Consider the following 144179-nt stretch of genomic DNA (forward strand, 5'->3'; position numbering starts at 1 on the left):
CAGGGCCAAGGGGATGTTAAAGACAAATGCCTGGAAATCGTCTATCAGATCCCAACCAATACTTCTTTGTAAAATGCATTTCTAGCAGAAAAAATAATAATGGAAACCACCCTTTCTGGCCAAATCTGTAGGAAAAAAAAATGGGGGAAAAAATCATTAGTTTTATCTGCAGCAGGAAAAACAAGGTGCAGTACTTGTTGGCACTGCAACGTGAGCAAGGTGATACAGCGACTGATTTACCAGCGAGGCTCACACACCATCCACTATGGTGCATATAGTATCTGTCCCATTACAAAGTAAAGCAAAGCAGTAGAGCTTCACGCTCCTCCCCATATGGAGGAGCACCTCTGCCTGCAGCACCTGTGCAGCTGGAGTCTACCATAAAGGATTGACATAGAGGCTGATCCTACAAACTGGGGTAATGTGGAAGAGCTGTGACAGCCTCCAGTTAAGAGAAACATTCAAGCAAATTTACAGCTGAAGAAGGTGTCAAAGTTCCATCGAAAGCAAAAAGACTGAAGAACATTTTTAAACCCCATTAGCTTCAATGAGAATTAAATATGTGATTAAAGGTAAGTGCATAATTTTGTGAATAAGAATTCTTTAATGACCCGTAAATCTACAGCTGTCTCATCAACATTATCTAAAGTAGGACCAGAAATTATTTCTAGTAATCTGAGGATAAACTACTTGAAAATTAAATTTTACGATGAGCAAGGGACAATGATTCATACTAGAAATCTACACTTCACTCTCTTTCTGTCAGTCAAAACTGAACCTAAATCTCCTCACAGACACAAGGGTTTTTATTACCACCAATTTTATTACTTTATTTGTAGTTTTTATTTTCTTGTTAAAACTAGATAGAAGTTATCTAATAACTATGTTTGCATGGATCAAGACTTCATAAAACCCTCTTAAAAATTGATGGTCTCATAAAGTAGCAGTCAAGCATGTTGAAATTGTATTTTTCATAGCTTAACTGTGCAAACCTATAAAAGAAAACCCTCGTAGGTTTAAAACTGCAGCAGCATGCACTCCCACCTCTCTTTCTGCTACATGTAGGTGCTGTATCCTCCTATGGTCACATCCACCAGGGCAGGGTCAGCACAGATGCTGCTGTCCCATGGCATGGCAGAACAAGCTGAGGGCCCCCCATGGGGCAGGTGGCCACTCGGGCAGTGCCCGGCGGTGGGCAGCTGCAGAGTCCTGGTCCCATGTCCCAGAGGCATTCAGAGATCACCCAGAATCACAGACCTGATAGTCGAGGTCCTGTATTTATAGGTCCTTTTCATATTGCTGACTTCTTTTTCAAGTCTAATCTTTTCAGGATGTTCCCTGTTCCCTACATACTTGTGGAAAATTAACTGTGAGAAGAAGAAAAAAAAAATCTTATATAATTTTTGACAACTTGACATTCCATAATTATGGTGGACTTTTTTTTTTTTTCCTTTAAAATTGTAAGACAGGACTAGAACTGCAGTTTTTTTTGTTGTCGTTTTGTTGTTTTTTTTCAATTGCCTCCTCATCCACTAAGCTTTATTCACCATCTGAAATACAGAGATCTATTGATAAAACAACAATTTGAAACAGAAAGTTTAAATTTATTGAGTGTTTCAGAGTTTTTTAATAAAATAACATTTAATATTTCTTGCCTTTCCCCTTATACTCCACTTCTACCTCTTTTTACATTCCACACTCCAATGAGGAGAAGGGAAAAGAGATGCATTATAGAGATCATTAGCTTTTTGGCTCTTCCTAACTTGGAAACAGAAAAGGTTTTGATAATTTTAGGGAGAAAATTTGCTTTTTCTCCTGAAATATTTATCACATTCTACAAGTTTCTATTCCATACGGTTGTTCGCCTTTACACTTCAGAAATTCAAGTCAGTCATTCCCTAGCAGTTTCCTTCTAGTAGTTCTTACATTAAACACCAGATGTCAGGTTTTCCACCCAAACATCTTTAAACACGTCGTAAGCATTTTTGGCATTCAATAAACTCTGGTCTAACTGTAAAGAAGAAAAACACAGGGGGAGAAAAAAAATAAAAGTAAACAGTGCTTGTACAATCTATTTGGTATAACACGAGTTTGACAATTAGTTCTTAAAATTTATAAACTACAACCATGCTGGAAATGCCAGTATGGGAATTGGATCTGCCTCTCCATATCCTGAGGCTGGTAAAAGGCAGGATGCAGCAGCATGGTAAATTTATTTAATCAGTGGAGGCCTGTTGTGTCCCTTCTGTGTCCTTCTAAAAGACTGTGCAAATGGGAGACACAGACCATAACATATATATAGAATTAAAAGTTTGTGATAAATCATAAAAACATGCAGCTTAGCTAAACACTGAACTCCCCTTTGGGAGTGAAGAGTTTTTAAAATGGGCTATTGTTCATTGTACCAAAGCAGAACTGATTCTGAGGCATGAAGCGAGTTCTAGACTTAAATGCTCTGAAAGCTTGAAAATATTAAGGTACAGTGCTGTGCATCACAACTAATGTAACAATGGAGAAGTGCTTTTGTTTTTGATCGTGTGGTCTCTGATCAGATCCAGCTCTAAACATATGATGCCTGGCTGTCAGCTGAAGGAGCAGTTCTCCATTGAAAGAACATACTCCCAGACTGAAAAAGCAGAATGACAGTAATACGCACCGTGCTTTCTTAACAGTGGTTGTGTAGCTTTTACTATCATGAGCATTCAATATAATTGCTTTTTGTTTTTCTTTTCCCCACAAGTTCCTTGTTCGTTTTACACAGGGTCCTGCCTTTGCTAAAGGTTTCCTTCCTAGTCAACTGATGCTTTTCACGGATGGTTTTGTTTACAGATCTCGGAGCTGGTGAGAAGGGAACTCCACCATGTCGGTATTGACTTGGTAGATGAGGTAAAGCTCTCATACTGAGTTTTCATAGATTGTTTATAATATAATCTGAAAACTATTAACCATAATACTACGTACGCAATAAACTCACTTAAAAATGAAACCTTTCTATGTTTGGTTTTCTCTGGACTATAGACAAAGCTATTTGAATGCTTTACGATTTGAAATTATAATACGCTCCTGTCTGCAGTGAAGGCTTTTTCCCCCGCCCTGGAAGAGAACAGAGTAAAAGAACTTACAGTGTGTCCTTACGAGCTTAATGATGGCCAGTAGAGGAATAAAAGAATTTGAGTGCTACAAGCAAAATCTGGAAAGCAAAAAATCCATAGCAGGCAACAACATAATTACTTTATATATGGCAAGATAGCAGGAGGCAGAATAATGTCCTGGAAACCTCCACTTTCAGAAATGGAGGAGGAAAACTCAGAAACAAAGAGATCTGTTCTGATAAAGTCCCAGAAGTGGTGATTCAGGAAGTAAACCTGTTAAGGAGCGGAGGCAGGAGCTCCAAAAAAGAGTGGCAGAGCAGGCAACCTACTTGTTTTCCTCCCATATCCTCTGCAACAGGATTTCCTTGTCACATCGTGTGGAGCCATGTAAATATGCCCCCTTTGGCTACGTGACAGGAATCATTTCCTCCACAGTGCTTGTAGGAAAGGAAGGCAAAAAAAAAAAAAAAAAAGAAAAAAAAAGAAGAGAGAGAGGTCAGGATCTTGGGGATTTGTATTAGCAGATAGCACTTAGTCAGGAAAGGGATAAAGATTACAGGGGAAATGGTGCTATTGCTCTGTTATCCTTTTCTGTCACACATACTTTTTATATTAATCATAAGAAATATGTGGAAAAAAATAATCTTATCTATTCTTCACATTCAATTTCTAATTGGTGCTTAATGAAGGGAATAAAGATTCTTGAATGTACCTAGAACAACCTCAGGAGCTGAAATCTTTTTAGCATCTTCAGGTATGAAAGTAAAAACATTTTTGCCCAAGTTTCCAAATATTTCTGTATGTATGTACATCCCCCCCATAAAAGAAACATGGTAAAAGAGGCACTATACATCACGACAAGTTTAGTGTCATAATCTTAGCTGTGTTCTCTCTGCTTCAAGGATTCCAACGCTGAATAATAGCTTAGATTAATAGTCTAGCTTTGGCATTACTGCACATTGTATCATACAACCAAGGGGAGTTCAGGTGGTATGACTATGTGCCTATGTCACCTTTTCAGTCTCTGTACTGAAGGTTCATCCATTTGCAGCAGCCTAAGAAATCTGGCAGCAAGGCAACAGCTGTACTGCAAACCTGTAAGTCCTGTAGCCCCATATGAATGCAGTTTTGCCAGTTTACAGGCTTAATTTGGTGTGGTTAATTCCCAGATAGGAAAATACTGCTTCAGTATGAAAGAATCCAACATTCACACTAGGAACTGCATCAGTATAACTCCCAGGAAAGAATTTTATATATAGATATATATAGATATATATATATATATATATATCCTGGAAGAGGCATATAGGCTTCCTTAGTGATCTATCTGCAGAAAGTGCTGTGATTCGTCTTGAAAATACTTTATATTTGTGTTCTGAAGGAACCACAGATAAATATTTTCACAGCAAAATTAGAAGTACTCAATAAATGCACTTCATTAGTATTGGCAGCCTCAAGAAAGCCTACAGCTGTTTCACATATGTATGGCTGAACCAGTAGCCTTTTGTCATTAGATCTTTCCAGATGTCAAAATTTTGTAGGTGATAAAAACTTTAAAGACAAATCTGATTGCAATGTACAGTTATTGGTTGATCTCCAACAGTTGCTCACTTCTCTTTATTTTTATGGTCAGTCTTATGAGCAGATTGAGTCACTGCAAGACGGAGGTGAGGTCACACTAAATCAAGCAATCATAAGTAGTCAGACATCTCCTGATCTGATAGTTACTGTAATTATATTTACTTTTTTTTTTTTTTAATAAAATCTCTCTCTGTTAATGAAAAAGGCAAGCTTTGGATTGGAGACTGAAGCATATGCCGGTGAGAATTTTCTCCATAAGTCTGATCCAAGTTTGTCTGAGGTTTAAAGTTATAACAATGCTTCTTATCCTGGTGCTCTGAAACTATGTCAAGTGAGCCTCAGTGCTTGTCCTCATGAACAGAGATTTGTGTAGCAAGAACCTCTCTCAACTTGCAAATGTTGTCGGCTTCCCAGCAGACAGGCATATGAGTGATTTCTTGGGAAAGCTGCTGTGACAGGTTGGCATTTTTGAGATGTTTTGATGTTGCTGATAAGCAGCACCAGATCCACCAAACAAACTGCAGGGCTTTCACCGCAACCTGGGCTTGCCAGCAGATTCAGATTCCACTGAGAGCCTCAGAGCTTTGCTTTCTGCCCAGACAGTATCTTCAAGTGTTACATTTTTTCCCCATTTATGCTTTGCTGGGATAAGAGGTTTATTGATGACCTTTCATTACCCCAGGAATCGTTTCAACATCTCCTGCTCTTTTCTTTTTATAACTCCATCCAGGACTTATTGTGCAAACCAAGCAACTAACCTTGTCGTTAGGGTAAGACATATTAATGTTGCTCCTAAAATGGCTACTAAAAAAACAATTTCTGTAGGGAGAATGCAAACCATTTCTCACCTATATTTATCAAGTTCCTGGCCAAACTTTTTTATTTTATAAAAACAGCTCTCTACTGCAGCCTGTCAATTGCCCTAGCTGCCCTGCACTTTTTAATATTATTACTTTTTTGCCTGTTCTAAAACAAGACATTTGATAAGAAGATTGGAGAATGCTTTTATGAACAGTTCTTTCAAGGTCGCTGAGTACTACACACACAAAGACACGTGATGTTGTGTGCAGGCATTATTGGCATGTATACAAGCATATGGCTGTTTTCAGCGGTATACAGTAATTCCTAAGGCAAAATGCATGACATTTATCAACACTTTTTTTTTTTTCAATGTATGCAATGAAGTCTTTAAGAATCAACCTTCAGCTTAACTACAGTGGGGGACAAAGAATGTCCCATGCAAAGAAAACAAAAGAAAGGAAAGGAAAGGAAAGGAAAGGAAAGGAAAGGAAAGGAAAGGAAAGGAAAGGAAAGGAAAGGAAAGGAAAGGAAAGGAAAGGAAAGGAAAGGAAAGGAAAGGAAAGGAAAGGAAAGGAAAGGAAAGGAAAGGAAAGGAAAGGAAAGGAAAGGAAAGGAAAGGAAAGGAAAGGAAAGGAAAGGAAAGGAAAGGAAAGGAAAGGAAAGGAAAGGAAAGGAAAGGAAAGGAAAAAGAAATTATCTTTCAAGGAATTCACTTAATGGATTCTCTGTTGGTTGCTGTGTCTTTGCAGCCCTTCTGAAAGGACAGGCCACCTGACACCGTGTACGTGTTGCCTCACATACTGGATGTGTACTGCAGCAAGTAAGCTGTTAAGTTTTGGTCAAGGCAATGAGCTACCTGTTCTGAATTTTGATGCTTCTCATTTCCCACTGCAGTTCACCGTAGGCAAACTATCTATAGAATAATCAATACCACATATAGAGTAATCAATAGACCACTGCTTTAATTTTGCAGGATCGCAATTCAGCCACCTTTTTTCCATCCATCTGTGAAGATTTTCTGAGTGTGGCACCTCTGCAGTGAAGCTAGACTTTACAGGCTGAAAAACACAGGAGATGGTCCTACTCACCTTGTAAATTAGCGTCAAAGCCTTAAAAATGAGACTTTATTTTGACAAGTGATGATATAAAAAAGGTATCATCTTACTCTGCAGAAAGACTTATGGAGAGTAAGCAGACGTTACTTTTCATGGCAGTAATAAAAATAAGTCTGTGGAAAGGAAGTGCAGCATTTTGCTCCTGCTAGTGAACTAGATTTTATTTTGCCTTTTCTTTCCTTGGTAGAATTGTTACATGTGTCCTACTAAATATTTTCTCTGGTATACTCGGAAAAATTCAACTGGAAATCTGCACATATAAATGTTATCTGACCGGGGGAAAATGCTTAATTCCTGTGTTCTTACACAAAGAGAGCACGCTGCTGGAGGTACCACAGCAATACCTACAGCCTGCACCGCAGACCAGGGATGTACTGGCCCAAGCGGCGCCCCAGCTGCACGCACTCTCTGTCACACACAGCTGACAGTCTAAATAACCGAGACAGGCAAAGGGTAAAAGGGGAAACAGAGATAGAAGAGTATCTTGTCCAAGGCCACGGGGCCAGCCGGTCACCCAGCTGTGATTAGAGAGGAGGCCCCGGCTCGCACTGCAGCGTGCACCCAGCAGCTCCAGCTGTGCCGGCCGTGCTCTGCGGAGGTGATAAGTCCCAGCCGAGTCACGGAGCACGTAATGGGAGCCTCTGCTGATAACGGCGGGCTTTGCTGAATTACAGACAAGCACAAGGAAGTCTTCAAAGTCGCTGTGGAATTTGGCTTTCAGAAGCGGAGCAGCATAATTTAAAAGAGCTGCTTTGAACAGCTCTGTGTGTGCCCACTGCCTGATCAGGTTAATTACTTAATTTGATTATTTTCTGAAATCCGTTTAAATTATTAACATTGGGGAAAAAAATCAAGTACAAATGATAAAAGCATAATTTGATAATCACGTAATAAGGGTAGACAATTGTTTTAACAAATATTCAACTTCTTTTCAGGCCTGAAGCTAAGAGTGAAAAGATAGCAATTTGCACATCAGAGAATTACTCCTGGTATTTTTGAAAATGTGCCTGCTAAGTATTTAACAAAATATTCTATTCCTGTGTTGTTCTGCATTGTTAATTAAAACAATAATACCTATGAAATGTATTTGCCCTTCAACACAGTTTACTGTGCTGCTGTCAGGTAATTCTGTGGAGAGCTATTGCTTCAAAAATAACTTCAAAGGCATATTAATAAAAATAATGCAGTAATGAAGGTTTCTTTCCTTGGGAGAGCCTAAAAATGCTGATGCAGTTTGGAATGCTCTCATGCCTGTATTGCTGCTGACGGTGGTAAATAACTTCAGCTTCCTCAGAAAGGCTGCATCACATCCAGGTTGTGCACCAAGGTATTTCTTTCCAGATAAACGTTGATAAATAATACGGGCATTGTCTGCTGTTTGGATTGTTAAGACGAAAATCAGTGATTGTTGAATACATGGAATGTAGCTTGACGTAGACATGACTCTGGGACTAAGAGTGAGACCACCTGGGGAAGCAGTCTGTGCTCATGAGATTCCTAGTGCAATCTCTCAGCTTTAACCTCAAGAACCTGGAAATACATCCTGCTGCTCCACAAAAATTTTGCTAAGTGCCTTGCTTCGCTTGAATGGTTCTTTGCATTTGGAGAAGATAAAAGTGATCCCCAAGTGATGAACCCGGATGACATCGGGGATGATAATATGGCAAGAAAGTAGAGGAGGAATAAAAGATCTGGGTGAGAAGGAGGAAGTAGTTTTCAACAGCTGCTGATGAGTCTCAGTGTGAAATTGGATTCAGCAAGATCAAGAACAGAAACCCGGTAATGAGTCTTCTACAGAGCTTTAGGCTAAACACAGAGCTTTGTGGTATTTTTAGGAAGAGAAACGTGATAGGAAAGATATTAAAAAACAGTGCTGCAGACAGAGGACTAGGAAGAAAACAATGTCACTGGTTAAAAAGAGGATTTTGAAGATGTATGCAGAAAACATCATTCCAAAACAAGAGAAAGGCTAAAGAGGATGAATAGAGGTTGTAAGTGCCCTGTAAAAGACGGCCTGAGACGCTGACAAAGATTTGTTTGAAAAGATCTATAAATTTCGGAAAAGCATTTAACCTCTCTTGCCCGGATGACGATACTAAGCAGATTTGAGGTAAGCTGATATGAGGTCCAAAAGGTGTGATTCATTTGGGCAATGCTTTCCCTGCTTGAAGAAGCTTCAGCATATCAGTATGTTTGTTTGAGAATTCCAGTGATGTGACAATGACTATATTCTCCTCCTAAAGGTTTCTAATGAACGTATATGCAAGGGGTATTTATTGGAATTTCTGGCGATAATTTCAAGACACATAGTTATATTTTGAAGGTTGTTTCCATAGTGCTTGACAAAAATAATGGCACAGGCTGTTTTCTAAATACATTCTGCAACAATGAAACTAGGTAGACTGTTATTCTTCCTGATTTAATTAGGATATTCATAAGAAATGATTCTAGTGCATGCATTTTTCTAACCTATACCTTCTGTAGAACATCCATGACTCTTTCACCTCAGAAGATGAACAGAAGCCCAAGAAGATAAATCTGTATTTTCCTTCTAGCTGCAGAAAAATATTTCATAACTATTAAAGTCAAGTACTGTCAAGGACACTTTCTTTCACGTACTATAATTCAGATGCTAGGATTTTTCTAGGTGAGTTATATGACTACATCTTCTTCACCACCTAATAAATTGGGCCTATGTAACCCATCCAAACTCAGAACAGTAGGTGAAGGACAGTCTTAAGGAGTTCTGTTCTCACCAGGAGGTCCCAGAAAACTTTTGCCATTACAGCTGTGCTGTTGACACAAGCTTTTGTCTCAGAAGGTTATAGACTTTTTTTTTTTTTTTTGGTGAAAACCATCAAGCTGGCAAACTGTTTCATAGAAATAGTTTCATATTTCATAGAAAACAGGACCATGTCCAGAGTGTAAGTGGCTTGTACTGGATGTATTAAGGAGAACCCAAGACAATATAGTAAATGTGGAGTGTAAAGAATAATGAGAACTACAAGTGTTGAGGGGCAAACAGGAGACCCTGAATTTTTATTTATTTTTCAAAATAAATATCAGCATCTAAAAATATTTCCCGCAATACCCAGAATGCATTTGCAATGGCAGGCAAAATGTTAACTGTTATATATATATTAAAAAAAAAAAAAAGAAGATAAATGAAATTCTAAAAAAAAAAAAAAAGTATGTAAGTTCTACACCCAGTGACTCAGTACCACACTGCCTGTTACTTACATGGGAATACTACCCTTCAGATTTCATTAGAGGTCATCAGCATAAGCCCAGAAGGATGAACGTTAATTACCCATCCTAAAAACATTAATTATTTTTAGTAGAAGTAATTTCCACAAAGTCTCAAGAACTGAAGTCTTGGGAAACTGAGCCCTCCTTTTTCATATATATGTGTATACACACACAGCGCCGGTACAGACAGCTCAGCCTGCTCTAGCCCTGCTGTACCGCTGAAACTCTCCAAGTTGCTATGTTCTCCATAGAACTGCCTCGCGACTGTGTGCAGTAATCAGCTCTGCAGCTTCTTATACGCTGCACAGACCGGTACTTTCTTTCAGTGAAGTCTTATGCAAGGTTTTGTTGTTTGACATAAGGAAAGAAAGGAGGGGAGGAAGGGAAAGAAGTAACTGAGGAAAAATAAGGAAGGAAGCCAGATAATACTATGCAAAACTTTATAGATTGGGAAAAGTTGGGTTCACTGATGTGATAGCCACAACTTCTTTGCTTCTCTATAACTGCAAGTGCCTGTCCTGGATTTCAGCTGCAGAATTTGAAAATCAGGCATGAGTAAAAGGACAGCCAGCAAGCATAGCTGTTCACACCAAACCCACTGACAGGCTTAACAAAGGAAAACCCAGCTTTGCCACACTTGCAAGGACTAGAGGATCCGGGCTCTGTTGGAGGGTGGTGGGCAGAGCTCCTCAAAACGGAGGCCCCCTCGTGCCCTGCCAGCCGCCGGTGGTATTTGGGCTGCAGAGCTCAGAGGTGGGGCTCCCTGCTGAGGTAGGCTTGGCTGCGTGCCACGGGGAGAAAAGCAATCTCTCAAGGAACTAGGCTCAGTTCCACGCAACTGTGTTCAAACACGACAGAGCTCTCATAAACCAAACAGCTTGGCGAGAAAAGGCTTCATGAAGGACGCAAAGCTGCCCCCTGGACTGACAACACCTGGGTGACAGCCGGCCCCAAGCAGCCGGTGTGGGGACGGAGCCTTCTGCCCCGGCGTGTGGCTGCTTCTTCGCCCAGCTGACAGAGCCCCGGGCAGCGTGCCCAGCAGCCCTCTCCGCCCCCTGCTCCTCGTCCCGCTGCCGGGGCAGCCTCCCGCGGTGTTTACGGCTCAATGGAGGGCCGGGCCGGCGAGGGCGCGTCAGAGCGGGGCGGGGACGCGGGGCGGGGGCGGGCCGGGGTCGGCGGGGCCGGGCCGGGCGCGGGCGCGGTGGGTGCGCGCTGCCCCGCGGCTCAGGGGGCGGCTGCCCGCCTGCGCGCCGCGGCATGGGGCTCGGGCTGCGGCCGAGCCCGCGGGGGCGGCGCTGAGCGAGGCGGGCGGCCCCCGCCGCTCCCTCCGCAGCCCCGGGGGGAGGAGGCCGGGCGGCGGCGGCGGCGGCGGCCGGTGCCCGCGGGCGGCCGGGGCTCGTAGCGGCGGGGCTCGGGACCCGGAAGCAGAAGCGGCGCCGGGAGGCGGCTGGATGGGAAGGAGCGGCGGCGGCGGCGGGCGGCGATGGGGGAGCAGCAGAGCTCGCTGAGCGCCCCGCCGACACCGGCCGCCGCCGCCGCCGCGCCGCCGAGCCCGGCCGGGAGCCCGCGGGAGCCCGGCGCGGACGAGCCGCCGCTGGAGGCGGCGGGGCCGGGGCAGAGCGGGGAGCCGCCGCCCGAGCGGCGAGGGGCCGGCGGGGACGAAGACGAGGAGGAGGAGGCGGCGGCCGGGCCGGAGCAGCCGGCGGCCCCGGCGGAGGAGGGGCCGGGGCCGGAGGGGGGCAGCGGCCGCCGCCGCCCCCCCCGGCGGCACGTGTACTGCACCGTGTACTGCGTGGAGAACGACCGGCCGGCCGCCCGCCGCGCATCGCCGCCCTCCCCCGGGGGCGGTGGTGGCGTCGGGCGGGCCCCGGCCCCGGTGACGGCCCCGCTCCCGGCCCCGCTCCCGGCCCCGTCGCGGCGCGGGGTGGCGGCGGGCGGCGACCCGCTGGCGGCGGGCGGCAGCGTGGAGGTGGTGGACTTGTACCTGCTGCCCGAGCCCTTCTCCGGGCTGATCGCGGGGGACTTCGGGCCGCTGCTGGTGCTGAGCTGCCGCGTGTGCCTGGAGGAGAAGCCCGTCAAGCCGCTGTCCTGCTGCAAGAAGGCGGTGTGCGAGGAGTGCCTCAAGCGGTACCTCAGCTCCCAGGTACGGCCCCTGCCCCGGGGGATCGGGGGTACGGCGGCGGGCAGGGACCCCGGGGGAAGAAGGGCTTTTCCGTGCCGGGCAGGCAGCTGCTTGCTTGCAGGCGGCTGCTGCTTCACCGCCGGTTTGCCAGCCGGAGTGCTGTTTCAAACCGAAATCAGCAGCTTGAAAGCCAACCTCTGGCCTCGCTAGTGTTTCTAGGAGCTGGTTTAGCATCACAAAACACTCGGGCATTGTTTCCGCCACCAGCGTAGGCGTGCCCTAAACCCGAAGAGCAACGGGAGGTGTCGGGCGTGTGGGAAAAACCAAACCAAACCGAGCCCTGTGCCGTACGCCTTCTCGTACGAGCTCAGGAGGAACATTTGCGACGTGCAGAGTGGACGTGCTGGGTGGCTGGTAGGAGGTATTTTTACACCTGCTGGCCCCGGGAGCCGTGCCGGGGTGGTCCGAGCTCCAGCTGGACGGCGTGCCTCGGAGCTGGATCGGCAGCTCCAGCTCCATCGAGCACTATAAATAGACGGAGGGCTCCTCTGAGCAGCGGACATCGCACGGCTTGGGACGTGCGCGTGCCTGGCTGGGCACTGGCAGGCCTGCTCGGCACTGGGTAGTGCTGGTGGCCTTTGTCCTAGCTAACACGAAACTCACTGAGGTGTTCATGGAACACGTTCATCGTGTTTAGGTAACTCATAAGGGCCTTATGTGGGAGCTGATGGGGTGAGAGGAGCTGGGAGGTGTGCTTTTGTACATCTCCTGTAACGCTGAAATTCAGGAATGCTTAGCAAGACTTAGGCACAAAGCCCTGCATGCTTTAGTTTGGTTTGTAGTCAAGTGATGAGCTGAAAACTTGGAAAGTTTTTAGAGTACGTTGCCAATACATGTTTGTGCCTCCTTGGTATTTGCCACCAAGGTCATGTGTCAGGATATTGTCTCACTTTGGAGATTGCAAAGTGGTGTGGCGTGAAGGTATTCATTTCCAGCTTCTGTAGCTTTACACAACCTGCTCTACTTGTTGATATGATGAGCTGTGGTAGTCTTTTCCTTAATGAAATGGGTAGTAACATATTTTGGGAAATGGCCAGGCAGGGTCTTCAGGCATCACCCTCAAGAGACTTCCCTGTCTTTGGAAGTATTCACAGTTGGGTTAGATGGGGCTTCGAGCAATCTGGTCTGGTGCAAGATGTCCCTGCCCGTGGCAGGGGAGCTGGACTAGATGGTCTTTAAGGGTTCCTTCCAACCCAAAGCATTCTGTGATCAAATCTGAATGTCTACAGTGAATATGTTTGGCTAGGCCCTTCTTTTGATCAGTGAAAAAGAGATGTTTTTAGAGTGTAACTTGTCTAAAATAATTGAAATACCCATAAACGTGCGTGTTTTGTCCCAGTTGTTTTCTTTGAGCAAGAAGGGATGTAGTAGGATCTCACCAGGCCTGGGAAGGTGTACCAGAGCAAGATTCAGCCTCAAACCCAAAATAGTGTTGATTCTGAGCTAAAGCGATAGAGAGGATCACTTACAATGACCCGACTGATCTGTGTGATCTGGTAGCTAAAGCTGTACCTAAGAACTAAGGTATAGCCTGGGTTTGGCTGGGCTCTTTGAAGATGATGCCGTGGCTTGGTGGCTGGAACAGCTGCTGGGCTTGGGAGCCAGGTAAATACCCCGTGAGGTGGATTTAGCATTGGCCAGCTGCTTTATGTACGTACAGGGATGCTCTCTTGAAGGAAGCCGCTGCTATTGCTGAGCACTCTGCAAAACTTATCCCAGAAGCTATTAAAAGGTCTATATGGCAGATAGCCATATTGATACACGTAAAAGATGGAGCAGGGATACAAATGCAGAGAAAGAGAAGTCTGCAGCAAGGCAGCTGATCTTGAGATGGAGATTCATGGAGTGGTTTTGTGGACACACAGACTTTATTACACATGCTGTATTCTGACCAGATAGAATTTTAGTTGCTTGATGTACTTGTTTGGGGAAAAGGGAAACCAAACACCCTCAAATATCCACGTATTTTTACCGTATCTCCCTTTTTTTGAGAAGAACAAGTGGTATTTCTTTGAGAAGAACAAGAAGTGATATATCTTTCCTTCATGCTGTAGAAGGATCCTGTGACCTGCCAGCAGGCCGAGGGAGGTGATTTTCCCCCTCTGCTCTGCTCACGTGAGACCCTACCTGGAGTAGTGGATTCAGCTCTGGGGCCACCAGCACAAGAAGGACATGGACATATTAGAGGAAGTCCAGAGAAGGGCTGTGAAGGTGATCAGTGGGCTGGGGCTTATTCAGCCTGGAGAAGAGAAGGCTGTGGGGAGACCTTATTGCGGCCTTCCTGTGCCTAAAGGGGGCCTACAAGAAAGCTGGGGAGGGACTCTTTGTCAGGGGGTATACTGGCAGGACAAGGAGAAATGGCTTTAAACTAAAAGAAGGTAGGTTTAGATTAGATATAAGGAAGAAATTCATTACTCTGAGTGTGGTGAGGCACTGGCACAGGTTGCCCAGAGAAGCTGTGGATGCCCCATCCCTGGAGGTGTTCAAGGCCAGGCTGGATGGGGCTTTGGGCAACCTGGTCTGGTGGGAGGTGTCCCTGCCCATGGCAGGGGGTTGGAACTGGATGGGCTTTAAAGTCCCTTCCAACCCAAACCATTCTGTGTTTTTATGACTCATCCTGAGGATAGAGCTACAGGCCTGTCATATCAGAGGAATTTCTGGGAAGATGAGTGGAAAGACAGTATGGGATAAAAATAAAATCATCTTTGAGACTTAGCACTTCATTTAGTAATTTCGTTCCTAAGAAGAAAACTTAAAAGTTTGAAAAGAGTAAATGCTGGAAAGCTGGTACTTTTCAAAAATTGTAACATTTTCAATTTGGATGCAGTCAACTTTGTGTAGGAGTGTACCTGAAACTGATGGGAGGAGAGTGGAAGGAGAGATAAGAAACAGGAATGTGCATTTAGGTCTGGTTTCTGTGTCAGAGAAGTAGCAAGCTGTGCCCTTTGTTTGAGAGGACACTGACTCCAAGTCTCTGGAGAAGGAGTGGTCTTTTATGCTGAAAACGTGGTGTATATTGGCAGAAGTGTAACACTTGAAAGAAATTGTTGTCTTTAATGTCTGTGTTTGTTTTACCCCTGAAGAAAGCTGGAGTCTTGATGATGGCTTCAGTGTGATTTCTGAAATGACGCTTAATGGAGTAGGCCAAGTAAAAACCCTGTTAATGCCCTGTAATGTCTTCTGTGCAGATGTATAACTGCGTCAAAACTTCAGCCTTAGAGCACTTTATAGATCTGAAAATCAACTGAAGCTTTAGGTGCTATTGAAAAGAAGTTTATCTAGATGAAAATGCTTTGACCGCAGAGTTCTCTCCTTGTTTTACGGATGTGGGGGTAATATGGGGGCAGTTGATTTAGGAATGTTGCCTTGGGAAGGTCCTTAGAGGTCAAATCCAGTCTCTCTTATCACTGGCACCTTGCTGCATAATCCCTTTCAAGGATTTAATGCATGGTGTAGAAGCTTATCAGGTGAGCCAGCTCCCAGGCTGATCTGGAGCCTGACTTGTAGTAAGGGGCATAATTTTACCTCAGCCTCAGTTCAGTTATTCTTTCTCTGGGCCTTATACTTGCAGACCACTCAGGGCTTTTTAGGGTCTGAGTAAGACCACTTTACCTAATATTTTACAAAAAAAAAAATAATAAAAAAAGTGAATATCGTTTTGGACCCAGGTAAATTGAGGAAGGCATAGGTATGTGTAGTGGGTTATCGTGAATAGGGTTGTAGTTTGGGGTACAAGTGTGGGTCCTGCAGATCCCGGTCGAAGTCATGAGAAGACCCACCTCCAGGAGCAGATGCAGGCCAAGCTGCTGTGTTGGTACACTAGCTCACAAGCTCAATTGAGTGAGCGCAAGTGTTGAAGATGGCTGTGCTCTTTGAGGACCGTGGTGCTCGCGGAGACGATCTTACTGGGTGCTGAGGAATGTGCCCGGTTAGGCAGGAGCCAGAAGGGTGAACGAACTGCTTCTTCAGCTGGTGGCTGTGTGCTTCTACTTGTCCTTGTGCATACAGCCTGTAACCTGGGAAGCAGGGGAAGAACTGGAGCGTTTGATCCCACAGGTGTAATGTTGCATTCACAATTCCTTCACTTCACATCTTCCTCTACATTTAGCATTGCACCAAACACGGTTTATTCCAGAAGCTGTGTGCACGCACAGATTTGCTAAATGAGTGATTCACTTCCTAACCTCCCTTGGCTGCTTGTAAATCTGAGTCAGAGGGAGTATTTGTGCCTGGTTTTGCTTTTTGTGCGTATGTGTGTCTGGGTGGGGGGTTGTTCAGAAATTTTCTGTGCAAATAAACTAATCGCCATAGGAAGAAATTTCTCATAAGAAGAGAGGGTGAAACCTACAGTTTAACTGGAGTGTTATATTTAACTTATCCTGCACTGCTAAAGAGGCTAAGGTTTATGTGTTTTCATCTCTCTAATCTGTAAACCTGAGGAGTGCTATTCAGAACAACAATCTCGCTCCTCACTTTTCAGTGAATACTGAATAGACCAAAATAACATTTGCTCTTTCTAACATCTACAAAGTATGGTAAGTTCTTTATTAAATACATGAAGGAATATATATATATATATATATATATATAAAATAGTATTTATACTTGTTTTACTTTTCTTATAAAGTCGCTGTAAATGTTTTATAGAAACCTTGGTGACTTGACTGCTTGCTCTTCTACCTCTGAATTGGGAAACTTGATAATCCAGTTTTGATCTTATGCTCATTAGCGATGCTTTATTTTGTAGATCTTGTAATTCTCTTGGAGCAGTAATTTCTTATATTAAAGGACTTTGGATGAGTTAATTTAAGCAGCCTACCAATCAGATATTGTGGTGCTTTAATTACAGGAATGCTAATCAGATTAGTGGATGTGGATAAATCGGAAGGGGATGTTGGGGCGGGGAGGGGTTGCAGCTGGCAGTGCTCAGTGTCTGGCTGGCTTTGGTGGGACAAGAATCCTACTCTACTCTCCTGAGCATGAAATGCGGGGATTATCCTCCCTCTACCTGGAATCTGTTACTAGTTTTGCTCTGCCTTTGACCTGAGATCTTGTTTTCAACACCCCTCGTTTTGTTGCGTGATCTTTCAGAAAGACAGGAGGGGAGGAAACGGCAGCAGAACGTTACAATTGAGATTTTTATGTGACGTGTGTGATGATGAAGCTGTGCTAGCAAGCAGGAGAACTTAGGAGCAGGCTGTGTTGCCCAAAACTGGTACCAGCTTGGATCCGGAGGGACTTGACACCTGTGCACCTCTTCAGGTGTCTGATTGTATCATGTAAATGATATGCCTTCAAAGCTGTAGTCTGGCTGCTGAAGGAAACCAGGCAGCAGAAATGTAGACACCGAGTGCTGAATCATCTGATTGTTAATGAGCTGCTTGGTGCTCTGACGCAAACCAGAGCTCAGGAGGGCCACTGTCATCCAGTGAGGGAGCAAATCTGTGTTTGCAAGGGGTCTTAATCCCAAAACGTGCTGTAATGCTAGCTAGTGAGTTGCTGGGATGGCTGCAGACTGGAGAGGTGACAGCAGGTTGATCGATCACCTTTCAGCTAAAGTTTCAATAGCAGAAAGGTTTGCAAAGGAGGAAGAGAGGTAAAGTAGAAGAGAATATATTACCTGCTAGATTATAGGCTTTCTAAACCAAACCAGCCACTTCAGCCACTGTGAGGTAGATACTGCATTCCCGTGGAGGCGGAGTGGCAGATATACGTGGTCCCTCAGCTGTGGGTGATGTGTGAGCTACAAGAGTGCTCTGATTTTCAGCAAAAAACAACTTCTGAAAATCTGTCCCCTGGGTTCCTGATGTGTTGTATGCAGTGGCAATGCTGAAATGCTGCTGTGCACCCAGCTGTCGTAGGAATAGTACTGCAGTTCAGGACGTACCTTCGAGGTTGTAAGCATTAGTCTTTGAAGTTGACTAGGCACATAGCTGACTTTCAGTTCTTCAGAGTGCTTGTTCATGGATGCAGTGTGGGCCAAAGCTTAGGTCTGAAACAAAGTCCTACAAAATTAACCGTTGCTACGGATGCATTTAAATTAAGAAAGCTGTTTTTGAGCAGTACTTTAGAATGATAACACTGCCTACTTGTCCTAGCACAAGTAGACCAAGGTACTCTCAACATAACACCACTTTGTGCGTTATGTCCGTTTCCTGTGAAAAAGTAGCTTCAAACTTACTCTATGTGGAAAGCTTTGAATTCCTGTTGTTTGGATAAGTCTCTGCAAGATGCAGAGCTGGAATATGTGGCCATCCTTAGCCATGCTGTGATGGAAGGAAGGGGAAAGCGAATGGATATTCTTCATATAGCTAAGAATATTTCCAGTAAAACTCTGATCTACAGGATCAGAGATGTTGGGAACAGAAAAGATATTACTGTCGTCTTTGAACAATTCCAGGAAGGGTTCTGCTAATGCAGCAATGCCTGAATTCCTGGGGTGAGGATAAATGGTGTCATGAAACAGCTGATGTTTATTGCAGAGTTGAATTTGAAGGCTAAAGACATCCTATTAACGTGGAATTGCAGTGGGAGATGGAGGAGAACTGGATTAATTTTGAAGTAGAGTTTCTGTGAAGCAGAAGCCCCATGTTTCAGCTGCCTTCCATACCCAGTGTGTTGAGGCTCACTGGTGTATCAGTGGTGAAACCAGGCTGGCATTGGGACTGGTAGGCAGGCTGAGCCATGGGGAGATAGTGGCTCCGTGCCTTCCTCCCACTGCTCCTGTCAGGGGGTCCCAGGAGCCACATCAGGCACAGGAGTGGACTCAGGCCAGGGTTTTTAAAGTAAAATGAATTGAAAACTGAACTTTTGGGGTTTAATTGCCCAAACAATGAGTTATCAAGCCGTTAAACGGGGCTTGGGAAGGTCTTGAGCTCACCTCTGTCCCATTCTTCTGTTTCTCCACCCAGAGCAACTGTTCTCCCAACTGCTCTGGGGCCTCTTGGCCCTTCATTCCTCTCTTCTTCTTGTACAAATATCGTGCTTCCTGCTCTCTAAACCAGCCAGGATCAAGAAAAGTACGTATCTTAAATGGCCAGGATGCAAGTACATTGTCAAAATGATTAAGGGTTGTAAGGGATGTGATTTCTTCAAAACAATTTGGACTGGCGAAGAAGGGCATTACTTACCCACCCTGTTATGCTGGTTTATCTGTCACTTAGTGTACTTCAGCTGCTTGAACTTATCTTTCTGTTGCTCTTTTTTAAATATTTTCTTTAGGAGTTAATTCAAAAAAAAAAGTCTGTTCTTAGGTTTTCTATCTGCCAAGAAACAGTGACTTTTCCTGATACAGAAAAAAAAGTGACAATATGTCTAATGACAAAGAGGCCACTTAACTTTTAAGTCCATTCTTAAGTACCTCAAAAAAAATGGTAAGGCAAAGAAACTACTGCGAACATAGAAATAACAGCATTCCTGCTGAACAGCCAGCTCTTAAAATGTGTGCTTCTCTAGTGTGTCATACATACATTTATTGTGTAGTCTTAGGAGAGCAGGTGCTTATGGTAACTGACATAGGTAATGTAGGGGAAAAAAAATCATATTAAAGAATTCTGGAGAAGAAAATTTTCTAGATTATCAATGCAGGAGGGCAGAAATCTAACAGTTTAAGCCAGTTTTAGAACTGAAATCAAAAGGGTATAAAGGTTGCATTTATCTTAAAATCTGCCTGACTGCTTCAGTTGAAGACTGGTGTATATTTTCATTGACAAGCTTGTTGGGATGTACAGTTGCTCCTGTTTATTTACTTAATTGTGAGAAAGGCTGTGCACTTCCTAGATTACAATTTAATGAAAAGATCAAGAAGCTTCTAAAGCTATCACACTTCCTTTTCCTTACGTGTTTGCTGTGTAATGCATTTACAGAACTGCAAGTATGTCTTCTGTAAGGAATATGAGGTTGAAAAAATGAATATATCTTTCTGCTTGCATGGACTTTTTTTTTTGACTGGTGTTTTTATTAAGTACTGTACAAATCATGCTGGATATTGTGGTGGAAAGCAGAGGGGGCAAGGTTTAACTCTCTCAAACCTAGAAATGCTGATGCCATCAATCTACTGTTGATATGAGTAAATGACAGCAAAGGCAGGTGCATCTCTAGTTTAATGGGTTTGGCTCCCTGAACTCCTGGGAGTGGTGTACCAGCTCATGGGTAGGATGGCGATCTGGATGACTCTGTGCCTTCAGCTGGTAGGAAAGGGAAGTCCTATCCAAATTGTTTCAGCTGCGATGTGGCTCTGAGGTTGCTCACACAATACGAGGAAGGAAGAAGAGCGAGAAGAAGGCTGCCAGGATGGGAAGGGCTTGATGATGTAAGAATCAGTTTGCCCCAGAAGGTAGGCTCGCCTGGGGTAAGCTTTCATAAAACAAAAGGGTGTTGTGAAGACTGGTGACCTCCATACGTAAGGTGGATCTTCGGTCTCTCTTTAAACCTGCGGCTGAGTTGCTATTCAGTTGTTCTGGTAAATAGTAGCCAGAAAGTGAAATGGGGCTGGCTCTGTTTTCCTATTGAGTGGGTGGGGGAATAAATTTAACTTTAAGAAAATAAAAGGTAGCAATAAATAGCAGTGGATTTTAGAGACAGTTGAAAGGATGCAACTTCAGTACAGACATTCCAGGAAAATGACGGGTTAGTGTTTTACTGGCCTGCTGGAAGTCTTACACCCGGTAGGTAGCAGAGAAGGGTGGAGTAGGTAGATGTGTTGTGCTGTTTGTGGTACAATTACAGAGGTGCAGAGAGAAGTGCCTTTTTTTTTCCTGAACAGCTAAAAAAAAGTACTTGACAGTTGTCATTACTATCGATGCTGTATGGGGTCAAACAAATGGTGGAAGAGGGATTAACACATTCAGCTGTTTAAAATTTGCTTGTTGTATGAATGCACTTTGGGGAGAGGACACCTTGTGCTTTTCCATGCCAGTGCACCTGTGCAGTGCCAGGTATAATTTGGCTACTCAGAAGTACTCCTTTAAAGGACTTATGGAAGCATGCGTGTAAACTGCTCAGTGCTTTTTCGAGTGCATATGCAGTTCAGTTGTGCAATAGCTTGGAAACTCTGCTTAGTTAACTTTATGGTATTAGCATGTGGCTGAAAAAGGGGAAAGAATGTGCAACTTAAAAATTTTTTGGAGTGGATGGGCCTGCAAAAGAGCAAACATGCTCCATAGTATTTAGACTCAAAGGGTTGAATGCCAACTGCGAAATGTAGGTGTTAGGTCTCCAGGGAGAGTTATGGTGGTGATAGTGTATTTTGTTGTAGTGAACTAATCCTACTCAGTAAGGCTAGAAAATCGGTTGTAGCACACTGCACTTCTGTCTAAATGTTGACTCTGTTAGAGATTTATGCGTATTGACGTCTGCATGACCATCTGGGCCTCAAAGTAGCTGAAGCAAAACAGAATATTAAAACCTGGACGTCTCAAAGTGTGCACATATCTACAGTCCCCATTTACAGTCCCCCATGTGTGATCTATGGAAATCAGACAACCTCAGAAATTCTCACCCATTTCACAGAATCATAGAATATCCCAAGTTGGAAGGGACCCATAAGGATCATCGAGTCAAACCCCTGGCTCCACACAGGTCTACCCAAAAATTCAGACCATATGACTAAGAGCACAGTGCAAACGCTTCTTGAATTCTGACAGGCTTGGTGCTGTGACTGCTTCCCTGGGGAGCCTGTTCCAGTTTGTATAACAGGAAGTAGATTCAGACTTGCTGCTATTGTATTTATTAGTGACACTTAGCAGTAATTTTTAAACATCTAGAGATGTTCATTCTTTCAAGCTGTTTGCTGGAGTTACAACTTCATTTTAAATTACTGGCAGCTTCCCAGTCCAAGATTTAAACCTTCCTTGCAGTGAATTGTGACTATTACTGATGGACAGTCCTGAGTGCTTTTGCCTCAATGAATGAGGTATTTTATGTTAGGGTTTGATTCAGTTTTTTTGTGAGAGTAACTCAGCAAATCCTGCCTGAAGCATCTAGCAAGTAGTTCCTCATGAGAACCTCACTTAAGCCAAGGCAGGAGGAGACCTAGCTAGACAAGGCCAAGCTGTCACTTGTAGTAGATTAAGTATCTAAAATGAGTTCTGGATCTTATTCTTTTTCTTTCTGTATCAAAAAGAGCAGACCTCTTGCTAAGGCGAACAGTTTAGTCACTTTTGCTAGCAGTGCTACTTGGCCCTTACTGTTCCTGCATCATCTGTTCCACCAGCAGAGAAAGTGATCTGGATTAAAGTTAACCTTTAGCAACTATTCTTAACTTCTTTTGTCGACTTAAGTTCCTGGTTGTCTCATGCACAGCCATGCACCAGAAGGTGGTACCGAATGAAGTGGCAGTGGCTGAGCAGGACCACTTACTGCGGTAGCGGTGGCAGTTTGTCAGAGCAAAAGGATTGAAGGGCAGCGTGAGAGGAAGAGAAAGAACTGGCTTGAGAAGTCTGCACCTGAAGGCTTTCACTGGAGCTTGATGAAATCAAAACTGCAGTTTGGTCACGTTGCGGCATCGCTTCCTCTTTCACCATCCAGACGGAAGTCACGGCTTGTCCAGCGCCCGAAGGTGCATCTGCACCCACAGCTCTTGGACAGATGCAGCATGGTCCAGAGCCTTTCTCAGAGCCACGCACAGCACTGAGGTTTTCATCCAGCCCAGCTGGTACCTTTCTGTCTCTGCTGCTGTCTGCCGGTGGTTTGTTCCTGTACTGTCGTTAAACAAGAAACTCTCGATTAGCTGGAATTTTAAAGCATCCCCAAGTCACCTTTGATATAGAAGAGATTACCCCTAAGGCAGTTTTACCAGTGAAGTTTCTCATGTGAATATCCTCTCAAAGGGGACACCTTTTTTCAGTCTCGCCAGTGTTTCAAAAATGTTAGTTTATTGCTGTCAAGTAGTGCCAAATTATTTTCTTGTGGGTTAAAGAGTTTTTTTTCCTCCGTGAGAGCACTCTTAAAAGAAGTACCTTGTTCCTCTCTACCTGTTCAAATAACACATTAATAAAGGTATAGACCGCAAAATGATGGAAAGATGAGTTCTTTAAGTTATAAAATGCCTGAGGATTTATTAAATTCAATGTCTCTTAAAAATATACAATATAACAAGGTACAGCACAGTCATGAAAGAACCAGTATGCATGAGATCTTTGCTTAAGAAACTCTTTGCTCGTGAAGGTTGTTCTTGAGCTTGGTCATACAATCTGTTGGTACAATTACACAAAATAAAAAGACAACTGAAACCAATTAATTCCTACTCCACTATATTCTTCTCCACTCTAATTAACTTAATTTCCGTAAGCATATTGCTTATGCTTTTGACCCATAAAAGTTTTAAGCCTATTTTTACAACTAATGTAGAATTTTTTTAAGCTTTATGTAATCCACACTTCTAGCATTTACACTGGCATGAATGGTCTGTATCTTTCACAAACTAGAAGCATGTTTCTTAGTGAGCAGCATTGCGATACTTGTTTGGGTTTATTTGGGTACAGGGGAGGAGACGTGGAGAACATCCCTTTTCCTTGTCTCAGTAATGACCTGGCACCAGATAGTAAGCTTTCTAACACTAGCTTATCATTCAGCTTCTGTACTGAGTTTTGATCTTAGGAGAATTTTAAGCTTTCTTGGTCATGATGATGAAAGGAAACAGCGAGGATGAGGTTGTTTGAGCGATCCCTCAGCTGGGCTCCTTTTTGAGACTGGGAAAAAGCTTTGTGTTCTTCAGAGAAGCAATGCTTCTTGGAGGTCCTGCAGCAAATTTAATTCTAAATGGTTCTCTCTTCTTTCTCTGTATTTCCTCTAATTGCATGTGTTTCTTTTGCTTTCTCTTCCCTTTCCTTAACTAGGCTGTTCTCAGGCTTTGTAGGGGTATAATGAAATCAGACGCTGTGGCATGCTAGGATGTATGATTAGAGGTCAATAACAGCATTTTCATTTTTTGAGTAGGAGTCTGCCTTGCTGTTGGAACATTAGTAGGAGGCAGCTAATCTGGGTTAGTGATGACCAAAAATGCAAGAGACTGATGTGGTGGAGTCGCTGAAAAACTGAATGCAATTTGAGGATGTAGTATCGAAAGGAGAGTAATGAGGCATTGCGTTTGGTGAGGCTTTGTTGGAATCCCAGACACCAGTGCTTAAAAGTGGCAGGAACGAAGGAGGATTGAAAAGGGAAAAGTGCTGTTGTGCGGATGTGGATCTGTTTATTTTAACCTAATGAGAACTGAGAAATGTCCATTTACTCTAACTGCAAGGGTGTGGGTGAATGGGGGAAGACACCTACAGAAATTTTGGCACAACACGTACTATAAAAATTGTAGTGAATTAAGTTAGGCTGGAAATCAGCTTTTTTCTGTGGATTAGAGATGTGGGAGCTCCCTTGCAGTGTCTGTGGGCCCAGGAAGAAGACTGCAGTACCTGAGCAGGTCTCAAAGCCAGCGCCTGCAGTTCCATCAAAAGGGGCTCTCTGTGTGGCACCATTAGGCACCAAATTTGTCCCGGTTGGATGGGAAAGCCTTCTGTGCTTCTGTGAGTGCGTCCTGCTAAATGAGGAGGTGACTGAAGAGGTTTGCCTATCTGATGTTACTCTCTTTACTCACTGAACGCAGTGAAGAGTTTTCTAATACCCAGGGCATATTTGCAAGTAGTGCACTCAGAACAGTGCTTTGTGTACTGTATGTGTTTGGTCCGTTAGGAATTTAAAGTCACGTGTTTCACACCAGTTTTAGGAAAACTGACTTTTAAATAAATCTCAAAACTGTATCTTCAAAACTGTATCTTAAGTACTGTTTTTGGTTCAGCTGATCTGGCTGAATCAGAGCAACTTTGGAGTCAGTTCCCCTGGCTCCCTCCACTGAGGAGAGACTGACTGCTGTTAACCTGTCTTGATACTGACTACAGAGGATGCCTTTGTGAAATAACTCTGTATGGGAATTCGTGCAAGCTGCTGTGTAGAGAAACTCGTGATGGAATGAACAATTAGCAAAGACCAGTCGTTGTTTGTTTTAGTTTCCACAGATTGCTTTTACGTGAAAACAAAGACCAGAACAGATGGTTAAGGTACCAAAAAAAGCTACGTAACATTGAAAAGCAATCTCTTTTGGGGGTGTTTGGGTGTGGGGTTTAAACTTTATTTTGCTGTGAAGTTACAGCTACAAGCTGGGCAAGTGTGTTATTAATTACTAGAAGGCAGTAGCTGAATGTTGTTGGGCTTCCTCCTCTTTCTGTGAGTCTTCAGCTGTACGCTTTGCTTGGCAGGCTGCAGCGCCGTCATCCTGAATTTAACTCCTGCTGTCCAATTTGAAGGTGGTTTGTTTGTTTTTTTTCATTCCAGTTATTGACACCAATGTCTAAGGTTTGTAGAAAGATGTTAGCATCTTTAAAGTGTCGTATTAGCTGCCAGCTAGTCTATTGGTAGCTCAAGATGGCTGCAAGGTGACTTTTGGGGGATTCTGGAGAAATCCATCCTGGCTGTGTGCCTGGCCCAGTGTGCGTGGAGAGGGCCGTGCTGATCAGAAAGGTGAGTTGCAATAAACATCAAGTTTCTGTATTCATCCCGAAATATACCTGCGTGCTACCTGAATGCAGCTGTTGAAAGTCCTGTGCTCTTTACTGCTGCTTTGTGCAGAAGTTAGACCCACAGGGAACATGAACGAACCTTGTGCAGAGGTAGAGGCAGGGTAGCCAAGTGTACGTCTTACATCTTTAATGTCCTGTATGTGTTTGCAGCTCTGAAGGTAGTATAGCAAAAAAAAGGTATTTTTATTCCATTCTTGTTATATTAGGTTTATGCCAAAATTAATTGGCCTCTTATAGAACCTCAGTTTTATGCAGTGTCTCTGATATCACCAGCGAGGTCTGCCTGGCAGGATAAATTTCATGAAAGTGCTGATTGATTTAATTTTGGGCTCGATGTACTGATAATCAGTATTGAGACTAATATGATCACAACAAACCTACTTCAGGATATGAGCAAACAACATGCATATGTGAAGCTTGATATACACTGACATAACAGGCACTGGAACATTAAAAAAAATATTTCAGAAAGATGTAGGCTTGTGAGTTTTAATGGAAAATATTTCATATAGGTAAGCCATGCTGGAAAAAACAGGGAGAGCTGTATCTGGATTATACCAGGCAATAGTCTATCTTGTGTAATGACCTATTGAGAAACTTGAAAAACACAGAGGTACCACCCGAAGAATAAGAAAAGACAGGTGAAATGAAGTAATTGCTTGGCTAATAGGCATTTTGAGTGGGTTATAAAACCTTTATTTATGGCAGGAAGCTGAGTTTCTTCAAAAGGTTCGCGCTTACCTAGTAAGTGCTGTCAAGATCCTGGAGAGTGACCTTTGTTCTCACTGACTTCCAACTTTTGCTCTTTCTTCTTCCCCTTCCTGGATGAGCTTCCTTTCAGCTGTCAGTAGCATTTTAAAGCAGTATTTCCTTTCCATAGTGATTCTTTTGCTACGGTATTTGCAGTCGTGTTCTGAAAAGGTAAATCGTGCAGTTTAAGACTGACTGGGCTGCGTGATGGATTATTCACCCATGCCATTTAAGTAAAGTTCTGTATTGGGAGCCATCAAGCATCTGTTGTATGGAGGAAGCTGTTGTTGAGCCACAGACTCTTGCTACCTCAGCCATATCATTGGCATGTTTGTCTTGTTTTCATTCCTGTCAATAGCGCGGGAGCAAAAGACCTCCTTGCAGGAGAATCTCCGCAGGCAGATCAGATGTGATGTCCTCTCCCCTGCCCATCTGCTTTTCGGCAGGTACGTACAGCCCAGGCAGCAGACTTCTCCAGGAGCTGGCTGTGCTTTGCGCTGCCGGTGTCCTGCTGTGGCATCAAACGGAGACCGAACCTCCCTTCCCCATCAGCAGTGGCCAAGTGAAGCAGCTCTTTGCCACGTGAAGCAGCTTGGAGCAGGGGGGACCTAAACTAAGTTCACATCAGTGGAATTACAGACTTATTTTATTTTTAAAATGTTGTGGGTTTGGGGTTTTTGCAGGGTCATGGGCAGTGGTGTTCCTTGTGGCATGGAGAAACCGGGATATGTCTCTTCTGGGCTTGCGTATGTTACTCAGTTACTCAACGGCCCGTGATTTCAGCATGCTGATTTAATTATTGGGCTTGATAGCCTTGCATTTCTATTACTCATAGATATTTTTGGTGTTCAGGTGGAGCAGTTGTGAAACTTGGAAGTTTAAAATCATAAAAGCCTATGACAGAAAGATATCCAACTCTCACTTTGATCACTAGGAAGGTATTTTTCAAGCTAATTTGTTTGGAGGGGGCAGGATTTAAGAAAAGGAGCTATTCTTTCTCTAAAGTTCCTATCCAGAGTGTTTAGTGTGTCACACCCATGTGTGTGGTGGCACGGGGGACAGGTGTGCTCAATTACAGCAGTAAAGTTTCAGTGAAATCTGTATATGGTGTTGGATGTAATAAAAGGTGTTTTCACTCAGCGTAGGTGATCAAGTGCTCATGGAGGAAGTGACTAATGCTGTTGGGCAGGTAGGGCTGCACTAATGAGACCAGAAACAAAATGGGCTATATTTTAAAAAAATATAATAATTTAAACTGGATGCCAACAGGTGTTTCTTTTTTTTTTTTTTAGAATACATCACATGGTAGTGAGAAATTCAGAACTGATTTAACATGCTATTGCTTTGACCACTTATTTGCATTTTAGAGATTTAGATATTCCTTTGGGTTTGGGATTGAGAGAAGTTATCTTCATATATCATGCCTTGGGTTATACAACAGATAAGTGAATTGTGCTAATGCTGTATGTTGCAAACCCAAGCAAACAGGAAATTGCTCATAGCTTTTTTTTTTTATTCAAATGGAAAAATATGGAATTAGGATAGCTGATCAATCTTAATTGCCTTATACTGACAACAGTGGAAAAATCTTGGAATTACGCCTACAACAGTTTAAACTACCTTGGAGGTCAGATTTGTTGCAGCTTTTTGGGGGAGAGGACCCTATTTGTGGTATGGCTTTAGCTGTAATTAATAACAAATTTTTAAAATTAATTTTTCTCCAAAAATGTAATTTTAGGGGAGGAATAGCTATTCTGAAATTTCACTGAACCTCTAAATATTTTATGGAGTCATGTTGAGTACTGTAATAATACAAATATCTAAGATGGTGATTAAACCTTCATAATGAAGTTGAATTACAGATCATTTCCTGAAAGAGGAAATGCATACATTTTGGACACCTTCCTTTCCTTTCATGTTTCCGTTTGGATTCTTTGGTCTCTCACTGTAAGCTTCCTTCTGAACTTGTGCACTGCAGGTAACGGTGATGCTTCTAGAATAGTGACAGAATTGTCATACTTCCTTCTTAGTGGCAATTAAATGAAGCAGTCCTACTCTCTCCTAGTTCTTTTTTTTCCTCCTTTTTTCTTCCAGTTTTCTGTTTAGGTCTCCTGAACGATTTCTGCTACTTGGCCAGGTTGTCTGTCCTTTACTGCACTTGTTTGCTGCTCAATGGATTTTAAGTGTTTCTGTCGTGTAGTAGTCAACGCTGTACGTATGTAGTTTGTCTAGTCCCATGTAGTACACAAATCTGTCACCTTCCATCGTAACACATCTATCTGCTGTCAAAGCTAAGGAGGACAAGTCCCACGTGAGTTCAGCAGGTGCTTCTATTTTATTTTTTTTTGAGTAAAGGAATCTTCCATGTATCACAGTTGTAGTAGTCTGCTGTTAACATCTAGCAATCCTGATCCAGATTTGTAGATTATTTTTCTCTACACTTCTTCCAAATGGAAATGTTCTGTTCCACTTGAGTTTGATTTGGAAAAAATACAATATGGAGTTGGTTTGGATACCTGGGAGAAAGAACTTTGAAGAAACCCATTTATTTTGTAAATATCACATTAAGGCCATTACACTAAAAATCTATAGTGTTTCCATGGTCAAGTGAGGGACTCAACATTGCAGGATGTCTGTCTTCATGGTTCAGATGCTAGTTACAGGATATCAAGTGCAGTATGACGACAAACTGCTGTAAGACATGCAGATTTTTTCTCTAGGTGATTTAATTCACTATAATTCTGATAACACTGACCTGTCTGAGTGTTCGTTGCTTTTTTTTTTTCTGCCAGTGTTAGAGCCTTCCAAGATGATCTTAGCCAAGTCACCTAACACAGACGTCTCGCAGATGACCACTTATTGCAGTGACTCGGTGTTTGAGCTCAGCTTTGGCACTCAGTCACAAAGAGCTATTGAGGTATTCTTTGAGATAAATCACAGTAACAGGAAAAGTACATTTGTATTTGCAAGATGTTCATATGCTATAATGAGAGATTAATAACTTTCTTCAGAGGTTTGGTGTGCAGAAATAGCTGAGGATGTACGTGCTTTTATGACCTCCTATTTTCTTTAAGCAGTGTCATCCTTCCTGTGGGCTGGAAGACTTTCTAACCTGTTTGTTGTTACTCATTACAGTTTTTTCAAATGAAATCAAGGGGAACTGTAGTTTGCACTTAATTTTCAATGTACTCATTTGTACTTTGGGGATTTAGCACTCAAAGCTTACAACAAATACAGAAATTACCACTGGTGTGGGATTTCTTACTTCTCCTATTTTTACTAATGTTTGTTTTCCTGATGCATGTAAATTGTTTGGACTTCTTTATATATAATATATTGTTTGTTGTAGGAAACTTGCAGAATTGTTCAGCATGTGAAGGCATAAGATATAACTGATAGAACTGTGGGGGGAGTCACTGATCCTTGAAAGACACGAGCTCTTTTTCATTCTGCTTACACTATATATGAGTCTCTTTTCAGTCTTCTGTAATTTTTAACGTATTTACATTAAAATATTTATATTAGACCTATACTTCTTTAAAGGTTGAAAGTATGCTCCAGAGACCTCATTACTAAAAATGGCTTTATAATTAGGGTGTCCTATGATGGTAGGATTCATTTTACCTTTAAAAAAAGATGTTTCATTAAATCTAAATGATTCCATAAAATGTTCTTAAACTTTCCCTTGATACACTCTTCCCATTGCTTGGCAGCAAGTGGGTTGTGGGTTTAACTGTAAGTATCCTTTGGCTTTATCACATCTGTCACTTTTACCTGAGTGACCCAGTTCTAAAGGTTTATGTTTTTAATATAAACGTAAAAGGATTTTTAGCTCTTTTTAAATTATTTTCTTGCTGTACAGGTAATCTATTTAACTGTTCCTAAATTAAGTTTGACTGCGAAATCTGGTATTTTGTATACTCTTACAGCTGTTTCAACTATGTCAACTTTGATTTATGTAGGGAATATATAGGATATGGGAGGGAGGAAATTCGAAGAATTGCTTTCGTTCGCTTATGGATTTCAGAGGTGCCATCGTAATGTTAGTATAGTATCATTAGTTATTTAATGCTAACACTTTAGTGTTCTTCTAAGCCTGTGTGTTTGTAAGAAATGGAGTTGCATGGGCACACAGTGGGACATCAGCTGATCAAGCTGGGCAGGGGAGAGTGCCAGGGACAAGCTCTGGAGCATCCCTTCTGCCATCCCTCCCTGTCCAGCTGGGAGTAATAGGGTGGGAGTGTCATGCAGCTGGGCCTCTTTCCACCAGCAAAGTGCTGAGGCATATCTTAACAAGTACCAGCAATGTTAACTACTAGGGGATAGTCCCTGTAAAGGTTCAAGCCGATTTTTCAGCCCTACCGGTGCTGCCAGAAATTCTTAATGTTCTTTTATGATACTTCCTTCTAACTTGGCGTTACTTGTTCAAAAAACATCTATAGCATGGGAGGGAGGAGTGTCTAACATAGGAACACATGGATAGAAATTCCAAAATGACTGAAATTATTACAAAATTGACACAGCCATGTTTGTTCTTCTGCAACAATGGAGAAATTCTTCTGGAGAAATGTCAGTACAATTCGGAACTTAACTAACAGCAGGATGACAGATTTCCGAAACTGCAGGCAGCATTTTGGTGAAGAGCACACAAGAAACACATCATTTATCATGGTGTTTGGGCATACTGCCAAAACCACAAAAGTCACAAGTGCAAATGTTTCTGCCTTTGTTTTGCACGGAAAATCAGTGTTGCTTGCTGGGTGGAAGTGATGGCAGTTCTCAGAGGCAGCTCCTGCTGTTCTGTCCAGGTGCAGTTTAAAAGGAAACATCACAGGTGCAGAGTCTTCTGTGGATGAAGGTAAGGGGGAGCAGGAGCAGTCGTGAAGGTAGTGAGCCTCTGTGTGTGTTATTAATATGAGGGAAGTCAAGTGGACTGAGAAAATTGTGAAGAGTAGACGTACACCCCTCTCTCCCCCTGCATGTCAGGCAAGAGGACATTGTGATCTAGTGAAAAGCTGCATGGAAGAAATGATGTGACTTGTGGCTGAACTGGGTGGCTCTTCTTTCTTTTCACTCTTTTCCCATACCCTCTTCTTTCTCTCCCCAGCCAAGCTCAAACAGCAGCGACTGCTTTCTCCTTTCTGAAGTAAACCACTGCAGCTAATCAGGCCTCTATGGAAACTTGGGCTTGTTCCAAACGATCATCAATGATTGCTTAACCACAGAAGGCAATTGCAGTTTGTGACTACTATGTGGAAGTATTTGCTCTGGAATTGATGCTTTTCAAATAAAAAGTTTTTGTTTTTAATTTTTTAATAAGATGAGAGCTAAACATTTTTAGAGGTCATATTTGGTAGACAGGTCAGTGATGTTTAATGTCATGTGGTGTACTTCCATTTCAATGAAAATATCAATGAAATGCTGAATCAAATACTTTTGGAAAATGTTGGTCTCTTTGATAACAAACATTTCTTTTTGTCATGAAAGCTGACAATCTTTTCTTTTTGCTCTTGCAAATTACGGAGTTGGAAAGATGCACGTCCGTGGATACATTGTGTGTGTTCTGTGTTACCATGTTTTGTAAGAGTTAATTTCTCCTCTGCTTCTTCAGTTCTTATTTGTTAACATCTCCCTGCTAAGGACTGTGCATTCTTTGGAAATAATTAAAAAACTTTCCTGAACTTGTATTATGGAATTCAATTACCATTGAGTTGGTGGTTTCAGGAGTGGAGATGGATATAGCTGATAAAATACCTCCTTCACCTCATTTTACCTATCCATATTCCTGGTTCCCAATTCCATCCCTTCTTGGTGGTGGTTTGAAAACTCTGTTGACTTCTGGTAGGAACAAAGCTGTTTGTTTAAATGTTCAGTGTGATGTGAAATGGCAACCCAGTTTCTGGAGCCTTGCAAAGGTTTAGTGCTGTCAAAAGTGATGTTTCAAGGCATCTTTCAACCTCCTCATCACTTTAGAAACCCTTGTAGTCAATAATCTTTGTTTTCAGGGTCGGTTTTAGGGTGTTTTTGTATTTTTTTGGCTGTTTTTTTTGTTAGTGGTTTTTTTTTTTGACAAGTTTGAAGTACTTTTGTTCGTAAGTAGATGAGCAGTATCCGTAGAAATGGCATATAGTGTCTTTCCTACAATTGTAGGCATGGCGATATCTTTATTCTTGGAACAGAACAATGAAAATGTGGTGAAAATTTTTGAACTGCTTATCAAGTAATGAAGTGACCCGTTCATATTATATCTTTTATAGTCATTATTTTATTCTTATAAGCAACCGCTTCAGTGGTTTCTAGTGTATTTGACAGTTACTGATAGAATTCCTCCCTACTTCTTGTTAAGGAGATGCTGGAAATACATGTTAACTTATGGAAACAACCGATGAGTAATGCATTTCTTCTCTTTAAAAAGCCTGGTTACCTCATAGCCATTCCCTTTGCTTTCGGTGCACAGCTGAGAATTCCGTATCCTTCAGGGTGACAGCTGCACGGAGAGCAGACGTGGGGCCAGCAGACCATGAGGAGGTGTGAGGACCATCTTTGAAGTGCCGCGGGTGCCAATGTCAGCACGGGCACGGAGCTCAGGCCTGAGGTCCAGCAATGGGTTTCCACACGTGCAGCTGAGCAGTTTGAGTACTTGTACACAACGGGGAAGATAGACGTTAGTGATCTTAAGCCTAATAATGACTTAGGTATGCCAAGATACAAGCTTCTTTCTGAAGAACAGTAATTTTAGGATATACGTGTGGAAAACACTGATGCGTAAAGATCACAGAAAAGGAATGCGTTGCAGCCCTCCCCGCTTTTTACTGTAGTTGCCATTAACTGCTTTTACTGAGGAGAGCTGCTGAGCATATTTCAGTCTTATTAAAGGTAAGCAGAGTTAGCACAAGTACCTGGTACATGATCTGAAGGTGTAGATTGACATGACAAGTAGGATGACTAATGGCTAGCTTCTTCTGCAAGAGCCTCTCTCCTTGGCCGGGCATTTCCTACTTGTCTACTGGGTTGTGAACTAGTGATCATATGTCACAGGGGGAATTAATTCAGCTGCCTGATCAATTGGAAAACTAATTTAAAAACACTTCAGTCTTCTACTGTTAGCCAGCTGAAGCTTCTCTCCTTGCAGCCTCACAGTTGCTCTCTAACACAGAGGGAGAAGGGAAGGCTGTATTGACTCCTTCAGTAGTTTTTTTGGCAATAGGTAGGGTGCAGTCTTGGCTGACTTGCTGGAAGGGCTGTAAAGGTCTGAGGCCTGAGGAGGGGTACTGGAACAGATCATATGTGCGAGTTCTGGCTCTGCCTGTACCCCTGATCTTTCAGATCCATGTATGTGTTTGATCAGATAATGTGAAGTCTTGGGCTAGACTCCAGGAGATGCAGGGTAAGCCTGCCCTAGCATCCAGAAAGAGGAGACTGCTGGGTGGGTTGAAGTCTTATTTTGTCTTTTATTATAGTCTAGTCTCCCTAAAGATCCAAAAAGGTTAGCTGCAGAGAACTGAATTCAGTGATTGTAGCAGTTATTTCCACCTTTCTCTTCAGTCCCAGCCAGTGCCTGAATGCACAGTGATCCTCAAAGGACCAAAAGCAATGAAAAACATAGTGAGGCCTTGTTCTTCTTGCTACATGCATGTATTTCCACAGCCGTATCTGATCATGATGGTGTTTTTGCCAGAATCAAATCTCTCCCTCATGGCCAACTCAAGTTCTAGCTAGGAATCTAACTTGGCTACTGCGTGAAGTTGACCTCCCATAGTAACAACCCCAGTATTATAGCCAGAATTTGATCGGCAAGAAAATTAACTCTGATGTTTCAGCTGTTAAATGCAGCGTTTCAAATCACTGTGTGCAGCTCTCTGCTGGATTTGGTCAGTTCTGGTGCAGAATTGTTCTTTCAGCTTGCACAGGAGGATTTTTCTTTTGTGTCAGAGTTTTCTGCTGAGGTATCTTAGGTAACAGTTTAGCTGTTTGAGATGGGTAGTTTGTTGCTTCTGCCTGGGGATTTGCTTTCACTTTTGCTTCTCAAAGTACAGATCGCAGCCATCATTTAAGCTTTTGCCTTGATAGTTCCCTGGAGAAGACTGTTTTGTTTGCAGGTCTTGGTCTTGCGTTTACTCCCTGTTGTGGCTGTATCTGTCATTCCATTAAACATGTATAAATATGTTCCTTACATTTAGAATGTATTATGAGAAATAACGTAATTAAGCCATGTGAAACTGGGGCTTTGGCATGGTATCTGGGGCTCATCCAAATGCTGGTATGTGGAGAGAAGTTTGGAAGGCTGTTCTGTGCTAGCCTTTCCCAGGAAGTATTTACCCCTGAAAATATGTCAGCATGCACATTAGTCTACTTCTCGGGTTTATCCAGCTATGTAAAAGTTACCAGTTAATTTCACTTTGTAGGAGTCCTCATACAGTAGTAGCTTTTCACCAAAAGCAGCTTTACTTTATTCTGGATATGTACTGGTACAATGAGATAGGTCTTCTTTTCAGGAAGGCAGAGCAAAATAACCATTTATAATTCAATTCTTAGTTATTTCGCAACAACTTCATTGCATAAACAAATTCCTTTAAGTTGCATGGTTTCTAAGGGAAGCCAAGTGATAGTAATTTAACCTTGTAAATTCCACCCAGAATCTAAGAAAAGAGATATGTTACTATTTCTGATAATTGTCTACCAGGTAAAAGTACTTCTCAGAATTTCATTCACTTTATCTTGCACCTATGCAACGTGGTTGTTTGTGTATTAAATTTATCAAGTGAACAAGGGCAGAATTTGTTTTCTTGTCTGATGGTCAAGAGTCAAAACATTGATCATTGATACGTGCACAAGAAAACTCATCTTCAACCTCAGACCTAGCAAAGACTTTGAAACTAAATAGTTGTAGGTAGCTTTCTTAAGGAAAGCAAGACAGTTTAAGGATGACTATAAAATATTTGTCCTTCTCTACATTCCATGGTCTATAGAAGATTTGGATGGTCAAAGAATAATTGTGAGATTTGTGTTAAAAGTTCTTGCTATTTTTAAGTCACCACCCACATCCATGGTTATGCTGTTTTCTTCTATAGCCATCTTCTGGAATGCAATATTGAGAAGGGGGGAGCATCCTCTCTTCTCCTACTCTTTCCCTCTGATTGAGAGCTTTTCTCTTTTTTATGCTAAATGCCACTTTCAGTTGGGAATATAATAAGCACCATGAAATACTTCTGTAGGTATTAAAGTAAAATACAATAGCAGCCATTGTTGGTGAAGCCAAAGGTTCAATTAACTACTGCTGATGCTACCAGCTGAATCACTGTGTGGGCTAATCTGTATTAGAGGTTTAGTAATACAGATTACTGAATAGATTTCATAAATATGTGGTAGTTTGGGCCCTTTTTCTTATTTGAAAGGGGAATTGTGGTTGGCAAATATGAACTCAGGAGCCTTCTGTGTCTGTTTTGGATCCTGTGTACTAAATAGTTGAAGAATGAACTGTTGATCCACTCTTTTTCAATACAAGTAGTCACAAAATACACTGTTGCTGTGGTTGATGGATTTTGCTTAGTTCCGTGTGAAAACTGAAGTGACGCTTCACAGTGAAGTTTGAGGCCACGTGTTTTTACTCTTGCAGGTGTTAACTTTTTTTCCATCTTCAAGAAAAGCACAGGAAAGGATTCAGAGGGGGAAAGTTTTGATCTAGACACTGTGATTACTCATAGTAACCATGGCTTTGCTGATTTCTTGACTACCAGTTCGTAAAGGAACTTTTGTTTTGTTTGTTTGTTTTGGTTGTAGTGTTGATTATTGTTAATAGGTAACAGTATTATTCTGTTGGAACTGATCTGAACCTGGTTAATCCAGTCTGAACCTGGTGGAGGCCAGAGCTTGGCTACTCAGAGTTTTCTTCTGCAAGTGAGATGAGGAAACAGCAATGTTCCTTTTTAAGTTCTGCTCTTGTAAGAGACTGGCATGGTGGTAAAAATGACCTGCTTGAGTAACTGAGCACACTGTTTTAAACTTAACTGGAAAGGGAGAAATGATTTTTGTTTGTTTGTTCGTTCGTTTTGCAGTTGATTGTTTTCTAGTATAAGTATTTAGATGAATTGCGGTAAACACTCATTGCATGACTGCAACTTTTGGGAGCTCAGGTCTCCGCACGCTGGAAGTGGGATGTGTTGTTGCATGGCAGAGGTAAAGCTCCCCGGCTGAGCAGCTGGTCACTGTGGCTGTGCCTGGGTCCCCTCATGTTTGAGCTGTTTGCTCAGCTTTTGCAGCCTGTCCATGCCTCACATCCAGGCTGGGCTTGGCTGGTAACACATTCAAGTACAGATGACAGTTTTTACAGCTTTATTCCAAGTGTAGGAGAACAGGCTGTTCTCATCTGAATTTAAACATGATGACTAAAGAGTTAACCCATCAATTTTTCTCATTTACTTCACAAGTATCAGCTGTCGGCATTGTTTTGTTTCGATTCTGTATTACTTGGACGCAGTCTTCTTATCGTGATGCTGGAAACCTGACAAATAGAAAATTTGCAAAGGTTGTTGCAAAGGTCTCGTTGCTTCTCTGCTCCTACTTCCCATTTCTGTTAAGCCCCTGTGAGCAGTGGTGGCCAAGTTACTCGAGTGTATCGTGGTATGCGGATGGTCTCCTGGCCCTTGCTTCCTTCCTGCAGCTCCTTCCCACACCTGGTCCTGTGAGCTTTTGGTCCCACTGCCAGGCAGCAGCAACGGCTGTCAGGGCTTGGATATATTTGCCTCTTTTCCACCCCCAAAAGGGCAGGTACTTGACTCAGTCTGCCACCCGCAAAACTCTTCTTTCATGAGCATCTTTGTGTCTTTTACCAGAAGTCAATGCGTCTTCTAAGGAATAGGAAAACTATTGTGCTCGCTACTTGGCCTTGTTAATATGCAAACCTAAACAAAACCAGAGAGCTGTTGCGTATTTCCTTGTTCCCTGTAACGAGTGCTGAGAGACCTGTGGGTTTGAGTCAGGTTCCTACAAGGTTTGCAGTTCCTGCTCCGTGTGGGTTTGGGTCAGGTTCCTCCAAGGTTTGCAGTTCCTGCCCCCGCATCCTGCTGGGCCGCCCTCGGCCCTTCTCAGCTGGGATTTTCCCCTTCGCTCTGCCCTCACAGGCAGGCCAACACGAGAGGTGAAAGATGGCTTTGTCTTCTCAGCAAGGTGATGGAAGCTTTCTGCCCTCCGTATCTCTTGGGGTAACTCTAGCTTGCCCCTTGGTCACAAAATGTCCCAGTGGCCCGGGTTAACACCTCTAGTTGTGTCTGGACACGGGACTCGCCGTGACCTCCATCGTGGGTTTCAGCGCAATGCAGACACCAAGAGCGGCAGAGAGCATGTAACCTCCGTGCCTTCTGATCATGTGCACTGTGTTTGTGGAGTGGCAGGGGGCAGAAACATGACCAAATGCAATGGAGTTGTCTGAATACATTACTCAGATTAAATCTTTTGTTTTTAATTGATTTGGTGATACGGACAGTAACAGGAGATGAAAGGGTAGGGGGGGGAGCTCATGCAGGATGGTAATTATTTAAGTCTGGTCAAGGAGAACATTAGTTTGTTTTTCTATAAATTTTCTATAAATCCTATTCCAATGCAAGTGGAACAATTAGAACCTGAATGTTCAAGCTGGTATCAAATCAATATGAACAGATGAAACTTGGCCCTGTAGAAGGGACGAAAAGGAGTAGAGCTTTGTGTCAGCATGTTGTCAAGTGATGAAGCAAATTAAGAGGCCTTTAAGAAAAAGGTTTTGGTTGAGCTTAGACTCAGGAGAATATCTTGCTCATTTATCCTTGCTAATTAATTCTGGCCAGTTTAGCCAGTCAACATTGTGGTGGTGGTTGGATATGCTGCGATTCCTGCCCAGCTTCTTGCTTTTGCTTGCCTTTCTTGTCAAGGATGATATGTTAAAATGTTCCTCAAAGGCTCTTTTACTACTTCTTGAGTTGGGTGGTTTTTGTTTGGTTGGTTTTTGTTTTAGTGTTGACAATGTGATAGTTAATGTAAATCGTAGAACTATGCAAGTGGAAGAGGTGTGGTGTCTGCTGGTGCCTGGAACTTTTGGGCCCAGGTCACTTTGTAAATGTGGCATGGCACAGGAACCACGTCCTTGCCATGGCTTCAGCCAGGTGCATAGTACCCATGCCAGAGGAGAACGAAGACTCTGTGTCCTCAGATAAGAGATGTGAAGGAAGACACCGTGATGGACGTCTTCAGGGGTGGTCTACATGAGCTTGTGACACAACAGAAATGTGATTTATTTTTAAGTGCAGATTTTGGGTTGAACATTTATTAATAATAAATGGCCACTTTAACAAAATCAGCTTAAAATGAACATCTGTCACGTATAAAACCTTTTTTTAAAATACCTGACAGACTTTAGTGCTGGGAGAAATTAGGTTTCTTGAGCTACTTTTAGTCATTTGTGGGAAAGAGTGAGATTTTTCCATCAGGCAACTTAAAGGCATTGTTGCCATTTGCTGCTGCTTTTGAATCATGTTGATCGCCTTCCTCGTTCTCCACTGACTATGGAGAAAGACTGGTCATTCTAGTTGATTTGGTGGTCGTGCAGGTATTTCTTGGTGTAAGAATTAAGAACCAACAATTATGAATTCAGTGCTGGCATAGAGGAGTTCCTCACCAGTTTGAATTCTTTCTGTAACCTTTCTGAGATCAGCAATGTACCCATTGCTTGAGCTGGTGAAGACCCTCCCTCCTGGGTAGGGGAGGGATGCAAGGTTACAGGTGGTGGTTGGCAGAGAGGACAGTGTGGTGGCTTACTGAAAAATGGGTTCTAAAACTAAGTTTAATGCAAGTCTGCTATCTAGAGACATGAATAAAAGGGGAGATGCAAATGAAACACACCCAGTGGGGTTTTTGTCTGTGAAGCAATGAACTACAGGCAAGAATGTACGTGAAGATATCCAGTGCAGTTGGAGGTAGCACACGAAACCCAGTTTGTCTTCCTACTTGGTGGAGGCACAACTGAAGTAGCCCCTAATCTCATCACTCTTATTCCTAACTCTTCATTCTGACTTGTTTTACATCACTGAGGGTATGTTACAGTTTGGCAGTAAGCAGGGAGGACAGAAACTGAAAATCTGTTTCATAGGATTGCTTGGGGTTTTTGTAAGAGTAGTTTGGATAATGCCAGGACATCACTGGCATAACGCAGAGGCAGGGGATATGGATTACTAAAGTTAGTACTTAAACCACAGGAATGGTCACAGAACCATAACCTCAAAGACGGGTGCGAAATGCTTAGTAAAAGTTTCCAGTGTCTTTATTTTTTTCCTCCTTGGTTGCACTTGTTGGATTGTGTCTATTTGGATTTCATTCAATTAGCACCTACCACTGTGGAGTCCTATTGAGAGCCATTAAAGTATTTTCCATGAAAACCTGTTTGATTGGTTAAAAAAAAAAAATTCAAGATGATACTTCCCAGAAGTGAAGAAAGTAATTCTTCACTTGGTTGAAACTTACAGCAAAAAAATGTAAGAGCAACATTTCCAGTGAACTAGAAGGCAATAGGATTTTGCTTGCAAATAAAAGCAACTCTCTTCCATTAGTTTGTTCTTCTGTAGAATGTGAAAGTCCTGTGTATCAAACTGTCCCTTTGCTTGCATCTGTGCACTCCCAAAGTATTTTTTAATGCATAACATCCACATTAGTTTACAGGGGAGAGCTCGGCCCACTGTTAGAAATTTAAGTGTTCTACAGGGGTGCAGACTAGCTATGGTACTGTACACTTTTCTTTCAGCATTAACAGTTGAAAGTAAGAACAACTTACTGATTTATTTAGCTTATGTATTTCTGAACTAAGAGTAAAGTTTCAGTCAGAAAATGCAGGTTTGTGTGTATCTATTTTAAAGCAGAATGGCCCATTCCAGCCAGGTGTGGCCAGGCTAAATGACAGGCACAAATCAGTGCTACTCACATAGTTTAAACTCTTTCTGTTCAGCTACCAAAGATGTCCTTTTTGTAGAAAGCTGAAGCAGAGAGAATAATTTTCTGACTTAAAGAACCATACTCTCTCTTCCTGTTACGGGTATGACTGTAGTTTTGGGCAGTATGTGAACAAGTCCCCCACCCCAAATCTCTTCAAATAAAATGTCAGGAACTAGAGGGAGTGGGGCAGTGTAATGCTGTTCTGATAGTTTAAATGTTACTTTTCTGCAGGATGAAACTCATGAGAGCCTGCTTTCACAGGATGAATTGTAAATGGTGCTAGCACCTCCTGAGATGATTTACGAAAGTTGAGCACAGCTGGGTGTAAGAACTGAATAGAGTCTGACATTTACTGTTGTGCAGCAGCTCAACTGCCTTTAGACATATCAGTCATTCCTCACGCTGTGAAAATATACCATGCTGTTGTGTATACTGAGGAGTCTAAAGTTTTTAATACACGGTGGCACTTTGAAATTCAAAGACTTCTTAAAACTCAGGGTTTTGACATTGTGATAAGCTGATTCTGAAGGATGAGGCTCTTCAGAATTTCTTTGAAAAAACAAAAAGTCAAGAAAAAGAACAAAACTAGTTGTTTTTTAGCCAGGTTAAAAAATATATTTTTCTTTTCTGTTCCGTAGCACCTCCTGGGTCTGCAGCAGCAGGTAGCCTAACAAGCTACTTCTAAAGCTGTGCTTGCATCAATTGCTAATGCTAGTGCACAAACAAAGATGAACTGTTTTGGTAAGACAAGGCTCCATTGAAGTTACTGCTAATAAGCAAAACAGCTCTGTTCACTTCAGTCCTATTCAAAACATAGGAAAAGAATCAATCTTTGCCAAACTTGAAAGGCTGAAACTATTACAGAGGATAAAAATGATTTACTTCAAGTGGGTGTAAAACATATTTTCAAAATAAACACTGAAACCACGCTTGACTTTTACCACATATTTAATCATATTTTGTGTGGGCATGAAAAATAGAAAGTGTTCAGCTTTGTATTCCTTCATTTTATAAACGCAGGTTTGTTCTAACTACCATGTCATGTAAGTGGTGGTTCTTAAGCACCAGTTTAAATGCCAAATACAGTGTGCCTTCTCAGCATGAAATGTTGCTCCGATGCAGATTAGTTTACTTCTAGGAAAAGGGCTTAACCCTTTTAGTATTTCCCTAATTCTTAAACAACAACAACAAAGTAGCCATAGATGGGGTTCATTTGACTATTTGGATTTAAATTGTTTTGCCTATACTTCTTCAAATAGAAGCATTACTTCTGTGGTACTACGTATATTGAACTACTAATCCTTGTAGTAATGCAATAGCGTTTTGTATTTCTGTAACAATTTTTCCTTAGGTTAACATATTTGGGTTCTTGGGAGCTGGACTGATTTTTCTTTCTGCTTCTTGAGCACAGATGATACACAGGGGGATAAATTACAACAAACTCCACATGTTCTGAAATGAATTACTGATAAGTGCTTGGGCCCAGCAGTCCTGGATGTTCTGCAATGCAGAGTGCTGCTGGAGCTGTACTGGCTCTTGGAAGGGGTAGACACCAGCAGAGGAAGGACATACTTTTATGAAAGTCTGTACATATACATAATGGGAACACCTGCAAAGAAAAAGGCCAGAGCTATTAGAATGTGGGAAGCAAATGTTTAAAGGTCTGAGCATCTGCAAAACTTCTCACTTACATGAAGACTTCTAGCAGAGTAACTAGATTGTCCAGGGACCCGTATCTCTGGTCAAAATACTTTGATAACAAACTGTGAGCATAAAATAATTCCTAGTACATTTATTTTGGATCACGTGGTGAAGCCATATATTAAATATTTCAGATGGCAATGTTCCCTCTAAAACAGGGATATGCTGTGTCATGGTGATGTGATCTTCTTGCAGTGTGGTTGTAACATATTTTAACATGTATCAAATGGAGGTTTTTTGAATTTCTGAGAAGAATCACTCTGTTATACGCTTAAGTTCAACTTTTCACATGCTCCTTCAGGTACGTGAGTGTCTTCCAGCTGTAAAATGTAGACATTCCCCGTAGCATGTTGGGGGGGGAATGTTTGTTTTGTTTTTTTGTTTTGTTTTTTTGTTTTGTTTTTTTGTTTTGTTTTTTTGTTTTGTTTTTTTGTTTTGTTTTTTAATGGTGCATTCAACCACGTCCTTTTTCTGTTCCACCCTGCTCCAGGTAAAGGCCAAAATACTTGAGTCTAGACTTGTTTCTGTGTGGCAGTGTTTTCCTTATCTTTTGGGGCTGGAAGTGAAGTTTTGGAGCATTTGCCTCCTGACAGTGGGTGTAGTTCAGGGGAGCCAGCCTCTCCTCTGTACCACGGGAAGATCTCCTCTATCCTGACCTGCCTGCAGCCTGAGCTGAGGCTGCGCAGGGCTGAGATCTCCTCTCTGTGCTCTGGTCTGGGACAGACTGCTGCCATCTTCTAATTTCCTCATCTCTTTGGTCCCACTGCGTTGCTGGGGAAACAAAGGCAGTGCCATGGGGATTTTTTTGAAGTCAGTATGGGTTGACCTTGGATTTTATACCTTTTTGTAATGTCTTTTCTAATCCTCTAACTCCTGACTAAATTATCATTCAGTTAGAGCCCATATGGCACTGTGTAGCTGAGACAGCAAGGGCAGGGTTGTGTTGCTTTTTCTTTTTTTCTTTCTTAGCTGAAATACTGCATTAACAGTCTCTGGTTTATGGTGTTTTCAGCTACCGCCATGCAGCAGCAAGACCTGCATCAAAATTTGAGGCGTTGCTATCGTATTCAGTATATTGTTTGCAGATCCCAGTAACGGAGCATGTTAAAAAAGTAAGCAGTCCAAGGAAATTGAACTGACCAACCTCAAAACAATAGTTCCTAGAAAGAGACACCCATTCCACTGTCAGCCCCCCTTCCTTCCTCTTTGCATGGACATGTTTAGTAGTAAGGAAGAATTGGGCTGGTGGTCAGCTCCATGTGTGCAGTCAACTCTCATCCATTCAGGATTATGTGTGGCAGACGTGATTGAACAAACTCGTGCTGGGTCCTTGCAGACTCCTCAGACCCAGCAGGGTTTATTAACTCAGGCTCAGTGCCAAGTAAATACAGCCTCATTGCTCACAGACCAGCTAGGATCTGCTGTTTTGGCATGGAGTCCAAGTTAATAAAGCCTGCCAAGCATGAAGGGTGCAGACCTGTGTCTAGCCTTGGTCTCAGATCCTGGAGCTGTGGACCTATGTTGCAGATAACTGACCATACGGATCAGCTTGGGACCATCAGGGCTCGTTACATCAATAGCAGTTTCAGCCCTGATAAGTTGAGCATGCTTTTCTGTGTATTTTTGTTTTGGTCATCTTTAGGGATTTTTTTTTTTCTTTTTTAAATATTACAGCACTCAAGGTTCTGGGAAAATCTATTAGCTTGGTCAGCCCCGGGCTCAGTTGATGTTTTGTCATCGCTTAGCAGGAGCCAGCTCAGGTCTAGCACTGAGTCAGAGTTGATGATCCTAAGTTGACTTTAATTTCTCTGTGCTGTGATTCCCAGCACATTTTGGAATAACAGCATACAAATGTTTCCATTACCTGCTTTCTGAGTGCCTGTGTGAGCCGTGATAGTGGAGAGTTAGCTATTTCAGCCAAAGCATGGAGTGCTGGATGGGTGCTACTAGCTCAAGTTCTTGGTTTGGTTTCATGGAGTACATCGCCATGGTACATAACTACAGTTGTTATAGGAGTAATTAGTTTTTCTGTTGGATTTGGAAAATACCCTTTGGAAAAATGGCAGTTCACTTGGAGTAGGTCAAAATAACTTTAAGACGATATGCTTGATAGTCCGTGGACTGTTAGAGTACTTTAAATCGAATTTTCTTGCAAAACTCACAAATGTTTGCTTCCTCAATACTTGCAGAGTAGTACCTTTTCCAAACAAAAGGTCTTGCAACTCTTCTGTATGCTTTTTCCCACATTCAGGTGCAGCTGGGACAAGCGGATATAAAATGCCCAATCACAGAGTGCAGCGAACACCTGGATGAAACAACCATCCTCTATAACCTGCCCCACGAGGACATCATCAAGTATAAATATTTCCTGGAACTCAGCCGCATTGACTCCAGCACCAAGCCATGCCCTCAGTGCAAGCACTTTACAACCTTCCGGAGGAGAGGCCACATTCCTACCCCTGCCAAATTGGAGAACAAATACAAAGTGAGCATGGTCGCCAGAGCTGTGGGTAGGACAGCACTTGGTGGGCATTAAGTGAGCTTTCTTCTACTGCTGGGGCTTCGTGCAAGCTGTGATTAGGAATATGAATCATTGATTAATTAATTTATTTCTAACAATTTGAACAGTTTAACTTTAGTCCTTACCTTATTTGGTAAGGTGGCATAATTTTGGCCTGGCACGTTTTAATTTAAAGAGTACTCTAAGAGTATTTTCTTTCTTCTCAGACTTGCAAATAATATAGTCATGATTAGAAGAGACTGGGGAAGAGGAATCACACTATTACTGATAACTTTAGCTGTACAACTCCAGCAAAGATAGGTTTTCCCTGGAACTCTCAGCAAATAAATTTGGGACAGTTGCTGTGTTAGGTGATAACTTCCTGTTGGCTTGCTCCTTCTTAAGAGCTAGAGCTATTGTCTGTCCTGCTCCTTGGTTTGATTTCTTCAGTCCCTTACTATAGAGGTTAAACACTATTGTGGTTTCTCAATATCCTGTGGAGTCTCAATACACAAAACTTTAGAAAGATCAAAACCACCTTTTGACAGCACTTCTAGTAGAAGGCTTGCTTATACTGTGATTTCAATGAAAGAGTAAAAGCAAGATGGCAGGCGGAAGCAGCTTTGAGCTCCCAAAGGTCCATCTTGGTTCCAAAAGATGAACGTTCTGTCTGCAGCATCATGCTCTGTTTTAGTTTTCCATCCAGTTATTAGACTTGTGGTGGTTAATTTCATGATCGAGTTAGCCTTGCCTGGACAAACCAGTTTTCTTCAGTAGGAGTTTAGATGATTGTTTAGATAGGCCTAATTACAGCATAAGATTCAGCCCAGTGTGGAGATTAAAAGGTACAAGGTTGTGTATCCAGTGGAATTGAAACCTCAGTAAAGCTAACTCTGAGATACAAGCTTCTTACATGTATCTGTGCAGTGTTTGAACTGCATGCAAGCTGCCACAAAGTCTGGTGTTGGACTTCAGATCTGGCATTGGACTTATTTGCAGTTTTTTGGCACCGTACACAGAGGTGGAAAATTCCAGCTGCAGGTCAAGTTCCTTCTGCCCGCAGCCATTCTTCTTCGGCCATCCACTTACTGTCCCTTCAGATATAGACAGGATGCATGGTCCAAGGTAGACCCACCGTTGTAATGCTTCTGCAGCAGCCTCTCTTAAGGTGCCAGAGGCTGTGCTGTTCCCTTGAGCCCTGTCACAGTTTGTGTAGCTGTTACATCACGGATGTGCCAACTCCTATTTTATTTTTTTTGTCGTCTTCAAGGCACAAAATGAGTACTGCTGCCCACCAGTGCTCTCTGAGTTAAAATGCTGTGGTTAAAATGTTCTCACCATTCCCCTAGAAATCCTAATCAAAGAAAGAATCGGAGGCTGCCTTATGTGTTGCTAGAAGCTTTTCCCTGCTGCTGTGGTGAAGTGATACGTGTAGTCCTGATCTGTAGGGTTGAAGTCTCCTCTGGGAAACAGACCCTCTCAAAATGCGTGCTTTGAGCTGTGTCCAGGTGTGTTCCCTGGAGGAATGTCTAGTTGACGCAGATCAGAAATGTAATTGGGAAAACGCTATCAAACAGTATGGACAACCATGGTCCAGGGCTTCGGGCTGTTCCCTGAATCTGTGTTGTTTTCTGCCATAGGTGTGGTTTTAGTGAGTTATTTTAAGCTCAGCACATGGAAGAGGTGTAAAAAGAAGGCTATATATGACTGTATATGTGAGTAGTTACATGCACGCGTAGCTGTGGACCATTATCTCTGTTTCCTTATTCTTACGTGATTTCTCATATGTTGTCTGTCTCAAATTATAGGCTCTTTGGAGGCAAAGACAATTTTTTTTTTCCCACATAGGGCATCAGATAGCTCTGACTGGAGACAGAAAGGTCTTACATACTTCCTTGCAAACAGTATAAGCACTAATTGCCACAGAGGAATTCTGAACTGAAGCGCCAGCACTGGAAGTGCTGCCTTCAGAAGAACCAAGTCATGCATGGGGGAAGTCTGCACAGAAGTGTACTGGTAGGATCACCGCACAGAAGGGCTCTGCGCCAGCACCCTTGCTCTCCTATACACTGTAATGAGAAAATGCTGTAAAAAAATACAAGAGTATGTTTGAGTACTCCTTGAGTATTCTGTACCAAGAGTACGTATTTGTAAAATATTATTGACGTTCATAACAATTGATATACCATTTAAAATCATAAATGAACTTAACATCTCACTTTAAAGAGGTACAAAAGGTATTACCTCTGTTAATTTTCCTTGCTATAGCTGTTTTATGTCAGCTAAGCTGATCTAAGCCCAGAAGTTCAGAGTTTGCTACTGCTGTTTTTCATTTTTGAGATCGGAGTCTAGAAAGTTACCATGTCCATGTATGTTGGCAGAGGAAAGGAAGAAAAGGGAAACTTGCTATGCAAACCTCCCTTTTGTCATGAGTGCCCTTAGGACAGCACAGTACAGCAACGTAACTAGTTAGTTTCATACATCAAGTACTGATATCACAAAAGGATCCAGCTTTCCAGTAAGGAGAGACCCTTGCTCTCTATCTTATGACCCAAACTGGGAGTGTAAGATTTCCTTGCTGGCAAGGTTCTAACAAACCTTTGGTAAAAGCTGGTATGCCAAAGTCCAAAGGAAATGGGGGGGAAAAAAATGAAAAATTGGTAGTTAAGCTCCTATGCATGGAACATATGGATATGGGTTTTACTAGAGTGATTATCATGGTTTTTTCTGTCTGTGTTGTTGTTGTTATTTCTATCAGGCCTGGATTTCATCTGTTTTAGTGTTGGCTCTTTGACCTGCCATGAAGAAGCACTTCTTGATTGTTGGACTTTTTCTGCCTTAGCCCGTGAGGTTCATAACACAGTTTTATTGCTTGCTTCTGTGAAGAGATACCATTGTATAAAATAAAGGCTTGAGTGCTTGACTTTGGAAACGTAAATGTTTTTTTTTTTTCAGTGTGGTTCTTACATAAACTGTCTTTTGTTTGAACTACTGAAGCGTTTCTGAAACTCCGTGCTCTAGAACTGGTAGGAGTCTGCGGCTGTGGAGGTGCTGTGATGGAATGAATCTGGGTAGCTGATTCCAATGAGTGTCCCCCCGTCCCCTCCCCCCTCCTGGCTTTTTTGATCAAATTTTAACCTTGAGTTGCAGATATCTTCATGTCTACACATCACTTCAGTCAGCCTTAAGCCCGAACTGCTCTGAAAGCAGTGATTTTGCTGTTCTGTCCCTCTTTGCTCTTAGCTGTTTGTTCCTGCCAGCTTGCTTTTGCTCATGTTGATGTTTTGTTGTCACATTGGGAGCTGGATCAAAGATCAGCTCCAGTGGGACACAAGATTTGTTTGTTTTGTTGTTGCTTATTTTCAGCTGGTACGAGAGAAGGGATGGGTTGGTGATGAGGAGGAGGCAGCTGTTTTGGCAGGAGCCCATATTTTTTTTTTTTTGAAAAAAGTGACTATGTAGCCGTAGTTAGAGATGGTAATTCATGTCATCAACTGCGCAATTTATTCAGCTACCCTAGCGTGTAACCAGCATTCCACTAAGCAGCAGAAAATCCCATAAATCTTTCTGCAGCTTCAAGCTCTCAGAATATTTTTAATGTGAAGTCAGTTTTGCTAACGTCATATTACAATGGTCAGTGCTTTGTGTTGCTGTTACCTACCAATTTTGAAAGGTCTCTTCCTGGGAGGTGAGGAAAATGATAGCTAGAATAGTTTACACTGAAGAGGCTAGCTAAGAAAATGGAAAATGTTAGCCTCAAAGGTCAGTATTTCAGAAAGCTGAGAACTAAGAGGGTTAGTATGAGAAGTTGTGTATTTTTTCTATTTCAAGGGAGATTGATGTCTTGGGTATGTATCCTCTCAATTCTGATCAACTGAAATGGAAATCATAAAATAAAAGGTAAATGTTGGTATAAGGAAAAACATACTTGAAAAAAACACCAAAAGCTGTTTGTATTGTTGTTTTTTCAGATATAGTTTGTCTGCTTTGCTGGACTATAGTATATTTTACTACTTCAGACCATATGAACAGAGTATTTCTGTGTCCTTGTTACGATTTCACGCGCTAATACTGAAGCATAAAGCACATTGTTTGGTTTTCTCAGAAAAGTGGAGGAAGAATGATATAAGAATCTGAAAGACAGCCACAATTGCCCTGTTGTGTTCCTATTTCTTGAGTACTTGCCATGCTGTTACACTGAATCCAAGTTTGAATAGGTTTAGGGTTTTGTTTTTTGGCCACTAGTTCCAAGAAAAGCAAGAATAATAGTTCTTAAAAGAACATACTTTTCTTTGCCTGCTTAATGTATGTTCAGACACTGTGCAACAACAGTCAAGTGGCTCATTCAGAATCTTAAATCTATTTACTAACTCTTTCCTTTTCCACCTTCCACAGAAAACAAGTAACTCCAAACCTTTTAATGAGGTAGATCCCACTAGTTTACTTCAGTTCATCAGGGCCACTCATGGTAACAGATGTTATTCTGAAATCCTACGGTTGCAACCTCATCCTGTGTTTTAGTGTTTCCTAAGTGATGTATTTGGAAACGTCTGATGTCAATGTGCATGCATAAGACTAAGTATATGTCCTGGTGGCTTGTACATTTCTTGCAATTATATGCATGCTATAATAGAAAGACAGAGACTGCAATGAATGTGTCAAAAAAAAAAAAGTTTTAAATTATGTTGTCAATTTTTTTAAGCAAGGAGCTCTAGTTTGCAACTTGCCAGAATATTGTCTTTTTTGTGTGTGTTTTTTTTGTTTGTTTGTTTGTTTAGCATTCAGGTTCCATCTCAAATGACTGAATACTGCATGTGATTAAAGCTAGGACAAGAGAGAATGGCCTCAAGTTGCACCAGAGGAAGTTCTGGTTGGAAATTAGGAGAAATTTCTTCTCAGAAAGAGTTGTTAGGTATTGGAACAGGTTGCCCAGGGAGGTGGTGGAGTCACTGTCCCTGAGCGTGTTTAAGGAAAGGTTGGACGTGGTGCTTAGGGACATGGTTTAGTGGGTGACATTGGTGGTAGGGGGATGGTTGGACCAGATGATTTTGGAGGTCTTTTCCAACCTTAATGATTCTGTGATTCTTTCTGGTTGTAGAACACTTAATCATGGCTACAAGCTTCATCCTTGCCTGAGGCATAATAAATACTGAGTAATGCAATGTAATGCTGGCTAAAATTTGTCTTCCTTAGCAGTAGGTCACTGGGACGTGTGATATTGAAAAACACAAGTTTGAAGCTTGTAGAAAATTACGGGGATAGTGGTCTAGACAGTAAGCCAGTAATCACAGCTATCTGTTGCACATGTTGGTTTCTAAAGGGTTCTGGAAACCTAAGTCAGTGTTGTGTGTGAATTTATGTAGTAAAAATGCTATTCTTCAGATTCTTCAGGGTGGGAAGCTAATTTACTGTTCTGTTGTTCTTAAGAATTATGCACAGATGCAGGATAACATATTTACTTTTACTTAGCATCTGGGCCTGTAGACCAACAAATCCAAGAAATGGCACTGATTATATTTTGTATTTCGGTCGTTTCATACTTCGTCCTGGCCTTGGGTCAGGGATTAGTGTTCTCATGCAAAAAGTAATAGTCTTTGTAATCCACGTGTTGCAGCTGTCATGTATTGTTTCCCTACAAATGAGTTTTATTCTTGTTCTTTCCTTTTTCTGTGCTGCCTCCCTGTGTCTCAGTAACTTATTCATTGACAGAAAGCATCTAATAAGTGTGATTTATTTTTTTTTCCTACATGAAAAATTTTACTGTTTACCTTAGGAAAAAGCCACCCTGTAGCTATAGCAAGCAGTAAGTCATACATGCACAGGATACAGGATATCAGAATTTAACCTATTTCAGTTTTACAGTGTCTGAGTCTTCTTGATATGAAGAAAAAAATGTATGTATTCTAGCACTTTTTTTTTTGGAGAAGGATAATAACTAGTAAATGGTAATTAAAGTGTGTTGGAAAGAGAGAAAGAATCTGTCTACATCTTGAGGCTGCTTTCCTTCTTTGCAGTTCAGACCAGGCAAAGAATTCTGGAGAGGGAAACAATGTCTTATATGTAGTAGGAAAATTGTTAATTCTCTTGAGCATGAGCTCATATTCTTGTACTTGCTGATACTTAGGTTTGGAATGGCATAAAGAGGTAAGCTGAAGTGGTGCACTGAGCAGCACATCATGTAAAGGTAGAATACTTGGTTGAACGCTGCTATGCAGAGTGATACATCACATGATATGAATTAGGCTATGCTGTCAGACACTACTGCAATGCAAAAACACTTGCTTTATACAAAGTTAAAGGCAACCACTGAAAAATGGGTCAGATAGAGTCATAAAAAGTACTCAGCTTGAGCCATTGCATCAATTGTACTCATGTTCAAAATAAAAAAAAATCTTAGTCAAAAACCTAAATGCTATCTATGTATGTAGAACTTAAGGAAAAGTATTAAGAGCAGCAGACAGCTTCATCTTGATCATGCATTAGAGATCAGATCAGCTTTGCGTTAGCATGCTGGTAGTAACGGAAGTAAGAACTGCACGTATGAATAGCAATTCTGGCTGCTCCCCAGCAAAATACTTCAGGGAGATCAGAGTGCCAGCCTTGGCCTCAAAACAGAGCTGAGGCAGCGGGCAGGCAGTCGGCATGTCTGAGCAGAGGGCACAGCAGCTTGTGGTATGCAAGGATTTCCAAAATGCATCCTGGGGGCTTTGCCTGGGTCCTCACGCCTGGACGGAGCTTCCTGAGCAGCATCCCTGCCCCATGCACTGCCAGCACAAATGTGTCTGTGGTGAGCCAGGTACAGAAAGAGCTGTGGCCAAAAAGCTGGGTTTGGTTGAATTCCTCAGTCCGGTCCATCAGCTGGTACAAATTAGGGGCGGTGTGAAGCACAGGCTGTGGCTGGGGTGGTGAGGAGGGCTGAGCAGTTGCTTGAGAGCCATGCCTTCCCCAGCCAGAAGCTGTGCTGCCAAACACAGCTGAAGTAGAGTTATTCCCAAAACCTGGATGTGCCTGTGTCTAACATGGCTTCTGCTTCTTGCTTGCTTTGGTCATGGTCCAGGTGTGAGGCCAGTCATTTGAAAATGAGCACCTGCAGTGTGCCTGTGTTTCTTAGTACTTCTACAAACACAGCAACTCCAACAGCTTTTCTCAAAAATTAGCCAGGCTCTAGAAGAAGGCGTGATGATGATGTGTTTGTTGTAATAATTTAAAACTGAGTGAGTGGGAGGCGTAGATCCTTTATCAATTTAAACATCTTGCAAATGTGTGGTGTTTTCTCACTTGTACAGATCCAGTGTCCATCTTGCCAATTTGTCTGGTGTTTCAAGTGCCACTCGCCTTGGCACGAAGGTGTTAACTGCAAAGAGTACAAAAAGGGAGACAAGCTGTTGCGTCACTGGGCCAATGAGATTGAGCACGGGCAAAGGAATGCCCAGAAGTGTCCAAAATGCAAGGTAAGCCGCCTTCTGGGGATGCACAGGTGGTAGCTTCAAACTGCTTAAATATTTATGTAGAGTAAATATTTGTAGCTTCTATTCTGGATTTGAAACGGAATTCACACTTGTACAAATTCTTACCTTTGACCCTTTGAGAAAAATGGGTCAGGTGTTTTACTTACTCTGCAGACTCTTTGCATGTAAAAGAAACATTAAAGAAATCCTAAGACAAGGCTTTGTTTTATACTTGTAATGAGTGTGTTACAGTCCAAATTATTCCTATAATAAAGCTTTAAAGAAATTTAAAGCTTTAGAGAAATATGATGCTCTTTGTCAGATTTTTTAAAAGAGCTTGGGTGAATTCAGTGCTGAAGTCAGAAAGTACTCCTTATCAACAACTTAACTAAGAGATTTCAATTTTTGGCAAAACCAGAATTTTTTTTAGGCTTGTGAAAGAACTGACATTTAATCCTTCCTCATAAATTAGCTTAATTTTCAACAGAATGAGGTGCAGTCTCATGCCCTAGAAATGCCATTTCCCATCCTTCCATGATAGGAAAGAGATGTCCCACTACTTGAATGTGGTGGAACAGCCCAATATGCCCCTAACCTTTAACGGAGGTGGCTTACGGCTTTTTGCTTTTTTGTTTTTCACAGCAGTTGTCTCCAGTTGCTGATGGTAATAAGTCAAAATCTGGAGATCACCATGGTGGTGGGAGACTGGCTTTTTAGAAAGGGAGTACTTAATTTGAATGTACCTGTTGCTCTACATTTACTTCATGGAGGGGACAAAGTAAGGTAACTAGAACGCTTGGTAGGAAATAAATAGTGAATGGGAAGTTTTACTTCTCAATGTATGAAGTATGTTTAGTCATACTTTGAGCCTTACCCTGTGCAAATAAGAGAATGTTTATCAGTTTACTAAGTTTCTTATTTTGGTCATGGGGAAAGAAATGCCTGTCATGCCATAGCTTGAAATTGAAAGACTTCAAAGCATCAAGAAAAATTTGTAAAGCCATGAAATCAGTGGTCATTTGTTTACCCTTCCTCCCGCATACACATGACTTTTGAATAGATTTAACAACTTCTCATTTGGTAAAAGTTGATAGGTTTGAGCCAGTTCTAAAAAGATTTGATTTCTGGGAAGTCTTACAGTAAAACCCTTTTTCAAACTTTCCTCCTTTGGAGTGGGCAGAAGTATCTGTTTTGGTTTTAATTTCTTGAGTTGAGTCCAGATTCAGATTTTTGGACAATCTGAATGATGTAACTATTGAAATAAGCTGTCCAAAAAAAGGAGAAAACAATGCACCAATGAACATGGAAAAGCAGGGAAAGGAGAGCTGCTAGCTGGAAAGAGAGAAGAATAAAAGACGCCAGCATTAATGTGTGTATCATTAATACATTTTAAATAATCTGACTTTCCAAAACCTAAAGTGTATAGCTGTTTTTAATGGAGTCAGAATAAGAAGGCTGGACACCTGAAACCTAGGTGGTCTAAATCTCTAATTTTGAAGCCTGAAGTTGCGTGAGTTTAGCTATTGATTCCAAAAAGGCTTCAGATTTCTTTATTTTTTTTTTTAATCAAATGAAAATAAAACCTTCTGTATGGTGGGAGGCAAAATGGAAAGTTATGAAATTAGCACAGAAAAAGAACCTTTGTTAAAAAGTCCTTTCTGGTAATGTGATGTTATAAACGAATATCGAAGAGCGAGTTCCATATTTTCATAAACGGTACCTCTAGTATTTTTCTTCAGAGGTGGAAAAAGTTCTTTTTGTTCACAACCTCTGAATGGTTCATATCAACACATTGTTGGTTTTTAAATCAACTCTGTAACTAGCAAATAATCAAAAGAGCCACTTAGTGGTTAGAACAGTCGTACTGTTTTCTTCCGTTCCCCATAATCAGTTAATGAGTATTTAAAAAATATGTATTATGCAGCATTCTTTGTCAAAGGCAATAAAAGGAGTCTGAGTCTGTTCTTCATATGGGGATGAACACACCAATAGCTAAATATTTGGGGATGGGGAGATTGGAGCTAATACTTTTCTGACTCACTCTGTCTACCCCTTAAAACCACTGTATAAAACATAATCAGATGACTACCATATTTGCGATCAAAAAAGAGGAAAGAGGGAAAGAATTGGTAACACACTACTTGATCTGTTGTTCTTCTAGATCCAAGTAGATGATGTTTCAGCATGTTTTATATTGATAATGGTCTTGTTTTAGAGGGAGTTGGCTAAGGCATGCAGATTCGCTATGTATTATTAGATATCTTGCCATAAAATTTGTAACCTTACCTGCCTTTCCCCACTGCTGTTTTTTACTTCAGAAGAAAACACTAAGGAAACATAGAAGAGTGTTTTTTACTTAGAAAGCTTTGAATAGCAGCAGAAATTTAAGTAAACAAGAATGTTAATGGGAATCATGGATCATATACCTCTTACGGTGTGCATTCACCATTCTGATTAATGTGAACGCTATCACACAACACAGGCCATGGCTTTTGAAGGTGATTGAATTATTTTTCCTCTCTGGAGGGAGGAGAATCAGTGCTGCCGTATGGGGAGGTTAAGCCATGCACCAGGCTCCCCTGGGAGGAGTGGCAGCAGAGCAGCAAGTCTCCTCTTCACCCAGCAGTGGCAGGTTTCCCAGAGCCTGTTTCTGTGAACAGGCATCCCTGAACAGCGCGAGGGGGTCAAGTCAGTGATGAAAATGGTTGGTCTTTGTACTCCTGCTGTGGGAGAACCCGCAGTGAGCAAGCCCCATGCCACAGCAGCTGGCTGCAGCCAGCCGTGGCCCTCTGGGCCTTCTAGCACCTGAGCGCTCCTGGCCAGGGGAGCAGGAGCACTCATGTGGTGTCTGACCCGGCAGCAATCGCCTTCCCAACCTACAGTAACCCATCTCTCTCAGCAGATTATGCTGAGGGTAGGGAGAAATATCCCTGTGAACCGAGGCTGGAGTTCATCTGGTGAAATGCCACGCACTCGGCTTGAGAGCAGCCTGGCTGAATCAGACGGAGTTCATCTGGCATCGTCTGTCTGGCAGCGGGTGGCAGCGAGTCCAAGCTCTGCTTGTAATTTTTTGAGTGGATCCCATCCTCACCCAAAAGGGAAAGGTGGTGGGTTTGGATTTCTTTTGGCAACAAAAAATATGGATAAGTACAACTAGTTATTCCAGACTTGCAGCTTTTGAAGATGTATGTGCAGATAAATATTGTCTAAAACATTTGTAATATTTTGTTTTGAAGAAGCAAAGTTCATACAAATTGAAAGTTCATACAAAGTTCATATAATTGCAATATGTGTCCAGAAGAAAAAAACAAAGACAAAACAAAACACAACAACAACAACAAAAAACTATCAACTTAAAATTAAGAGAACAATGCCTCTGAAGGACTTAGACCAGGAGCAAGCAGATTCAAGAGATTTAGGAGTGATTGGAATGGTTGGGTGGCTATCTGGAACTGGGACGCTTCTAGAAAAGTGTAGGTAGAAGGATGCAGACAGTATGCACAAGGTGGATTTTTGTGAGAAGTAGTGAGGGTAGAATGTATAAAACTATTACCAGCAGCTCGTAGAATTTCTTACTACCACATAAAAATAAATTGTTTTGAAACATGAAGTATTTATGGTATGAGTATTTGCATCTAGAGTTTTTGTAAGTTCCAGGCTGTACAGATTTTCAGTTAGACTGGACGGTAACTTCAATATATTGGATTGGTAAATTGGAGGAGAGAAAGGACAGTTCAACAGTCTTGATATTAAACAAAAAAAAAAAGATGCTGCTTCTTAGTGTCATAACTTAATTCCCTCATTTACATTTTTAAAGTAGAGATACGTCACTGAAGCAGCAGATACGCAAAGGTGCCTGTAAAATTATAAAATCCTGTATAGCTACTGTTTAAATTTCATTCCTCTGAAAAGCTAATTGGAATAAAATTTTAAAAGCAATTTGTTAAGATACAGTGAGGTCCCTGTGTGCAAACTCAGTAACTCAGAATTAAAATTCCTCAATTTCAGTTGAAATTAATGCCTTATGAACTAAATTAAACTTTGGCTCGATGAGTACGGTCAACAATTTTTTATATAAGACCTGTACAGGAAAAGCAAAACTCAAGCTGACAATATCCCTTTAAAAAAAAAAAAAGTGAAATTGGTATAACGTTGGGTAGACTTTTTTTTTTAGTTTGCTTGCATTGAACATTTAAATGTGAAAGTTTTGAAATCAAGTAGCTTATAAAGCTCATCGGCAATGGTATTCTTTTTAGGTGCTTCTGGAAAACAGGGTACCTCTGATACAGGTGAAGGAATGATACAAACAAACTGAACGGTGGGCTTCCTCAACATAGAGGGGAGCAATTGTTTAGTCGGCCTATTTGGATCCCTTCTGTTGGATGAATGCAAGTCCTCTGTGTCTACCAGAGTGGCATTTTATAGTGCAATCTTTGTGCGTGTGAATGTCTTTCCTATCTTTTTGCCTGAAAGAAGTGTTTGAAAGTGCAAAAATAAATTCTGAGATGTCTAACATCGGCACAAAGATGTCGGCAGACCTACCTGGAGCTACTTTTCACTGCATCTGCCCTGCAGTCTTTTAAGCACTGCCGGTGGAAAATGTCAGCTTGTTACATACGTGAAGTTCCAATTTCAGTAGCAGTTGAGGTGGAAGAAGTTTCTCAGATCCCAGATGAACCATGACCAGCACCACACCTGGCCCTTTCAAGAATGTCTGATACCCTAGGAATCACAAGCCTCTCTTGAGGTTAGAGGCTTCAGCTGTACCTGAGCTTTCATCACCTCTGGTGCTTGCAGGGCCATTAAGTGGTGATGTCTTGTCTTTACCCGTACCTCCCTTCAAAATACTCGTGTAGATACGAGTAAGAAGTTAAGGAGGCATTCATCACAAGTTTCAGTGAGTAAAACTCCTGTTGGATCTAAAGGGAGGAAAAGCTGTTCCCAGGGAGGGCGGTGAAGTCTGGAACAGGTCGCTCAAAGAGACTGTGACATACCCATACTTGAAGACTCTAAAATCTGGTGGGACAAGGCTTGGAGCAGTCTAATCTGATTCTGAAGTTAGCCCACCACTGAGCTAGGGGTTAAAAGAGGTGACATCTGAGGGTTACTTCCAACCTCAATCATTGTGTAATTTTATCTGCAGTTACATTGTGGAGCATGGGGGGTGGCAGTATTAATCCATCTTGTAAGTTAGGAAAAGTGTTTACCACCCCATTAGCTATGTTTTTAGCTGGCAAGATTTAGAAGTAGTTGTGTAATCAACGTTGCAGTGCATAATGTGGTTTAGTGAAATACCGTCAGGACTACCTCTCTTCTAAGTTTCTCAGAACTATTAACTAAAACTGAAGCATTACAAAATCTGTGCAAAGTGAGTAAATGTACCAATTGTGCAGAAGTATATGGAGGTATAGAAATGGTAAATTATTATTAAGCTATTTTATGCAGACAATCAGCAGAAAGATGGAAGGCTAGGCAGCCTGGCTTAATGCTGTGTTAAAAATAAATAGAAATCCTGTGCTTTTTAAGTCCCTCATCCTGAAGCAGAGCCTTTCTTGTTTTATTACAAAATGCCAAATCAATTTGTGATGGTAATGGGTCAGGGAGTGGGGCCACAGGTGACATAAAAGGGAAACCCATCTATGGAGGGGTGAGCCAGAGTTCACAACTATATTTACTGTGATGCTCTGGTTTTTAATGAAGTTAGGTGCTAATGTGTCTGCTTGGGTAGTAAAAATAATTTTTCATCTTCAGTAAGGGTAAGGATCACTCAGATGCTCATCTGAGACAACGACTTTAAGCAAAGAGCAAGAATTATGTGGGAAGGCATTTCTTATGTAGAAGCCTGGAAACAGCTATAACTCGTGTTTGGTGGTCTGAAACACGCCTTAGAAAACGTTATTGTCTTAGGACAGCTGCAATCTCTATTAGTGCAGATGCCGAGTTCAGCAAGGGGCTGCTTGCAGTATCTCTTCATCTGATGCATATGGATTGCGCTGGAGCGGTGCCTGCTTTTCCATGCTCCGGGGACTAAAAATAGCCTTTTCTTTTTCTTTCTGCTTGTGAAGATCCACATCCAGAGGACAGAAGGGTGTGACCACATGACCTGTTCCCAGTGTAACACTAATTTCTGTTACCGCTGCGGGGAGAGATACCGCCAGCTCCGTTTCTTTGGAGATCACACATCAAACCTCAGTATATTTGGATGCAAATACCGCTACCTCCCCGAGAGACCACATTTGAGGAGATTGGTGCGAGGCTCTGTCTGTGGTGAGTGGATAAACGTGCTTTGTAGAGAGCTGCACAAAGAGGTGACTGGGGAGGGCAGCAGATCAATATCTTTATATCTATCTATCTATATGTTTAAAATATAGGATGGACATTTTTTTAGTTATGTAAAAGGTGCTTTACTAAATATATTAAAACATATAGCATTTGGGGTCCTTTCGTCAATGGTTTGTGTGTGAATAAGTATTGTCCTCTCCTGATAGTTTCTGTTTCCTAACATTTTTCAGTAATATGTAAGCAAATTGGAAAAATACACAAGGAAACCAGCAAAAATGAGTCTTGGTGTAAGCTAGCCTTAAAGAAGAATTTTAGTTCGTTCCATAGAAAATTCACTTTACTTGTAAATCTCATGCATTGATTTCAGGTACCTAAATAGACCTGTTATGTTGCAATATGTGAAACTAGAGTGCAGTGGTTTCACAGAAGATATTTTGGTGAAACTTCGCTGTGCAATGCTCGGACTGTTGACAAGATAAATGTCTTTACATTTTATATTTTTGTCTGCATTTTTTTCATTTTGTTGTACAACTGCCTCTATTGGTCTGTGCTTTTCTCTGCTGGCATGCAAATCGAGAAGCACTTGCTCAAACATGCTCTGAAAGCTACACCACAGTGTATAGCAGCTGAAACCTAGATCTGAAGGAGGAGCTGACTGTTGCCAAGCTGAACAAGGTTTGGTGACTAAGCTGGAGTGGAGTCCAGCACCTCAGCTACGTGTCTAGATTGGTGTGCTTGTGCAACACTTAATGCGATGTTTGTTCCCAATAATGGATTTGTATGCTGAACTGGGGGATACCTAAGCTGTCCAGTAGGATCAGAGGAGGGAAGGAAATGCCTGAAATCCTGTATTTCCTGTGGAGCAAGCTTTCCAGGTGTCTTCTGAGGTTTTGGTGCTGGCTATCAGTTGATGACTGCCTGTTAAATTGTTCCTCGGTAGCCCTTTTGAGAGGGACTAGATCTGTGTGATTTCACTAACAGGAAGATATGAAGCAGTCAATATGCATGTTTTCACTCTTGCATTTTCTAGAGAGAAATTCCAACATTTGAGAAGATCTATTAAAGATTAAAGACAATGCTGGCACTAGAGCACATGGATATAAACTGTTCATGAATAAATTTAGGCTTAAAATTCAAGGGCTGTTTCAAAGCACTTGGTAAGGTTTCAGAAGAGCTTAAAGTAAAAGAAACATTGGCCTACAATGTAAGCTGCTGTAAATGGACCTTGGTGTATTTGGTGGAATTGCTACCTGTGATAGCAGGGGACTGAGCTCAGGGACTTTACAAATTCTGTTCTGCATACGTGCAGAATCATGGGTAAAGTTATCCCAGTGAAATTGCTATGTTCAGTGTAGATGGAAATAAAAATAAATATTTTTATCATATTATTTTATCATATTATAGATCTGCCAACAACTACATTATTCCTGTCTTAATTGTCCAATGCTTTACACGTAAGATATATGAATAACAAGTTTACGTGTTTTAATGCATGTACAATAGTGTTTATTTTTTCCCTGTTTTCTTTACCGACAAAGAAATGTGGAAGTGCATATATCAGTTAAAATTCAGTGGTGAAGATGTGTATGTTCATATCTATAAAAACATACATAGAGAACATGTAATATGTTTTGCTTTCGCTTCCTGTTCGTGTGCTTGTGATTTGCCTTAATTTAGTAAGCCAAGAAAGATTAGCAGAGCTCAGAGCCTCAACCTAAATTGCTTCTAGGGTTTTCTCTTAAAATTTCTCTCCAGCATTAACCTCTGTCATTGTGTTATTTCCCATGGGGATGTTCATCAGTTCAGTAGAGACAGCACTAGCTGAACCTGCCAGAAAAATGTACTAATTGGTGAGATTTTTCAGCATAGCTTGTTAACAATCAAGCTCACAAGGATGCAGAGAATTCTGCCTTGATGCCCACAACCCTAAATTCCTCAGTCATCTCTAGTAGGACTTGTAAATAGCTTAATGCTTTGTCAGTTGGTGTTACAGGGCAAGACCGGGCTCTGGCTCCATTCTGAAGAGTCGTCAGAAAGAGGAGACCATAGCAGAGGAACAGGCCATTAAAAGTATAGTCTCTAAATTTTAGTAGCATGTTGCATTTAAAAAAAAAAAAAAAAAAAAAGCTAGACTTACTGCAGTAAAATGACACTGCTCCGTGGCTAAGTAGTGGAAATTAAGAGGACATTAACTTGGCTGCCAGTGGGAGACTGGTGAAGTGTTGCTAAATACCTTTTCTTCTGTCACTTTTTTATTTTCTTGCTATGGAGAGAAAATAAGTGTGGTGATTTTGTAGTCTGAACAGCAAAGGTTCTTTGGCTTGTTTCTACTAAATCTGGGCGGGTAGGGTGTATAGAAAGGAAAGAACATTTCACGGCAGATTGGCATCATATTTTCTGTTAAGCAGCAAATGTGTGTGCCTACCGTCATAGACTGTTCTGTCATAAAAATAGGAGAAAAGCATTTATGGCAACATGTATTTCAACACACTTTTCTTCAAAAACAAATGGTTTTGTAAAGGTGATAGAAACCCGAGAGAGAAGAAAATACACTGGGAGCAAAAGGAGTCTCTGTTTTTTTGATGTTCCTTCTCTTCCTTCCCCTTCTTGCCATTTAGCCGGTATATTCTTTAAAGGAATTTAGAAGAACTTTGTCCTGTGGCCAGTACTGTAAGATGAAATTGCTAGGACTGAAGGGTAAAAAGCTGACTTTGAGATTTTTATCCTCATAGTAATTTGACTCCGTCTGGCTAATTTGGAGGCAGAACAGTTGGTTACAACCAGAGTTAGTGATGAACTGTGTTGGTTATTGAACGCAGGAAGGAAATATATGTTCAGCTGTCTTTAAATGTAAGATGCTGCTTAAGTACCACCTGAATTCAGTTGGGTGAATTATGTTCAAAATCAGTTGCTACATACTACATGGATACATAATAGGGCACACAACACATAATGGTGCTATAAAGCAAGTGAAGTATTTTGCATAGTAAATAGTATCTCAGATAGGATTCTGAAAGCAGCTTATCTTCAAATCTGATATATACTGTTGTCCCAAGACAGAGCAAGATTCACTTTAGGCATGGTTTTGAGCACTGCAGCAGGAAGCATATTTTGCTAGAATCCAACCTCCATTATCAACTTTGTCATTCAAGTTGGTCTTAGTACTACAAGATTTCCTATGTACATTTGATAGGACTTTTAAAAAACAGATGCAAACTTGTATTAGCACTGTGACTGTTTTGATTTGTAAGTAGATAACTTGTAATGATTGTTTAAGCATACACAGCTATTTAGTTAGACTAATTTTTATTATTTTTCCATATGCTAGTGATTAAATTTGTTTTCTAAAGCTAGTATATAAAGTTTTTGATGGCAAAGAATTCTCTAAGGATTTCTGGATTTTCATAAATATTACCCAAAACCCCACAACCAAAACCAATTATGTAAGAAGAAAAACATTCCCTCATGTTTTCTAAATGTTTCCTAATTTGGCAGAAAAATATCATTCTGTATATCTAATGAAACTCCTCTGAAAAAACCTGCAGTTATTACTTTACTACAGATATCTAAGTCTTCATGCTAGGTACATCTGTAGAGAATTGTCTCCTGTTGCGTAGAACTTCTTCAGCGTTTCCCTTTTTAGGCATCTTTTCTTTGCAACAGTTTCTGTAACTATCCTTAAAAACTAACTTTGAACATTACCAAACTGGTTACCATAACATAATGCTGAGTTCACTGCGCGGACTAGTGACCCAAGATTTTATTCATTGATGTGGCAAGGCTTTTATGTTTGCTCTATTTGCTAGCAGTCGCAGAGCTGACAGAAATAGGACAGTGGATCCTTGGGAAATTTAGTGACTGTAATAAACATCCATAGTCTCAACAGGGTTTCTTAGTGTGTCACAATTCTCTCTGTGATTAAGAGCCTCGTAGTCCTTCGCACTATGATAAACAATGTGTGTCAAACCGCATCTGGATAGAAAGCAATATTCAGTCAGACATTCAAAACACAGTATTTTATAACTGGTTTCATACCAAGTTAATAAATTTTTGGAGTAAAATATAGATATTGCCTACTTCGCAGTGATTGCTGCTATTTATGCTCTTAGCTGATGGTGATTAGTATAAGGCTTGCTCACCTTGTGAGAACTTTTTCCTTTATCTTTCTTTACCTTTGTAAAATGTAAAATTAAGGACTTACATATAGTACATATGTAAGTAGAAAAAGTATTTTATTTTTAAAGAATAACCTTTAAAACAATTTGTTGATAACCAAAGGAAGATCTAGCTAGTGAACTCAGGTTGTCCCCTGAGATCTTGGGACAAATAGACTAAACTAAACTTTATATTCACAGAGAGAAGGAAAAAGTCAGCCATTCGTGCTTTATTGCAGTTCTGAGTTAGTGTGTCAAATGTAAGTAAACGAGTTCTTAAACTGAATTAACTTAGGAAGCATTGTTTATGTGAGCAAAGAGGTGACTCCAGTCAAAAGCTTGCTTAGCCCTTCTGCAGAATCTATTGCTGTGTACTTAGTCACTAGTTCAGTGGTTTAAGTTTTCAATAATTTTGGTACCAAACATGTCGTAGTTTTCTAACATTCAAATTACATGGTTATTAGTAAAGTATATAGAGAGTTTATACCTCAAAACAGAATTCTGTAAACTTTTTTGAGATTAAGGGCTTCAGTAATGTTTTTTAATGTTTTTAATCACTTTTTTGGTATTTTCTTGAGGTTTTTGATCACGTTCCTTCTTCAGTCTACACTTGAATAATTTATTTGAGGCAATGACAACTTCTGTGATTACAGAATGCAGTGCAGTGGAGTCCCCAAAAGGTCGACCATTAGGATGCCTAGCAACTAGAGTAATACCAATAATATTTGCCAATTTTTCCTTCTAGGAATTAATGTTTCCCACCCACAACACTCCTGTGAAATTTAAAAACTATCAAAACAAGTGTGAAAAGAACCAATTCATTTTACCACTGTAAATATTTCCAGAGTATCTCATTTTTCCTTCAGACTGCCCAAATTAGTGGCTCAGGTTATGGAGAGGTTTACGTCATTGTTGAATGAAGTAATCCATTTATTGAAATCTGATACAAGTGACTTGAGAGAGGGTAGGGTAGGGAAGAGAGAGGTAACAAACTCACTTTTCCTCCCTTTCCATAAGTAATCTTTCAAACACGTGCTTGACGTAGAGTATTGTTTAATCTTGAATTCCTGTTCAAACTGCTGATATATCAGTAAAATGCTTATTCTGCAATGTTTTCAAGCTACTAAGACAAGTTACATCTTTGAACTAGCCATCTGGCCAACAGAGAAAGAGAGCAAGCGAGAGAGATACTGCTCTTCAACACAAGAAAGATAATTAGGATTCCAAGTTCAGTTTTTAATAATGACTTTAGCAATGGGTATCCTAACATAGTATTTAAAAAATAAACCAGCTTTTGAGATGTCAGATATACAAGCATTTATGGGTGGTTCAAAAGGGAAAAATAAAATGCTTACTTTGAATTGTTAATGAATTTTGTGTTTCAGCTGGAAAACTACTCATTACACCCCTAATACTGGTTCTGGGACTGGCACTGGGAGCCATAGCTGTTGTAATAGGTAAGAATTATACATATTGAATGAGTCTGATTTTGTAGTTACTATCTATGACTTTGACATCTTAGCATTTTTATCTGTTAGAGATGGACACAAAAAAAAAAGAGTACAATTTTCATAGATAAACTTTTAGTATAAAGCATGTGCCTTTTTTTCTAAATTAATTTGTCTTTAGAATCTTACCAGCCAGTCTCAGCCTGATTCAATGCATAGGCTGCCAAATTGGATTCAAGCACAAAAAGATGTACCATGAATTAATTTGATATAGTATCAAAACTCTGTTAATGCGTTTGTATTAACTGTGGATGCAGTTATTCTCATAAATCTGTTCTTTGCCCAGCTGGTGGTAAGAGAAAGGAGGTGATACTTTTCCTCTGGACTTGAAAGAGTGCCTCTTCTAACAAACTATTTTCTCACTTGAATAAATCTGTGGTTGGTGTTGTTTATTATTATTATTATTTTGTTTGTTTGCTTTTTGTCATTTATGGCTTTTTCTCAAAAGACTTTTAAAAATATAGTCCCCTGCCTGGGCAGGGATAAATATTTCGTATTACTTCACAATAGATAATAAGGATGTTTGTAAAATGAATAATTTGTATATAATTCCTTCAATGAAGATGAAACTGATTGAATTAAAGGTTAAGAGAATTTTTAAAGTATTGATAATCTGCAGAGGAAGAAATGAACCTTGAATTAAAAAGTTATAAGTAGGCATGTCTTAGCATGTTACATGTTTATGAAAATGAGTTAAATTAAATCAACCTTGAAGTCAGATCTAAGAATTTCCAAAGTACTGTTAAAGCTTTTAACTTTGTATCTTATACACAACAAACCGTAGTTCAGGAATAAATTTTTGTCAGAGATGGGAAGTGGGGTTAGCAGGAATTTTTTCTACACTTTCTCTGTTTAGTTTATTTTAACTGGTTGCCAAAGAGACTGTTGCAGGCTAGTATTTTCTTCTGCTTGTCCCAAATACCTTGTCTAAATTCTCTTAAGACATGGAAAGCTGCATCTTAGTACTCTACATATATTGAAAGAATACAGTGCATGCACAAAAGATTTCATTTAACTATGGCCTTCTTATTATTTTCTTATTTTGGCAGGTTTATTTGTGTTTCCTATCTATTGCCTTTGTAAAAAGCAGAGGAAGAGGTCACGGACAGGTATGCCCTGGTAAGGATGGGCCATACTCACCTGAACTAAGCTGGTCCTGCAAGGGCTATACACGGTTTGTGCTGCAGAGCAATGCAGTTCTGGTAACAGCATCACAGCCACCGCCCTGGAAGAAAAGTGGGGGATCTCCTGCCGTCTTCCCTCAGCTGAAACACTACTGCAGACCAGAAAGCCTCTTTGCTCTGGTGCACTCTGAACAAGATGGGCCCCCTGACTGCTGCTTTTTAAATGTTTTTTTTATTATTATTATTATTATTACTTTGGAGGGTTGGTTTTTGTTTCGAAGATTTAAGTCTAAGTTTCTGAACTAGACAATCAAAGTCTGTATTGTAGCCACAACTCTACTACCGATTTGGCCTGTGAAGAAAGCATTTTACTGCTAATGTGCTCCGTTTAACTTCAGTGTCGGCCTTTAAGGGGGAAATGCTTAGAAGTGTTTGGACTCTTACTGTACACTGAGCATACTACTTTTGGTATTAAAAACTACTTCTGTAAATAACTTCCATCACACAGCATTCTGTTCAGCATACCAAAACCCCGTCACATGCCAGAACATGACAGCTGGTTATCTTCTGAGTCGTCCTGCTAGCAAGCAAGAGTGTAGATCACATTTGTGCGGCATGGATTGCCACAGCCAAATAATAGTGCCTCAAAAAGAAACATTATTATTATTACTATTATTGAAACTCAGTAATACTTACAAATATGCTGATTGGATTTGCTTTCATATTTATTTTTTTGACACTCCAATAATATTGATTGTGAGGGGTGACGAATTTGTTAGAGGAGTACAGCATTTTGAACTTCCCTCAGTACAAAAAAAGATTTGAAGGGATTAGATAACAAGAAGTAACTAGAGATAGAACAGGCCACTGATATCCACTGAAATGTGACACAGAATGTGCAAGGAAATTTGTTTGCAGGGAAGCTGGAAACCTGCTCTTCTTTTCTGACTTGACATATAGTACAAATGCTACACACTAGTTGTGTGAAGATTGACTTGGTGGAATTTTGTAACCTAAACAGCATGTATGTTTGTTTTATAAGCAGCCTGCATAAGTCTTAGAGGATCCACTGATGTCTCTTCAGGAAAATTTGTGAATTTTGAGTAAGGGAAGGGATCATGAGTTGTTAGACCATTTCACTTTTTTTCTCTGCTTCCAGTGTTGCTGCTCTTGGTGCATTACAGATCTGAAGAGAATAGTGATCTGTGCTCTCTTTTCCTAAATTCAGAGAACCACTGTTTGTCACTGGACCTTTTTCTTGGCACATCACCATCAGAGCAATGTAATTCAGAGTCAAGAATCAGCAAAGAGTTTTTTCATTTCTAGTTACAATCCAAATTTGTCATACAAATAAACCTGAAAGAAAATAGAATAAAGTAAATTTGTGTGAGCAGAACACTGGTACACTAAAGAGAGGAAATGAATAAGAGAAATATCTACTTTGTACTTAAAAAAAAAAAAAAAAGGTGATCTTGAAGATTAGATTTGTACTGTGAAGGTACTTTTTTTGAGTGTTTGAAGATACATATGTATGTGTGTGTAATATATACATATTTATGTGGGAGATGGGGAAGCAGGAAGATGAGCAATGTCTTTAGTGTACAGACCTCAAAATTTAGGCTCACAAACAGCATATCTTTTGAGAGGATGTACTTTGCACCACTTTCTCTGAAAATGTATTATTAAATCTGAATCGATTTGTAACTTTTCAAGTAAATAGTCTGCTTCCCCCCCACGATACTCTGATATCGTAAGATACTCACTTTGACTTCAAAGCCTCAGTGGAAGAAACTGATAATTTTAGTTACCTGGAAACACAAATATCAGCTTTCAGTAGATGGCTAGTATGTGTGTTTTCAGTCAACTTCTGGTTTGTTTTCCTGGTTTGTTGTTTTTGTTTTTTTTCTTTTCCCCTTGTTGAAACAGTGCATACAAGCACACCGTGGCAGTCAACAGTACTTAATTTTTTCATTTGAATTGAAGGGCATGTTGACCCTGTTGTCCTATCAATAGAAACAGTATCTTTCTAAGACTTGCATATTAAGCTAGGAAGCAATGACATTTAGAAGTAAAGTTCAAATACTATTCTCAATGCAAATGCACCTGCTAATTAAATTTCTTCTATGACACATCAGTTTTCTATTTGTGTTCTACCTGCAGGTTGGAAGCTGCCTTAAAATCAAGTCCTGTTTTTGAGTGTGTTTTCTGAGGCCGTACATATCAGTTGTCTTTGGCTTACTCAGGGATTCTTATTCCTTTCTTTAAATGTCAAATGATGAAGATATTTTTGTATTATTTAGCAAACCTTCAGACCTCAGAGAGTGAGAGATGCATATATATATATATATATAAATAAAAAATAGATTTGGTTTTGCAATGCAGTCTGTAATATGGTGTCAAACTATTCCACTTGAGAATATTTTAGTACTTGAGATTATCTGTAATTAACTATTCAGTAGATTAATTTCCTTTGTTTTCCTGTTTCTTTATGAGTATGAGAGATACTCTTGTCGTCTTAGCTGTTTTCTCTGCTGTTTGCCATTTTCACAGTTCCCGTGAGTTCAGTAAAATCAGAAATTAAGATGCTAGAATAAAGAGCATAAAGGGAAGATAATAGATCTGCATTTATTTTACATTCAACAGCATGTTGTTGTGAGTGGAGGGAAAGGCACATACATCTCAGCTCCTGCATTATCATTTCACTTCATCGTAGGAAATCTTACAGACATCAAAGTCATGCCATTTATTTTACAATCATTAATTGGTAAGTTTTAAGGAAATGGGATAAGCTTAGTTGTAAGGAACTTCAGGGATGTTTTCCACTACCTAAAGGTGTTTTGGTTTTTGTAGCTGTACACTTAAGAAGCCATCAGACTGTTCCACTCCATCTTTGTTAGCAGGAAACTTCATCAGACAGTCAAATTAACCTGTTAAGGCAGATTACATGTTACTTTATGCTGAATTGTTTCACCATATTCAAGACTATTTATTCTTCTGAGAAGTTCTTGCTCACCAATATCCGTATTCAGATTAAGTGCTTAAATCCATTCAGCATTAGCCTTATTTCTAGACTGAGGAGATTTCACCAGCTGGGTCAAGTTTCAGGGCTGCTCAACCATATCTATGGCTGGATGATTTTTCCTGCTGCAGCTTCTCAGAATATAGTTACATGCATTTGCAGAGGTCATCCAGTTTGTGACTGTAAAATAATTGTATGTTTCCTTCTTGTAAATCTATTTGCAGGTGAGAGTAGGAAACTAAGAATACAAGCAAGAGGCAGGAGTGCAATTGAGTGCTTTGGCTGACCTATCAGTTTTAGTTCTGCAGAAGAAATACTGTTACTTTTCAATTCTCATCGCATTTATTATATAGCAGTATACTCATTTTTCAAATTTCATTAAAATACAGTGCACTTTGATCTATTATCTTCCTCGGGGGCAGTGCAAATGTATGTGTACGTAAGAGAGGATTTTGCATTTGTTTTTGATGTTACTAATGCTTACTTCATAACTCTTCCTGGTATGATAGCTTTTTGTTTGCTTGTTTGTTAATTTACATCTAGTTATTGGTTCTGAAAGTTTGATCAATGTGAAGTTTTACTTATTAAAAAATATTAATTTGTAGGGACTACTGCCAATTCCACTAGAGGGTATTTTGGATCACTGTCAGGTGTTCCTTTTAGCCAGAGGGCTTTCTGTTCTTCCGAAGACTGCCTTAGTTTGTGTGATGTTCAGTGGTGGGTAGGAGAGAGTGATTCTGCCAGAGGATACAAATTTTCCAGTGATTGAATGGTTTCTCAGTTAGATCTGAGAAACTGTTTTGTGTTCAATGGCCAAATAGGCTGAGCTGGTTTTTTTGTTTTGTTTTTTTTTTTAATTTAGTTGTGGCGGTTTGTTTCCTGAGCAGACCTTGCATCATTCATAATTCTTGGTATGATAATAATTGTGTGGTGCCAAGTTGTGGATGAGAACCATGGATTACTGTTACTTTATAATCTGTATTAGTCTTCTGTTGGTTTTGCTGATGGAAAGAATCCCGCATGAGGAAGTTACTAGAGAGATTTCTGTTTCTTCTAATTTTGCAGCCTTACACTTGCAGTGGGTCAGCTCTTAACATCAGCCACAGCTGCATTAAACCAGGAAGGTTATATCCCTTTCTGTGCCAGCACAGAATTGGCCCAAAATACTTTGATAGTCCAAAATAGTTCAGTGTTCCAAAATACTAGAAAACATCTTGGCAGCCATTGTTGATAAGTATTGTTCAGCAACTTGAAATCTTTTATTTCTGAAGAAGTGCAAACTATCATAATGACCATTCTCTCACTTGCAGAGTAATACTACTAGGGTTGTCTAATAAGTGCAGGAGAGGGCAGGACATAGGGAAGATTTTCCAAACAGCTTTCTTATTCAAGTAATTTGTATGGGGAATGAATACGAGCTTTTAATATAAGAGACCTTAATGCTTTGAGTCACCAATAACATAAGAAACAACATCCACAGGCAGCATTAAACATTTTAAAATTCTGCTGTCTTTGGTGTAACAGATGTTAACACAGTGTAAGAATTGGAAATACAGATGTTTAATATTTCTCAGACTTAACATAAATTTGAAAAAGACGGCACATATTTAAAAAGTTATATTGCTGGTTTGTCTGGCTTGTGCTATTGTTAGATGAAAAAACAGCTGCACCTTGATTCAAAGGCAAGACTAGCAGTGTTTTCACTGCTGAAGCTGACACAACACCCACAAACTTTTTTAAAATTAAAATCCACAAACTAACAAATGCGTAGGATTATAACTTCTTAGCTGTTTCTTCCTTATTCTGTACATATGGGCTCAGGATCTGTACACTCTCTCCAGTAAGGAGTGGAGTGCTCATACTAGGCAATTAATCACTAATGCTCTTAGCCAGACAGTGAAACACCATAACGTAGGGAAATGAAATCGGTGCATGCTCTGATTTCAAAGGTGAACATTTGTAGTAAGCTTTAATTACTTATTCCCTATTTAAAAATAAATACATAAATTTCTAAATATAATTCCAACTGTTCACATCTAAATATATCTTCCTTTAATAAAATAAGGAACAGGTGTAATAATAATTAGTTTAAAAACACAGAATAAACTTTTTTGGAGCTTACTTGGCTTATCAAAATTAAATGTACATCTGAAGTGTGTTCTATGGATCACAGTCAGAAGAGGAGAAAGTTATTGCATAAAAAATGCATTTTACATATAATTTTTTTGCATAAAAATTGATTTTGCACATACCTCTTTGAACATTGTTGCATGCTAGCCCCATTCAATCTTTATCTTGCTGAAAACTTGGCAAACTGAAAACAGTATTGTTGCTATTTTATCCTTCTGTTACTAACTGATCGTATTAATAATGCAATGACACATTTACCTTATGTTTAGAATGAAAATCTACTTACAGCATCTAAACAATCTGTCCACGTATTTTAAACCTGCCTTGTAAAAGTGCAGATGCAGTCAAGAAACTTCTTTTGTATTTGTTACCATGAAGGTGGTCAAACACTGGCATAGGATTTCTGGAGAGGTGGTTGATAGCCCAAGCATGTCAGTGTTCAAGAGGCATTTGAACATGCCCAGTGACACGATTTAACTTTTGGTTAGCCCTGAAGTCACCAGGCGGTTGGACTTGATGATCTCTGTAAGCCCTTTCCAACTGAACTGTTCTATTCTTATGCAAGCTGTGGGTAAACAGATGGATTCAGTCCTTAGTCGCTATCTTTTTGCATTAAAAAATGCACAGTAAAGTGTTCATATCGATTTACATTATGCTACTTCATGTTCAGAAATTGCAAGGACAGAGTAGATGTTCCGTTTCACTGTTTACCATCTCATAATGAAATGTTTACTATATTTCTATTTATTATACATTTTATTTCTAATGCTCTCCTTTCACTTCCAAATTTCATAATTTGAAACTGATTTGTGAAAATAGCCACAGACAAAATTGGATCGTGGAAAATGATCATGTAATAAGTGGTTTAAGTAAGATTTTGCTGAGCTATACCAGGAAAAGATTCTCTGTTGTATTTAACTTAAACGCAAACTGTTGAAATTTGTTTTTCTTTAGGGCTTCTAGTTTTGCATTTTTTTAATTTAATTAAACTGCCTTTTCTGTTACATAACTAATCATCTGAGTCCAAATAACTTTTTTTTAAGGTATTTGTTGAAATGTATTTTGCCTGTGGTAGAGATGAGAATAAATAATAGGTGTTGAGAAGAAGAAAAATGATCTGTGTTTCTGAGAAGGTTGTCAAAGCTGAACTTCATCTTAATTACTTGAGAAGTCAATGAGAAATCTTTCCTGTCCCATCTCTTTTTTATCTTAATGTGAAGAATTCCCCTTAAAATAAGGTTAATTTGAATGGATAGTGAAACAATAGATCATTTTTAGTTGAGGTGCTTCTGGCACAAGTAGAATGCTGGACAAATAATCCAGATTCATTAAGAAAGGAATTTCTAATTCCACATTTGGGCTATATAAAATCTGTATGCATTAGTGATCAGAACTTTCTGCATGACTAAGAGTAAGGCTATAAAAACTGGAGGCAGGCAATGTCCATGTAATCAACACTTGAATTCCAGTATTGTGTTTTGTATGAGAAAAATGTTATACGTGTAAGTGCCTTATTGCTTGAAACAAAGGAAAGGTGTTCTCCACCCTCCCCCGATAGAGCAATATGGGGATTTCTGTAAAGTAGTCCTACACACAGACATGTTAAGCCAAACTAAGTACTGCTTTGCTCAGAAGGTTGAAGAACGTTGTGAGTGAACAAGGTATTTTTTTAAGAATGGCAAAGTTAATCTGGCATACCTATTTTAATCTGCTGATCTTCATCTCATTTCAGAAATATTTTTTTTCTAACTTCCTATTCATCTTCAGACTTCTGCAGAAATGCATCTTATATGTGTTGTCAGAATGAGTTTGGTCTTCCAGCATACTCAGCTAGGAGTTTTCAACCACTAAAAAGAACATGCATTTTTTTGGAAAAGAGACTTCAACTGAAGTTAAGTTACAGCAGAGCCTTGAGTATGTGTAACCTCAAACTCCAAGGCTCTAATGGGTCCTGTTCACACCACTCTGTGCACAGGGACGCACTGTGGCTAGGTTGAGGTTTGGAGCAGTTTAACAGCATTTCAGTGGTATCCAACTTGAACTAATGTATCCTGTTCGTACAAGTCTGTAATTCCTCTGGAGCAGATACCTTGATGGACCAAACCATCAAGGGAGGTCAGTGGAGCAGTTCTTGAATCTCTGCCCTGCCCTTCATTGCAAGATGATATGGAAAAATAACATAATTCATTTTACCATCTTCAGATACCTTCAAAATGTCTATTGTAGGGTTTTTCTTTTTCTGGGATTACTGTCCCAGAGGTCGGTGGAATTTTGCCTTTTGTGATCTAGATTTTCTAAAGGATCTGCTTTTTTTTTTTTTACCAACATTGCTCCCACTTTTTTGTCCATCTATTTGAAGTCAGGTGCCAAAATAAGCTACTTTTATAAAATTATCCCGAGTTATATGAAATTCTGTTACAAATTATCTTAGGAAAAAAAGAAGTTGGAGCTACAAAATACTAATTATTGGAAGGAAGTTGACAGCTGGTAACTGGTGAGGGTTAGATGAAAAATGATGTTTATGAATCTACGATAAATACTTTTTAATCGTAAAACGGTTTCACTATGTTCAGTTTACTCCACTAAGAGTTTGTGAAGGAGAAAAAGAAATGAAGATGAGAAGATTATCTTCTAGGACCTTTTCTCCTGAAATTCATGAGGGTTTTTTTTAGAACAGTAGAAGAGGCCTTTTTCCCCCATGGAGTTCTTAATTAGTGATATGGCTGTCACTTAGAGTGTTATTTCTTCATGAAGCATCATACACAAGTGCTTAATCAGGATTCAGCTTACAAATCTGAAGTTTTTGGTGATAGGTAATTTGATTTAGTGTGATACTGAATAAAATTTTAAGTGAATTATCACAATATCTTAGTAGCTTTTATTTCAGTATTATCTCCAACTGCTAGGCATTAACTCGTTCTATAACCCACTGAATAGGAGGCACCATGTATCAAAGTATGTCATTACTGTCAAGAGTTACTGTTTATTTTCAGAAGTTATTTCCTTGAATGTCATTCTGCTTTCTTAAGACCAGCAGGCACACAACCAAAATGCTGTTAAGTTTTTCTGTTACCCGTCTTTTGCTTTTAGCTGATAATTATATTTGTTGCATAGTATAGCAACAATGGTCTTCATGCTAAAATTTGACAAAGATATTCAGTATTCCTGGGCAATATTTTACAAATAATTAATGTTCAAGTTGGTATTTCAAATTTATACCAATAACCACTGTTGAGTATGCTACCTTTGTGGCTGTTTCATTTTGTGTCGATGTTTTGTAAGGATTGTTTTTTGCTACCCTCTTCAGAGTGCCTTTTAATTTAGGAGGTCTAGAGACAACTCACTGAAGTCTTCTGTTGAATCTGCCATAGTAATGTCTGATTTTAAACTTGTACTGATGAATGTATAATTAAAATCCTGTTCTTTAAAAAGCTATAATGACACAGGTTGTATATGCACATGTACATGCATGGATACAAGGGAAGATGTTCTGCCAATGTTTGTCCTGCTGGACAGGACCTTTTGAAAGTAAGTGAATTTTTTAACAGTTTATTTTCAAAATGTTACCTCACTAGTATTCAGTAGTAGGTATGTCTCTGTACTGCTTCACTTTGCAAAATACAATCACATTCATGGTAGGCAGTTTAATTTAAAAGGCTGTGCGATGAATCTGGTGTCTGTTTTGAGAGTGAAGTTCGTAAGTCAAAACTTGCGGTACTTCATTTATTTTCAAGGCATTCCTTTCACTTAGACTGATATCCCAATCCCCTGTTATTAACAAACTTAAGAAGTGCTTCCCCATGATGAAATGGAAGAATGTAAAGTAGCATTTGAATGCACTCCACCTGTCTTAGAACTAACATTCAGAAATTGGGGGAGGGGGGAGGCAGGGGTGCATTTAATGAATTGTGGGAAGACGTGTATTGTAGAGTTCATTCACTTGCACACAAGGGGTTTTACAATGTCATCTAGTAATGTCTACCTAATAAAGTTTTGAAAAAGGGAAAAAAATGTCTGAATGTTTCAGTCTTTTTCTCCAAACAATTGTATGCATGAATGGTAGTCAGCCAGCTCCAAGGAGTCCTGATTAAATCTATAATCTTATGATTATTATGTAATCATTTGTTTTAAATGTATTGAAAGACATGTACTTCAGAATGTCTTCACACTGTATTACAATCACTACAATATTAGTCTATTTTAAAATTTGAAGTTAAATCAGAGGTAAAAATATTAATGACAGTAATTTTTATATTAAAAAAATGCTAGGTTTTGTCATCCATATGCTACTGGTTTCATTTTTAAAAGCAAATTAATACACAAGAACACACAATTTTAGTTTCCTGTGAAGCATGTTTTAGCATAAAGTAACCTAATAAAAATGAGGAAAAAAATGCCATAGTCCAATTTTCCCATTCCCTTGTAGGACCACTTTCTAAGCTCCGTTGTTCAGTGACAGTCTTTTAGATAAAGTAGTCTTTACTGTAGCTAGCCATAAAATTGAAAGGTGGGCTATTAATTGAACCAGGTGTTGTTCTCAAAAGGAACTTGTCTTAGTTTCCATGCTAGTGAACTGACAATACTGATGTGAAGTTTTGCCTAATGTGTTGGGCATTTTTAAACACTTTTTAAAATAGGATTTACATGTTCATGCACAGGCAGACAGGTAGCAGACAAGGTAACACACTCCTCTACATTTTGTTTCTGTATGATGCAAAGCTGGAGAGGAGAATAGGGGCGGGGGGATCACGGCAGTGAAATACACAGCTTGAAGTCCATGCTAGGTGCCTCTTGGCAATGATTAATCTGTCTACTTTCTCTCTTAAGTCCCCCCAAAACAGCCAAGACTTGCAACCAAATGTCAAGGGCATCATACCAGAGATTCCTTATCTGCAGGAATTTTAGCGTGCAATCTACAGCAATGAAACGATGGTCAGGAGTCCAAACAAAGTAATATTCCTACAACTGAAACTGAAGTTAGATTTACTTCTCATTTGCAGTCTCAAACTGTTTGACAAGAGACAGAAAAGCAGGTTTTGATTATAAATCTGATACTTCTCTAATAGGACAAATGTGCTCTACAGAAATTACAGAACCACAACCATAACTTCAGACACTTCCCTTCCAATGATTGACGAGTGCTTTTGTGGGTGCTTCAAATAGTGAGTAAAGGAAATAGATGTGTAATGATAATGAATGGATTTGTACCTGCTTGTAAGAAATTACATTTAACTATTAATAACTAAATTAACATTCAAAAAACTTTGAATAAATCCATTTGAATTTGTCATGTGTTTGCTTAGTTCTTTGGCTTTAGCAGCACAAACAGGCACCGATGTGTTGGAATGTAGGACATGTGAAATACTGGTTAATGAGAACATAATTAAAAACTAGAATTAGCAGCCCATGGGTAAAGTTGTCATGCTTTGGAAAAGTCAACATCCTCACCAACCTATCAAGTTTATTTGGCAGGGTCAGCAAGTATGCATTTAAGTCATCTTGTTTATATACCCTATTCTGAAATTCTTTGTTGGAGTTCATCAAATGAAACTAAGTAGATGTGCGATAAGGAAGAGTATCTCACATGGACATTGCGTTGTTGGAAGGTAAACAGGGCAGGAGTTAGTAGCTCTTGCAGTGAAGGAGGATGTCAAATAAATTCTGCAGAGATCTCTGCTTGGACTTTGCTCTCAAATATATTTGTAAAGCAATCTGAAGAAAGGGGCAAGTGATGGGGTAACAAAATGCTGATGACAGAGTAAAGATGAGAGAAACAATCAACTGCATGCATTTTGACAATGAACAGTGAAGTAGAAGAAGGCTCGTCACCACTGAAATGATACAACTGATACATAATTATGATTTTAATAAATGCCTCTGTATTTGAGTGCAGCAGAAAAGATAAAGTAGTGACTGAGTATTCCTTTATCAGATGAACTAGAAAGCATTAAATGAGTCTAGCAGAATCTGTAACAAAGAAAAGATTAGTCTTTATGCAAACAGTGAAAGACTGGTGGAATCTCCTGCCAAGGAATTTTGTACATGGTGATGTGGACAGCAGAGCAGGTTATAAAAGAAACCCATTTTTGACTCGAATGTTTGGAGGCCTGGACAGGAGTGTTTGGTTGTGTTATCTTGCATCCTTTCCCAAACATCTGATTTTACTGTCAGAGGTAGGATGTTGAGCTCCCTGGAGCCTTGATCCAGTGCTGTATTTCTAGATCATTCTCTTATTATCATTATATTGAAGGTCACTAGGTAGGGTGAACGTGACAATAAACTACAGCAGTTATCCATTGGGGATGGCCTCCCCTATCCTACTTGCCTGTGGGAAACACTATCCCACTTCTCAGGCAGACATGCTGACAGGTAAGACGCTGATTTGCAAAGTTGAGAAGTGGTTTGAGCCTGCCCACTGTGTAGCGTGCTGTTCTCACCACCACCTCATTTTGTTTCCTGACCTGAGCAATGTTTTTGCCTCAACCTAATTTTCACCTAGGTTGCCCCCTTATCCTCTTTTGGATCCACTCATCACCTCAGCCCAGGCTGTTTTTCTCCCTCCTCCTTAACAATTACACTATTGTAATATTAAAGGATCTGAAGCTAAGCTTTGTTTTCATTATCCCTTAAGAGTGATAAAACACATGGAAGTCCATGTTCTGTACCAGTCTAGGCTTTACCTCCTTGACCTACCTGCATATAAGTAATATTGCTTGTCTCTAGAAGCCGCTGTCTCTTAGCTGCAATTTTAGATGCCCACTGCCCACTTTTGTCTGCCTTCTGTCTCATCAATCACATTTTATTTATAAAATGAAGTTTTCTATTCTCTTTCATGTTGAAAAATACTGGACACTACCCAATATCCTAATGGATTGTAGGAAAAGCGTAGTATATCAAAATGAAATCATAAAGCCAATTAAGACTAGGAAGCACCCTTGTGTGATTGAATGGAGAACGCTCTGCTGATCGCTCGTACACTCTTCATTTTATGATTTTTTTTTTAGTACGTTTATAATGCATCTAGTTGCCTGCGTGGTGGTTTGGGGTGGCTTGTGGGGGCGGATAAAGAAATATTACATGTTAGTGAAGGGTGGCATCAAGTCTGAAATCTCATTGTGGATGGGTTTTAATGATGATACTGGTGACCCACTGCCTCCTGAACCCCAGTCCCAACATCACTGCATGGCCCAACTCATGCTACCCATTGCCCTTGGCAAGGCTGACAGGGGCGGCCACAGGAATGCGGCACCTGTAGAGAGCGGGGCAGAGCTGGGAGTTGCCAGCGGGGGCCAAGTGGCCACTCCACCCAGCCTAGGCACCCCCTGCCCGGCCTGGCTCCCAGCCGCGGGGTGCCTGCTGCCTCCTGGGGCCTGCCCGGGATGAGAAACCCCAGCTGGCAAAGGTAGGGCAGCGTCCAGTGCAGGCCCAAGGCTGGCTGCAGCCATTAAATGTTCCCTCTGTGACAGGAAGGCCCTGCCACCCCTGAGGGGAGCTCTGCCCAGACGGTTTAGGCTTGGTGAATGCAGCATGGGCCTGGCCCTGGGTTTTACCTTGGCCAGCAGCCAACCTGGCTGATGGCTCCTCTCTGAGCTCCCTGCCTAACCCAGGGAATCTTCCTCATCCGTCCTCCTCCTGCCCCCATCTGCTTGGAAACCTGAATGCAGATTTTCTTCTTTTAACTCGTATCTTGTCAAATAGCAGTAATGGGGGTCTCAAGCGTTTGGTGTGTTGCACCAAAATAAATTTACGAAGCAGAAAACGTTTAAGCCTGTGAACTGCTGGAAAGACTCTATGTGCTGCAGCAGCACACTGCTGGGGGCAGGCCCCTTGCTTCTCAGAGCTTCCCTCAAGGCTTCTTGATTTCAACTTTTTATTTTCAAACAATACGTACTGTAAATTTTAGTTTTGCTATATGTTTATTATTTATTAAAAGTACTTCTAAAAGCACGTCTTTGTCATAATTTCATGTGGCTTTTATGAGGTGATGGACAAGTCAAAGCTCATAATACACTGCCTAGTGGCGCGCTTTTGCCAAATCAAACATTTATTTGGTACAGCTTTCCAATAAAGCCTTCAGTGTTTCTGACCTGCAGTGTCTGCCATTGCCTTTTTTCTCAAATTCCTTTACAACAAGCACTTTATGTCACCACTCTTCTTACAATGATATTTTTAAAGAACAGGTTACTTAGATGACAGGCAACATGTGGCCTCCATTTAACTATCATTTATTAAATCATATTTATCTGTTATCTTTCTTATAGCAGTAAAAGGAGACCAGACAGAGAAAAACTGACTTTTCTTCACCAACAATGAGCAGTCGAGGATTAGATGTGATTGTCATAACTGTAATTCATAAACACTGATCTTCCACAGGGTCCCCTTGTGAGCCTGTGGCAGGCCTCTGCCTGAGCAGGGGATAAGCAAGGACCAGCTGCCTCTACCAAAGCTATTAACTCAGCTGATAGCCTGACAGATGCGGAGTGCCCCAAAAAAGGCAGCTTAAATGTGAGCTGCAGTAACTGCTTTGGTGGTGGCTGCCTGTCCTTAGCTTCCCTTTTCCCTCGCTACCTGAGGGGTCAGCATGGGCGCAGAGCACTGGGCTCAGAGTGCCTCCCTGGGCTGGCTGCTGCTTGCACCACAGGTCTGTCCAGGCAACCGAGAACTCTGCACCTCCTGTCCCTGCTGCTGGAAGCAGGCGTGGGACCCGCTCCTGTCAATGTGCATCACTGGATGGGTATCATTTTGGGATGTCAGGTTTTCAGACCACTATGTAGATAAGTAAATGGGTGCGTCCTTCAGAACCTTCAGAATAGAGGTTGTACGTCTACTATGAAGTTAGCTGATTAATATTCCTTGATCTTAGGGGATATAAATTAAATTATTAAATGCTTTAGCGTTTTATAAGAACGCACATTATGCAGTTTATGGCCTGTATGTGCAATCAAGTCACACACAGTATTACAAGTGTGGTGTGAAAGCTTTTGCTCTCTTACAGCCTGTTTTTATACATACATATGCAAAATATGATAATTATGTATTGTAATAATTTATATATTACATTATATTTTCATATGTAGGTAGATAAAAACTGCAAACCGGTATCATTTTTTTATTCCTTGAAGGTTTGTCATGCTACATAACAAAAGAATTGTTATGAAATAATTTCACCATTGCCTGTTTTCTTACCCATATACTTTTCTAGCTGTTTAAATTCATTATTATTTTGCTAGTTAGCTCATTTCAATGGCAGTCTTTGGCACTGATTATCCACATTCCAGTGTGGAAATGTATTTCTTTGCTTAAGCAGTTGCCTTTTTATATGATTATTATCCACTACCTTTAATATAACAAGAAGAACTGGAAGATTGTTGTGGATGTGAACATATAGATATTTTAAAGTGAAACAAGAACTACAAAAAGGATTCAAAGTTATGAAGTTGGTGGCAACAGATGATTTCCAAGAACGGAAAATGAGTGTTGTGAAGACAGATCTCATGAGAATTGTACATTGTTGTTTAGGTTAGAGACCAAGCATATTAGACGTATAAGAAGTGATAAACTTAACACAACTCACTGATGAAAAGCAGAGACCAGCCATTGTTTCTGCTGGTTCCCGTGAATATTGGGCATACAATATTTAAAATGAGCTGTTCCACAAACAGAAAGATTAATACAGTCTGGTTTCTTGTGTACTTATTTTTGCTGTCCCTCCACTATAATACATCCTATATGTACATCCTATAATACATCCTTCACCTAATACATCCTATATGACCTTATTCCTCCTCATTAAATCTCTAGAACCTGACAGTTCTCGCCTGACACCATCTCCAGCTGAGCAAGAAGTAGCAAGTGCTCTACCTTTTTCAGAAGTATATATGTGCCAGCTGATCATCTAGTACAGCTGTGCTGATTGCCAGATCAGTTTTCAGGAGTGGGTAGGCTGGCTGGCCAGGTAATGGTGACCTAGTGCTGCAGTCTTTCTTTCTATTGAAAGCAATCCTGCTGTAGTCTCTCTTGCCCAGGTACTGATTTTTCACAACTCATGTAGAAACTTGACACCTTTAAGGTTCATTATTCTATACCACTGTGCAATGTGGTGTTAAAAGCCCCATTTCTTTAGAATCCCAAGAAAATATGCAGATTTCCATGCATGGTCTTCTGCATGTATAAGCATTCCCTTTAACTTCAGTGTGAAATTTCATATTTTTGAATATTAGTATTAAAGCATAGCAATGGTAATTAGATCATTGAAAGTGGGCCAACCGTATGCTGGATACCACTATGGCTGGTGGGTATGAACATGTATAAAGATGAGGAGAAGAGATAAACAGAAAAACACAATAAGAATAAATCCTTGATCTGGGAACTGAAAAGTACAGATAATTTTGATCTGATCTTTCACAGCTATGGAGACTATTTGTTCAAGCATAGGGTCTGAATATATCAAGAATCTCCAGTAACAATTTCTGGAACTAGAATTTTCTAATTCCTTTGTGGTGCTTTGGATGTCACCAGCCAAAAAGTTGCTAGAGAAAGATATCAAAGAAAAGCTGGTGATAAAATATATATTATATTTAATTTGTTATTAATATTTTTCTTTAGATTTAAACAACAACAACAACAACAAAAAGTGAAATCTAGGTAACAAATTAGAAGTTGCTTAACAAACTTCACTTTTATGCATCACTGCACAGACTAAAAGACCCGCATATTTTCAGCCGTGGATTGTTTCTGAAACTGAACAAATGATAAAAGACTGAAGACTCCAGTCTTCCCCTGGAGTATATCTGTTGTCATAAGCTTAAATGCTACAAACACTATTGCCAATATGTGTTTTTCAACTTTCTTAAAATTATTTTTTCTGTCATCATAACAGTTTCCTCTGAAATTTTCTGATGTTGGAGAAAAAGACAGATTTCAGCTATCTCCCCTGATGTTCTTTTAAGGCATTTCTCTCATTAAAAGAAAAAGCCACAGTTAATTACTAGGGACTTAAAGACACTAAGGGAAAAGCAATAGACCAGCATAGCTAAAAATGAACAGTTATTTTCTGTAGCTATGCCAGTGTAAGTGCACCTTGTGGGCATTCTGTTCTGGAGTAAAGTTACTTTATCTTGGAAAAATCTTTATTTTGGAAAAAAAAAAAAGGTTTTTTTTTTTGTAATGTTGATTCTGAAGCAAGTGCTCACTTGCATGTTCTATTCCAGCCTGGTGACAGTGGAATTATTAGGTGATTGTAGCCTCACCCTTCATTTTCACCTAGCAGTTGAGTATCCACAAAATATCCAAGTATCCACCCATGAGCCATGCGGTCCACCTAAGTCTGTCCCCTTACCTAGAAGGGGCTTAACTTCAGTAAGGAAAGCAGATCACTTTCAAAAGCCCCAGTATGGTTAAATATAACTATATATGGAAAAAGCTTTCTGATTCAGTCTGGTTATGTTGGCAAAGGCATGACGCCTTAAGAGACAAAGCACTTCATTTTGCTAAATCTGTCATGTTCGTGCCTGCTTATTTTATTGACAGCCCACCATGCCAGAAAAAGGAAATGATCAAGTGGGTTAAGAGACGTGACATGAGATTTATTGTGTGTTAGTGGTTTACATCATGTTTAAGTGATATTGTATGACACGGTCTTCTGTTACCAGGCACTTAATGAATTTGTGCAGGAGTTAACGAAAGTTAAAAATGAACTAGTAGAAGAACAGCACATCAAGCGTATTTGTTATTATAAATCAAATTAAGGAATTTTTATGAGACATTTTGCATGTAATGAAAAGGAAAAAAATGCAGCCATTGCACTGAATAAGGATATTGTGCTCTTTGCCCAAGAACAGAAAACTAAATTGGAGTAGACATAATCACTGGAGTACTGTTCAGAAATGCATTGAAATGGGATAGTGTCTCCGTGCGACCTCAGTGGGTCTGATGGATGTGAGGTATCTTTGAAAAGATGCCATGTACTTGGGAGCCTAGCATCAGCTTATCTTTTTCAGGAATGCTGCCCAGACTCGCAATTTAAAGGAGAAGGAGCTGTTTGAAAAATGTTGGGTAAAAGCATACGTCTTCAAAAGATTTTACATAGAGACTATAATTATGTTTTCAAAATAGATTTTAGCCAGATGCATACTCTGCATTTATTGCGCATGAGTTCAAAGGTAGTTGATGTTAGAATTACCCCCCTTTTTTATGCATAACTGAACAAGAAAGATATTTTCACTTACTACATATTTCTGTTGACTTTCACTGGGGGCAATGTACCCCTGTCACTCAAGGTCCTTGGTATGTTGCTGCCTCAGCACAGAGCTCTGGCTTTCTGCAGATTTGACCTAGTCCATCGCAAGAATAATTTTTTCCTGCTTTTCCTTTGGATAAGGTATATTAAACATACAAATAAAGATATTTCTTAAGTGAAGTTTCCCAATCATTTTTGAACAAATGCAAATTTTCATTAATAAAAATATCCTGTGGCAAAGAGTTGCACAGTTCGGTACATGTTACTTGAATCAGTATTTACTCATGTTTATTTGGAATTTGTGACCTTATACCAAGCTTAGTTGCCAATACTCGTTATATGGGAATGGACAGTGAACTATCAGCCCCATGTCACTCGTGAGACTTCCCTGCTGTATATATCATTTTTTATCATTCTCCCTGTTCTTCCTCACCCAATATGGCTTTTCCAAGCTGAAGAACCCCAGCCTGTGAGATGCTCACAGAACAGATGGTCTTACAATGCTCTTATTGTCCTTATTCCTCTTCTCCATACCTTTTCTAGTTCCATCAGATTGTTTTTGAGATAGACAGTGTAGTACAGAAGGTTGATGAGAGGTACACATAGTACTGAAGTTCTGGGAAACTGGAATTTTATAATGGCTTAATCATTCATTATGTGTGATGCTTTTTTGACTGCTAATGAGCAAGGAAGTAAAAATTTTAAAACATCTGCTATAACACCAAGATCTCATTTCTGAATCCTACTTAGTCTTTACTAGACTGGGAACTGGACAGGATCCTTAACACAGTGAAGAGACAATAGAGGAAGGAGGTTGTTTCAATTTCCTTCATTGAATCTTTTATTTCCCCCATGCAAAAAGAAGAAAATTAGTTTTGACCATTTATTTAATGAAGTTATTTGTTACTACCTTTTCTCACATGTAGATTTTTTCACTATATATGCAAATATATATATCCTGTCTTCGCAGTATTATGATCTAAGGAATAGCTCTAATAGAGTAAAGCAACTATTCCTTCTGTTTTACTATTCCTTCTCCAGCAGAGATAAACCCTCTTGATTATTACTTCCAGATTAGCAAGAAGAAACTCTGCAGTGGGCAGCTGATACATCACCTGATAAAAGGAAAAATCCTCCTTCCAAACAGCAGTAACTAAAAGACTAGAATGTGCTCAGATGGAAGAGAGGATGGGTCCTTCCCAATTCTTTTTCAGAGTTCTGACATTCTCGTTTATTCAAACAGTTTTCAAACCCCACTTATCTCTCACCTATAGGAATAAAGATTGTTTAAATAAACGATTCAAAAAGTTCTCTTTTTACCTATCCATAGACTTTTTATATAGCCTTACAGATTTTTTTTCCAAAAGGAAAATTCCCTGCTTGTCTTTTTCTCCACCCACGTTAGGAAGTTAACTCATCGGAAAAACTTCCAGCCTGCTTATTGACATTGTGGACATATATGTAAAGTAAAACTCAGACTGAGCAATTTGTTTTGCTTTGAAGGTTATGCAAATTAGTAAAATAATGAAATAATATATTTCTTATGTGCAGATTATTTTCCCGTATAAGTTATATCTATATTTTTATTACATGTTTTAGTATTCATTAAAATATTAAAATGTTACTACATAACTATTATATGTGTATGTATATAATTTGAGTCCTGTTAATTATTGAACTCTTTTTTTTTTTAGTCCTATCTATCTGACTGCACTACGTTTGTATGGGGTTATGTTTGTTCTCACTCATGTTTAAGCAGCAGCACTGGCAACAAGGCTGCATCGAACTGTAAGTGCAATTACACTGAAACATTTATGCTAACCGATCCTCCCCACCGCAGATGACCTAAGGTTAGGCCAGCTCTATTTATTAATTGAGAACAGAAGCTTTTCATGTCAGTGCCTATTGGAAGTGCTAGCCTGAACTGAGGATCCCGTCTGAGCTAAGCAGGGTGGGTGCTGAAAGGCAGAATTGAGTAGGAAAGTAGTGACGGTGGAGGTCTTCCACTGAACAGACAGAAGTGTTCTTTTAATAAAATGTAGAGAGGTAATGCCTCAGAGACTGAGCTTGTCATTACTACACGCTGTTTTCAGTGCAGCAGATTAAAAAGCAGACCTAACTGAACAGTTAGAAGCTGGAAGCAAGAACTGTTTTCCAGGAAAACCTGCCTTGAAAAGTGCTTTGTGTGCATGTCAGGGTTTGGGAGGCAGTGGTGTGATTTTGCAATTTGATTCTAATTGTGCTCTGGCAGGCTTGTGTCTTCAAGCTCTTGGGTTGGGGCAGTGCTTGAGAACAGACACATTTTAATATGATTTGATTAGACTTCCGTGAAGCAGCTTAGTCATACAAAAGTAGCAGACAGATACAGTGTGCATAATGGTAGTGAGAATATTGTGCTAACGTATGTTTTGCAGATACTCCAAAAGTTGTACAAGTTATTGTCATTTCTGAATATGGTTGCTGATACCAAAATCAGAATCAGAATCAGAAGTAAATCAGAGTAAAGATGATTGCAGACACATAGCTGAGACATCTCTACCTTAGTGGAGAGGTCAGAAAGTGCAGTCATGCATCCTTTTCCCAAATTGCAGTAAGACAAAAGGCATCTTTCATAGGTCTGATAGACAATTTCACCTTGTGCATAGAATGGTGCACACACATTTAGGCCTGCACCTGAGTGTAACTCTTTTTCAGCTAGACAACATCCTAACATCTTCAAGGCGTCCTCAAGACAATAGCCTTCTGCACCCTCCTGCATTACATTTCCTTGTTTCCCTTCTTCTGCACTCACATAGCTTTCACAGTTTCCCTTTACGAATATTGTAAACACGTTGTTCATGTTCTACTGAAGCAGGGCAAGCCTGTGGACACCTTTTCTCTGAGATCTAATATAAAAAGGCTAGGAGTAGCAGCACCTGGGCAGTCTCTTTCCAGTAACATCTCCAAAGAGCAACCACCCTACAACAAAATGTCAGTTTGTCCGTAAATCCTGCCTCCGTCCTCCCTAACATGAGTACGTACAAGATCCTTCTCTTGCTTCCATCCTTGCTGTCTTTTACCGCACACAAGTCCTACAAGGCAAGCATGGATCCCCACCCATACCCTTTCTAATTACCACAACTGTTCCTCTTCTAATGCTGAATTGCCCCTAAACTCTAGTACCGCTCACTGTCCCATATCAAATCTACCCAACTGATTTTGCTAACCAAGACTAGAGCTCCCTGAAAAATCTTGCTCTTTTCTCTTCCAACTCTGCTCAAGCTAATTGCTAAGCCAAGGACTGAGTCAGCCATCTTCCACGGTTGAGTCAAGCTGCTCAGGTATGTTCATTTTGTCCTAGACTGAAATATAAATAAGAGCCTTGCAAATGGTGAGGACATGATGCTGATCTTGGAAATGAGATGATAACTATGTGGTAGACGTGCTGGCAGGGATGCATATATGCAAAAGGAGCACGTTAGAGAGCTGTACGTGCCTGGCTGTCATTACCTACTGGATGTAAATACCCAGTCGGTGGGGAATTGAGAGGGGGAGGCCAGATGAATCACTGGCACACATACCCATTTAAAACAGCTTTCAGTGCTAAAGTTACAACAGGTGAACTGTAATGCTTAATCTTTAAATACCCATGATATCAAATGATAAGTGTATGTTTCCTACAAAAATGAAATACGATTCAAGCTTCAACTTAAACTGTATTTCAAAAGGTGACTCCATTTTTAATGTGTGTTTATAGCATTGCTTAAGAGTGTAAAACATTTAGCACCATCAAGTGGTAAAACGGTGTACTGCTTATTCATAACAGTCTAGATAATTAAAAAAGCAGACAACCATATAGTTGAATATTACAAATATGCCTAAAGAATCTTTGAATACAGTTTACTGAGGTTATATGAAGAAGTTCCTGAGCTTTTCTCAGAAAAAGTTCATGATTTAAATACTTGTGCTTCCAGCCAATCTGACTTGGATCAATCATCGTTTCAGTTTGAATGTATTATAATATTCAATATTGGTGTTTTTCAGCCTAAAGTACTGAGGCTGAGCTTATTTACAGGTGATCAACATGGAAATAATGTTTGTTTTAAGGTAAAAGCTGGTGTCGATTTCTCAGGTATTCTGCTCTTTGTGATGCCTTAAAAATGAAGTTCTGTGAAATGGGAACAGAACTAGTAACCTGCATTGTCATTAGTCTTGCTTAATTTTTCCCCACTGGCCATTGAATATGCTTGAATGCAAGCAGCTACTGGTAAAGGACATCTGTCTTCAAAAGCAACAACTGTAGACAGACAAAAGGAGTAGAAATTAAATATAGAATTTAAATCAGCACAGTTAATTTGGCTGTAGATGAATAACAACAACAAAGTCCTTTGCTAGGCCAAACCCAATTCTGCAATCTGATGAGATTTTAAATTATGCAGTAATCATGCATCATTTCAATTAGCACCAGCCTGGATAAAGGTAACACTTAATATATGCATAACTTGATTAAAGAAATAATTGACCTACCTGTGGGGTAAAATGATCTATAATTATCTTGGTTGATTGTTTCATAAATGTTTGTAATTTTGTCAGTGTGTGCTTATCAAATAAGAATGAAAAAGACCTTTTTTTGTGCTAAAAAAAAAAAAAGGTTTACTCCATTAAATTCACATTTTTCATTTCTGAAAAATTCATTTTAATGAGAAACAGGCCTTAGTGGATGAGATCACACAACCAAAGACAAAGAAGAGACAGACAGGCAGGTCTCTGACAAGGAGATGGAGATAATTTGTGCCAGGCAGGGATTAAAATTGTGGCAAACCAACCTGAATAACAGTGAACAGAAAATCCTTATGTTACATCAAAGATAGTTTTCCTGATATCTCTGAATAACTCAAGGCATTTAATTGGCTTGACTCCTCATGTTTATCTGAGGAGAAATATCTGATGCAGGGAACATTTCAACATTTTGCTGTGGATACAAAAGGAAAGAAAATGATTTTTGTTACAGTTTAAATTCCTTTCTGTAAATCTACTCGTTAGTCACATAAGCACAATATCTTATTAACAGGTGAAAACTTAGTTCTCTACTTCTTATTCTTAACTAAGCCTAGGATTCTGGTAATGGGAAGTAGAGAGCATGCACAGCCTTTATAAACTCTTTGAAAGCTAGGCAAGTCAGCTTTTCTTGTCTGCCTTGGAAAGCTTTGGCAGGAATACTCTGAGAATTGGAGTGCTTCATTTCAGGCCTTTGAGAGGAGAGTGCTTTATAGATCACACATCCTCCAATTTGATCCTCACATCATCTTGACTCTCCCTGCATGCAGAATTCAAAACACCATGGAGCATGCAGGGGTGTCACATTTATTGCATGGATAAAAACATGGATTAACAAGAGGAACCTGCTTCCACTAAGAAAAACACAAAAGTACACAGACATCTCAAAAATAAAGATGTGGTCTGTGATGTAATTGTATTATATTTTGGTTTTAGTGATCCAGATAATAGGCAGGAATGTTTTCCAGTTGGTTCAGTCGTTCTTCATCATGTGGCAGGATGCACTTCCACTTCAGTCTGGAGATGTAGGATTTAAACCCCAGAAATGTGCATTAAATCCATCAATACAGCAAAAATTAAATGTGTTAGGCATTCCATCAGTATCAAGAGTGCTTCAAAGAGAGAACTCCTTTAAGAGGCTGAATTAAATGCTTCCCAAACGTATCTTGTGTACCAGCTTCCCAGTGCATACATATAGATGAATGTTTTCTAATCCCATAAAGAATCTAAACAGTCCCAGTCACGCATCCCACTTCTTAGCTACATACGAAAAATAAATTGTGCCCTTGCTTTTAGGATAGCTTATCTTTTGGATATTAACAAAGATTCAAATATGAGTTATGCTGAATTAAAATTCAATTTCATTGGATCTCTCTGTCAGAGATTAGTTTTGACCCATTAAAATTTTAATTCTAATATAGATTCACTATTTTGCAGTATTTTTCCATACAGTGAGTTTATTGTATAGAAAAAGTGACACATTGCTAGGTAAATGGACTCAGAAATGAACTGAAAACTGTCTTGAGCTGCTGGCCTTGAAGCAGTGTGATCAGCAGCAAGAAGCACAGGGACACCACAGGACAACGGCGGTGTCCTGGGCTGCCTGAGCCAGTGCGGTGCCGGCAGGTCGAGGCAGGGGATCCTTCCCCTCTAATTAGCACCATCAATGCCAAACTCGGCGTGCTGCCCCTGGAGTGCTGCACCCAGTGCCAGGCAGACATCACCACACTGGAGCGAGTCCAGCGAAGGGTCAGGAAGATGACAGGAATTGTTATTTGGGGAAAGGCCGAGAGAACCAGGACTGTTTGGCCTGGAGGCTCAGGAGGGATCTTATCGCTGGGTATTAATACCTGATACTTGCAGTGTCAATGGGCAGTCTCCAGGCTTTGCATGGTGCTGCAGGACACGGCCAACCCTATCTGCAAAACACAGACAAGCTGTCAGTGAAGAACATGTGCATGGGGACAGTGCAGGGAAGCTCGACAGGGAATCCAAGAAAAAGATGACATGAACCAAGAGATCCAGCCACTGGGGCCATGAATCAGAAGTTACAATTCAGGTTTCACAAAGGGTGGTTGGTAGGGGGACCTTCCTCTGTCCCCAGCTGTGGGGGAACGTACGGCTACCTGTGAGACTACTACAGGGTGCAAGCTGGGGCTAGGTGTGCTTCTTTATCCTTAGGTCAGTATGTACAAAGGTTTTGTCTGCCTGAGTTAAATCGATTGGCGTTTCATTTCTGATGTATGTAGTAGCAGTGTGTCAGTAGACACATCTATGCCACCACTTCTGTTAAAAGACATTTACTGTGCTCTTGAGGAGGTGGGTCCAAGTGTACCTGGACCACTGATCTAAAAGGAAAACCAGGTTCAATACAATCAGGGTTTTAAAACAATCTGTAGCAGGGGACACATGCCTCAAGTTGCAGACTAAACAGGGAAATTAATTTCTGAAACAACCTTTGAACAGTTAAAGCATCTTTCTGCTGTGTGAAGGTCTCTCAAATCCCCTAGGGACTGCCAAATGACACTGGATATTTATCTGTAGGTGACTGAATTCTCTCTGTATGGAATAACTCAAGTGCCTAAAGTTGGACATCTAGTGGTATTTCAGATATCTTAGGGTATCCTGCCTGTCCCAAGATGACACTTCACAGATCTCCCATAGATCACATGGCAGCACTGTGTAGGCATCTCAGGCATCAGTTTTGAAGCTCCTCCCCACATTTTGTGGGTTCTTCATAGGTGTGTGCTGATTTTGGATGTCTTAGCACACCCTTCAGGAATGACTGTGATTAATCTCTCTATCTTGTCCAACCTACGTGAGTCACTGGGATTTAGTCATTGTTTCTATTTCAGATCTGACACCCATAGGTGTCAGCCACACATACCATTTTAATAGCCCTTCTCCTGATGGTATTTTGATCTTATGCATTCACATTTGTTCTCCATCCGTATAAAAACATTTGTAATACAATTTTCAACAGCCCAAGATTTCTGAGCTTCTATATTCTAATGCATTGTAGGCACAATCGTACCTTCTGGAAAAATTATCACCTTTCAGCATTCATAGTTTTTCTTTCCAAAAGTCTCCAAGTTTTTAGTATTTCAGCAATAAATTACAGTTAAAATCCCACTTCCTCAAAATTACAAATGTAAATTAGAATTCAATTCTATACAATCACTTTGTCTAAAAATTCTAGTCTGATACAATCTTCACATTCTCTCTCTCTATTTTATTGGATTCTGGTGAGCTTTCTGGTGTGCTTAGCTACTTGCTCAACATCCATCGTTCACCTTACATTTTATCTAAGAAAAACTGGGAAAAAATTGAGAAGGTGGGGAAGAGACACTTTTCATTGACAGGACAGTCAGAAATCTGTTGAGTGGTGGAAAAAAGTATTTCTTTTGCTTCTAAATAATCTTTGATTTAATCTCTACGAGTTGCCATAATACTGTGTTATTGACTGTCATACTAGCCGTTTATCAAAGACTACCTCAATGGCTAATCAGAATATTATTGGTTATAATAGAGATGTCAGTTGACATCAGATAAAGATCTCGATCCAGGTTCCTTATGCAGCATTTGTAGCTGGAAGCAGCTGCTGATTTTCTCCTGATAGCAGTACAGTGATCAACGCCAAATAGCCAATACGAAGTTCAGTTCCACAGACCCCTGTTACGAGAAAGTCAGCATGTTCAAGAGAAAATTGGTCTATAGAAGAATCAGACAGGCATTTTTAATTCTTACTGATAAGAAGAAAATAATTTTCTGCACACGGTTCCACCACAGATCATGCTTCATACAATGCTAAACACTGGAACAACTTCAAAACAACAGGAGGTTTGTATCTTCATCTTACATTCTGCTAGTAGCAGCTGGAGAAAATACGTTTCATAGGAAGAAAAAAATAAACTACTTGAATACTTTGTCACCAGACCATTAAGCTAATTTTGAAAGTAGTTTCGTAACTATTAGAACAGTCATGAAAATCTGCTGATAAAAGTGTAAGAATGTAAGATTTCAAAAACAGATTAAATTGCTAAAGAACAACTTTTTCAGGCATTTTTATTGGTTAGAATTGTTGACATCCAGTTCCAGGTACTACAGGGTTCACATGAAGGTAAAATAAATACATACTTTGAATGCATTCTGTATGATTTTTACATGTCCCTAGCACTTCCTGTGCAGCCTGGAAGAAACTTTAGGGAAGTCTGGTAGACAGATAAGAAAATCCATGCTGCACAATTGCAACTTCTTAACAACTTCTTATGGATCAGTACTCATGTAAAAGACAACATTGTCCCAAGGTAGACATAGCAATGTGAGAAAATTACTGTGATGCTTCTTGTTTCCATTGTGCCTTTGGCCCCTGCCCTGTCTTTCCTGCATCCCTGAGGAAGGGATTAGTATTTGGTTACTGCGGTGGGCTCACCTCATCTGGGTGCCAGCCACCCACCCAGCTGCTTTCTCACTCCCCCTCATCAACAGGGCAGGGGAGAGAAATAAGATGGGAAAACAAAACAATAATGACAACAAACAAACAAACAAAACAACAACGACGACAACAAAAACACCACCACCAACAACAAAAAAACTCGTGGTGATGGTAAAGACAGGGAGATCACTAACCAATTAATATTGCTATTGTTATAGCCCTGTCAGTAAATCAGCTGCTCAATTTCCATCACACTTCACAGAAGTGTACTTTACAGACAAGTATATGTTGTAATTACACCAATTGTTTCACCTGTTGAGAGAAACTTCTCAAGCTGTTTCATACATTTATTGCTGGACTTGGGTTTGAGTTTTTCAATGCAGAAGCTGATGGCATTTCCGAGCTCAACTCTTGTCACGGTAGGATGTCTCATTATCTGAAATGATACGAGCACAGGAATTCATTCTTCTGACAACCTCTGATATGCTTTTGTAAGTGTTAAATTCTAGCCTAAGGAGATGTCAAATCACAATGAAGAGAGGCTTGCCTAGAGAAAACAATTCATGTTTTATAATAATTCAAATTCAAAACCACCAGCACATGCATGTTAAAGCAAAACATTATTATATATATATATAGAAATCAAGGCTGCCTTGGCCTTAATTTTGTAAATTGTTAGAAAAACGGATTTGAGAAATAAGTTGACACTATGAAATGTTCCACAATGTTTTAAGGCAAAGAGCTTATTTTCTACCTCTTTAACGTCACTGCATAATCATTTTCTTTTGGATTTGCTTCTCTTCATCTAAAATGTTACCTGTTAAAATAAATTCACAGAGAAATGCTGAATGCTTCCTTGGTGTCTTTACTCTCTTCCTTGGTCACTTTTGATATTAAAGGTGTCAAGAAGCTAAGTGTGCTCAGTGTGTCCTGGAAGGCATCTGTTAGTATCAGATACACAACGGGTTGCCCAGGGAGGTGGTGGGGTCACCGTCCCTGGGGGTGTTCAAGGAAAGGTTGGACGTGGTGCTTGGGGACGTGATTCAGCGGGTGACATCGGTGGTAGGGGGATGGTTGGACCAGATGGTCTTGGAGGGCTTTTGCAACCTGAGTGATTCTGTGACACGGAGGCCTTGGAGCCTTGCCCCCGGCCTCGGGGTGCCGGCGGGGTCCCAGGAGGCGCCTGGACCGTGCCCTCACAGGCCGTGACGTGCCGTGCCGTGCCGTGCCGTGTCAGGCCGTGCCGTGTCAGGCCGTGCCGTGCCGTGCCGTGCCGTGTCAGGCCGTGCCGTGTCAGGCCGTGCCGTGCCGTGCCGTGCCGTGTCAGGCCGTGCCGTGTCAGGCCGTGCCGTGCCGTGCCGTGTCAGGCCGTGCCGTGCCGTGCCGTGTCAGGCCGTGCCGTGTCAGGCCGTGCCGTGCCGTGCCGTGCCGTGCCGTGCCGTGCCGTGCCGTGCCGTGTCAGGCCGTGCCGTGCCGTGCCGTGCCGTGCCGTGTCAGGCCGTGCCGTGCCGTGCCGTGCCGTGCCGGCAGGTGTCGCCGCCCGGCTCCGCGGCGCGGGGGCGGGGAGCGGCGGCCCGGCGCCGTCAGAGAGCCGCTGCTCGGCGCGGGGCGACGGCGGCTCCGGTGGGGCCGTGCGGGGCCATGGAGCCGCAGGCACGGGGTGAGTCCGGCCGGCGACGGGACAGCGGGGACAGCGGGCGGGGGGAGGCTGGACCCGGTGCCGGGGGAGCTCAGCCCGGAGCCGCGGTCCCCCCGGGGGAAGGCAGGCAGGCAGGCAGGCAGGCGGCAGCCGGGGCGGCTCTCGCCGCTTGGCAGCGAGCATCTCCTTTGGGTGCTGAGGCTCCTGGGGTCAGGGCAGCCGCTCGTCCCTCTCTGGGTGAAACTGATCAGAGGAGAAAGTTTTCGTGCGAGGTTCGGGTGAGGTGCGGGTCGGACGGAGGTGTGCAGCCTGCACAGATCGCGTTCCTCTCAAGGTCTTGCTTGTGTTTTCTGAAGAGCCTTTTGGCTTCATCATGCGTGTCCACAAGCCCACAGCACTAAGCAGGCGGTAGGACAAATATTTCCTTAAAACCGGAATGCTTAGAAACTGTGTTATCTCATCTGTCTAATAAATAGGGGGAAGAAGGAAGGGGGGAGACATTTCCCTTTTGAAATTAAGTGTCAAAACATTCTTCCAGGATAGGTAAAAAAAAATTGCATTAAACAAAAATAAAGGAGGCAAATGGGTACTGCAAGTGCTGTTGTGCGTAAAGGTTTTACATCGGGAAGGTGCAGTTCCTGATGCTTGGGAAGGAGAAGGGCTTTCTGGCTAAACCATGCTGTGTGTGCCGTGGCTACACGCAAAATTGTGGCTCTTTGTGGCTACATTGGCAAAATAGACATGTTGCTTAGTTTCTGGTGGTTTTAGAAGTCAGCATAAACATTATAGCGAAAGGCTGTTATCTAAACCAAACACATCTGTACAGACACAACAGCGGGAGATCCTGTTCTTTGAGCGGGAGCTTCGTATGGTAAAAGTTCTGATCGTTTCTTGTTTTGCAGAGTTGGTGGAAGATTATATCTGATTCCAGTTAGCCAGATAGTGGTATATATTCATTTGAATTACCTTTCCCTGACTAATAAGCATGTAAGTAAATATGTTAGAATCATAGAATCAGGGGGATTGGAACTAGATGATCTTGGAGGTCCCTTCCAACCCAAGCCATTCTATGATTAAGGTTGGAAAAGACCTCCAAGATCATCTGGTCCAAGCATCCCCCTACCACCAATGTCACCCACTAAACCATGGCCCTAAGCACCACGTCCAACCTTTCCTTAAACACCCCCAGGGACCACCTCCCTGGGCAACCCATTCCAATGCCCGACTGCTCTTTCTGAGAAGAAATGTCTCCTCATTTCCAACCTGAAATGTTCTTAGTTGTGTTAGTATTCTTAATGTTCTTAGTATGTGTTAAAAATTCAAGCCAATAAAATGTGTCTTCCTAATCTATGTTGTGGTCAGTAGCTCTGCTACTGCCACAGGAAGGTCTTTTTCTTTAATAACTTGATATGAATGAGTATCTGTTAGATACTGGGGGAATATAAAAGCATTTTGTATTGCTTGGCTTTATCTAATTAGGGATTCTTAACTACCAGTGCAGTGTTTTTGTTGTTGTTTGTTTGTTTGTTTGTTTGTTAATCTTAAACTTAATTATAGTTGACAGAAAGATGAATACAGGCCTCTTTGAGGCTATACCGTCAGTTCTTCTCAGTTCTTAAGTCACTTTTTTCTTCTATTTTTCAACTGTCTGTTTTATTCCTGCAGTTTCTCAGAACAGTCTTCCATTACTTTAAAAAAAAATAATAATCTTTCTTTGATACACTAGCAGCACAAGCTAAGAGTTTTGTGGTAAGTATTTGCAAGTCAGCAAGTTTCTGTTCCAAAATGTCCTTTTTTCCTTGTAGACTTAATTCAGTGCATGCTACTGCAGTTACGGAGCCTTTTGGCAAAAAGGGTTTAATATATATGTCTCTAATACAGTTGAATTCAATGAAGTACATCTAAGCACTGTGCAAAAATCTGAATTTTTCAATTCCACTATGCCATTTGCAGAGCACAGTTATGGGAGGTTACTAGCAAAACAGTAGCAATTTGCTTTGGAAAAAAAATGCAAAAACCAACAAACAAACAAAACCACTGAATTCAAGTAGCTGCTTAAGCAGCTGGAGAAATATTTATACATTTTAATGAGTTTATGAATTACTTCTAAAGAACCTTCAAATACCCACAGAGAAATGAATCCTGAATAGTTTGTTCCAGTGCGCTCTGCACTGTCATTGCATTGCAATTGAAAAGACAAAGTAAAATCTATACATTTGAAAGCACTGCTGAATTGCTCCTATTTAGCATTTTGAAGGCTTTCTTCAAAAGGACTTTTCTAAATAAATCTGTGCCATTTTATATCCTCCTGAAGGGAGGCCATGCCTGGGTAGATCAGCTTCATGTTCAGGAAATATAAAAAGTGGATTTCTTCAGAACAGGAAAATATGTTTTGTCAGAATTTTTACATACTGGCATGAATCAGCCTTATAAATCTTACTCCAGCTGTGCGGGGAAAAAAAGTATTATTCCATGTAACTGAGTCAAGGTACTGCATAGAGGTCACAGCAAGTATCAGGAGGTTGTGTGGTGCAAGGCACAGCACGTTTGCCTATGGTCCAAAGATTGTGAAAGTTAAATGCTCTGATATTTAGCCGAAAGCAATAGCAAGATTTCATGGACTGAAACGGAATTACTGTTATACTTAAGTGTACTAAATATGTCTTGCAGCATTTGATGCCAACTAGATAAGACAGACTACCAGGTGGAGAATATTAGTAATTAACATTAAAATTATTTTCTACAGAAATAACCATACCTTCCATGTAAACAAATTCACACATAATAAACATCATAAATTGTACTTTACGTAAGTTGTACCTTTAAGCCTCTGGCTGGTTGTCTTACATCACGTTTTCCTCTGAATGGTCCTTGGAGCTAGGTGATCCTGGGAACGTCAGCTATACATAGGTACGTGCTAAAAATTCAGTAACGATTTATTTGTTTTTCTTCTGGCTATCAGGCATTTTTAAAGAGAAAACTTTGGAAGTCAGAAGAGCAGCGCTCCTGTCTGAGAGACAGGAAGATCAGAACTGTGTATTTGTGTCTCTTGATACTTGTTCTGCTTCAGGTCTAGATTAACTCACTGTCCTGTGTAGTCCTGCTTTCTAGTTTAAAATTGTAAATGTCCTCTAATTATCATAATACTATGGATGTTTTTGTCTGTCCTTTATCAGAGGATTCCATGTTACTCAACTCTGGAGCTTTGCTCTTAATACTTTTCTCTCCTTTTGCAATGCTTCTCCTTTTTTTTCTTGTATCCAGCTATAGTCTTACTTCCTGTCATACTCCTCTTGTGTCATCTCTTGACTCAAACTCTGATGAAGCTCTGAGGTGCATCTTTCTGCTCTTTACCCTTCTACCTACTCAAAATCTTTGCAGCTGTTGCTGTTACATCTCTGGCAAAACCTGGTCAAATGATAAAATCTAGTTTGAAGTACATGACATGCACAGCTAAACTGGGAATTTGCAACAAGGAAGACAGGTACTAGCTCCAGTGAAAGACATTAGAAAACTGCAGCTAAAGTTCCTTTTCAGTTTTCTCCTAACTTGCAATTTATTCTACCATATATGTGCTCTTTCCCACCACTGAAAAGTATTTGCCTATGCTTGGCAGGGCATCTCCCTGTCCTAGGAATTCTTCTTACAGCTGTTCCTGGCACATCTGCTGCCAGTAGTTACGCATTTTAGCCATAGTGGTGTGCCCAGCTAGAGTAAAATACAATACCTGTCAAGTACTGGGGTGAGAGCTGTAATAAGTTTGTAAGTTAGACTCATCCTCGTTGAGTCCTGTGTCTCATAAGCCTGTAGCACAGCATTGCTTTCCAGCTGATGTGCTCCACCTGTGGTCCTCAGGCCAGTTACATCTGGCACGTGAGGTTACAGAGCAGGACAGGCAGCACGTGCCCTTTGTCTGGAGCTTATGATCAGAAGAAAGTCATTAGAGGCTGCAGTGTTAACACTATGGCCCTTTCCTGTCGTACTGGCACGTGCTATCTCAGTCTGATGGTGTTAGCCTGGTACGGTGTACAAGACTCCTTGGAACAGGGCACTGGCAGCTTGGGCAGCATTCTTTTCCATTCTTGCTCCTAAATAGAATCACAGAATCGTTAGGGTTGGAAAAGCCTTCCAAGATCATCTGGTCCAACCATTCACCTACAACCAGTATCACCCACTAAACCATGTCCCTAAGCACCAGGTCCAACCTTTCCTTGAACACCCCCAGGGATGGTGATGCACTTACTAATAAAAAGATAATGAATCTGGGTAGAGGATCTCACTGTGGGAGAGGTTGCTTGGCAGCAGCTCTGTGCTGTGACAGTCTCACCAAAGGGCAGTCTTACTGGGGAGGGCAGCAGCTTCCCTTAAGCTCGTGTTTGAGGTTGGTAGCTTTACCAAGGAGCATTGACTTTTGCTCTGTGTTAACCTTTCCTCTAGGTGCTGAGTCAAATCACTGGCTTGGGGCTGATTTACTGCAGTTGTTCTATGAGAAGAAAATCCCTCTACTCTGTTGAGTCCATCAGCATAGGTTTGTCAGTGTTGATACATGAGATGAGGCAAGGGGAACCTCAGTTTTCTTGCCCAGCAGCAGCTGCTAGTTCCTTCTGTTGTGAGCAGTGCATTTATATTCCCCACCTACCTTTACAAGGGTTGGGTGTGCCTGCCTCTGAGGCTTCAGCATCCACTCTGTTATCCAGGAGTTTGTGCCATCTCCTTGCTGCCCTCTGGAGCTCATCATTGCCCAGCTTCGGAAAGCAGGAGAGAGGACTTACCAAAAAGGTCAGGAGGATATTGGGATAATTGGACTGGCCAGCAAAAACCTGTACGTATGACTGCGTGGTGGAAGTCTCAGCTGCTGTCTTAATACGATGGCATGACGATGAGGTCAAGTGAAAATGATAGGGCTGTAACTTATAGTGGGATTCTTAAATATTTAACAAGAGTGCCCAGAGCTTGAGATAATTGATCTTGTATCATTCATCCATTTTTACACTAGATGGAGGGGAATGCATGGAATGAGTTATCAGTAATATCAGATTTTAAGCAAATAAATGTCCGAAATAAAATGCAGTGCTGCTGTTTTACCCTTTTGAACCTGTACTACTTGCAGCTTAATGACACTTGTCACAAGAAGAGATTCAGTTCGCTGAGGCTGAGAAAAGCTGAGTGGTTTCATGCTACACAAGAGAACTGAGAATAGAACAATGGTGGGATTTGGAAAAGAAAAAAGGACACCTCCTCTAAAATCCAGGGCCAGTCTTATGAGGCACTGTAACCTTGTCACTTTTACAATGATGAAGATACAAAATGCAGAACATACGAAATGAAACATATCAGACACCAAAACAAGTTTTTAAATGCTTGCTCAATTTTTTTATCCTATATCTTTATTTTCACTGGGCTGCTGATACAAGTCTTACTATGAGGCAGCTCAAGTACACTCTGAGTCTGCTTTCTGTCAGTCTTCTCTAAGGCATTTGTGGAAAGATTAGTTTGTTAATGGTATTCTGATGTGCCTTGCTGACTTGTCCAGTACAGTACAGGAAAGTGTGGAGCTTTTAAGGAGCTGTGCTTAGGGCGCATGTTGCTTGAAGTTCAAGGATGTAGCACAAGCTTGTCAGAAGACTACAGAGTGGTTGAAGTATATTCTGTATGGACGTATTAAAGCGTGTAATTGTGGTTCAGTAGTTTGTTCTAGGGTAATCCTGAAATTTGGTTTTATAAAAACTGTAGTCAGCCTTCATTTCAGAAAGTATTTTAAGGGTAAAATTAGATCTTACTAATCAGAAAATACTTCTTGGAGTAATACAGAAGTACTAGACCTGGGCAGGCTAGTTTTGTTTGGTATCATTCATATCATGTAGAAACACAGTTACAATGACAAATTTTAGAAATGGGGTCTACTGGTGCTCTCTAAAATGGATATTTTGACTGCAGCATTCTCTAAACCCCTGACATACTAGAAATGGTGAGAGGGAACTGAAAAATCTGTATTCTATTGCATTGCACTGACCTTCTCAAAAACCTTAGGCACAGTAGTTGGTTTGTGTGATTCACTTAGACAGAGGTACTGCTGCATGGACATCTTTGATATCCATGGATCAAAATCATATTGTAATGTCTGGGTAGGCCATCGTTACTTTTCTGCATTCAGGTATGGTTTAGTGTTACAGGTGGATAACTGTAAAAGACATGATAACTTGGCAAGTGCATGTGTTGCACTTTAGCATTGAATCTACTTTTCTTTCTCATGTCATCTCATTCCCTTTCTCTTTTGATTTGTAAAATGAAGCTGAATATTAGCAGTGAGTTATTATTTGCTTTCCCAGGCCCCAAGGGACCAGATCTTGCTCATACTATTGCTTCATCTTTTAAGAGCTATCCTTTCTGTTTTCTGTTTTCATTTGTATGACCTGACTTCTGCCTTGGTTTTGCTTTAACTTGTGAAACACTGTCCCTCTTTAGCCATCCAAATATATGTTGTCTCTCTCTTTAGTAACTGTGCCTCATTGTAAAGATACATTAATAGTTGCCAGTTACTAATTTATAAATTGCAAGTAAAGTATGAAAACATGATAAAAACTACATATATGGATTTAAAAGGCTGTATGATTTATATTCTGTAAATGTTTATAAATAGTGTCTGAAGAGAGACGATGCTTTCCATGTTTGCTTCTTTAGGAAAAATGTAGGTGGGTCTGCATTCACCTGTTTGTTCAGGTGTTCTGTGTTCACCAGTTCCCTCCCTGGACAATTGCCTTGTCACCTGGGTGAAACTAAGGTGGTGGATGCTTGTGGTTAGAAAAGGGTTGCTCATAACCATCTTAAAGTTTTACAATACTTTTTCATAATTTCCTTGGAATAGTTGCTTTCAGTATGGTTTAGGTGATAGATTGACAGATATCATAGATAGATAGATAGATATCATTAGATGATTTTGCTTATAACTTGTGCTGATGTTGCTTTAAGCATTTTAGGAGCTTATCTAATTCCTCTTTCTATGTTTAACACTAATTAAAATGTTATTAACTCCACTGAGTAGATCTCAGGTCAGTCACTCTAGGGAAAGCCAACAGATTTTTAGAGGACGACTATTTGAAGTGAATGTGTTCTTTCTTTACTGGGTTGGTACATGCTAAATTTTCATTAAAAAGTGATCAGAGAGAGTTGTATTTAAACACAAGCAGATTTTCCTTAGAGAAAAGTAAAATGTACGTACATTGCAGAGTTAGAGTGGCAATTATACCAGGAACAGAAGATTATCTTCTGTTCAAAGTATTTTAATAGGCAGATGGCAGCTATTAACTTATTATTGTGGGAGGAAGGAATCAAAGTCATAATCAGGGAGAATGATGTTTGCCATGTAATTAAACTATCTAACTGGTGCTGTACACTATTATGTGCCTCTGAGCATACTGAAGAACCAGTGAAACCATGTGGTCTTACAAGAGTAGGTCCTTCAGTCATGTTGTGGGTCAGATTGCGCAGAAACATTGATTAGAGGGGGGAAAAAAGATGATGGTGAAGAAGGAACAATTACTCGAATAGGCTGATTTAAAAAAAAAATGTCTGCTGAATGTTGTTACTCCTATAAACTGATTCACAGTTCAGTTTAAAAGATTTAAGTAAAGTCTTTGCAGAGTTAAATAACATACGTTGTCAGGAAACTTGAAGACATATACTATGGGTGGAGAAAAATATTTCTGTCCCCTGTGGTTTTAAATTGCTTCAAAAAATAGAGAAGCATAGATAATGAGCAATTTATGCAAAGTCTACATTAAGCAAAAGGAAAGGAGGAGTGTGTGTAATAGTCTGTACCATTCCAGAGAGGTTCAAAGATGATCTAGATCCAGAATTCAAAGGCTAGTTAGCTGTGTCTGTGTCAACACAGAAATATGGCAGGAGTGGTATTTTTGTTGTAGTGAAGTGCCACAAATGAGAATTGGACTGGAGAAAGGTGAGTAAGCAAGAATGCAATGTTAACATTTAAGATGAGTGGAAATAAAGGCATCAATGGAAGTTATTAACAGAGACACAGGCATTGGAATACTGTTTTATTTCAGGAAATGACATCGTGTTATGCCCATCCTACAACAACATCCTTAGAAGAATCTTCTTATATGAGGCAGCAGAAGAGCGCAGAAAAGAGCCAGACTCTCCTTTGGTCTCTTCTCAGACCTTCTTAAGGTACAGAAGGTGCAATAGGGATGATAGCAGACAGGGTAATGTGTATGGCTTGGGGCAGAGGTTTGGGTGATGCTCTTAAAACTGTGATCTAATGCAGTTGTGAGGGGGTAGATACTCAGGTGGTGCTCCCAACCCTCTTCCTTCTCTCGTCAATGTGCTTGCCATTAGCTGTACCCAGAGCAGCTGTCCCTCCTTGGTTTGGGGATTATCTTCCCTGTTGATCTTCAAGGAGGAAGAACAAGCTTTGTCTGTGATGGTGGCCGCTGTGGCTGATACCTGAGTGTGAATCAGGGACCTCAAAGATGGAGGCTGTACGGTGTGGCTGGAAGCGCCTGCCAGTCTCCATATCCTGGCCTAGTAAGTAGTCACTTGTCCTGGAACACTATCATTTGTGTAACCCAGGCCGCCTACAGAGGCATATCTCCTGTCCTCAAACCCTACCCAAGAGAAAAGGCCGAGCAACCTGTTTCTATGGGAACTTCACAGACACCCGGGGCCCTAAGCCCCAGATGCCTCCACCCACAGGCTCACAAAGCCAACACGTTTCTTTGTAATTGCGTGCTACAAAACACTGAGTGGGCAAAGGCACAAAGTGCTGATGCCAAAAACTGTGAGGACCTTAGCATGTAGCTGAACATTAAGAGCAGAATAATAAATACACCGTTTCACAATTCAAGGTGCTGGCTAAAAGACTACAGGAAGAACAAATGAACCTTTGGTTTGAACAGGCCCAGCTTGATGGTGCTATTCTGGTTGAGGAGTATTTTGTGGGGGCTACGTCCAAAGAAGTCATGCCACTAACTCCAGTGATGTTTAATTGGGAAACTCCAGGTTTATCAGGTCAACCATCAGTAGGAATGACTGCCTGGATGTAAGGCTGTGCACTTGCAAGCAGTGAGGTGGCACAGGTTAAAGCTACTTTTCAGTAGGTTTGGAGTAATTGTTTTAACAAATAATGTTATCTTAAAGGGCGTATGCAAGGGAATGCATGATAAAATGGTTAACTTTAAAATAATACTGACAAAATAAGCTTTATTTTTGTTGGTTTTAAAGGGTCATTTGTATGTAATCATTTGTATTGCAGATGGAGGCTTCCAAGAGTAGGTCAAGTTCCTGCAGGCAAGCCTGGTGGAAGTCTGCCCTATCAGATAATCACCCCTTTGGAAGGCAAAAGTGAACTGGCACCAAGTAGCTCATCGTAGTTCCAGGGAGTTAAGGGCTACTCCAACCAAAGCTGGTGTGATGCTTAAAAACAGGTTTGTGAGAGGAAGGACACAAGAGCTGCCTGGTATGTGGCCTGTGTTGATTCGCTACTGCTTCAGGATAGCCATGAGCTCTTATGTAGTTTAACATCAGCATTTAAGAAAAGCTTTGGTGGCAGGATATGTGCCTTCATCCCAACATTGTGGGTGAATTATTGTCAGTAATTTATAACTGTGATACTGCCTACTAGGCTGAGTCACAGGTCATGGACCTTATGTGCCAAGCAGTATGCAAAAAGGCAGTCCTGGTCCTTAAAAACTGTAATCTTTACTCTCCCAACATGAGGGACTGAGCAGGTATCAGGAGGGATAATTTGTCCCTTTTCTTTCAGCACTCCTAATTCTGTTTTAGTGTATGTCAAAGTGCTGAGATTTAATCTGTATTAAAGCAATGGGAATTATGAATTTGAGCCTGAAGAGAATAAGACTCTGTCATGTACCCAGTTATAATTGTGTGCTGTGTATTTTCCATAGGGAGTTTACAAGATCAGAAGTGGCATATCTGCCTTATATGTTGAGATAGCTAGTTTTGTTTAAAAAAAAAAAAAAAAGGTGCTGGCTGCAAGATTCTTCTCATTTCTAATTAGACTTCTAAAGATCTTATTACTTATGCTTTCTGTGATCTAAAGGATACAAATTACAGCTACTTGAGGAATTTCTTTTTTAATTAAAAAATAACACTTTATCGCCTCTTGTAACACAGATACTTTGTTGGAAATTAATTGAGGAGACTCATGTGTTTAATTATACTGCAGTTAGATTGCTATCTAGCGATACTCTTTTGCACCTGGGTTTAGAAAAGTACAGCAAACTGATCCTTTCTTGGGAGAGGAAGGTTATTAAATCATGCCATTAAGCTTCTGTGATTTTTGATTCAGTGAAGCAGATGTGTGAGCTTAATTATACAGTTGGTGGCAGCACAGTCACTTCTACCAGCTGAGGATGGGACCCAAGATGCCTGTCTATTCTGAGATTGGAAAAATGTACCTTTGTGTATTTTTAGTGTGAAAGGGTGGGTTTAAAATTTTAACTGACAACTTCCACCTCTGACTGCCAGCATTTCCATGTCATAGCTCTTATCTTCCCCTATGTTTCTTATTCTTGAGTCTGATTATATATGCTTTATTCCTTCACTTGTGTTATGCAGTCTGTTAGAGTTTCTAGAGTACCTAATTTGTAGAGAACAAGTCTCCTTTGTGACTCAGTGTCATCCACTTTCTCATTCCCTATTATTCCATCGTGACTTCATCTTCTTTCCTTTTTTTTTTCTTTTTCTTTTTTTTTTTCTGTTCTGCCTAAAGAAAGGGAAGAGATGATAGCTCTTCCACTTGTGGCATCTTTTTCTCTCCCTTGACCTCATGGAAGGTTGTGCAGAATGATCAATAGAAAGCACAGTAAGTGGTACAATACTGTCATTACTTTCAGTATTGACATAATAGAAGCATCTGCTGTCTTTAAACTGTTGCATTTCACAACAATTGCTTTGTATTTCCATAGCTACAGCTTAGAAAGCAATGTCCCCGTTGTCTTCCCCGGGTAGGCAGGATTATTATTTTATACAAAGCAAGCTACACATTTTTGGATAAAATGCTTAATAACGTGACAACCAAGCATTTCTGGATGTTAGTTAATTATTTTGTTTGGAAGATCAGTTCCTAGGTTGAAGCTTGGTACCTACTTTTTAGTAAGTGATATATGTATTTTCACCACTATTGCTGTTTTCTCTTACCTATTGGACTTTTTGATTATCATCTCAAAAAACACCCTTTACCAATGTGTGTGGCTTCTCAGTGTCGTGGTCAAGCTGTGGAGATGGTTCTCTGCCAATTATTTTTTGCACCGGTTGTCTTCTTCCACCATGTAACTGTGTTAGTGGGGAAAAATAACACAGTGAGATCCTCAAAGTATAATTACTTTTCTGTTTAAAAAAAAAAAAAAGTGAAAATAGAGAATTAGCACACTACAACTGGCTGCTTATCCAGGGACTTCAAATAAAAGTGTTCCTTTGTTTGGAAACCTGACAGTCTGCCTCATAGTTAGGGACAGATGCCTGGTTTGAGGGAGTTAAGAGATGGGATGGAAAGCCTAAGGTCTGTAGTGAGCTGCTCCAGAGTGACTGAGAACATTTCTTCTGAGATGGTCAGCTGTATCCAGGAGGTCTTGAACACCCAAAAGCTGTGCTCCTTCCTTCTCCTTGACACTATGCTGGGCCCAAAGCCCAGTGGAGAGAGGAAAAGATCTGCCCGTCTATATCTCCTCTTACAGGGAGCATACTTGAAGAAGGGAGATCGAGCCCCAGGAAGGGGGCTTTATGCCTTTGGTCAACGTGACCAGTGTGGCTTGAGTTCTTCCCTCTCTGAACCAAGAAGAACCCAGCCTCTAGTTTTATTTCCCAATCGTAGCTTCAAAACCAATCTTCCTTCTACTTTGAGTTCTGAGTCCTCTAGGAGAAAGACAGTCTGTGTGGTAATTGTGGAGTTCAAGCAGTTTTAGACTTTTCCACAGATTGAGCCAAACACAGAAGAGATCCTCCTTCATGTTCTTTCTTTTCTAGTTGGATTAAATGAAAGCATATCTTCCCATTTAGATCTTCCTGTGGTAACAGGAGCACAGAAAGGGTCCTGGAAATCTTTGCGATTTTTAATATTTTTTTTTCTAATCAGTTTAGTTTTTTTATTTTAAGTGCTTCTAGGCCCCCTTTCCCACCCCCACACTACTCCCCTTAATCTCTGTATCTGGCATTAATTCTACATTATAAAGAAGATCAAAGACACTAATGCAATGTCTGGACAGTGCCTTTGTTCTACTTACCATTTCATCCCTTTGAAGTTTTAATTGCAATTTAAATTTGTACACAAGTTTTTTCTAATATTAAATAAGATGGAGTTGTGCATACCTTGCTTTGCTGTTAGCTGCAATGTAATGACATGGCAAAAGAAGCTGTGATGTTGTTTTGCTTAGTCTAAGAGTTACACAATTAGAAGATGTTTTCTTCCTTTGATATGAATGCTAGATAACGAGGTAGGTATGCTATTTTTAACAGGTCATGAAACAAAAAATTAGAGCAGTGAAAGGACTTCAATACTCGACTGTTTTGTTAGAGTAAAGGATCATGTTCTATTTATTTCTCTGAAATAAACGTTGGGGAATGTACACAAGCAAAAAATTGTTGTTCTTGCCTTTAACTTTATTGTCACCGTGGTTAATTCAGCAGACATCACTGCCAATAATGTGTTGTTGCATTTTTGTTTTAACAAGGTCAATGTACAAGAATTAGCCTAATAGTTATACTGTAATAGTGCCTTTAATGGTGCCTCCCAGAGTTAAGCCTTGATCGAGCTTCTTTGTTGAGCCTGATAGTAAACAGAAGAAGTACAGAGAAGGCAGCGAGGTCTTGTTAGCTGACCATGAGAGATGGTAGGTTCATAGAATAGGTTCCAAGATTGCTTCTGCTCCTTTGATGTCGTGTGATTTATTTTTTTTTTAATTTTATTTTTTTCCCCATGAAAGAGAATTGCTGGGCACCAGACACAGCAACTAAGATTGAGTTCAGGAGAAATATGAATGATTTGATCTGGACAAGATAGAGGAGCAAGTAGATGCTAGTAAGTGGTGCTGTGTGGACTCACCATACCTCTAGCTTGATGTGCAACCTGTTAGTGGCCTGCTTGAATGAGATTTGGAGAGCCTTTACATTAGATGAATTCATGAAGGTCAATGCCTAAATTATTGTTCTGCTGGGAAAGGACACGAGATACAGGATGCCATGGATTCTAGTGTTGTCTGGTAATCTGTTAGGTAAAGCTCCAAATTCATCCTGGGAAGCTTGCAACACCTGTGCAAAGTAAAAGCCATTCAGTCTCCCAACAACCTCTGCCATTCTATGCAGGTGGAAAGTTCATTCCCAGGTCCAAATCTGGATATTGGTATGATTTTGAAATTATACCATCTGTGCATCTGAACAAATTTAATAACCTTAACAATCCCGGTTTTTCCTTTTATAAACCACAGCTAGAAACAGGGCATGGTATGTGGTGTTTCTTGGAAAAGTGGGGAAGGAGAGCTGGGAATGCAGCATGAATGCAATTCCTCCAAGAGGAAGCACATGTATCCTAGTTGGGAAAGGGAAGAACATTGGGAACCTCAGACCAATCCAGACCAGTCTTTTCATTTCTTTTTTTTTTTTTTTGATTCTGCTGTGAAATATCCCTCAAAATTAGATTTTAATCTCAGCTACTTTCAGCTCACTCCCCAAAGTGACCAATACTCCATGGCTCATAACTATGAGCTGTGCGTCCTTATGAGAGCAGTACTTGTGGGTGGGTTTATATGACACCCTTAGAGTGTACTGGAGGGTGATAGGCTGCTTCTTGGAAAGCTGCCCATGGAGGTTGGCTCGGTCATCATCAGACACAATATTTCCCTCTGTGTGGAGGCTCTAGTTGCAAATGTGAGAGATGGCGGAATCTATAGAGAGAAAGCAATAATTGGGAGAAATTTTCTGCTATCCTTTGCAGAGCAGTACATTGCAGAGATGCCCACAAACTCTGAGCAACTGATATATACCTTGATCCAAAGTAGAATTTCAAGGCTCAAGAGCAGTATATTATGTTGTCATAATATATATGCCTGAGCTGATAAGCATCACTAACTACAAGAAAGGAAGTCTACTGATGCAGCTGTAGCCTGAATTTAAGCTGGCTGATAGAGCCATATATTGAGCTCCATTTCAAAAATAAATATGTCCTAATTGTAACAACTCTGCTTATTGTAGCTATGTAATCGATGGCATTGCTAACGCAGACCTTGACTTCCATTCAGCAGGATTAATCCATTAGCATAATGCATCGCTATGGACTGGTCTGGGGAGAATCAGATCTTATGGTCATAGAATTACATGAGATTCAGGCCAGTGAAGTCAGTTTGTCCTGGTTTCTGCTGGGACAGTTAGTTTTCTTCCTAGTAGCTGTATGGTGCTGGGTTTTAGATTTAGGAAGAGCACAGTGCTGATACCAGAGGGATGTTTCAGTCACTGCAGAGCAGTGCTTGCACAAGCCAACGCCTTTCCTGCTCCTGGTGCTGCCCGGCCAGCGAGGAGGCTGGGGGTGCCCCAGGAGCTGGGAGGGGACACGGCCAGGACAGCTGGCCCAGGCTACCCAAAGGGATGTCCCACACCGTGTGGTGCTGCGTGGAACAGTAAAACTGGGGGGTTGGCTGTTGGGGGGGGGGGTAGGGGGCTGCTTGTGCGCTGGCTGGGCATTGGTCCATGGCTGGTGAGCAACTGCATTGTGCGTCACTTGCCTTGTATATTCTTTATTATTACTATTACTTTTTTTTTTTTTCTGTCCTATTAAACAGTCTTTATCTCAACCCACAAGCTTTTACTTTTTTTCCTGATTCTCTCCACCATCCCACTGGGTGAGGGGGATTGAGTGAATGGCTGTGTGGTGCTTAGCTGCCTGCCAGCTTAAACCACAACACAGTTAACTTTAACAATCAGACTAGGAATTCTAGTAGAGTAGGGTTATTTTAGTGTGTCTACTTTTGTGAGCATGCAGTTAAAACAGCTTTAGTTTCCTGCACATAAAACCAGTTGGCAAGTTGTTAATAATGATTCTGAGTAGGCATTTATTTGTCACTTCATGTGGAAAACTGTTAGCTGTTGGGAAATTTTGCAACTTTGAAATTTTGTGCTTTCTAACTTTTGTCAGATAGGGTCCTCACTGGAAGTTAATAAGTAATAAGTATTTCTCTAATTCTGTAAATTAGGAGAAGGAGTAACTTAAATTAACTTTATAGCTTCCCCATATTTTCTGTGGGCTGTTGTGAAAGCAGAGCCTTGAAATGTTACCTAACTGGATTTGTGACCTCCCAACAAGTGGTCTTTTTGTCTGCGTCTTGCACAACCGAAATCGAAGCAAACCATTCAGGGCCTAGGATTCCACTGCAAGGGAATGAGACTTGACAGGGTCTCCAGAGGCTTGAGAGCAAACATGGGTAGTTTAATAGAAAATAGCCTGCCTGTATATTGCACAAACTGTTCGTTGTGGTCATATAAAATAGCCATGGGTTAACTGATATTTTAATAAGCAGCTAGTGATCATTTGAATAGTATTATTTAAGGTAATCTAAAGCTAAAGGAAAAGATGAGACATCAATAACTGTGTAGATATATCAATGTAGTATGTACCTATATAGATTTTGATATATTTAATTCCAGGTGAATTAGAAACCAGTTAAATTCTTTCTACTGCCAAAGAAAAAAAACATGAAACAACCAAGAAAAGCTCTGTGTTGTATACTTGGTTGCAGCAACTCTCTATAAAGTGTATGTCTGTACATGCATATAGGTGAATGTCAGCATTAATAAAATGCCTTTTTTTTTTCTTGGGCAAAGTACGTAATTGCTGGAATTCAATGTACATGATGAAGTACAATAATGCAATGTTATCCTAAAATTCTAGCTTTAGGTGACTAAATGCAGCACTTTATGTTGTAGAAAAATAATAGGCTTTAACTATTTATCTGAATCAACTCATCCTTGTTTGTGTTTTTCATGAGCTGCTAGACTAAGAGTGTTTAACAAGACGTATAGCTAGATAACTAACACACTAAATAGGGTCCTACCTCATTCCTTGATTCTTAATTACTCAGGCAGTTAATTGGAGAATACAGGAGCTCACTGAGATTCCTAATTCTATTATGCTTCTGTATCTGGTACATCTGTAACCGATGTCTGAAAGGTGTATTGCTACCTAGTTGAAAGGACCCTACAGGTAAGGTGGGGTGGAAGCTGCGCTTCCTGCACAGAGCAGAAGGTGGAAGAATGCTTTGGGCTAGTATGAATGCTTTGTGCTCAGCAATACTAGCAATAGGAGCTGTTTTACTACCAAAATCAATAGTCACCCTTACTTGTATTGGTGTGAATCTAGCTGCAGGTTCCTGTTCACCCTGGGGACTACAACGTTAAGCTGTTTTATGAGTAGGAAAATCTCTATAGCATAATTTCCTGTGAATCAAGCTAATGCTGCAGTTTCCCCAGGGGCTGCGATGAACTCCCCTGGGTCAGATGCCGTAGTAACCTCACAGGAGGCGTGCTCTGGTGGAATGGATGCCATGGTGCTCAGAAGAGCAAACTTGGCCATTTTTTCTGTTGTTGTAAAAGAGATACTGTGAATGACTTTTGTTCTCTGTTTGGTTTCTCAGATATCTCATAAAAGAATGAGCAAATCTAGTATTCTGTCCGTCTGTGAAATCACTCTAAATCTTCTCTACCAACTGACTGTTTTCATCAAGCTTGTTGTAAAAGAGCTCTAACGCTGTCTGAAGTCTAATACAGGACTTAGTGGTTATTAGAGGAGAAATAGGGACAGGCACTTAAGTCAAAAAAAGAAAAGAAGGAACAAAGTCTTGTGAACCCTACTTGCAGACTGCCTTCCAATTGCTTGTGGACACTAAAATCTCTAGGGGTTAAGTTCTTTTATTCTTTATTCCTCCATTTCCTAAGCTGAAGACTAAGAGAGACAAACTAGAGAGAGGGAATCTGTGAGGGCAGCCCCAGACACTGAATTGATCAGGTCAGATTCAAGAAAGGAGTTTCTGTTGCTCAAGCAGGGAATAAACTGGGAAGTTCAGATGAGGTAGCACCGGAACTGGAACATCCTACCTGTGCTGATAGGCCTGCCCCAGGACTAAAGTGGTTCATCATAAGTGGTGAGGGGATACCAGTGAAGATGTCCTCAGCATAGAGTGGAATGGCAGTGGAAGGTGAAGTTGAAGACTGAAAGCTGCTTCTTTGGGGGGGGACAACAAAAAACAACCAAGGATCATGAGAGAAAGGCAGAGACTGAGAACAGCAATGGAGGAGTCAGAGAGTAGGTTGCTAGTAGGTTCCTTGTACTCATGTGAGGAAATTTAAGAATTGAGACTGGTTGAAAGAAGACCAAGATGCACAGTATGGTGGAGAGATTTTCAGACTGAAAGTCTGAGGTGACTGAAGTAAAGCCGATGCAGGACAGTGACCATTAGGGAGGACTGTGGTAGAGTCTTTAGAAAAACGGTGGAGGTGGAGGGATCAGACTAGATTTTAGGGGACTTGAGGCTTGTATGAGAAACAAGATCAGAATTGTGACAGGCACTGGGTAAGGTTGCAGAGGATCATGCAGAAGATTGACGTGCATGTGCATTTTTTTTGGAACGGATTTTTATTTCAGTAGTATTTTGAAGATCAAACTTGACCATTTGGTCTAATTAAATCTTACTCATTCTTTGGTGATTTTGGTCCATGCTGGCTTCCACATATCTGTCTATCCATTGTCTAACAGTTCTGGCCTCTTTACCTAGGCAATCCCAAACTAATACTATCCCTTAAGTACAGATCTGTCTCCTTCTTAGCTTAAGTATCAGCTGGTCCTAGATCTCCTCATCTCATGTCTTCTACTAATTCAGCCCCAAGACTTTCCTTAAGGGTTTTCAACCTTAACCCTATTGGCCCTAAGATTCACCCCAGTATTTCCAAGAGCTGCTGCTCCCCCATCTGTGAAGAAAAGGAGACTGCTGCCAAGACCACAGGGGAGTAAGTTTAGCCTGATTCCCATAGCAACTCTGTTAATCCTCAAAAAAAAAAAAAATCAAACAATTGTGTTTAGTATGGAGTGGGGCTAATAAAGGTAATTTGGGAGCATTCCTACTGAATAAATGTGCTTTTCTTTTGTTGTGACTTTGGCAATGTAGGATGTCCTGGCAAGTTGATTTTTGGGTAATAACAAAGGTAGGAACTTCTTTTAAATGCTTTCTTCTTTTTAAAACATTTTGTGCCTATGGGTGGTGCTCAACTTTTGCATATGGTGCCAGACAGGGGATCTGCACCTGCGTTACTTCTCTTTATCTTACCACTCATGGGAGGCTGTAATTAGTAAGACTGAGTTTGCCACATTGTGCTCTGCGGTGAAGCTGCTGCTAAGAATCAAATCTGTTCTATTCTGTTAAATAGGAGGAAATCCAGGTACACTGTGGGTGTCTATATGGAAGAAATGTTGAAAGGCTTGGGGGAGTTTTGCTTTCTTCTTTTTCTTTCTGCATACTGAATGAAGTACTCAGTTTCACATTGTTGAATACTCTAGGCTTGCTGCTTGTAACCTCTACTCCCTAATGTCAAAACTTAGTTAAATTCTAATCTCTGTGGAAAAGAGTATACAGACCTCTGTGGAGGCCTAAAATAAGTTGGTCTCTCCTGTATTAAAGAGCATACAGATGTCAGGAGTCATCTGAGATGGCTGGTTAGCCAGCTGAAGGACTGAAATATAGGGAAAAGTGCTGTTTGAGATGTAGCCAGGAGGAAAACTTTCTTCTACAACAGAAACAGATTAAGAACTTCAAAACAAATTCTAAAGGAGAGAGAATGTTTTCTGTTATGTTTTGCATTGTTTTGTTCGCAGACAATGAAGAATGAGAGTCTGCTATTGAGTGAGATCCCAGCTGCCACTCTTCTCTTCACTGAGTGTTTGGGAGACAGGTTATATTGTGGTTCTTCTGAATGTAATATACCAGTTCCAGGTCTCACAGACGTTTTATGTGAATAGTTTGGTTATCGTACGTACTGATGCTCATCTTGGGACACACAGAAGAAGGTGGTGACTGGAGATATAGTATAATTATTCTCCCTTTACAGGTTTAGATGAGGAATCAAGGTATGTTTCTCTCTAACATTTAGAAATTTGCAAGCAGGAGGTATGGCGTTTCCTTCTGCAGACTGTGTCCATCTGCAAGGTTCTCAAATTGTTGCAGAGGTATTCCTAAAGTAAATCATGGTTGGTAATATACTTCCTATATTGCTCAATGTGCTATTGGCACTTTTCACATCAGTGATCCGCATTAATCAACTTCCTTTTTTTGAAGAAAACCAGTGCTTTTTAGTTACAGTTTTGTTTGGGGTTGGTTGGTTGGTTTAGTTTTTGCTTTTTTTTTTGTTTGTTTGTTTTTTGTTTGTTTGTTTGTTTTGCTGTGTTGTTAGAAAAAAAAAATCTTGCTATGGACTAGTGAGATCCAAGGTGATTGCCTTCTTGGAATGAGTGGTGCTTTAACGTATTAAATTGCTTTTATATAGCAGTTACCATCTAATACTTCAAATTGTTTTTCAAAAGTAAGGAGAAACAGAATCCACATGACCTTTAGCAGGAAAGCGTTGTTTTGTTGTTCACTTTTTTTTTTTCCTAGTGGGTGAATATTACATCATTCTTTGATTTTAGAGGATGACAATATTACAGCTGAAATAACTGATAGCAGCTGTCTTAACTTTTTAACTCTTTACTTTAAGGTCTGTTGGAAACCCAGGCTTTGAATGAGGCAGATGAAGACATGGTCACTGATGTTGATTTCACCAATATGATCTCTGAAGAAGAAAAAGAAGAGTTAAAAATTGAGCTGGCCAAGGTAATGAATTTGGATTTCTGTGAGTATTAATGTTTCTACTTCCTTTAACTGAAATATATTCATTGTAGGGTGAAGTACACATCATAAAAATTGTTCTTCCTTTAAGTAGAACTATTCTGGGCTACAATGATGTGAAACAATTCTTTTCCTTAGATATTTTTGGAATGTTAGCTATCTTTTACCTGATGATTATAAAGTTAAATATGCCATTTTAGTCAACAAAAGCCATTTGTCTTTATTTATAAACCTTCTTCTACAAAGACTGAAAGGTGTTCCTCTTATCAGATCCATGAAATTGTTGTTATGGTGGTGTGACACCTGATAGAAAAGATTCTTTGTATGGTGCTCAAAGGAAAAGCTGATGATGATGGTTACAGACAAGACTGATGATGATTGGCGTAGCAATTTCACTACGATTCTGTTTTCTTCATCACTGATGCATCTGGAGACGGTTGCAATTTTGATTTGCATTTATTGTTTGCCTAATTAAAGAACTTCAGGACACTGTGAAAAAGTTTAAAAATAGTACTTAATAAAAAAATAACGGGAGAAAAAAGGTGTGAACTCTGTGGTCTTTTGATTACAAAGGTTAAGGTGATTGTCTAGATTCAGCTTATGATGAGAGAGTGCTCTGTGAAGTGTTTGCTGCTATTGCACGTGGAAAGGAATCATCCAGAAGACAGCTCTTTTACTGAGAATAGTTCCTGTATTTTGTATGACAGAAATATTTAAATTACTGTTAAGTCATAATATTAAATACTCTAAGTCATATTCCTAGTGACTCTCAAGTCATTTACCTTTGGTGCTTATTTAGGATTTTCTAGTGAAACAAAAAAAACAAAAGATTTTTTTTCACTTTAATGTTACATTGATCCTTGTTTCTGAGTTGCTAGTTACTTTTTACTACTTTGCTGATCCTGTTACTTCAGTAAATTACAAGAGGAAGCTGAAATTTTATGTACTCAGTTCATCACATAGCAATGAGGTAGGAGTTGCCATGCTCATTATTGGCCTTTTGTCAGGATGAGAGGCACTGGGCACAAACTGGAACACAGGAGGTTCTGTCTGAATATCAGAAAGAATTTCTTTAACTGGTGGGTGACTGAGCACTGGCATAGGTTGCCTATACAGGCTGTGGAGCTTCCCTCCTTGGAGATCTTCAAAAGCCACCAGGACATGGTCCTGGGTAACCTTCTCTGGGTGGCCCTGCTTGAGCTGAGGGGGCAAGGGGGGGCTGAACCAGTTGACCTCCAGAGGTCCCTTGCAACCTTAACCCTTCTTTTATTTTCTTCCCTTTTCTGAAAGGGACAGATGAGGTATATTAGAGAAGCAAGGAAGAAAAAACACTTCCTGCAGACATCTGAGAAAGATATGCTTCTCTCAAGGGAACTTGTCTCTAGCGTTTCTAGTTATATCTTGTGCATGCAGATTCCTGTGGGAGCTGAGAGTTCTCAATGGCTCATGATAGAAATGCTTTAATTTCTGTACCAACATACAAGTGAGAGATTGCCTTTCAAATATTTTTATCTTGGCTGACCTAGAATTTTTTTTTTGAATTTGCTCACAACAGTTTACTGGCATGCGACTTACGCTTAAAAACAAAATAAAACCAATAATTATGCTAAGAAAGGTTTGGAAACTTCAACTTAGTGAACAAAGTCTATATTTAAGTGAGGCTTATGATTCTTAGGAAAGACTTACAAATACTGGTAAGACTCTTTCCGAAAGAAACCTCTGTGGCAACTGGATAATGTTTCCTTTTGAAAAGCTGCTTGTCATTACTTTCAAGCCCTGAGCTACCACTACCAGTGGTAGTTTTGTTTTCTTCCATATCCTTATATGTTGGATAAGACTGTCTTTTTGAACCTGTGGGATCACCCTTTCCTTGTATTGCTCTGAAAGGTCCAAATCTTCCTTAATGCTGCAATCACTTAATATTTGATACAATAGAGAGCTGTTGTGCTTGTATTTAAACAGCAAAATAAGCATCTGTGTTGTCTATCTGCTGTATATATTCTCTGTATTTTACCCCTAGTTCCCTTTCCTCCCTGGCATGAGGAGGGGAACTAAAACTACTGTTTTTCTGACAGGTTTCTTGTGTCCTCTTTTCTTCTGCTAGTAGTCTTTTTGTACTGGAAGCTTTTCAGAGCACGGACTAACTCAGTTCTTGTATTTGTAGTGTGGCTAATACAGCAGGGTTCTGACTCTAATCGGGCTTTGGCATTTCTACAATACAAGTAAAATGAATACCTGTTGTAGGAACTTATAACAAGCATGTGAATTAATGAAGGTCAGCCTGGCACTTCAGAATAATAGCAGAAAATTGTAGACCAAAAATTTTATGTAAGGCCAAATGCTTGATTGCAGAACAGATTTTTCTTTTCCTCCCTTGGTGTTAGGAGTGTGGTGCAGTGACCCCTGACCCATGACAAGGGCTGAGATTTTGAGTTATTCCACTTACTGCTGTCTGTAAATAAATCTTTCCATTTATCATTCATCTCCAGCTACTTGTTTCTGCCCCTTGTGCTGCACAGGTATTTGTGCACCTCTTGTCAATGGATATAGGAACTGATGTGACTGAAAACAGCAGCTCTTATTTCTAGTCTGATGGCCTTTACATAGTTCAGTTTCCTCTGATGAGGAGGGCTGTGCAAATGCCCAGAACAAGATACTACACATTGGGTGGTAGTGTGGTAGGAAAAAAGGATGCTTAGTCTAACTTAGAAATACATGATTAATTATGCTGTCTTGTGTTTTCTGCTGGGGCCCCTTAATATTTAATCATTTACTGCCTTGATTGTTAAAACTAGCATAATAAATATTCAGCTTACTGTTCAACTTAGCATTCAAGCCTTTCATCTGTATTCTTACAAACAGTAGCTGAATCTTTCCACCTCTACATTTTACATAGTACTATGTATGTTTCACAATACAGATAATGCTAATTTACATAATTCCTTATTAATAGCAGTTTATCCAAAATGTTCTGTTTTACTGCCTGAGTACTTTTTTTGGAGCTGTTTTGTGAATGTCTACTTAAAAAAACGGGAAAGGGTATATGTTGGAAAATTAGTTGCTGTTTTTTCAGGCATTCCACCATCTTAAAAGGATGTTGAACTCCTTAAAATGTACAGAATTATAGAATCATTTAGGTTGGAAAAGACCTTCAAGATCATCAAGTTCAACCATCAACCTGACCTACCAAGTCCTATCAGCAAATAATTTGCCCTAAAATAATCAAGAAAGGCAAAACAAAGGAAAATGCTTTCTTGTGTTTCTGTGCTGAAATTCACTGTCTTCCTTCCATATTATTAGTCAGTTCCAGATTTCAGAGAGATGTCTGTTTTTGTGGATCTGTTCCTGAGATCAGACCTTTGTGTGATTTACATGTTACTCGTGTCAGCTACTCATGGGAACTGTAATTTCTTAGGTGGTCAACTCTTTTTGTTTTTATGCATGATCAATACAATAATACAGGAAAGGAAAAACAGTAATAAACTGTGTTTCTTAAGACCACAAAAAGAGAGAAGGGAACATTGTCCCCATAGGATGCATCTGTATTCTTCTGATTGTTGCACTTAGAAAGAAGGAAAGCGTAAGGACTAGAAGCTTGTGTTTCTGTTGACTTCAGCCCTGTTTTCATAATACAACCTGCGTTTATAGTAATGGACTTTTCAAAAGTGCCTAAACAGGTGATTCCTGACTTCCATGGGAGTTAGGTATGTAACCTGCTTAAATGCTTTCAAGATCCCACTATACCTCCCTAATCCTTTCTACCTACTTCTGTTTTCAATCACTAATATCTGAGCACTTCAGGGAGGCCTTGTGTCCACCATTAGTTTAAAATGATGGAACTTGAGGAGGGTTTTGTCAGTTTTAAACCAGTCTCCAATCTCTACAGGAAAATAATTTGTTATCTTTAATACCATCAAAAATGTTAATGGTTGCTCCACTGAGCACAGGGTTAATGCTTGCGTAGGGCTTTACAGCTTTGTGTGTCTATTCAAGTGAACAGATGGAAGGATATTTTAATAGAAACCTTCAAATGTTTACATATCCAGGCACCTACTGATCAGCCTAGTGCTACCCCAAATGGAAAGCATTAATGTTAAATTCTTTAACAGTGTTACTCAGGCAAACTTGTGAGAAACAAACAAAGGGAGTTGCAAACTGCCATCTTCGGTGTGCTGAAATTTGTGATTTCTCCTTTCTGTAAGAATTTTTACCAGTTATCCTCTCAGAATGGAAACTCATGCTGCCTTCTTGACAGCATTTCATTTGCAGGTTAGGGATATAATGGAGCATAATGGATATGGGGAAAGGATAAAGCAATTTTTGGTTGTTTGGTATTCTATCAGTGAAGTGTTGGCCTTACAAGACTTGGTGTATGCTGCTATCTGGTTTGCTGAGGTTATGATTTTGCTTTGTGTTCATAGTCTTGCTGCTTAATTTTCCTGAGCTCCTTGAATAATTTAGATAGCAGGTAGTGACAAAGGAGAAACTGATAGCTGGTGAACTAAAGGGTGAGATTTTTCAAAGGACAATGAGTTTGCAGCCAGTTTTACAGGGAAGCAGAATGCATGAGTGTGTAAGATAAAAATAATGCTGGTATTGACATCCTAAATATAGCCCTGGAGGTCACAACTGATTCTACTGCTGCTTGCCTCATTCATTCCCTGCAGCCTATGGAGTTAAATCACAGGAAAACTGTCATTCCAGGGAACTTAACATAAGGTAATCAGACACGTTACCATATGTTCTCCTATTAACACATGGAGGAAGGAGCACAGTTGGTAAGGGAACTTAAAAACCTGAAGTGAAAGGCAGCTGCTCTCATGTCACTTACCCTTGTTAACTTCAGTACCTCTGAGTGCTGCTTGCACAATTGGCTTAGGAGGCTTCCTAACGAAGAATTCAAACCTGTGCTCGCAGGAGTGCTGTCCAAGGGATAAACATCCTGAGTCAATGGCTGACTGTTTCAGTGGTCCCTTTTCTTAGTCAAGTGTTCTGGTCATTGCCATGCTAAAGCTCAGTTTTGGTTTAAATATGATTGAAATAACATCCACTGCAGGGAGAATTGTTTGGATTGTATGTCATCTTTACAACTTGAATTTACGTGGTTTGGTTAATGACTAGGAGCTCTGAAAACATTAATTTGTTGTGTTTTTTGAATGATTCTATACTTCAGGTAGTGCCTTTACATTAACAGTCTGCCTGCTATTTATTTTTATTTTCAAGTATGTAAGCCTAACCTATAGGGATAAAACGTGATACTTTTAACTCATGTGGTATAATATGATTTATTTTAACCTGCTCCTATGAATTTGTATCAATTTTTATATAAGTGTGCAAGACTTAAAAAAAAAAAAAAGTGCAAATTTGAAGTTAAAAGCCTGTGCATTGAGAGACAGCTACCTGAATTATTCAGTCTTCTTTTGTCTTGCTGATTCCCATTCTACTTGTGAATGAAAAGCTGATGTTCAAGACTCCTGATGCTCCTAAGGCAGATCTTGGTCAAGCTGCTGAATAGTGAATTCCTGACTGGAGAATTCTCTCTGTCTTAAGAGGTGCACGAGTACAATAGTGCACATGGGTGGCACAGTTAGAGTAAGTTACTCAGAGCAGTAGTGTCAAACATGATCTGGATGTTTTTGCTCTACACAAGCTCTTAAATCTCTGCCTCTCTAGTCATCTACAAAAATAAAATAAATAATAAAACAAGTTTGTGTGAGACTCATTTAATCTCCTGGCATAGTGTTTATTGTGCTGTGAGAACAGGCTAACGTGTCTCTCCTTTCTCCTCCCTCTTTGTTTCTCTCAGCTAGAGGACGAAATTTCAACTTTGCGGCAAGTATTAGCAGCCAAAGAAAAGCACCTGGTTGAAATTAAACAAAAGCTTGGCATAAGCCTGATGAATGAACTGAAGCAGAACTTTAGCAAAAGCTGGCATGACATGCAGACAACTTCTGCGTGAGTACAGACTGCACAAATTCATTGTGATGTGCTGTGTAGCATGTTGGGGGTATTGCTTTGATGAGCCCTGGTATGAAATGTATCAATAGGAATACCTGCCAGAGGGAGTAGATGACAGGGACAAATATGTCAGGCTTCTCAGACCAAGGAGACCTGAAAAAAACAAACCTTCCACAGCAGCAACATGCTTTGCTACTGTGTCACACCTCACCCTTGCAAAATCACAGCAAACTGAAACTCTTATGGAACTGAGAAGGTCATCTGCATGTCCCATGACACGTTCCTACAGAGTCCTTACTAAGGAGAGAAAGAATCCTTCTTGATCTGTGTGTTATATTTTTTGAACTTCCAAGACAGACAACATAAAAGAAAGACTACTAAAATATTAGCAACTATTAAAAAAAAAAAAAACAGTACCATCATCTGAATTCTAAAGAATAACTGACAGAATCAGTTGATGTATGACTGTTGAATTCCTGATTTTGTAGGTCCAAAAGAAACAACAAAATAGATCTTGGGGTAACTGTGCTATCTTTGAGGTTTTATTAAGTCCTATGTATATCAAGTTTTTTGTTATTTGCCAGCATTGTGTTCTTTGGTAAGCTGCATATCCCAGCCTCGGTTTACCACTGTGCAGTGTGGGTAACTAGTCCACAAGAGTTCAATGAAACTCGTCTTGTATGTGTAAGCAGCTTTAGGTTCCCAGGGTGAAAGGTAATGTAGAAATGTGAATTGTTACTTCACTGCTGCTGTTGAAATGCTTTTAACTTGATTTTTTTTCTTCTAGAACAAGACCAATTATACTGTGGCAGTCTGTGGTCTAACCCAGTTACTGCCTTCCAGGAAGGTGCATTTGAAAAAAGTCTGAAATCTTGGGTGAGGAAGCTGGGGAGGGATGTTATTTGAGTTGCATCTTGCTGCCAAGAACTCTTAGCACAAACCTTTTGTCTAGGTTAAAGAAGGAGTTAAAAATACACATATGGAAATAGTGATAAGACCTGTCCTGAATCTTACAAAAAAGTGTTTGAGCCTGGAATAGGTAGTGTTTTTTCTAAGCTTCAAACACGTTCTGTTCTGTGTCAATTATGTAAAAGCTGATTGAGAAATAGAGCGTCACTGAGAGAGATGACAAATAAAACTGTGAATTCCGAAGCTGCAAGAAGGCCGTGATAATTACTGAGGGGTTGGTCTCAGCTAGTACTGATCTTTATACTTATAAATATGAAAACACCATATTCTATATTCCTCTAAAACTTTTTTTTGGTCCAAATTAATAACAACATTGGTAGAAAGAAGAACTTAACTTTCATGAAATGCTGTCTGAAAAGTTACTTTTTTTTTTTTAATTTTATTTTTTCGCAATTGACAGCTGGATTTGAGACTCTTAGGGAGAAGCAAGAGTGAGTTTCTCCACACCAGAGGTGAGCTGGGTGTCAACAGCAAGGCAGGTAGGGCAGTGGCACCACCCACAATGGAGCAGTCCCACAGGACCCAAAGAAAGAGAGCAGAGCAGGTCCAGTAATATTAAACTCGATTTAGCAGATAGCAGAATTTCAAAATTAAAAACTATAAATTTAAAATTTTTACCAAATTCTAAGACAACTTTTCATTTTCCCTTCACAGTGTTGACATTTTCCAGAAGGATAAAGAGACTTTAATAGACTTTATTAGTATGGTATCTGCTACTCTTTAAGATGAGCTTCAGAAACAACGAGCCAGTAGGTGCTCAGTGTCCACCTCAAGGCCACCAGTGTTTAGAACTGAGCAGGAGGAGTTCATCTGTGCCCTTGAAAATCCTGTTATCCATAGTTCAACTGCTCTGTAATTCTGACTGACACTTACTGTATAAATCATGGTAGTTCAGCATTCTTAAGAATAGATGTGTTAAGTAATAGAGGTGATTCATCGTTGTTACACCAAAATAGCAATGGGGTAGTGTTACTCACCAATATTCTCTGATTTAGTAAGGTTGAAAAGCTTGCTTTAAAAAATAAAAGTTCAAAATATTTACATTCCTTTATTTTAGGCTTCTAAATCCACAATTAGTCATTTTAAATTCCAAAGAGATGTGTTTTTAAGGAGGCTAGTTTTGCTTTCACTCAATCTTACTGGGTTTTGTTGTAGCTGTGCTTTTCTAGAAATTAAAACCACTTTTCTTTAATGGAGAGCTTTTCAAACCCACAAAGAACAATTAGGTGCCTTTTTTTTCCCCCTTAGTATTAATACTCTTTTAAAGCCCTCTATTTAGGGATGTATTCTTAGGGCTAAAGTGGACTTAGAGACTCAGTACCTAACTCAAAGGATGGATGCCACCTGGAATGACTGAATGTAAACTTGAGATCCTGATTATTTTTAAGCTTTTACAATTTAAAAGGTTGGCCAGGTAGTTTAAAAGTTAGCCTAAGTATGGTTGGTATGTACATGTCAGGAATTATCATTAAAGAATTCTGTTATGATTAAAAAGGTTAAAAAAAAAAAATTTGTTTTCATGCAAAGGAAAGACAGAGCTTGAGGTCAAGTAGACTAATGTCCTTCATTCAAGATTATGGCAGGCTCAGCATACAGTTCTGCACAAAGTCTGTTTCCCTGTCATTAATGCATGCTTTGGTGTATGCAAAAGCAATTCTAACCACCTCTAGTAAGACTTTGTATTTGCAAAAGTAATGTGCAGCTTCTCCTGTATTAAACCATTTTTTTTAATCAGCTTTGTTTTTCTCTAAAGAAAATCTGTAACGTTGTTTGCATTTTTCAGTCTTCTATGAAATATACATGGAAGTCATTCACTTATGATGTTGACCAGTATCATAATACATTTTTTATGCTCCTTGTTCTTCTGCTATTCTTCAATGCGCTGATATTTAGTATAACGCGTGTTAGGGCAGGTAGCAGGCTCAGCTGGTATGATTTCCCACACACAACTTTTTTAAAGATCAGGGTTTCAGTGAATAGAGGTGGGTGGATATTATGTTAGCTTCAAGCAATTCAGGTTTTTATTTATGTTTTAAACATAGATAATTCATTTATTTAGATGCTAGAAGAAGGATAATGTTAGCAGATTTCCAGGTTATTTATTTTAGCTTAAGGAGTCATTAAAAATATCTTTACAGTGATATTTAGAGACCACAACTGAGCTTTTCTAATTAACATTCTGCTACAAAGGAAAGGTTTTATCTAACCTAAATGCAGTGTGTTTACTTAGCTAAATATTTTTGATTGGTGGTGCTTCTATAAAGTTTTCACAGTGCTTTCTACCCTTTGGTACTTGAGATTTTCACTGTGTACCACATACAGATAAGATGACTGCTTCGAAGCTCAACTATTCCATGATTCTGTACAAAATTAGGTTAAATCTTTACAAAGGCAAAGTCTGGAGATTATTTAGTCCAACTCCCCCATTCAGAGCAGAGTGAACTAGAACAGGGTGCTCAGGACTATGTCCAGTCAAGTTCTGAACATATTCAAGGCTGGAGGCTCTACAGCCTCTCAGGGCAATCTATTCCAGTGTTTGATCACCCTTACTGTGAAGAACCGTTTTCTTATTTTTAAATTGGCCTTTCCCTACAGAAGCAGAATAAGGATCTCTTCTTCAACTACTCACTGAAAACTATATTTGCAAGCTTAGTTCTGCTGATAGGGAACCTGAGGACAACTGTATAGGTTTCCACAAATAGTGGGAACTCATGTTTTGTAATTCAAATTTCTGCCGGATGATAAGAAAATAGAAAGTAATAGTTACACTGCATGTGTTTTGGACTTAAAATCTACAGTACTTGGAGCCTCCATTAATATAACATTAAATATATAGCAATGTGTGCCAGAGGATCAGAATCTTCTCAGGAAGTTGGCTATAATTTGTGGGCAGCCACAGGCCTACTGTGACTTTTAAGAACTTGGTATACCGTGTTCCCACACACATGCTTGTTATGAGTGGTAGTAATGGAAATGTGGGTGTTCCTGTTCATTGCAATATGTAATCACCTTTTGACATTTTCTCCTCTAAATTTGCAAGTAAATGCACCGGTTGTGTAAGTGAAGAAATAGGCATGTTGGCTTTAGCAAGCGCGTTACCTGTGTGTGGGTGTGAACTATATGGAAATAAAGGGAGCCTCTAACTTCCAGTGGTTTTTGGTGTCTTTTGGGTCAGGCCTTTCAATGTTCGTGCCTTTTTCAAAGACATTGTTTTTTTGGCCATTTTTCTACATATACCTATTGCCTTGAACTTGGAAGGGAGCCATAATGGAAAGTAAGGTTGGAGAAGGGACTTCAGGAATTTAACATAATCTATTCTCATTGTCCCATTCCTGAAAACTATATGGCCATTTGTTTATGCCAGAAGCTTCAGCTAATGGAAATTCCGTAGTGACTTCAGGTGATCTGTTCCAGATCGTTGAATGTACTGCTAGTTTCTCAGAGAAAAATCCACTCTGATTATGGTTTTGACCCAGAAAACGTATACACATATATTGCAGATATCTGTAAATTTCTTATCTTACGATAAGAAGAGGAGGCATGAGTGTAAACTGGAATCTCTGAAATGACCAGGTTTTAAAATATCCAGGGGAAGGTCAAGGGAAAAAGGGATAGAAAAAAAATAAAGGAAGGGAAGGGAATGGAAAGGCAGAAATGAAAAGAAAAGGAAAAAACAGAAACAAAAGGAGAAGAAAGGAAAAGGGAGGCAGAGATACATTTAATCTGCATAGGTTTTTTTTTTTTTTGATGTAGTTTACAGTACAGAGCCCACAGACAGTATTACTGGCACAATTTAAGGTGCGATAAACTGTGAAATTTTGTCCTGGAATGTCCTGAGATCATCTGTGCTTAAGCCAACATATGGCTTTTCTACTCAGGTATTAACTGTATCAGAACTGCTTGTTTCTTCTCTCATTCTATGCTACACCACACAAGTAATGCCTTTCACAGTTGTATCTCCAGTGTTTTCCATGGTTTTGAAGACTACAGTGCAAGACAGCACAGACTATTTGTCACTGTTGCCTGGAATCTTTCCTGACCCATGACTCTTCCCCAGCCTGCTGAACAGCCAAATATTGTGTGCTGCACACAGATTTCTGGCTTGAGGCAGATTCCCTGTGGCCTGCAGAGGGTCGGTTCCCTCAGCTTTGCCCTTCTTCTCTCTATGTGAGAGGAACTACCTGGGGCATAGTTCCTTTGGCTGGTTTAGGCATATGCACCCATCCAAGTGCCAGCACAGTTTCGATTCTCAGCATATCTGGGAAAAGGAAGAATGTCTAAAAAATACATCTGTTGTTGTTTTTGAAGTTGGAATGAATTTCATGTGAGCAATTAAAGAAAGTAGACACTTCAGAGTGCATCTTGGAATATGAATGCTCTTAGAGAACGTTTTAAGTATATGTTATCTGTTATTCATATATGTATTTATTTCATTTGAGCATTAGAATTAATTAATACTGAGCTTCTCTTTCACAGAAAATTAACAGCAAAAGAGTTTTCTGGTTGAGTTTCTCAGAGACTTAGATGCTTTACGTTGATTCCAGAAAATAACATTCTTAAGCTGACTAATAGTTTGAAAAGAAAAAAGAAGCAAGCTCCATAGGACGTGGCTTGTGCCACCAGGCTCTGCTCTACAATATGGTTTTGTTGTTAATTGTTTGCATTTTGTTGCATCTTATGTAATCTTCATCACAGAAGTGGGTTTCACAAATGGATTAATTTTGCAAGCAAGCATTGATGGAGAAGAACAACGCTGAATGAAGATGTGCTAATTAGCTGTATGCGTTGTCATATTTTACAGAAGCTGATTTTAAAATCTTTATTATTCACTGTAGTAGGTCAAATATGCAGCTTGCCATGCAAAATATGAATATTATCTTTGTAGCCTACTTCTGTCATTAGGCCGTATATTGTGCTTATGAAGGAAGGTTAGATTTAACTCTGCCATGTAAAGGGCAGCTCTGTACTGAGCTGAGCTGAGATCAAATAGCATGCAGTACGATTATCCTGTCTTATCCTGCAGATGATGTTGGTCATTTAAACATCAAGTTCCCTGACCTCTCTATATGTTTGCTGTTTGGCTATATTTTATATGAAACACCATTTCATAAAAGCTAATGCAAGAAGGAAATAGTAATCTTCCTTAATTTGCTTTAAGTGGCTGTAAAAATGAGCCAGTGAGACTTGGTTGCCATAAGATAATATAACCTAAATGCCATATATGAAGCTGTCAGGTAAAAATGCTGTCAAAATATGCTGCAAGTCTGTTTTGTCAACAGTGTATGTAACAGTACTGGAGATGTGATGTATCTTAAAAGCTTCTTTTAAGTGTGTTGAGAAGAACATGTTGTCAGAATATAACTGTGCCATATCAATGTATTTTATGATAACTTCTAATAATATCAGTTTTATAGACATTTTCTATTTTAAAGGAATTCCTTATTTAAAAAAAAGACGTTATAATCGAAGTCAATGGATAAATTTTTTAGTTGAAAGTCATCTGAAAAAGGTAATATTTGAAATGATGAGTTTGATTTACAATTTTACAGTTGTGCCAGCAATTCACATATACCATATCCATTTAAACCTTTTTTGTCTACAAAATACACTGTAAGTATTAGTAAGTGCTAAATGAAAAGCATAAACCTGGATCCTTGTTAGTCACTATAACAAATTCTCCTGTGCTATGGAATATGTTTAGATGCCACAAAAACAGAGCAGATATTCCTACTCTAACTGCCTAAGTCAAGAGTCTCTTGTATCAAGTTAGCCTGTTTCTGCTTTTACTAATTCTACTGGGCATCTGGCATAATGTTATAAACTCATGACCCAGATAGTGACATTGTATGACTGTAAGAAAGAAAGGAATGGAGCCTGATGATGTATTTGTGTAAAATGCACCACACTGTGGGCTTGGTAGAAGGTGGTATTTCTGGAACCTCTGTGCCCTAAATTCACAGTATTCCAGTTCCTGCTGGAGCCTTTTTGACTTGTGGTTCAGAGTCATGAACTTTATTTTAGCCAATGATTCACTATTGAGATGCTTTTACCTTTCCTGATGATCTCAGTGATCAGTACTTGCCTAATGTTGGCCACTAACGGATGCCAAAAGGATGAGAATGTGAAGGTATTGTACATCACTTGGCACACCAGAGCAGTTGGTAGGAGGCCTTGAGAAAAGTCATACCTATAGCACTTTATTCCCTAGGATGAATGTCAGTAGTTCTTAACTGGAATAGCAAACTTCATTTCTACACTTAGAGGTTTCTGAAAATTATGCAAGCTGTTCAGTGTCTTAAAACAAAACTACAAACTGCTGTGTGTTACATGCAAATATGAAAATTGATGGCTCATATTATTAACGTTACATACAATTGAGAAGGTTCCCAGAGGTCAGAAAGGATATGATGGAGGTCACTGATACCGGTGTGGTGACAATGGGAGGGTACTGAATGAATGCTGTAAATACAATCTAGAAATAAAAATATCTAAACCTAATACTGTGCTGTATGGCAATACAGAGTATAACTAAATGCAGTAAGGCATTGTACTCTGGAAAGGTCATTAATTTATGAAGAAGACATGTTGATATGCATAATGGTGGAGAGGCAGGGATGGGGTGTTGATTCTTAAGCTAGTTATCTGCAAGGTCTACTAAGATGCAAGTTATCGTTTCTTGTCTCTGCTGGCAGGCATTACAAGTTGCACAGCATTTTTACCTATGTTGGTTTTGTTCCTTAAAGCTGTTCTTCAGCATTGCTGGTGGGGGAAGGCATGTCAAAGGTCATTTTTGCAAGTTGATGCTGAAAAAAGACCAGTTGCATAACAGTCTTAGCTGGATTTACACTGTTGTGTAACATCAAAAGTATTAGAAACATAAATGCAGTCTCCAGGTCTTTCTTGCTGGTAAAAATACTGGGGAGGACATTGCACTTAGGGGATTTACAGAGGAAATGCAAATCAGAGTCATTTCAGCCAATTCCCAGAAGGTATATTCTGACCAAAGTAATGTTAGAAATACGAAAGGGGCTCTACTGTTTCTCAGTTGAAGGGATGTCTGTCTGCTGTGTGGGGGCATTTGGGACTATTCTCTTAATGGTTTTACATGGTGTGAAGAACCTGCAGCACAAAGGCAGGACATGGAGATACCATCTCATAAAGCTAAGTATGCCCTTGCATAAAATGGAGTGTATTGAACAACAACAAAAAAAAACTCAGAATGAAGGCTGCAAAATACTTTACTATGTACAATCAGCCTGTACTTAAACAGTGTTTGTTCCTAGATATATTTTTTTATGATTATCAACTTCATTGAACATATATATAGAATTTTGCATATGCTTTTGTATGGCTAATGATATGGCTAGTGATATGGCTATCACTTTGATCTTGAAAATATTCTAATCCTTATTATGGCCCCGGTTCTCAGACCATCCCTGTGATGCTTTCTGATTTCTGACTCAGACCCCCCCATAAAAGGGTGGGGAGGTGACAGAGGAAGGGAAGTGTTGGGGGTAGATCTACTTATGCAAATGCAACTTAGGGTAAGAGTTCAACTTAATAAAAATTTGTCTGATAGTTAAAAACAGGCTTAAGATTTGAACTGAATATCAACACAGTAATTTGCAAAAAGATCCATGGTTCCTCTTGCCTGTCTTCTCGTAGTAGAACTAGCTGAGCCAATGGTCATCCCAAAGGCTGGGTATGTTTGGTTAGAGGTGGTGTGACCAGACTGGATGGAGCATAGGTGAAACGAGCTTTGCCCTGCTACCAAGGACCTTTTAGACCTGGAAGTCAAATCTTGGCCTTCATTTTTGTCATCAACAGAACTGTGCTGAATAGATTTGGAAACCTCTTTAGGAAGATGTTTAAAGGCATGTATGCAATAACGTGGGCGTTTTAACAAATGCCCATATATATGTATAAACTAGCAGGTAATGGAAAGGTGTTTTGTTTTTTTTAGTTATTCGCATAGGCAACACTTACGTTCGTAGTTCAAGTGAGGCATCATCAGCATCTTTTTTAGGGTCTCATTCCACTCTCTGAGATGAGAGTATGTCCACTGACATCAAGAAAATGACAGAGATTTAACCAGTCAAGCTAGAGAACGAGGCCTCAGTGAAATAAGAACATTGCAACCTTGCTGTGTCCTGTGAAAAACAGCAAGGCTGAGGAGAAAGGAGACCCAGTAAAAAACATCTCTTTGGTTTTGTTCGTGCTCTGCACCTGAAAAAGAGAAAACGGGCATAACCAGCGCTACTTCCTTTCTAATTACACTTTGTGCTCCCTCTGTTACTTTTGCAATGTTTTAGCCTTTGTTGCCATTCAGCATTAGTGGTTGAGATTAATTCAAGTCATCCAACAAACTCCTGGTTTCTGGAGATCTGGTACCCTCAGCTGCTTCCTTTAAGCTTCCGTTCTAGTCAGTGGAGACAGAGACGAGCACCTTCACAGATTGACACGTTTCATGTGGCAGTTTTAGAACTTGTTAGGCAGTCTTTAAGGTATTTTGGGGGTTAGGAACATAAAATCAAAGTATTTGTGCTGGGGAAAAAAATTGGTTGATAGAATTCTGTCTGAAAGAGTAAAGCATTACCTGGTATCTGCCTTCTAGCCCATGGTTTGTACAGCAGAGGCCTCACTGGTGGACTTCCAGCTGTAGGTACTACCAGGACTAAAAGGGCCTGACGTAAAATGTGATGTGCCTTATTGCAAATGTTAATCTTTTCTTATTTCTCCTCCTATCTCTACCAAGTTATATTGCATTCATATATCTAAAAGTTAGAAGAAAATACTCTGTTTCTGTTGCAAGAATTATGCAGTTGGATTTTTGTATTAATCTCTGGTGTATTTTGGTACACATTTGCAATCTTATGGAACTTGTTCAAAGGAGAAGTAGGACCAAAGGAGTTGTACTTCTGAATTTTTCATGATCGTTTCTGCAGTCCTTGTCTGCCAAGGTGCACCACAGTATACAAGCCTGATTGTAATAAGCTCTCCTTCTCTTACTAGGCCAGTACTTCTAATTATGAACTTGTCTGTGTCACTGCTCCCACTGCCAGATGATTTCCTTGGAAGGAAATCTCTGACATGTTCAGTTAGTTTACTGAGCAAAAAAAGGCATGTGTACAGAAAAGCTTGATTACTATGAGAACGCGACTTAACTATACTGAAGGATCTGTGTGGATTGGAGCATATAGTCCAAATCAGTAAATTAAGATGATTTTGTGTTTGAATGTATATGCTATGCATGAAATGAGTAACTTCAAAAAACAAATCAGTGATCGGTGCTATTTAGAATATGCATTCACTGTCTAGATTTTTTCATCTTTCTTTCTTTCCTAAAACCTTCTTCCTTTACGTTTAAAAAATAAAAAATATAAAGGTAGAATTGTAGCATATGGAAACAATTTTGATCTATGTTGTCTAATTTGAAATACCAATAAATAATTTTGAAGTGCATCTTTTAGATGTATCTAATGTGTATGTATGCATGGAAGAGCACGTATGTTAGTTGATTCTTTCTGTGCTTTAGAGTGCAGGTTGTGCCAGAAAGTCAGTGTCTGCTGAGAGAATGCTTATTTGATGTAAATTTACAGAAATTGTATCAAACAAGTATTCAACAAATCACTCCATTCTGCTTCTAACAGCTTGTGCTTACCCTCTCTGAAGATGTTATCTTCAAGGGGGACAGACAGGATGAAGGATTGCTCTGAAGAGTGCTTTGCTTGCATTAGGATTAAACTGCATTTACAAAGCTGTGCAGAAGTGGGCAACTTTGTAATTTGATTTGTACTACAGTTACTATTTTTCTTGAGTTTTTGATGGGTGGGACTTTAAGATGCAGAAATAAGGAAAAATAATAGCAGGGAATTATAGCCTTTCTTTTTAAAAACTTATTATTTCTGTTCTCTGTTTTTGTAGTTACAAGAAAACACACGAGACCCTGAGCCATGCAGGACATAAAGCAACAGCAGCTATCAGCAATGTAGGAACTGCTATCAGCAAGAAGTTCGGAGATATGAGGTACAAGGATCTGCTTCTTCTCTGTTCTTACTTTGACAGACTTGTTATGTTTTTTCTCCTCAGCTTTTCTTTTCCACCTACATTAGTGTTCTAAAGTTTCAAGTAGTTTGTAATTAAAGTAGTTTATAACATTAATTGTTCTGAACCAAAAAGAAGGGATAACGATGAATGAAGATATAATTTTAATTTTACAAGCTCAAGGAAATATACAAATAAAATACTAAATACTGCAGTTAGATCTTTATTAACCCTGTTTTATTCATACATAGATTCTGGAGACAAAAATCATCTGAAGAAAACAAGCTTGCCTTGGAGCTCTTCCTGGAAAGATAAATAATATTAAATAAATAAATAAATAAACATTTCAGACTATTTTATATCAGCTCTTTCAAGTGTACAAAAGATAAAACAAAAGTAGTACCACATCCTGAAGACGGGCTTTGTTACTTAGGAAACTCTTACTCCCTTGTCTTTTCTTTTTTTTTTCTTCTATCTGTTTCTCACTATCTGCATACTTTCCATATATTTGTTTCTAGGTGTTTTTAACTTTCAATGTTTTACTTATCTGAAAGGCATTTGATTATTGCCTTTGAGCTTCACTCTGATAGTCCAGGCCTCCTAAAATAGGAGGCAAATTTTTATTCTGTTTGTATAGGGGAAAAAAAAAAAAGAAAAAAAAGTGAAAATAACAGGAATTGAGGGGAATAATTCCCATTTAAGTACAACTTAAAAGCTGAGCTTTATATGTTGGTATATCTTTAAAAGTGTTCAATCTAAAGTTCCTCAAAATGAAAACATAAATGAAGAAATTGTACTCTGCAAATCAGCACGTAAGTTTTCAGCTTAATAGCAGCATTATAGAATTTCGTCTCAGGTGTTTCAGGGAATTTATTTTTTGTGATGAAATAAATGGACTTGAATAACTACAATATACTGTCTGAGCTGCAGAATTAGGGTCTCATTTATTAACAATAATGGTATATATTCACTTTTTGGTAATTCTCACTGTGTGAATCCATTTTACAGTATTTCAAATACTTTCTTGTTTTTTAATGCAAATGGATTTTTTACCACTCTCATTTTTACTTTGAATCTTCAGGAATCTTTAGAGTCACATCTGCCTCTTACATAGAGCTAAACACACCCTCTAGAGAATTATTGCTGTTTTTATAGGTGTAGGTGAAAAAAGGAAAAACTTCATCATGGTATGATCTGCTTTACAATGTCTTTTTCCACATTACAGTTTAAAATAGAAATCTATTGAGTGACTTACAACCAGTTTATGAACATAAGCTAAGAACTTTTTGACTTAATAAAGCTAGACAGATATTGATAGTATATGCCTAGGAAAGGTTATAAAAGTAAAAAAATGTGCAATTACATTTTCCTGGTACATTTGTTTGGCATCCAGCAATCTAAGCTGAAAATTTTCTGAAACAGAGGTGGAAGCTTTCATTTAAAAGTCTTTGACAGGTTGTTCTTCATAAACTTACTATTTATTTATTTAACTTGCAAGAGCTTTTGACATTCATAACACCTCATGTCCCTCCAGATTAACAGATAGTTATGTGATAAAGAGGTGTGTGAGGTGTGTTTATTCATTCATTCATTCCCTATTTTGAATCTACTTGGTCTTTACTTTGCCTTCTGGCTCTTCTATTGTGAGAAATATTGAAATATTGTAGTACTACTGCTGTCCTTCATGTCATTAACGATTCCCTGAGGTTTTATCATGTTGTTCAGTTCCCTCTTTCCAGGCTGAGGTTCCAGTTGCATGAGTTGTTTTCACAATACTGTTTTCTGCCTCTGTTTCTTCTTACTGCCTTCCCTTTTTTCACAGTTGTATTGTGTATTTTTGAGAAATTCATGATGAGAAGTGGCATGTGGCACACATCTATTCTGTTTTGTCTTGTGCTCTTCCTAACACTTCCTCATATAACAAAGACAAGGCCAATGCTCAGTGAACAGGTTCTGCTGCTGCTTCAATGCTTTGGATCCTACAGCAGTGCTCAAAGAGTTGGTGTGCAAATACCTAGAACACTGGTTCTTGGTGCTGGAGGGAAGGATGACTAACAACTTAGTACTTCTCAGGTCCTATTGCTTGTGCTTTGCATAGTATGTGAGATTTCTCCAAAGGCAGAAATGTTTTCACCATAATAAATGACATTTTTCCTTTAATATTTCCCTTAATGGCTGCTTTCTTTCACCTAGTTATCAATGCCAGCCCCTACCCCCATGGTGATCACACTTCTGACTAGCACATGGGAAGCAGATGGGTGGTATTTAACTCATTAGCCCTTTAGCCAAGGGCTCAAAGTAGAAGCTAAGTCCATAAATGTTTTGATTAATTGAGAAGCTTGTTTCTAGTAGCTTAATTTGATCAAAATGATTACCTTAAAACATTTTTCAGGAAAATTTGAACTTACTAGCACTGCCATTTTTTGTGGAAGCATGCTGTTTTTAGTTAGGTTTTCAATTATGAGAGCTTTCTTGACACATGGCAATGAAGAAGCAAGCAGTATAGCCAGTGTCCCCGTGTTACATAAAGCATGGCATGAACCGGACGTTCTACATCTGCTGAACAGCCTCAGTCTGGAGTAACGCTTTGTATGTTCACCCCGGTAATGAAACTGGTGGAAGATCTTGGTGCAGGTTCAGTTCTGTGAGGGGTCACACTGTAAATGTTATCACATAAATGGCCGTGTTTAAATTCTACTCCTCTCCCACTCCAGCGCTAGCCATGGTTGGAGGAATAAGCTGTAAGGAGGCACGCATCCTTTGTTTCATTGTTTGCTTTTTTGCTAATCCATACAATTTTATTTCAGTGATCATGCATATGGATTATCATGAACCCTTCCCTTAATGCTGGTTTAAACACACATCAGATTCTGGCTTAATTCTATTGTTTAGGCATTAAGGCTGATGCTCACCAGTGGCATCCAGATGCTAATCCCTGTTCTGCTTTTGTTCAGAATGGACACTTGAAACTGCTTTCTAAAATCCAGATGATCATCGTAATTCCTCATATGTTGAGAAGTCTGATGTGTTTGGCCTTTACCCCTGCCTGGGGTGGTGACAGTTTTGAAAGAGCTTACAGTCATTCTCATGCCATCAGGTTTTTTTCTTGCCTTCCACTCTCAGCTCTTATCATCTCTGTGAACATTTTCTGACATGGTTAAGGAAGACAAAGGAGAAGAGGGGAGTCCCAGGTCACTCATAGGGCAGCAATGTGGGCCTAGATCTCTAAGAAGCAGAGGTTACACATTTCAACATGTTATTACATTTCAACATGTCTCTTGCTGTGTTGAGCAGATGTGATATGTGGCTGAGGGTCTTTACCCCCAGCTCCTTTACATAATGGTGAACTTTGGATCTTGTCCTGCAATACTACTGAACTACTCTACAGCTGTCTGTGTGGGTCTAAGAGTTTCAGATCTGCTTATGGCTTATCTAGAAACAAGTCGTCATACCAAGTGGGAGAATTTCTGATTTTTTTTTTGTTTTCTTTTAAAGAAGAAAAAATAAATAAGGAAACTACATACATTACTACTATATGTACACTACCACTTACATTACTATCCAAGTAAATGCATTTAAAGACTAAGCTAACAAAGGCATGCATGCAGATTAGGATGTCAGCAGTTATACTGCTTATACATCCTTCATTCAGTTGTCTCATACATTCTCTTTAATTACATGATCACGCAGACCTCTTTCAAATTCGTTGCCTGAGATAAGCAAACTCTGAAAATGAATGAAGGTAATATAATTCCTCAGTGCTGCCAGCAGCTGAAAGGGACATGTGGAAGGAGACAGAGGACAGTCAGGAAGAGCTTGGTGGTGTGAATGAAGCAGATGAATGTGCCTCTCAGAGAAGACTGGAGCCAACAGAGAAAGCACAGGAGGTCCCAGAGGGGTGGAGGAAAGCAAAGTTCATCCCTCTGGAAAGGGACAAGGGAAGTTCTGGAAATGCAAACCAGATACTGGAGGAAAGAATTAACCTGTTGCCTTCTAAGCATCTAGAAGAAAGCACAATGACAAAAGCAAAAAAGGGTTTGTCAAGATTATTTTGAACTGGCACCACCTGTAGTAGAGGATGGAGTGGAGGCACAGGATAGTGTTACTGTTTTAGCAGGAAGAGGGCATAGGGAGCTGAAAATTACATTCAGGGAATAGGGAAGAGGTCTCATCATAATATAGGATTATGCAGGTATCTGTCCTGAGTCTGTTGCTCTTCAGCACTTTCACTACTGGTTTAGGTGATGGCATCATGTATGCACTTAACCCCAAGATGACTGCAGTGGGAGGGAATCCAGGCAACTTTAGACAGCAGGAGTAGAACTCAACATTAAATGCTGAAATAAAAACTGATGAAGGAAAGTAAGGTACTGTATTGACAGAGGGCAAAAAATCAAACACAGAGAAGGTGAGTACAGACCAGCCAGCTGGGCACTGGCTCTGCAGAAAAGGGCCTAGTACGTGCTAGGCTAGTGGCTTGCAAATGTGACACAATTCAATGTTGTCATGCTACTTTTGCTACTACAAACTTAATTCAAGCTTCCACAGGAGTGTTGCCTACAAGATTTGGGGGAGGATTGCTCTGCTCTGCTCAGTTCAGATAAGGTCTCAGCTGGAGTATCCAGGGCAGTGCAGGGTGTGCACGTGAACTGTAAGAAATGTGGAGAAATAACGCAGCAATATTCAGAGCTTCAGAAAATACAGCCAGGGACAGTGTGTGAATGAGTTGGCATAGAAAAATGGGACTGAATAAAGAAAGAAGAGGGAGAATGTAGTAATGTAGTAAGTTTTATGTGCAAGTTCAGGAAAACATTCAGCTATGAAACTGAGCAGTGGCACAGGTTACTTCTGAAGGCTGTGAAATCTCTCTCATTGGATGTTTTTAGAAGCAGGTTAGGCCAATATCTGTTGAAGATGGCTCAGGAATCATTAACCTGTTTTAGTGCTGTGGGAGCGGATGCTTGCTGTGCCTTTTCTTTGTGCATTTCCATCACCTAGGGGTGCTCCGGACACTTAAAAACTGTTGCTGAAGTCACTGAGAGCTAAATTCCCTGAAATATGTAGCTGTCATACACCAAGCTATCATCCTTAAACCTCAGTGTCTCTTAATATCCCCTCTAAAGGAGATGATGATATTATCTTGTTTCAAAATGTAATTTCCTAAGCATTTCTTTTGGTGACAGGTGAAACAGCTGTTTTCTCTCATTTCTACTGTCACTTGCCCCTTCAGTCATGCTGATTTTTAGAGTTCTGCAGTAACACAGACTCCCTTATCACATGGCTGTGCAAATATCTGTGTTAGCATGGAGCAGGGGGTGGCTGGTACTGGGAGGCAGCAGGTAGTAGAAGAAGGTTATGACTGGCAACAGTATTGCTGAAGCTGCTCTAGGCAGAAACGTGTTGTGGAGATAAATCCATATATGTATGAGAAGTGCATGTGTACATGGTGATGAGCCCTGTAAATACCTGTGAAGAAATCCGTGCTTTTCTTCAGAGCACGGTGTGAATAGTGTGCAGTAAATAATGCATCACACCACGCACTGGAAAAGGATGTGAAGAATAACTATTGAAGAATGTTCATTAAGCGTGTGCCACCTATCTGGCTCGCTGCATGAGGCAGGTGTTGCCTTGAAGTGGTCGTTAATTAAGGCTACATCAATAATACACTGATGAAGGAGAGGCTGTCTGCCTCATCATTTCTTGACTTTGGCACCTTAATGACATCCTTTAAATATTGCGTATCAGTGTGACTGTCCCAGTTCCGCTACCTTCATTAAGTTTCTTGTGAGCTGGAAAACAGTGTCGAAGTGTTTCAAGTACTAATTTAAACAAGGAAGAGGTATTTTAGAAAATGCAATTCTAGGAATTAAAAAGTTTTTTATTTTTTCGTTGTATCTATCTCAACTCAGATGATTAAAAAATGTAGAGGGAGGAGTGAGGAAGACATTTGCTGATGTACACGTAAATTTCCAGTTAGCCTGTACTTCCTCCTTAATGAGGGTAACGTAGGACTTTGAGAGGGAAACCAGTTAACGTTGATTAAATCTGATCTAATGAAGAGGATATACAACTGTGTGTAGTGAAGGAGTGTGTGAAAATTCTTGCCTTGAAGGAATCTGAACGGATCCACAGCCTAGTGTGATTTCCAGCAAGAAGATTTGGATGCAAATGATTTTCTTTTTCTCCTTGGGCAGTTTGGCATGCTACAGATACATATGTAAATTTTTGTTGCATTTTCATAATACTTCTAACTCTTGCTTTTCTTTTCTTGTGCATCTACCAAAGATCGCATTCAATTAGGTAAGACACATTATTGTCCTCAAAAACTGCCTCTGTATTTAACAGGATTTGTTTTATGGAATGTAATACAGTAATCTCTCTCCTTTCAACTTCGTTATGTATGATAAAAATATCTTCTACTTAAAGTGAAATGCCTCATTTTTACAGCATGTTGAGTATAATGAGGAAAGGACTGGACAACGTGGCTAGAATATGTTTGCCTTGCTCTTGAGTAGATTAGTCTCAAATTCAAATAATGAATGCATTCAAAAGATGCTCTTGGGCAAACCTGCTTATATGTAATACCATTCTCTTAACCATCATTTTCTGTCAGAGGTTGGAACTCTGCACACCACAAAATTTCTATTCAGCCAGCACATTTTTATAAAGATTTATTTAAAAGAAAAAATTACCGCCTCATCAATAAGCAAAATTACATTAGTCATGAAGCCTACATGCTGACTGTTTAAAAGTCTTCAGCCCTGGGGAAATTTCCAGTGGTAAGACTGATTCTTAACCTAATTTAAAAAAAAAACAAACGGTATTTGTATTTTTTGCAGCTTAAATATACTGATGCTGTAAAGCACTTCGACATATGATGAATTATGTATACTGAGAGATTCTATACGCAGTTTGGCTTTACGTCAGTACACCCAGCAGAGAGGCTGAACAGCCCTGAGTGCCTGCAGTCCATCTGGCCTGGTAGTGCTGCCAGTGCATGGGGCAGCTTGAGAAGAACTTCTCTGTTCAGCTAAGTGTCGTCCTAATGAGGGCTCTTACTTCATTGAGAAAACTTCAAAATGTGGTATAGATTGACCTTATTATCTCACTCTGACATGAAACAAAACATAGTATCTGGCAATATTTGTCATGAAAGATCTCCGTCCTCTGCCTCTGCACTGAGCCCCTGAAATCCCTCACCATCACAGACAGGGATGTCTTTAAAAAAGATTAGTATTTTAAGTTTCCAGTAAAACATGATATGTATTGTCACTATTCTTACAACTTGCATCCTCACCTTTTTAAAGAAATTAAAAGATGAACTTAGTAAAATATTCACTTAGTATTCAGATCATCTGTCACATGCCATCTCTCAGCTGTGCGAATTTAATTTGGCACAGTGTAATCTTCTTATTCAGAGCTTTATATTTGAAATGTTTTGCTGCTAGAAGAGGAGCAGTGTATGCTGAAATACTTCCAAACTCTTATTTTCTACCTGTTCATCATGTGTTATAAGACTAACACGACAAGCATGCTTGTTTCAATTAACTAGAATTGTTAAAGATCTGCACTCATGAAATGTTTGGGCTAGTTTTTCATAAATCTTAAATATGATGTGAAAAATTGAACATGAAAACTGTGTTGTCTGGTGTCAGTTTCTGTCTATCTGAGTTTAGCAAAAGCTTGGCATGCACACAACAGAAAACAGTTCGTATAAGTCTCTCTGTCGCACCTTCTTGCCAAATAGCTCCCCCCGCCCTGAATCTGTAAAAAAAAAAAATAAATTGCTTTTGTGTATTTATCAACACAGTGCCTCTCTGAATTTGTATAGTTTAGAACAAACGTGCTGTTTATATGAGAGCTCTCATTTTTAATGCTATGATCATGCTTTGCTTGATTGCCGCCAAATGTTGCTGTCCCTTAACGCTCTTACTTTTTTCAATCAGACCAAGCTGCAGCTGTCACTCAACACTGAAAGTAGCCACACATGAATTTTGGAAACAGCACATACTCTTGCAGTGTGCAACTTACTCATAATGTTCAGATGTAAATGTAGTTACGGACAGTTCTTGCACTTCAAATAAAGACTGTTCAGAACAGTGTTGATGCTTCCCAGCAGTAGTGAAATTAGGACAGCAGATTTGACTTTGGTGGCTCAGGTAGAAGAATGTGGCTAGTTAAGTCAAGAGGTTAGGATGGGAAGCCAGCTGCAGGGGTAGAGGTGCAGAAGAGGATTAGGAGATTTTTTGAGTGTTGTAGAGACTCCATCCTCTGCCTTCCAACATCCTGATACACACACTGCTGGGAAGTCTGAGGAGGGAAGAAAAGAGCGTGGCAAGGAGAGGTGGATGAGAGCTTTGGAGAACAGTGCTTTCTATGCTTGGTGATCCCAGAAGAGATAGGAAACTGTTACAGCTGAGTGGCTTGCTTGCTTCTCTGTTGAAAAAACCTCTTGTGTTAGGCTATACAAACTGGGGGCTAGTACTGTCCATTTTGGCTATATGCATTTTACATGCAACAGAAGCAGGCAGTTGCCTGCCTATCTACTGCTTTGAACCAGCTCTGATCAGGTTCACAGACCTGAAGCATGCTGCATTCACCAAGCACAAAGCTTATTGTCTGTGACTGAGGACCATGAAGGTAGCTTTCCGTTCCTCTGTTGTAGGTTGCATGTCTGTGTAGATAGCGGGGTTGGTTCTGTGTCCTTTAAACGGATATTGCCAGGAACTTCATTATTCTTTGAGCCCTATGCAATTGCTGTTCAGTTGACCTGACAGTGTGGTGGCAAGATCTTCAGTGCTGAATGTGAGCTGGAATTCACAGGTAAGTTTGACAAGCTGTTGCCATCGGGAGTGGAGTGCCAGTACTCTTATGTGAACTTTAAAAATAGTTATATTCAAAAAATAAAAACAGTATATTGTGATCTTTTTGCAAACTGGATTTTACAGCTTTTTTTCCATATCTTTTGCTTTCATCCCACAGTTACTCTATTCGCCATTCCATAAGCATGCCTGCAATGAGGTAATATGCTACCCATATTGTGCTCACTATGTTGACGTTCAGCATTGTAATGAGGGGGGAACTGCATACCTTGATCCTAATAATGCAGTTTCTCAGTCAGATGGCTTCAATCAATTAAGGTTATTCACGTAGGTTATTCACGTAGATAAGGTCTGTAGGACTGGCCGTCTGTGGTTTTCTTTTTTTTTTTTCTTTTTAATTGCGTTAACTGCTTAACCTCTTGTTCGATCTTTTGAATAAATGGAGCAGTTCTGAGATGTATTTGGGTAGTTGAGTGTTATCGGATTTGTATTACTGAATCTGAAATTCAGTTATTTTGCTGTCTCTAGAACATCATCCAAAGCCCATTAATGTCAGCGATGCTTTCCACTCCAGCAGCTTTGGATCATGCTCCTATGCAGGGATTTTATGAGTGCTTTCTATATTTTAATGGCTATAATCATGCTTTACTTGACTGTTGCCAAATATCAATGCCTCTTCAAGTAAAGCTCTTACTGTTTTCAATAAAATTAGGATCCAGCTTCCTTTTTATCCTCCCAGTCTCTAAATATATTAATATTCTGGCTCCCTGCCAAGCGTATGAGGAAAACAAACCTCCTAACCACACAATGGATGCCACTTCGTTCAGCTTTGGCAGGTGAATAGTTTAAGGCAAACACTCACCAGAGTGACCCATGGGTCAAACAGAAATCATAAAACAATTTCTTGAAGGGTCCTTTTGACCCTTCAGCAGAGACCCTTTGACCCTTTAACAGCAAACAAAAGTAAATCTGCATTGTTTTTCCAACTGGCTTCTGCTTGCCCTGTCCTTAAATTAGAGTCAATTTAACTCTAATCTGATGAGGGATATGATGTAAATGTGTTTGCAGAAATAGAGGTCACTACCATGCTCTTGATAAGTTCCCAGTGCATGCAAACAGGAACATGCAAGTTTTAGCAGCCATTGGCTTCATCATTTTGCAGAGTAAACCATAGGCTGCTGCATATGTTTGCCATTCCCCATGGATGGCACAGGTGTATGGATGAGCACCTGACAGGGAAAGGTAGTTCCTGACATCTTTTTGTTTTGTTTGGTGAAGAAAGTATAAGAGGAAGCCTGCTGGACAGCAGTTTCTGAAGTGCAGACTCTTCACTAATCATGAAGCACAAAGCTTGCTGTAATTGAGAACATTAGAACAGTGTATATGTTATGTTCATAATATTAAGACAGATAATAGTTGTGGTCAGTGTGTTCTGCCTGCAGGAAGAAATGCAAAAAAAAAAAAGTTGCATGCATTTAAAATGAGAGAGAAGCTATGTTTCAAGTAATGGAGAAAAGAATGAGGTTGTAAGGCAAGCTAGCAAACCAAGTATGTCACATGCTTTAAGAAGGAAAATCACAGCTGTTGCTCTTCTTAAGATATGTTCAGCTCACAGTTCTCCCACAAGCAGAGCTGTGTTCTTTTCAACGGGAAGTGAAGGCCAAGCAAAGCTTAGCTTTGTTAGACAGACACGCTAGGAACACAGCCTCCCTAAAGTCTTCCTTTGAAAGCAACAGCTTACACCTAGGTCACAATATCACAGATGGGGGCGAGGTTCCTCAAAGGCATTTGGGACCCACTTCCTATGTAGTTTTAATCTCCATCATCATAGCCTCTGCAATGTTGAAGTTTGAACAACCATCTTTTTAGTCATATTAATTATAAACTTATCAGAAGAAAAAAATTGTTAATTGCACTATGGCAAAGCAAAAATAGATAAAACTATAGAAATGGAACATTTAGGCCATTGTTCTCTGGTTCTTCCTTCTGAGAGCATAATAAAATGTATCAGAGGATGGGCAGGCCTGTCACTGCTTGGTCTCAGTTACTAGGCAGGTTCTGCTTTTGCGACTGTTCATAAGCTATCAGTCTACAGGTCTGTGCTGCCAGCCAGCCTTCATTTGGTCCGTTGTTGCTTGGTGAAAACTGAAGAAATTGTGAGGTTACCTCATTAAGTTTACAACTGACTTGCTTCAACTTTCTTTTTCTCTTAGGAATTCTCCAACTTTCAAGTCGTTCGAAGAGAAGGTTGAGACCACTGTCACAAGCCTTAAGGTAACGGTTAAAGACTGAGTTATATGGCTATGCTTGAAGTGTGACAGCTTAGTTGTCCCTATCCTTTGTACAGGAAGGTGATTGAATTTGCTGTTGAATCAAGAATTTCATGCAAATATCATGCAACTTCAGAAGCACTATTAGAAAGTGAAAACAAATCAGAAAAATCTTCTTTCTCTGCTTTACTGCTGTGAAGCTACTTCTGTTGCCTGCCAAAGTAAACGAGCAGTCTCAAAAATGCCAAAAATATGGCCATATTGAAGTGGAAAGAAGAGACATCTCAAGTGTAACCACGGTTGATTGTGCTGTGTGAGGCAGAGCCATGTGGAGACGCAGGGTCCAGTTTTGAAAGCAGCGTGGTCTCATGAGCTTTGTGCTGTGCCATGCCAGGCAGACACAGCTGTTTGTCTACAGACTGAACTGAAGTCCTGGCTGGAGCTACTCTGCTTGCAGCGCTAGAGATGTACTCACTGAGTGCCCCTGACTCAGCTGGTGTGGGAGCTATCATGTAGCTCTGGTTTGTCATACCACTTATGCTCTCAGCACTGAAGTAGTCTTTCCTTAATGCAGGTGTCCATTTTCTCTCTGATTCAATGTTTTATCTGTATTTAAAATTCCAGAACCATATTAACATATGTGCTGTGGGACAGAAACATCTGATGAGAAAGTTGCCAGGCATCACTAATAACACTTGTTAAGGCAGGACAGAGAATGGCAAACTTGCATCAAAAGTGGGAACAAGAGTTTTTGTCCCCTGATGGTTCTTATTCATCTGATAAGTGTGCCCACAAAATGGCATTTTCCTGCTATAGAAAGATTCTAACATTTTACGTACAGTCTCTTAGTGATCAAGGGCCAAATGTATCACCTCATTTTGTGGGGAACTGACAACACTGGATTAATGTCAGCAGGCATTACAATTTGTACAATATTAAAGTGGCAAGAAGATGGCCATCCACCGGGGAAGGGGCATTCCTTGTTACATAAAATGCAAATTACCACTAGAACCGAAGCAGCAGGTGCACGGTCAAGGTCTGTCTTTCCAAACCTCTGTGAAATCATATAGCAGGTAATATTTGCCAGTCAGTGTCTAAGGAAAATACAGAGCAGTAGAGAACTTGATTTATTTTCACGTTCCTAAATCAGCATGTGCATCAAAGAGTGCTGAGCTGCACTATCATTTTCAGCTTTTTCATGTTCACTTTTATTAGGAGATAGTCTGCTTTGACAGCTTTAAGTCATGATAATGTAGGGTGATGGCATCTCCATTGCACCCTGTCAGAGACAGAAACATCATTCCAAGGGGGGAGGCAGCATCCCAAGGAAGTCTAGTGGCAGAGCTAGAACAAAACTCTGACCTCTGGGGACTGAGCTCAGTACCTTTATACACATTCGTGTTCATTCTTTCAACCTTAGCTGAAAATTCTTTTTACACGCGATCTCCTTGTAAGAAAAGCCATTCTTGCAGTGGGGTGCCACAGCTAGAAAGATCTGAATTCCTGCCTGTTGCAGCTGGGTGTTATCACTTGCTTATGGTTTTGTGTTCCTTCTACTTATGTCCATTTAGATAAGGGATGCAGCTCACTGGAACACCTCAGGTCTGAAGTGGAATATTTTTTTTTCCACCACTTGTCAGTTAGAAGAAAATTTGTTGAAGAAGTGCAGCACTTTCTTTTAGTCATTCAGTCATTAAACCTACTCTAGGGCTTTTAGTGCTGTCAGTACATTTAGCTCCCAAGCTTGCTTTTGGACTCCTCCAGTCTCCACAAATCCATTCTTCCTACAGTTATGGCTAACCTGTGAGAAGGCAGCCCAAAGCCTTTTCACCTTGCTTTGAGGGCTAAAGGAGAATTGTGAGTGATGCTGTTTCTGCATCAGGGGTGGGGTGGGGTGTCTGTTTCCATGTGTCACTTAGAAAGAGGAAAATCTGATTCAAACTGCTCGGCTCTGAAGACCATTTCTTCTCACAGTGATTTACTTGAGGAGCCTGATCGTATTTTGCTGATTGAGCCAAGGCATTCTTCTGGAGGAATTCCTTGTCATGCCAGCCCTTATCCTGCCAGGTGCGCAGGGTGCTCCTAGATCCCCTTTCACGGAATCTTTAGTTAAACAAGACAAAACAAAATGTCTGGAGTCTAAAGTCAGCTTCTGCATTCCATGCAACTTCCATTTCATTGTCCAGCTTTATTGGCAAACCCACTGACATTTTCTCAAATATTTTCTGCCTGTATTCTCTTTCTTTCATTTCTTTGGGCAAATGGAGGAAGGAAGATGGAGTCATGGACCTAGGGTGCCACCAACACAGGCTGTGAACAATTGGGAATGTCTCAGAACTGTTCATCCTTTTTCCTCTCTTCTGAGGCTTCTGAGGACTTGAGGAAGTCCTATGAGGGAAAAGTATAGGCTGTCCTTCCAATTCTAGGGTCCTCCTGTGATCTGAAAAAGTGGAGAACGTTCTAGAGAGGCTTTCGGCAAAAGAGACTAGCAGCAGCATTTTATATATGTATATATATTTGTTTTATTTTTGGTCATATTAGCTTCAGATCTTCAGTGTCCTATAGTGTTCTGTGGTCAGTGAAAACTGGCTTTCAGATTTAATTCATTTAGAAGTCAAACTTCTAATTAGATTTTATTTGCTTTTGATAGTGGATTTTGGATTGCAGCTTTCTTAGGAGAGTGAATTAGTTTACCTTCCCGTGGAAATCAACAGGAACTGGGTGCCTGATTCTTAAACTTTTCTGAAAATCAGAATGCTGATGAACTAAATGTTTGTTGTGAATACTGGGGTGTTGGCCAGAAGCATTCAGTAAGTGACTTGTGTCATTCTTGTTTTCTCATGGAAGAGTAGGCAGAAATGCAAACAGAAAATGAAACTTCATTAATAGTTTTTAGGTACCCAAATTTAGATGCACCTTATTGGAATCATTTGAAATAGTGCAGGAATAGTCTCTACCTTCACGTTCACTGTGATCGGTTTGAATCAATGTTACTTTTGTGGAGAATTTTAATTAGGAAACAGTCATGAGCTCTGCCATGAAAACTTAACAGCTTTACTAGGCAGTGGCTGCATTTTCATTGCAAGTTCTGGGCCTACCAGCATTTATCTATATATATACATATATTACTCTGTTACTGGAAAAAATCAAGGATAAACTGATACTTTCTAGTCAGCCGCTGTGCTGACTTACAGAATGGATAGACACTTACCTCTTGAG

The 144179-nt window shown here is 40.1% G+C and overlaps 2 protein-coding genes across 13 annotated transcripts in view; both read left to right on the plus strand.

The window, feature by feature from the left end:
- The first annotated feature begins 11029 nt into the window (after positions 1–11029).
- RNF217 (ring finger protein 217) lies at positions 11030–71167 on the plus strand. Its single transcript, XM_083831582.1, has 6 exons — positions 11030–11981; positions 44241–44474; positions 51776–51940; positions 58003–58204; positions 63759–63830; positions 64931–71167. Exons 1-6 carry the CDS (start codon positions 11322–11324, stop codon positions 65002–65004), a joined length of 1407 nt encoding a protein of 468 aa, XP_083687708.1. The 5' UTR covers positions 11030–11321; the 3' UTR covers positions 65005–71167.
- A 21639-nt stretch (positions 71168–92806) lies between these two features.
- TPD52L1 (TPD52 like 1) overlaps positions 92807–144179 on the plus strand; it is a 54228-nt gene continuing 2855 nt past the window's right edge. Inside the window, exons 1-8 of one of the 12 annotated variants that reach the window (XM_083828066.1) lie at positions 92981–93023; positions 93905–93989; positions 112767–112882; positions 118704–118852; positions 129749–129850; positions 136154–136168; positions 138851–138889; positions 140904–140964. In XM_083828066.1, the coding sequence (XP_083684192.1) occupies positions 112808–112882; positions 118704–118852; positions 129749–129850; positions 136154–136168; positions 138851–138889; positions 140904–140964 (441 nt within the window). In that variant the 5' untranslated portion in view covers positions 92981–93023; positions 93905–93989; positions 112767–112807. The other 11 variants (XM_083828067.1, XM_083828065.1, XM_083828062.1 and 8 more) reach the window with 11 other exon arrangements.

The sequence above is a fragment of the Anser anser genome (genome assembly GCF_964211835.1).
Source record: "Anser anser genome assembly, chromosome: 3".
Taxonomy (NCBI): Eukaryota; Metazoa; Chordata; class Aves; order Anseriformes; family Anatidae; genus Anser; species Anser anser.

Bases quoted from the DNA above. Each gene is read 5' to 3' on its own strand.
- RNF217 (XM_083831582.1), top strand. From the start codon at position 11,322: ATGGGGGAGCAGCAGAGCTCGCTGAGCGCCCCGCCGACACCGGCCGCC. The intron at 11,982-44,240 runs GTACGGCCCCTG...TCCCACATTCAG, and splicing joins AGCGGTACCTCAGCTCCCAG to GTGCAGCTGGGACAAGCGGA. The intron at 63,831-64,930 runs GTAAGAATTATA...TTATTTTGGCAG, and splicing joins AGCCATAGCTGTTGTAATAG to GTTTATTTGTGTTTCCTATC.